Source organism: Pelecanus crispus, chromosome 26 (genome assembly GCF_030463565.1).
Source record: "Pelecanus crispus isolate bPelCri1 chromosome 26, bPelCri1.pri, whole genome shotgun sequence".
Classification (NCBI taxonomy): Eukaryota; Metazoa; Chordata; class Aves; order Pelecaniformes; family Pelecanidae; genus Pelecanus; species Pelecanus crispus.
The window spans coordinates 2178660-2316413 of NC_134668.1; the positions used below are offsets into that span (position 1 = coordinate 2178660).

General features: G+C 49.8%; 7 protein-coding genes across 13 annotated transcripts; 3 read left to right on the plus strand and 4 right to left on the minus strand.

Annotated features, from left to right (window-relative positions):
• Positions 1-1003: 1003 nt before the first annotated feature.
• Positions 1004-23694, plus strand: LIMA1 (LIM domain and actin binding 1). Of its 4 annotated transcripts, none has more exons than XM_009486169.2 (10): positions 1004-1122; positions 3775-3820; positions 5879-6337; positions 11769-11877; positions 13339-13463; positions 15865-15972; positions 18244-18301; positions 19030-19145; positions 22142-22275; positions 22695-23694. In XM_009486169.2, exons 1-10 carry the CDS (start codon positions 1004-1006, stop codon positions 23692-23694), a joined length of 2274 nt encoding a protein of 757 aa, XP_009484444.1. The 4 variants fall into 4 exon arrangements, with proteins under 4 accessions (XP_009484444.1, XP_075581105.1, XP_009484445.1 ...); XM_075724990.1 differs by lacking the exon at positions 19030-19145 and adding an exon at positions 20225-20283; XM_009486170.2 differs by having other exon boundaries at positions 18244-18295.
• A 3257-nt stretch (positions 23695-26951) lies between these two features.
• On the plus strand, positions 26952-45095 carry CERS5 (ceramide synthase 5). Of its 2 annotated transcripts, XM_075725105.1 has the most exons (11): positions 26958-27157; positions 33036-33141; positions 35275-35405; positions 36387-36444; positions 37072-37122; positions 37828-37920; positions 39281-39409; positions 39695-39801; positions 41693-41849; positions 43037-43066; positions 44787-45095. In XM_075725105.1, exons 1-11 carry the CDS (start codon positions 26958-26960, stop codon positions 44937-44939), a joined length of 1215 nt encoding a protein of 404 aa, XP_075581220.1. In that variant the 3' UTR covers positions 44940-45095. The 2 variants fall into 2 exon arrangements, with proteins under 2 accessions (XP_075581221.1, XP_075581220.1); XM_075725106.1 differs by lacking the exon at positions 43037-43066 and having other exon boundaries at positions 26952-27157.
• Positions 45096-46374: 1279 nt separating this feature from the next.
• COX14 (cytochrome c oxidase assembly factor COX14) lies at positions 46375-46533 on the minus strand. Its single transcript, XM_075725092.1, has one exon. The coding sequence runs from the start codon at positions 46531-46533 to the stop codon at positions 46375-46377; it is 159 nt and encodes a 52-aa protein (XP_075581207.1).
• Positions 46534-50037: 3504 nt separating this feature from the next.
• Positions 50038-54001, minus strand: GPD1 (glycerol-3-phosphate dehydrogenase 1). Its single transcript, XM_075724977.1, has 8 exons — positions 53961-54001; positions 53597-53774; positions 52831-52902; positions 52346-52484; positions 51281-51393; positions 50717-50950; positions 50420-50526; positions 50038-50134 (listed from the first exon to the last, which is right to left on the minus strand). The coding sequence occupies exons 1-8, from the start codon at positions 53999-54001 to the stop codon at positions 50038-50040; spliced, it is 981 nt and encodes a 326-aa protein (XP_075581092.1).
• A 2577-nt stretch (positions 54002-56578) lies between these two features.
• SMARCD1 (SWI/SNF related BAF chromatin remodeling complex subunit D1) lies at positions 56579-62269 on the minus strand. 2 transcript variants are annotated; one of them, XM_075724935.1, is made up of 13 exons: positions 62102-62269; positions 61782-61969; positions 60473-60515; positions 60254-60376; positions 59830-59952; positions 59224-59340; positions 58792-58893; positions 58546-58707; positions 58340-58437; positions 57775-57910; positions 57292-57414; positions 56954-57055; positions 56579-56724 (listed from the first exon to the last, which is right to left on the minus strand). In XM_075724935.1, exons 1-13 carry the CDS (start codon positions 62267-62269, stop codon positions 56671-56673), a joined length of 1539 nt encoding a protein of 512 aa, XP_075581050.1. In that variant the 3' UTR covers positions 56579-56670. The 2 variants fall into 2 exon arrangements, with proteins under 2 accessions (XP_075581050.1, XP_075581051.1); XM_075724936.1 differs by lacking the exon at positions 57292-57414.
• Positions 62270-68403: 6134 nt separating this feature from the next.
• On the minus strand, positions 68404-86033 carry ASIC1 (acid sensing ion channel subunit 1). Of its 2 annotated transcripts, XM_075724997.1 has the most exons (12): positions 85672-86033; positions 84458-84562; positions 71779-71869; positions 70837-70987; positions 70226-70353; positions 69852-70002; positions 69704-69760; positions 69470-69623; positions 69293-69384; positions 68952-69031; positions 68720-68824; positions 68404-68508 (listed from the first exon to the last, which is right to left on the minus strand). In XM_075724997.1, exons 1-12 carry the CDS (start codon positions 86031-86033, stop codon positions 68404-68406), a joined length of 1581 nt encoding a protein of 526 aa, XP_075581112.1. The 2 variants fall into 2 exon arrangements, with proteins under 2 accessions (XP_075581112.1, XP_075581114.1); XM_075724999.1 differs by lacking the exons at positions 71779-71869; positions 84458-84562; positions 85672-86033 and adding an exon at positions 80611-80628.
• A 15650-nt stretch (positions 86034-101683) lies between these two features.
• On the plus strand, positions 101684-108575 carry RACGAP1 (Rac GTPase activating protein 1). Its single transcript, XM_075725013.1, has 17 exons — positions 101684-101703; positions 102191-102279; positions 102733-102935; positions 103310-103446; positions 103651-103720; positions 103940-103993; positions 104714-104791; positions 104928-105045; positions 105238-105368; positions 105605-105769; positions 106199-106294; positions 106534-106732; positions 107069-107174; positions 107390-107522; positions 107677-107812; positions 108071-108179; positions 108500-108575. The coding sequence occupies exons 1-17, from the start codon at positions 101684-101686 to the stop codon at positions 108573-108575; spliced, it is 1920 nt and encodes a 639-aa protein (XP_075581128.1).
• Positions 108576-137754: the final 29179 nt, after the last annotated feature.

Genomic DNA, 137754 nt, shown 5'->3' on the forward strand with positions numbered 1-137754 from the left:
AGGTGCTTCCATTTCCAGTGTAACTAGCGGTCACGCAGACCTGTACTTGGACTTCTGGAGTTCTGGGACCTAATGGTGCAAACCAGTTAAAGACACTGATGGGAAGTATGAGAAGGAGATCAGCCTGCCTGATGTTAGCGTTGTAGGATCAGTTGGTGCACTTGCTACAGGCATTGTGTGACATGAGACCAGGGATAAAAGAAAAGAGGAAAAAAGGAAAGGCGTTGCCCTACAAGCTTTATTTTTGTCTTATCAGAGAACTCTTTAAATTAATCTCCCCTCCTTTCCTCCTCCACAAAAGAAAACTAAGTATGTAAAAAAAAAAATCTGATACAGTCGTGTTGGCTTCTGTGGTGAAAATTTCTTCCCAGTTACAGCAGAACAGAGCAGTTACAACTATTCCTTTAGGTAACTGATAGCTATTGCAACATGAGGTTTACAGCTGCCTCCCATGAACAGACGACTTGTTTCAGCTCACAGAGGAAACGGCTGCTGTGTTAAGAATGAACAGCACAAGAGTGAATGAAAAATGTTTGCATAGGAATTACATCCTCTTAGGTTTCATAACTCAAGCCTTCTTACATAAATGCCGGCACATTTGGCTTAGAAACCAGAACAAGAGAGGGCATATTAGTGCCTGGAGCCTGCGTGTCTATAGGAAATACAGAGCTTCACATTAGCATCCTCTTCAATCACGGCTTGCTCCTTACTGCTGTGCTGGCTTACGGCTTATCTCTCACCCCTTTCGTTGTGGTAGTGTTTTTATCGAGGGCAGCATCTCAATGGCATCTGCAGAGGAAATTATAATTTTAATCTGATGCCTTTTTTTTAAGTCAGTTGATGCACAAGATCGTGAATGATCAGGACTTAGTGGCACTAGTACGCTGGGAGCGCCTGAATGGTGACTTAGTATCGACTCACCTTGTGAAACTGCTTTTCTGCTCACATAATTCACATTGCTGACACTGTACTTTCTTCCTGAGCAGGTATTTGTGGTGATAAGATGGAGCCTTCCCCGTTTAACAGAAAACAATGGACTTCTCAGTCTCTGAGAATCACTGCGAAAGAGCTTTCTCTAGTCAACAAGAATAAGTCATCAGCTCTTGTGGAGAGATTCTCCAAGTAAGTGCGGTGAGGCTGCCGAACACAAGCTGTGTGTCTAGGTGACAGCTGGTACCTTGAACAACGACTGCTTCACTGGCAGTTGCTTTGCTGCTTAAAAATAATACAGCTCTGTAGGCATTTAAGTTTCTGGTTTAATATATGCTGGGCAAAAGTTTTTCTAGTTGCTGACATTATATTGTTCCTGAAATCAGAATTATCTTTTTTCTGTTGTCAGAAAATAAAGTACAATGTTTCCTGTCAAACTACAAATTGCAATTTGTTTTTGAGGGCAGAGTATTGGAATGCAGGCGGCTATTGCCATTAGGGTTTTACTTCATCAGAAATGGTCTTTAACTTCCTAAGCACAAACTACATAGGTTTCTCTGCTAACATGGCATTTCCTGCCTGCTACTATAAAAAGTAACAGTAATGCTTTATCAATTAGAGACCGGTTAGAAACAGTGGTTCTGTCAACCACGGGTGCTAGATGTAACCCTCTAGTGAGAGTTCCGTCAGTAGCTATGTTCTTCACAGATGTCCCCTTCCAGATGTCTCACAAAACCTGTGTAGAAAAGGAGTATTACCCTTCCCTTTTCTCCGAGAGATGGATGATGGGTTACAGTCAAATCATAAAGTAATATTTTATACACCGAGAAAGCTGCATGGTGGTAGCCTGTACATGTTTTCTGGAAAAGCTTTTATTTCCTGAAAGAAATATATAGACTACAGCTTGGATTTTCAATGGGATTTGGGCAACCAAGTCTCCTAGGCTATTCCATTAATAGCATAGCAAGGTTTTGGAGTATTTAAATCTTGAGTGTGGGAGAAACTTTATGGAGTCTATAGGGGAAGGATAATTGCAATCTGGACTTTACACAAACATAGCTCTTTAAGTTACTGTTTAAGTACTCTGTCCTAGGGAGAAGCTGCTTGCTTGACCACTCTTGTTAAGGTAATTTATTCACCCCTTGAAACTTGATTACAAAACCTGGTCATCTTGCTAAAGGTTGGTAATCCTTTGAAAAGGGCTTACTGGAAGTAATCCAAACTGCTATTCCTTAATCAAGTAGGGTCCCTCTACATAAGCAGTGTCAGTTCCTTGGAAAAACACAGCCCTACTTCCTGGCTTTGCCCACTCTGTCACTCACAGTCAGGAGCATAATTTTTCTGAATTGCTGTTCCCTAAATATTTGTATGTGAAAACACTTTTTTCATACCATAGAGTGTTTAGATTATCGGTTTTGTCAGGTCAGAGATATGCAAATTGCAACAGCAGAGACTTAAACAGTGTGCTGCGGTGGGCTAACTTACAGAGTGAGTGCTGCCTGGGACTCTTCAATCCTTGTTTGTTTTCCAGTGTGGTACTTGACTTTCACCCCCATGTGTCTCTCTGTTGCTTCTTCCAGTACTAATCTCTCTTCCTCCATAAACTTACTTTCTCGGCATGCCTTGTTCAAATTTTGGAACCTTTATAGTACAGCAATGTAGGTTAATATGTTTGCATTGATTAAAGAGGGCCAGCTACATTCCTTTAGCAGCTTTCAGTCTGTACAGTAAATGCAGCTTGTAGAGCAGAAATAAGAGTACAATTAGTTTTCTCTCTAGTGTAACAAGAGGAGAAATCGACATAGGAGCACACCATTCACAGCAGGAAAAAAATCAACTGTTATAAAGAAAAAATGAGTAATAGAGCAGGTATCTGCACATAAGATTTTTTTTCTTAGGAGGAACTGAGCCCATGATATACATTAGTTATTGGTTTGATACCAGCAATTATTTAAAGTCTGAAGCTGATGACTATCATGATATTAGTGTCTCATGTACTCCCTGTAACATATTCACAGTTGTATCAAAAGTAGAATTCCACAGATAACAAAGACAAACATCACTTGCCAAGCAGATGTAGGGTGACGTTTCTTCTCTTTGAAAAGCAGAGCTCTACTTAGAAATGGCAAAATTTGTCACATTTGACTAATTTGTGTGTTTCAAAAGCAAAGTGCAACCACTTTGTGCAGTACAGTAATCAGCGCGGTCTGTGTGCTCCTAGCTTGGAAGTCCTTATGCCCAGTGGAGTGGTGTGCAGATTGCTGGGAGTTTTCTATAGCTTCTTAAAGGACTTTGATTCATGATCCAGGGTGGCTTATCTTCAGAGGGCTGTGATTACTGTTTCCACTGCTGGGATGGTTCAGCTGCTCATGAAGCAACTGCTGAATTGGTGCCGTTTACAACCCAGCATAGTAAAATAAACTGGCACTTATGTAGATTTTCTGCTTATGCCAAGCTGTAATTTGTTACGGTTCAGCAGCTGCTGTATAAATAGCTGAGTTATTCCTGCAAGGGGGCACAGCAGACAGCTGGGTGGCGGAAACAATACAGCTATTCCAAGGTAAACGATCTATATTTGAGAATCAGAGTGCTTAGGTAATGAAAAATATTAATGTGTGCTATTATTGTAAACTGAATGACTTAAAATGTGTCTATCACTTTGCATTGTTCTGGTACTATTTGCTGCTATTTTTCCAGCCTCTGGTTTTATTTGATAGGTCTGGGAAGTGCACAGAATCCTTGGTGGGGGAAAAAAAATCCCAGCTGTCTTCAAGAGCATTCACTATTCTGGTTAAAAACTGTTTGTGTTTTCGTTTTTTTTTCTCTCTTTCCTCTTTCTCAAAGGTATCAGAAAGCGGCTGAAGAAGCCACTGCTGAGAAAAAAAGAAGTGTAAGTATTTGTTTCCTAGGCAATAAGCAACAGCCTGCAATCAGAACAGATCACCTACGTGCAATGTTTCTGTGACAGCTGATTTTTGGAATATCAAAGTTGCTGCCATGTGTCCTACAGAAAACTTGGCTTAGACGTAGTGTTTGCTTTTGACTCATTCCCTCTACCCTTTCTCAGTGTGAGTGAAAGAAAATCAAGTGCCTTGCCCAAAGCTACATGTTGAATCACCAATTTGCTCCTAAGCAAAAGGCAAAATGAGTTAACCACAACACATGAATATCCACCTCTGTTCTTAGCTGTAGGCAGTTGTGTGGTGCCTCTTCCTTTCTTAACTAAATTTAAAAGTCTGCTTAAAGGAAGCTACCAGCCTCTCAGAAATCTAACGCATCTATCTTTGATAGCCGTAGAATCCGTTAAGGGGGATCTTCTCTGAAGTGGCTTACAGGGTTCAAAATGTCCCTGGATGAGGGAGAGCCATCCTTTTTGGCTCTATTACAGCCTCGCTTTCCCTCCTGTAAACTACATTGTGCTTACTGTTCTGGGGTCGGGGGACCCTGGCTGAAATACCAGGCGCTACGATCGCAGGTCTTTGTATAAGCAGATCCTCAGTTTGATTTTTATTTAAAAAGACCGGCAATATTTTCAGGATACATAGGTAAGTCTTTGTTAGACCATGCTGCCTTGATCTCTTTTGTGCTTGAGGAGTCATTCTTTTCCTGTTCGGGATAAGGGTGTGATAAAATAAGCATTCTAAAAATTACTCTCCAGTCTTAGATTTTCTTCATTGCTTGTGTGATCAGGGAACAGGCGAGTCCCAAGCAAGAATGACTTCTGTTTATGAAGTATGCCGGGACTCCGCAGGCGTCGTGTCCAGAGGTGTTCCTGTGGAAACCTGCTGCACAATTTTCAGTACTTCTGGTACATTACAACATTTGCCCTATAACTTTAGTACTTTTTTTTAAACACAGTCAGAAGCAAGCTGATCTTTTTTGAAGTCTAGGTGGATTCAAGTCAATTTGCAAAGCAGTGTTCAAAATGTGACCAGAAGAGTAATAGGGTGAGAGACTTAAGTCCTAATATAGCTGCTAATCCTGTTTAATTCCTGTAAGCCTTGCAGACCTGTTCCACTTGCAGCGAGTTTGATACATAATGGTCTCCGTAAGGGAGAGACAGCAAAAAGGCAATGGTGGCAGGTATTAGATTTGAATGAATCCAGCATGGGCTGGTCTGTTACTCTGAGGAGAGGTAACTAACTACCTGTAAGCAAAACTAGTCTGAAAAGCACTTGAATGTGAGGGGTACTACTGCTCCATGTACTACCATCCCACTCACAGTGGTAAGGCAGCGCTTGCGACTTGTGTGCATCTTTCCTGCTGAGAGCTTTCAATGTGTTGAGTGAAATAGAAGAAAAATTCCAGCAAACGATTTGGTATTCATAAATGGGAGCAAAAAGACATTTGTTGTCAGTGCTTAGCTTCATCCTGACACTGCATGGGAGAATATACTGAAGACAGATATTTTGTAACCAAAACGCTGCTGTTAACTGATAGGAGAATGCATTAACTCCAAAAAAAGTAGTGGCTTCTGAAAGCTAATCTGTAGCTTTTTGGAAGGCCTACTAATTGTTGTCTTCTGAACCAGCTGGAAGACATTGCAACATTTGGCACACCACCCATCTCTCATGTGGCTGCTTTTGCTATTTGTTTGCTTGCTCTAGGACTAGAGACCCTTGTTGTGTGGATTTTGGTCCCCTTTCCTTCATGGGTGGATTCAAGCCTTTTGTGTGTCATTTAACTCATTAGAGCTTGACTCCCTTTTTTCCTTATAAGGCCATCCTGTTTGCTCACTTCCTGCTTTAGCTCCTGACTTTTCTCCCCCCTCCTTCCTTTCCTATCCTGGATGCTTTCTCCATGTGGCAGAGTTGTAACTATTCACAGCTGTGTGAAAAAGCAGAGAGCTGAGATCAGTACTGAGCCTTTAGCTTCCTTTTGCATAGAAAGGAAGTGCTTTAATGCTTCATCAGGCATATAACTGGAATTAACTTCTTGTTCTTTGTAGAACACAGAAAATCTTCCCCCCCATTTTAAAAGGGGGAATCTGAGTGTACTAAAGAAGAAGTGGGAGAATCCAGCGCTGGGAGCGGAGTCTCAGAAGGAAACTCTACGAAGCAGCTGTGCTGAGGTTAGGCACAAGGTCGCCAGCCCCGGGCTCGGAGTCGGGAGCAGCCCTGCGCCTTCCCCAGACGAGGAGCAAACCCCGGGGGCTGGTGCTGCATCTGACGCCCAGGCCCCTTCCAGCACCCCTGGCCAGCTGCAGTGTCCCGGAGCTGACCACAGAAGGCTTCAAAGCCACTCGCTGGAGAGCGGTAAAATGGAAAACTGTCTGAGAGAGTCCAGAGAAGTGGAAAAGCCTGAAGCCAGCGAAAACATGGACTCTTCGGGGAAGATCGAGAAATACAGCGTTCCGCTGAACAAACTCAAGATGATGTTTGAAAAGGGTGAAGCGACTCAGACCAAGGTAAGGATCTGTCCCTTCAAATCCCAAGAGAAACTAAAACTCTGCTGCCTCTTGGGCATCAGGAAAAGTCCCTGGAGGGAGTGGCTCCGAACTATTGACTCTACAAATAGTTGTATTCATTGTTAGTTGAAACATAACGTAGCTGGTGTTAATAACTTACTTGAGCTATACAAATATGTGCAGAGTGCTTAGATTTGTGGCTATTTGTGATTGCTCATTGGAGATGTAAAACAAATTTGCTTGTGAAAGGGGTACAATTTATGAGAGAAAAATAAATATGGAATTTATTAAGATGGTTTTTAAAAGCAAGTTGGGATTGTTTATATCTTTAGATTGAGTTATGCAAACATGAATTGTGTAAAAAAAAAAAAAAAGTGTATACACATATATATATTAAAAGAAAGAAAAAGTAACTGTTCAAAGTGAGCTCAGCAGTCTCAGCCAGCTGCAGTTGAGATGGAAGTACTGCCAGAGTTAAGAGTATTTTTTATATACGTATCAGTATGTGAGTCACACATATGCACATATAGAGACATATATAAAGTCCTGCGAAATGTTCCCATCTTTTCCTTGCTGTTCTCTCATCTTTGCATCTTAACAAATGTTTCTTATCAGGGAAAAAAAAAAAAAATCCTTACGGGGAAAAATAGGCAGAGATAGCCAGACAAGCTCCTGCCTTCACTAGTTTTGACTTGCAAATGCACAGGGCTTGCATTTTCTTACAACTGCTCATGAAATCTGATCCGGCATGTGGACTGCAGACTGTGTGTCCCCGGGGAGAATTGCTTAACTAGAAAATGAGTTGCATATGCTAGTGACTTGCAACATATTCCTGAGGCCTTGATGCTGGTGGATTTTCCAGTTTTCTCATAGTTTCCTATACTTCTGGCTTTGTTTTACTGCGGGTGGTTTTCTTGCAGTACTGAGTAAAAGAAATTTTGTACAAAAGTTGTTTAAATATGTAACAATTAAGGGCTTCAGAGGAGCACCTCTGGGTTAAAGTGAGTTTTGGGTCTGTATATAGTAATTTCCCAACTTAGATTTTTGTAGTCTTTGTCATTATGTAAGAGCTGCCCGTGCTATCGCGTCTATTGAAGGGGCGGGCTGCGGAGGGTGATCTCCTGATAGCACTTCTCTGAACTCTTGCTGTAGGATTAATCAGTCAGGATTCCACAGGAAAGTACCGTTTTGCAGATGGGCTTCAAGTAACTTTATCTTAGCCTGGGGAATAAATTGTTTCGGAGCTGACTGAATCTGGAACTGATATTTCTGTCAAGCTTAGTAATTCAAATATTGTTGAAAACTGATTGAACACAGTAAACACCATACAGTAGGTATGAAACTATCCAGGTTAGGTTCAAATTATGTTCCTATTCCAAGTTCATCTGGTTACTTTGTGCCTTTTCCCTTCTAAAATTAAAAAGCGCTCTAAAGTTTAAGTGTATGGGGGGAGGGGTTGTCTTTGTAATTAGAAAGCACTATTGTAAGATTTCTGTTTCTGGGAATTGATCTGAGGACTGGAGGGTGATGTCATGCAGTCACGTACAATGAAGATAGTTAGGCGCTACGGGGACACAGACCTTTTTCACTAAGGTAGGAAGCAACTACAGCAATGGTCTAAGTTTGGCTAACTGCAGGCTCTGCAATTGCCTCTTCCGTTGATGCTTTTCCTGACCTCTGTCCATTGATAAACCCCTGGTTTAAGTGCAAAGAAGGCTTCAGTTGAGAGATGGCAATTTTCCTTGGTATTTAACTTCAGTCTTAAGGTGTAAGTGCCGTCGGAGCTTTGCTGACAAAACACCTGTATAAGCTAAGTAGCAACATGGATGTAACTTCATGGCAGTGAAGATAAAATGACTTGCCTGGGTGGTGGGCAAGTCTGTGGCAAGAATTCGGGTTAAAGCCTGGATTTCCTGACTCAATCACCCACTCTAAACAAACCTATTCTCATTTTCAGGGTTATAAGCAAAACCTCCTAGTTTATTCATTATTCATTCAGATCTTGCTCTGTCTTCTGCAATTTAGATAAGAAGCAGATCTTTTTTTATTGCATCTTCATGGAAAAAAATGCTCTAACCATATTAGAGGCAGGCAGGTCGATCTAGATTGGTTCAGCGCTAAGCAAAGACTGAACATCAGGTCTTTTATCAATTTCAAAGAATTCTTCCTGTAAGTGATAGTGAAAGCATACACAAAGAAGATCAGAAGAAAGAGCAAGCAGATCCGCAATACTTCTTAAAAAGTTGTCCCCAAGTTGGTTTGTGTTTTTCCTTTAAGGCAAAAACTTACCGTCTTGTGTAGCTAACCTTATGCGCAGGGTCACATTTGACACAGTTATTATATAATGAAATAGGTGTAACTTTTATTTGGTCTTTTGCCCAACAACTCTTTGCGCCCCAGGCGAAATGCTGTTAACTCTGCTTGTGGTACCTCTGCACGCACCTCTTTGTCTTAGAACCTTGAGGCTTTCCAGACACGAGGAATATTTTATCTCATTTTGCAAGCAGCAGAAGCTGTGGCACGGGACTTGTGGCCTAGCCAGGGCTGTAAAGGGAACTGAGCGGCACAAGCATAAGGCTGGGAGTCAGGGATTCCTTTGTACGAAAGGTGTTAGCTTCCGTGAGCTGCAGTCACCCTAGTTACTTGTGGTTGGTCAGTCTATTGATTGTAAGGGGGAAATTCCCTCATCTTCCCTGTGTTAAACTTTTTTCCCCCGATTACTCTGCTTTTCTTCCCCCAATATAAAACTCTTGATATAAAACCTACACAACACTGACTTTTATATCTGTAGGTTTTAGTACGAGGACATGTACAGAAATATCTCTGAACTCTAACTAAAGCTTTTGTATTTTGGTGGTTTGGATTTTTACTCTCAAGACCTAGGCTAATTGTGTTATACAACTTATCTACAGAAAAGTTCTTCAGGCGAAATTGTAATACCTGTAGGTGTCTGAGGTGGCAAAGAGGACAGGAGGAGAGGAGCTGGCAGGACTCTGGGGGTGATTCAGCTGAGAGTTGGAGTGCTCCTTAACTCAGTCTGTTTTAGCTGGTCATGAGATGGCTGCCTCCGATAACTGAACTTTTCCTGCTGCAGTGGATTCCACAGTAAGGTGGTACAATGCAGGGAAAGCTCTTTGCTCTTAAGTCGGAACTCGCCAGCCTTCATGAAGGTCCTGCTGAGTCAAGCAGAAGAGTCTGTTTCTGATCAATATCGAATCCTTCACCACTGGTAAAAATACGGAGGTTTTTGGTTGCTTGGAAGAAAACCTTGATTTTGTGCACGGGTCTAGATGAGGCGCTGGACGCTGCTCCAGAATTCCTGTTGGTGGTAGCTGACTGAACGCTTGTCGTAATTATTTGACAACATGCTGGCCCCTTGCCACCTCTTACTTAGAGGTTTAATTTGTTTAATAATTAATTTCAGTGATAATTGAGAATTATTCTTCTTCTCAACATGAGGGCAGTTCAGCATGATGTTACTGGAGAAAGACTACAGTGAAAATAAATTGAAAAGAGATTCTGAAACAAAGGAGAATGAGAAGAGGGAACCTGAAGAAGTTTCCAATCTTGATTTCTAACTCTCTTTTTCTCTTGAAAAGTGCTGATCGTTTCTTTCAGTGAGGTTGGAATCCCAGATGCGGGATCTAAATTACTTGAATTAAGACCTTTGTTCCCTAGTAGTGAAAACTTCCTTATATGCTCTGCTGCCAGTTAAACTGCCCCTGTGTTTATATGGCAAATTTGTTTTTTCATTTGTAGCTTTGTCAGTCCTGCTGTGTGTAAGAAAATGTGTGTGGTGCCATATTATTAAAACCAAACCAAAACCAACAAAAAAAAATCGCGCCCCCCCCCCCCCCCAAAAAAAAAAAAAACCCAACCCAGGGCAGCGATAAAATGGTCAGGGGTGTCAAGTGGGCTAATAAACATGTTTTTTCTTCTGTGTCCTCAGAGGATCTCACTTTCAAGTGTATTCTGCCTACAATGATCTTCCTTGTATACTAGTCAAAAGCTAGACCCTTTGAATGACAAATTTCTGAGTTGTGAGAACTTCAGACTCATGGGCTCAAGGTGACATTAAAGTGGACGTAGGCTGAGTAAGAATCATCTAAGGATAGTTTGCGCAGAATGAGGAATCTGCAAGTCCTTACAAGTGTGCAGACACTCCCAAACTGAACCTATCAACACATTCAATGGAAGGAAAAGACTTGTCATACCTAAGCTCTTTTCCAGTAAGAAAAGTTACCAAAGTCTTAAACCACAGAAATAGAAAATATTTCCCATGCTAATGGAAAAAGAGGTTTTCCAGCTGCATTTTCCTTTCCTGGTAAAGTTGCTGTTTTGTATGCCAAAGCAGTCTGATTTTTCACAGTGATTATCTTACAGTGCAGTTCTGTTAAAATAAAACTTCGGAATTTCCTTCAGTTTGGTGACCAGCAAATAAGAAACTCGTTGGAAGTTGAGGGGGGGGTGGAATGTGTGGTTGGAGCATCTTGCCAAACCTGCCTTTTTCCCTACGTTAGCCTCAATCTTAATTTCCAACTGGCTCTGTGATTTAACTCTTCCTAGGGAGGGAACAAAGATCTATCACCTTCTAGTATTTTATAGGTTGACTTTCAGCTGTGAAAACATCCTATCTTGATGAAGTCAAATTAAACTCTGCACTTCAGGAGCATTTATCAAAAGCTGCTGAAATTTCTTTTCACAATTTCTTTTATGGAGCATTAGATTTTTGGGGAGTTGGTCTCAACAAATGAGTATTAAATCTGATTGAGCCAGCCAGAGCATCTGTGCAGTCGTGTTACAAAACACCCTGTCCAGCACTGCATTGTCGATAGTGATTATCCTGGATATCTGAAAATATGTAATCTCCAGCACTCTCCTGCTTAAACTTCAGCCTTATCAGACCTAATTAAGGAATGATTTGGTACCAAATGCATAAGCTATCCAAACCAAAACAAGTAACTTTAGATAACTTTTATTACAATAGTATTTATTCTTCTTTCTGTTGCTGAAAATCAATGCAAATTTTTGGTAGCTCAGTCCTTTCATACTTTTTCTGATTTTAAATCATCATAAAATGACCTTGAACATTAGCTTCAAAAGAAATTGTATGAAATACAAAACTTCAGTCTAGATTTTGGCATTTGCAGTGGTAAATGCCTAAAAATCTGATCTTTGTAGTTCTCTGACTTTTCAACAAAGATAACTAGTCAAAGGGCATCTACTGACCTCTTCAAGAAAGTGTTTTCCAGGTGACAGAGGGTCAGGTATTCTGTGATCAAACTTTATATTGGTTAAATAAGATGTCACCTGCTAGACTTGTTTATTCCAGTAAAGCAGATTTGCTAGTGACACCTGTGCATCTTAAAGGATTATACGCAACAATCTTTGTCTGTCCAGGCAGCTGATAGGTGGCTCTTGTCTCTAACAGGTCCCTAGAGACCAGAGGAAGACAGCAGTCGGCAGGAGGATTTCCGAAAACAGCCTCTCTTCGGAGGACTTTGATGTTGGCCAAGGAGAGAAGAGCCATAGCACATCAGGTCAGTTATGGTTTGTGTTTTGGTTTGGGGTTGGGTTTTTTTTAGTTTATAAAATAAAACTGCTTTATACGATACGGCGGAAATAACTTTTGCCTTTCAGAAATGGAAGAAAGTGTAGCCATCTTCCATCTGTAAAGTCCATGTGAGCATTGCATTTAATTAATTAAGTCTTGCTGTGAATTTTAAACCATTATACTCTTAAGCACAGGAAACCAAGGCACAGGAGAAAACTAGCAAGTTAAGGAATGGAACCCATTTTTCCCCTGTGTCTTAATCCTAGAACTACTTTTAATAGTCAAACTAATTTAGAAAGTAGTGAACAGACAGACAAGACAATGTGCCTTCTTCCTTCTTGCTTTGACTCTCATCCCTCCTACCTTGTCCAGACATGGGTAACTACAGCTAGCCTTATGACTTGAGCAAAATTATGTATTTCTCATATGTTTGGAGACTCTTTTCTAACAAAGCATTTACAGTCTTTTGTGTTTTCAGCCTATGGCTAATATTATATCTCACTACTTAGTGATGCACATTGGGTCCTTATTTGAGCAATACTGGAGAGAATGGCAAGGACTACTTACAATTGTTATTGTCCTCCGGAGGGACCTTAAAGATTCATACAACTTTTTAGTCATTCAAGGCCACTAGCTAGTGAAAGGTTGGGGTTTTTTTATCATTCTTCATTGAACAATTAAGCTATTACTGAAGACCTGACCATTATACAAGGAAGTTAGATAGCAGAGCAGTCACAGAAGCTGGCTCTTTAAACCTATTTGGCTAACATCTGACAGCAAAAATGAAAGATGGATGGCAAGTAATGGGACACAGTTCTGAGAGTCAGGAGATCTGCACCTATGCAAAGACTTAAGGTCCCAAATGTTTCTTTCCTCTTGAGAAAAACACAGATGCTTCAAATGATCCTGCGAGACTAAATGGAATTATTTCATAATATGTTTGTTCTCGAGATCCTCATCTGTAACATGTCATGTGATAAATTATTTTCATGGAGAAGGTGGAAGTGGTAGGCGAGATGTCCTTCCTCGCTTCCCATGTTTTCCCCAAAAGACTTTGGAAACAACTATTCCACTACAGGAATGATGTATATTTCCATTTAGCCACTGTAGCAGCTGCTTTCATTTGACAATAACAGCAGAACAATCTTCAGTGTTAAAACTGTTTGCTCTCATTACTTCCGAGACCACTGGCTGGATGCTGCATCTGGTGAATACACTACTTCTGAAACTAGCTGGATTAATTATGAGACTTGGAGCATAAACCTTTGACTTGAAGCATTTCTGTGCTCTTCACATCTGGCATCTCTGTGGTCTTGGGACTGGTGAAGGGATGGGATTTGTAAATCTTTCTGCAGACAGGTCTACTGGTGTTCCTGAAAGTTACCCTTTATTCATGTAGTTCTTTTTCCAGGGCATCTTGTAGATACTAGTCCAGCACTCAGCCCAGATAAGGCAGAGACCAAGAAAAGCCTGGAGATGCCTCGCTTAACAGAAACTTCAATAAAGGATAGGCTGGCGAAGTATCAGGCAGCTGTGTCCAAGCAGGGCAGTTCCACAGGCCTCATTACCATGGTAAGTCTGTTCTTTGGCTCGTGTGGAAGTGAATTTTTGTCCCAACCTGAGACTGGAAAGAAGATCTTATGGAAACCAGGCTTTTTGAAGATAATGCCATCTTCTTTTGAAAATAACTTTGTGCCCGTAGGAGTCATTTCTAATGGCGAGTTGCCTCTACATACTGTAGGAAGAAAAAAGTATTTGCATCTTCCTGGAATAATCTTGAAAGTTTTCCAAGGAATTAATTTGAGGTCCTTCGGAAACATAGCTGACATTCTTTTTCTTTCTGCATGTCTGTAGCTCTCTGCATATTTGTGGTTGTGTGTTATTTGGGGTTTGGGGTTTTTTGGGTTGTTTTTTCCCTTTTTTTTCTTTTTTTTTTTTTTAAACCAAACTCAATTATGTATTGTACATTAGCTACAAGCTAGGGGAAACTAAGGCACAGTAAGATGGAGCGACTTTCAGTGTCATACACTGCACAGGACCTGGATCTCTTGGCCTGCAGCTTTGGGATCTCCAGTCAGTTTTCCTCCCTTTTGCTTTTCACCTCCTTTCAAGTCTTCTCGCCCATTATCTGAATCCAATTAGACTCTTGCAGTGAATGAACCCGTGCCAATTTTGCAGATATCTGGTCAGAAAATGAGCAGTTAATGAATCATGGTACAGTATTGCCGCTGAAGAGATTGCAAGAATCTAAGCTTTTGTTAAAAAGTGCTTAAGTACATTTGCTGGAACTGTCTGATACTTTTGCTTAATGATGGGAACTTTTATTGCTTAAGTATGACTTTTATTAACCAGAGTAATAGATTTTAAGAGGCTAGGCCTTTTTAAGTTAAGAAACTTGCACTGGAAATAAAAGCCAAATTTTATGGTTCTAAGCTTTGGAAGAGTGCATGCTTCCTGGGTATCTTTGTAGAATGGCAAAAGTCTCTACCCAGCTGAAATGATTTCTGAATTTCATATGCAGTGTGGATCTAATTCTCCAACCCTTGGGAGGAAAGTAAACTTCACCGCATGAATGGAAAGTAATTGCAGCCAGTGCAACAAATCTGATTAACTGCTAATTGATGATTTCTGCATCCTGTTTCTTGCCTGGATTCAGTTTGCTAGATTGCCTTTTCCAGTTTGTGGCTCAGAGTGGTAGCTGATCCACTAAATTATGTCCTAATGGCAAGAGATTTACCATAGATGTCTCTTGAGACTCTTGTTTGCAAATCCCCAACGCTATCAGCTCGAGTGTCAGTCCAGCCTGATGCTCTTGGGATGTCCCATTTGGCACAATCTCCTTCGATTTTGGCCTGGCACATTGGCAAGGGCAGCACATAAGATGGAACAACGGTTTCTGAGGCCAGTGTTTGCAGTACTTCTGCGTTCCAACAGCAGCCATAACGCTTGGATATTCCCCTTCCCTGCTGACAAAGCAGCTAGGGCTCTTTTGATATGGTAGTGTGGTATTTGTACTTCCCTTCTCTTAAAATGTGTCAGATCTGTGCTATAAAGGGAAGCCATAGTCTCTCTTGGGAGCAACTATTTTGAGGGCATTGGGATGTAATTAGGCCTGGATTAAAACTGATAGACTCTTTTACAGATGGTTAGAGTAAGGGTGAGAAGCAATAATTTCTATGCATGGCAAGTGATACAGGAAGGGGAGGGAGGGATGATGGACAGCATAGTTAGAGATCAATACATTAAAATTCTAACATTCAATTACATACCTATTAGATGTGGCTGGTTTTGTGCAGACTTGTTTACAAAATCCGGTAAGATGCTGGTGCTGGCATTTGGCTGTTTCTCTTTCATGTTACAGGGAAGATGCCTTATGAAAGGCACGAGTCTTTCTTCAATTATCTTCTATCCTGTGGCAATGAAAGAAACACGAGATTTCACTGGATTTTTTTTTTTTTAAGTCCGAAAGATTCTTTTGTGAAAATCTCAAGTCAGTTTGTCAAGAACAAAAATCTTGGTAAATAACAATTAGGTTTTTGACTAGTATTGAAGCAAGGGTAGGATTTGCTTTTATGTTGAATTGTATTTTTCAGTTACACAGTGCTTTAGATAGTGCTTGTCTTGAAATACTTGTAATTTCAAATGCAAAGTTAACTTTTCTGGAAAAGGAAGATGTGGATTCAGCAGAGGAAATGAGAGTTGATTTTAAACAGGAATCGGAAGTAGAGAAAAGGGGTTGTTTAGAAAAATGCAGGCATTACCTCCATAAGGTATAGTAAAATTCTGCATCCCCATCTCTTTTCTTCATTAGAATGTATCATTTACCAAGTTTGTATAGATTTTTATGGTCCTTCCTTTAATTATCACTGTATATACTAGGAAAACAGCTTAAAAAAGATTTTAAGAAAAATAGAAAGCAAGTACTTTCCTAGGGGAAAAGAACGTGTCAACTTTCAAGTGCTTTATTCTATAGAATGAGATTCAAGCCAGTGAAAGTGAACTCAAGAATTACAAATCTGAGCAGAAGGAGAATATGCCACCAAGTCTTGAGGACTCCATTTCCTATCAGGATGGGGAGAAGGTAAGAAGCTCATGCTGGTGAAGATCAAGGACTTCACTTTAAGTGGAACTAGTTGTAGAAGCACAGCTGGTATACTTGTTCCACATGCCATCTAGAAATTGAATATGAGCAGCTGATACAGATTATCTACATGCTGCAGAATTCCTGATTTTTTTTTTATTATTATCTTTTTAGACTATCTGAATTATAAGCTAGCAAGTCTCTGTGGAAGACTCTTAAGCAGTTTTATAGAAAGTCTAGAGATAAATTTTAAGGTTTTTTTTGAGACTTCCCCTGTCGTCTTGGTAATGACATGCCTGTAGTGTTGCACAATCCTTCAGTATCATACTTATGTGTGTTCTGATGGCTTCAGTAGCTGACTAGGGCTGAAACCTCTGGTTTTGTGGGTTTTTTTTGTACTGGATTTTTTTTTTTACTCTGCCATTAATTTTTGATGACTATGATGAAGCCACCTAAACTTTTTTTGTGTCATGTTCCCTAACTGTAAAAAGATGATTCACAGCTAGGTATTTGTTTGTTTGTGGGTTTTGGTGTGTTTGGTTTTGGTTTTTTGGTTTTGGGTTTTTTTTTAAATAAAACAAAAAAGAAACCACACCAGAAAAAAAAAAAAAAAAACCTATGGGAAGCTTTGTGTGACACAAGTAAAAGGAGTTTGTCACTGTTTCTTCTGCATTTAGTGGCTAAATTTTGATTAAGGTAGCTGAGAATGCCAGTTTGGGTTTGTTCCTGGTTTTAAGCTTCAGCTGTAAATTGAGACTAAACTACTCTGTGAATTAGAGATAATAAAGCATGCTCAAGCATTTGTATACTAAACTGGGGACAGCAGACGGGATAAAAGTAGCTGAATAATAATTGGGGTACTGTGTATTCCAGCCATTCTGAACACGTGGCAGCCTAATGCCAGGAGGGCTTTGAGAGCTTTCCAGCCTTCCTTGGGCAAGGGGCCAAACTGTTGCTTTCAGCTGTTCCTCACTGACAGCTGAGCAGCTTCATGTTTAACTGGTCCAGGCTGCTTTTTACTAAAAGGTGAGTTAATTAAAAAAACCACCTGTTAAATCAGAATACTTCCCTGTTGTTGAATGGAAGTTTTGGATAAAATTTCTTGTATTCAGCTGTAATTGTGAAGTTACTTGTTGAGGTGTCCAGGTGCAATAAAGAACCTGAATAGAACATTGTTTGAGAGCCAGGATTGTCCTTCTGAAATGACATGATGAATGTTGGAAATAAGCCTAATTAAAACTACTAGTAGTAAATGTCAGAAACAGGAATCCTCTGGCAAAAAGGAAACTAAAGAAACTTGCTAACCTTCTCTGTCATTTTTCACGCTGAATCCATGAAAGAATTAGTAGCCAGACGTGTGACTTTAACAGCCACAGAACATGCTGATACACTTCCCAGTATATTAATGTTACAGTTATTTTTTTCAGTAGACCAGAGTATGTTAATGTATGTAACTTGCTTCCTCATTAATTTGCAAACTCCAGTTGCTTGCAATGGACCTTCCAATCATTAAAGTGAATTAGTGATGACTTGCAGTTAATCTTGTTACAGTACTTTAGTTTCTCAGTGTAGCTATTTACAACTATTTGATTTAATAGCAATAGTGCCAAGTTTAATAAAGACATATACATCAAGAGCTTTATCTGTAACATGTTTAGTATCTGAAACTGGTTTATATCCACCTCTTCTAAAAAGTTTGGTGTGGGGGTTTTTGGGGTTTTTTTTTTTTTAAATATGAATCTGTTTCTGAAGGAGGATGAACAGGATAGGTCTAGGCATGTTTGTGCCAACCTGGGAACAGCAGACTTCTAGTTCTCCAAAAGCTTTGCACTGTCTTTGCTGAGTGTTTAAATATCACAGATTTGTCACATGTTGCAGGGACCCATGATATTTCCAGTAAATGTGTACTGCTTGGTGTCAAGGGATTTCTAAGAAAGAAAATCTGGGAGGTACATCAACGAAATCAACAAGGATTCTGAAGACTAATAAAGTGTGTGTGTGTGTGAACACTATGGCAGATGATCTGAATACTGCAAGAGCTGTAAAATTATGAGGATGTCTACCTTGCAGCAAGGACTAACATTCTGGACAGTCAGCTGGACTTTGCCTTGTGCCTTACAAAACAAAAAGTAGCTTCACATGCACCTCAGTGTGGCCAGCGTATTCCTCTTTAAGCGCTTACAGTGTCAAACTGCCTGTTGTGTTACTCAGGCCGTGATTATTCAGACTTCAGAAGGTCAAAGGTGCTCATGGTCTAATATTCTCTTGCAGGTTTCTGTAGGTGAGAACAGCTTGTCTTTCCACTCTGGTGTTCTAGAGGATGGCAATGGTAAGCACTCGTTCTCCTGCCTCAACAAGAGGCTGAGGAAAAGCACTGACTCTGCCCAGTTGTGTGTAGGATGCTTAAGATCAGTCCTGTCAAATGATGAATGTGACCCAATAAAAACTTGCTTTGTACTAAAAAAATCTGTCCTGTGCCTAACGTAACCTGAAAGAAACTGTTATAAAGTTTTAGCTGTTCATTTGCAGTTGTAATTCTAAGACATCTGTAACTCTTGTTTGCACTGACTGAACATAATTTAAGTGTAGCTTCCTCACGATTTGGCCTTAAATTACAGCTCTGGCAACTATTAGATCAGTCAGTAGGCTGAAGTACTTACTAATGCAGGACAATTACCAAGTGTCTTAGGTGTTGTCCAGAGATAGCCAAATTCCTATTCAGTAAAGTACGTAAGCACATTCTCATGTTGCCTTAGCTTTACGCCTAAATGCAAGTCCACACGTGAGCACTTTGTGGAAATGAAGAACAGTTCCTGGAAGTTAGGTGTTGGATCCCCGTATATTAGTTTCCCTTACATATCAACTTAACTTCCCTGGTAAATCAGAAAAGTAGAATGATCATGTTTTAAGTATCTGGATCTAAAGGTTTAATAGCAGATGTTCAAGAAAAAATGTTAGCCCTTGGCTGGTAGGCTTGTTGTTTGGTCTTAGGAGCATAAGCTTTCCATGGCTTTAAAGTCATTGCAATTACCTTTTCCTCTTCCTTTGTGCCCTTAGTTGGACAAAACTTGGAGAGCAAGACAGAAGTTCAGAAACCTGTCAGCACAAAGCAGCAAAACTTTGGTTCTAAACCAGCTGGCCAGACAGATGCATCTCTGCCAAAAGCAGCGAAGGTAATGCAGCTATTTATTCTCAAACATTGGCAATGGTTAAAACCAACTAACTTCTCTATTTAATATTGAAAAGCCTTAATGCAACCGATGTGGTCACAGAGGGTCTGGCAATAACTGTCTCTGTATCTGATCTGCCTTCATCAGACTGTGTTCACGAGGGAACTTTAATTCAGAATGGAAAAGCATCTCAAAACTGTCAGTTTTTCTTCAAAGACCAAGTTTGAGTTGCTTGCTGGGAGTTGTCCCACTGCTGTTACAACAGTGTGCCCCTGCGACAGAGGCAGTTTCTCTTCAGTGTGGGAAGAGGGGTTTGAGCAGGGGATCGTATCCGAGCTTGTCTATGCCTCTTGTAAAGTCAGTGCTCCTAGAGACTGGCACTGAGGTGAAGAGATACTGCTCTTCAGAGCCTGTGATAGGCTGGGACTTGGCTTTCCGCCCTCCTCTTCCAGCTGTTCCCAAGGTAACTGCAATTGGTAGCAACTTTCTAGTAAGGGCACTGCAGTGACTGATGCCACAAAGACTGCATTTGGCGTTCTGAGTAGCAAGTCCTTAATGTTACATTTTCTTTAGCAGGAGCTATAAAGCATAAAGCAGATGGAAAACTTCTTGCATAGGAATGTATTTGCTAATCTTATTAGACACACAAATGGCAGTGCTGAACATTTTAATCACGCTGTACTTTCTTGTCACGTGTGCTGTCTGGAGTTAGGATGCCTATTCCCTGGGCTGCCACAGACTTCCTGGCTCACTCCTGAGGAAACAACTGTGCTTTTGTTGTTTTCCCCATCTTTGAGAGGAACAGCACTGACCTCACAAAGACCAGTGAGATGTGGCTTCCTAGTGTTCTGGAGTATAAATGCCAGTATGTGAAATTATAGCTGCCTAAACGTTTTTGTAATCTCAGTCTGTTACAGCATACAAGATAAACACAACCTGTGTGTCTCGGTCCTCTGTGCTATCTCTTTATATTATTAGAACCATTTTAGTCCTCTACCTTGTTACTTCTTTAGATGCTGCACTGCTGAGATAGAAACCCAGATGCTGTTTATTCATGTAAGGTTCCTTTTTGTCTCTTCCAGCTTTTGTTTCCTGTTCTTGGTTCCTAACCTCTACTCCTGCCTTCTGCTTCCCTCCTAATGTGAGCTCAACTCTCAGCTTTCTCTCAAGTTTTTCTATATTTATTTGGCCTCACCTTCCTCCTGTAGCTCCTATTTGTAGTATGCCTGGAAAGGAATTTCTTTCTCTTCACACCTCAAACCACCTCTCCATCAGACATAGGGCTCATTGTTATACAAGTAAGTTCCTTTTCTTAGATGGGGATGTGCATTGCAGAAGCACATGCCAGCACCGTAATGTCATCTTGCAAAACTAAGCTTTCAGGAAGAGTTACTTTCTGATGGGCAAGCAACCTGTTGCTGCCTTGCTCTCTGTGGCAAGCATAGATGATTAAATTTTTGTTTGCACCAGTAAACTCTGATTTTTTTTTTTTTGAGATTTCGTTTAGTGACTCAAAATTCAGATTTCATATGCAGTTTTGGCAGCACCTAGAAATTGTGGATTTTTTTTTCAAAAGGAACTCTGAACTTTTGTTGGTCAAGCTGTCATCATAATTAGAATTTTAATCTACGATAACTTCAAGCAATGCCTTAACAAAATTGAAATACCCGTTAAATTGGCAGGGAACTTTATGGTTGTGACAAACTGACTTCAGCTGGCTCTGTCTTCAGCAATCTGTCCCTCACATATTGTAACTTTCATTGCCTGACTATTGTTTCTAGTCTGTTATAAATAAATTGCTGTAATTATGTCTTCCTGTGACCTTCCTGTTTTTTCTTTAGCCATCATATTTTTCCTTAAAGCTTTTTAGTAAGTTTGTAGCAGGTAATTCTTTGTCAAAGAAAAGCTACGATATCAATGTGTCTGTGCAAACCCATGGTATGGAGCCTAGGCACTCTTTCACCCTGCTGCTAAAGTAGTTGTAATCAACATGCAGCCTGAGACTGCCAATTTTTCTACTGTAAGTTATTTAATGTTTCCTTTAAACTGCCTTCCCTATTGGCCAAGCTTAATAGATTCCAAGAAGTGAATGGCATCAAGTGACCTTTTTTCATGGACAATGTACTTGCTTCCTTGATGCTGTCAGAAAACAAAATCTGAAATCGTTCCCATGCAGCGCGACAGTGACACTTGACTCCTTAGTGTTTGAGTTTACCCTTGCACTAAATTCTCAGGAAATTCTCTTAGTGAGCACATAAACAATTTTAGCTGTTTAACCTCAAAGCCCTGCTCACTTTAAGTCTTGACCAAGTTTGAGGGCTGTGTGTCTGGAAACCTGAGTATAGTTTCTTTGCGATAGAACTGGAATTGCTTACAAGTGAAGTCAGAACTATGTTTCCTGCTGCCTGCATCTGTGCTGAGACTATTTCCTCCTCTCTAGGAGAGGAGAGCATTTAGCAAAAGTGGATAATTTCAAACTGTTGAGCAGCCTGTTCCACTCCTTTCCCCTCCCACCCTCTACCTTTTATTTTGAGGCTACTTCAGCTCTTTTTCTACGCTATTTTTTTTTATTTTGGTAAGTCTCATACTGACTGTAATCTACCTGAATATTTCTTCATCATTTTCCTATAAAGAAAAATTGAGGTTGCAGAATTAGGTTAGACAGCTTTTTGGGAACTGACTCAGTCAAAGTTATAACTGAGTTCTAGTATTTTCATTGTTCCTTCTCAACCATTGCTCAACTTGTGATGCTTCAGCTGTGGAATTCACTGGGGCAAAGCCTTGGCTCACTGTCAAGCCACAGCAATGCTGTGGGCCTGCCATAGCCTCTTCCTCACTCATTGCCCACCAGAACCCACTCTACCACAATTAGCACTGAGTTGCAGAAAGTGAATCGCTGCAATTTTTCTGAGAACTCTGGAAGCCGTGCATGAACCCAAGCCAAGTCCCCTAGCAGTTGATTTATTTTCCAGTTAACAAGCTTTCTCTTCTTCCCATAGAAATTTCAGTTGCCGATGAAGGAAACCTGTGTTGGGTGTCAGAAGACTGTGTACCCGATGGAAAGGCTTTTTGCCAACCAGCAGGTGTTTCACATCAGCTGTTTCCGCTGTTCCTATTGCAACAGTAAACTCAGGTAAACACACTGCTCCATTTGGCTGCTGTCTAGGAAGTGTAACTTTCCTCTTCAGCAGCTGAGTAAGGTGCTGTTCAGGCTTAGCTGAGCTGCAGGCTACCATAACCCAGTGAATTGGAGAGAAGCGTAGGAGTGGTAATACAGTTCTAGTTCTGGCAGTGGCTTTTGCACTTGATGCAGTCTATTTTTAAACTCTTAATGTAATTTTGCGTAGGGAAAAATAGAATGTCCAACTTTGTCAAGAACTCCTGACACTTCAAAAGAGGGCCATACAAACTCATGAAAGCTCTGAGCTCGTCTTTTCGAAACGCATTGGAAGACTGAAATTGAATCTCTTTGGTAACATAACTAAAATACACACCCGTCTCGGTGGCTGACACACAGAATGCTAACATTTGACTTTGTATTTTCCTGAACAGTCTTGGGACATATGCATCTCTGCGTGGGAATATTTACTGCAAGCCTCACTTCAATCAGCTCTTCAAATCTAAAGGCAATTATGATGAAGGCTTTGGACACAAACAGCATAAGGAATTATGGGCAGGCAAAACTGAATGTGAAGAATCCCTGGAGAAAACTGTCCATGGTGTAAATGCAACAGAAAGTCCGCAAAGCCCAGGAGTGGAGGATGCCCCAATTGCAAAAGTAGGAGTTCTGGCAGCAAGTATGGAAGCAAAAGCTTCAGCTTTGCCTGAAAGAGAAGAGAGACCAGCAGAAACCAAAAAGCTCAGGATTGCCTGGCCACCTCCATCTGACCAAAGTGTTCAAGGAAGTGCCTTAGATGAGGGCATCAAAGTACTCAAACCCAAATGGCCCCCGGAAGAAGAGATTTCCAAGTCAGATGTGCTGGAGGATGTGGATCTGGATCTCAGAAAGTTAAGAAGATCTTCCTCGCTGAAGGAAAGAAGTCGTCCCTTTACAGTAGCAGCCTCGTTTAGAACAACATCTGTTAAAGGCCATAAAACTGAGAATTCATCTTCTTCTAAGGCAGAGAGAGACATGTTGAAAAGAAGTGAGGAACTGGAGAAAGAGGTCATGGTAGACAAAAAGCAAAAGGAAAAGAAGGTTGAGAATAGGAACATCCAGAGTGCTGAAGAGAAAAATGTAGAAGAAGAACGGGAATTGTCTGGTATCAAAACAGTAGAGCATAACTTTGTAGAAAATGGCCAGGTGAATGCAGAGACAGATGAGGAAGAACATGCTATGGAAGAGCAGGAAATTCCAAATGAAGAATTCCTTGAACCAAATTCTCCTAAGCATTCCAGCTTAGCCAATGTCGTGACTGCTAAGGAATCATCTCCTAACCAGAATCGCAAATCCCAAGATGTTGGTTTCTGGGACGGTGAAGATATGGAAGACCTATCTGTGGAAGAACAGATCAAAAGAAATCGTTACTATGAAGAAGATGATGAAGAATAATTTGGCCTTTTACTAGAAAACTTGCTGCAAGGTGCTGGGCCTTTTTAAATTGGTGGTTTTAGCTTTAACAAACAGCTGTCTTCCATGAAAGCAATGCTATACTGCACATTGACATTAAGGGAATCCTATGTGCAAATATCTCAACTAGAAAAACACTCTGGAAGCCTGCAAAGAGTATATTTAAGTGCATGGAAACAAGTATCTGGCTGTGGGATAGCTTCAGCAGGTAATCTCTGTCCACAGCACAAGAACAGAGCTCTTCTGTACTCTTACTGTCTTATCCTTTTTGAGCTTCAATATGTATTTCACTAACAATTTACAGAATTTCGCTGTACTCTCAATGGTGGTGTGAAACAGGCTTTCTGTAATACACTACTTTTACCACTACAAATGCTACTGCAGTGCTTAGGGACCAATTTCAAAGGGACTTTCTGGCCTGCTTTAAAAATGGTGACTTAATGCACTTTAATACATGTAAAGGGCACAACTGGGGTTTTTTTTTAATAATAAAAACATTTATGTTTGTGCTTAGTATCCAACAACTAAAGCATCTTAAAACCGAGTGCAACGTTATTTTCTTTCTCAAAACTGCCTATGATCAATTGAAGACTCCCTACTGTATTTTTCTCTGTGCAACTGGAATGGTGTACCTGTTGCTGGAACATATGTATTTTGGTGCTTACCCAGAAGCTGTGCTGACTGACAGATCTCTTTGATGACAAGTCAACACTTTGCAGTAGCCTGCAGGGCATTACTTTTGCATTTCATGGGGTTTTGGGCTTTTTTTTGTTGTTGTTGTTGGGCTTTTTTTTTTTTTGTTGGGCTTTTTTTTTTTTTTTACTTGGAGTTCATCATCATTCATTTTAAACTGCAGATGATATTTTTAAGGCCTTTTGACAACTTTGAAATCCTACTTGTATCAAGCTGCCATTCATCTTTTCATTATGGCTGTGAAATTATGCTGCATTGCAAAAATCTCTGGAATAAAACCACCTGAACAGTGAAACTTTCTGATTGCTATCATTGAAGCTTAGTACATTTTTAAACTTGACTTCATTTATTTTACAAATAATGAAATCTTGAACGGTGGAAGGAGGATGCCCTTTTATATTAGCTTTTATTTGTACTGTATTCTCATGAGAATTAGCTCTTAACTATACTTGAGGTGTAAAATATTCTGCTTTCTTAACAGTCCTGCTAACTACAAAACCTTCAATAAAGTTTGGTCATTTACATTAAAATTTAAGTCTGAAGACTGGATTCATACTTGTTTCACAAAGAGGCAGCATTTTAAAAAGACCGTGGGAAAAGATGGGCAAAATACTGGTGTTCTTACTGGATGTTGGAGACCAGACAGTGATTTTTCTGGTGCCACTAGGTGACACTGTGTGTCCACTTTTTTCTGGTTGACAGTCGAATGCGCAGACTGTGCTCTCATATGCAAGAGCATGTGGAAGAGGGACTAGAAAAGGATGCGCAAAATAAATAAGGACATGCAGGTATTTTACACTTCCATTTCTGGTTTCAGGTGGTTCTTGGGCATGGTAGCTGAGGACAACTAAGGGTGGTTTTGTTTTGGGTTCCCCCCTCCCCCCCCGTTCTTAGAAGCTTCCCTGTATTGCAGTTAACCTTCACTTAAGCCTGAGGTGGGTTTGGTTGGGATAGACAGGGGCTAAGACCTAGAAGAAATGCAGTACGTGTCCTGCAGCAGCATGAGAAAATGTACGTGTATGACACATATAAGGGAAGGAGGGAGATAAAGGGGAAAAGCAGCCAGCTATCTAGCTGGAAGGTATTAGCAGTTGCACATCATGAGGTGTACAACCTACTGCTAATTTTTCTTTCTTTTTAAGGAAGAAGTAAAACTTGATTTGTACAGATAGAGGTATTGCAAAACTAAGAAAGCTGATGTGCAAGCACATGCTGCTTTCTGTAACCTTTGTCTCTTCCTAAAAAAATCTGTTTGGTATCAGATTTCTTCAAACTACTAAGCAACCGGAGATCTTTCTGACTGGAAATTGTGCTAAGTGTATTTAAAAAGGGAAGAGTATTTGTTGTGGACTTGGATTTATTGAATATGCCTGTTACTTGTTTCTTAGGGAATGCAATTGAATTTTACAATGCATCCCCACTGACATGATACTAAAGCAATACTGGCTGCAGTTACCAGAGACTTTAATGTTACACATCATTAGCTCTAGTTAAATTGGAGGCATCTGTGAGTCTCTGAGATACAAGGACCCCTACTGTTCACTTGGACTGGCTGAACATCTTCAAGGAGAAATTAGCACAAGCGGTACTGTTAAATAAAGTCATTGATTTAAAAAAAAAGTGAACAGATCGTGAACTACCCTGTCCTTGAATCTATTAGTTATCATAGTATTTGAGTGCTTAATGGGCCGTTTAATTTGCTCTCAACTGGACAGATGCCAGAAGAGCCATTACGGGAAAGATCCTTTGATACAATGTACAAGGAAGTTGATGCTGACCATCTTTATGGAGTTTCAGAACCTAACTAAAAAGTTTACACAAAGGCTAGGCTTTGTTACTTGGTAACCCTCATCCCAAGACTGTCCAGCTAAGCCACAAATTTTTCTGAATGTTTTAAAAGCTATAAGGAGTATCTTAAACTTTGCCAACCAGTGTACCTCTCACTCTCTGCTTCGTGCTTAAATGTTAAACCATATCGCTATTAATAAAACTAACCCTTGGTGTCTTACCATGAACTCTTCACGTGAGAAGTTGCACTGTCGTGCTTGCAGCTCTGGGGCCCTTCCCTTCAGAGGCGAGCGAAAGGGGCTGTGGGCCGGTCTGAGGAGTCTGGCCCGCGGTGTGAGCGGGAGGCCGTTTATCTGCCTGAGCCGGGGCCTTTCCGCGGGAAGAGACCGGGCTCCCCTCCGGAGTGCGTTTTAGGCCACATTAAAGCCTGTCTTGAGGACTTTGCTCAGTCAGAACAACTCGGCTCTGTTCGCGGAACCCGCCGCGCCGAGGGCCCGGGAGCGCGTGACGGGCCGCCTTCGCGCCACGGCCCTCACAGGAGCCCGCCGGGCGGGCGCGCGGACGCCGCACTGCGCCTGCTCCGAGCTAACGGTCCGCGGCGGAGGCGGGGCCCAGGGAAGCCACGCCCCTCCGCGCCAGGCTGCGCGTGCGCCCTCGCCGCGGGGCGGGGCGGGGCGGGGCTGGCGCGCGGCGCCGCCCCGCTGTACGGCTGCGGTGGCGGCCTCAGCTGCGGCCGCCGGGAGGGAGGCGGGCGGCGGCGGAAGATGGCGGCGGCCGCGGCGGCGGCGCTGCGGGCCTGGTTCTGGAACGAGCGGTTCTGGCTGCCGCACAACGTGACGTGGGCGGACCTGGCCGGGGAGCCGGGCCCGCCGGGCAGCGGGCTGCAGTACCCGCGGGCGAGCCACGTCCTCTCCGCCTTCCCGCTGGCGCTCGGCATCTTCGCCGTGCGGCTGCTCTTCGAGAGGTAAGCGCGGGACCGCCCCCGCCGCGGGGCGCCCCCCCGGGCGGCGGGGCCCTGAGGCGGCGGCGACGCCGCCCGTTCCCGCCTCGGGGGCCAGCGCGCGGCGAGGCCGCCGGTGTCTCTTAGCAACGGGAGCGGAGCGGAGCGCAGCGCCCCGGGGAGCGGCGGGCGGGGGGCCCGGGCCGGGCCGCGCTCCCCGCTCGCCCCTCGGGCAGCGCGGAGGCCTTCCGCGGAGGCCGTGGCGGGCTCGTCGCCCCCGGCCTCTCCCGAGGCTCTTTTTGCGTGGAGCCATTGTGGAAGCCTGTCCCGGGAGCCGCTCTGTGCCTGTCACGACATACACGAGCCCGGAGGGCTCCTCTCTCCCTTGACTTTGGATCCCGAGAAGCTCCTCCAGTGCTAGCTGAGGTAGCGCAAGGAAAAAGGCTGGGGCATTCACCTTTATTTCTCCTCCTGTCCAGGAGAGCCTCGGCTGGACGAGAGAGAACTGCTGCTCTGCAGCTGGTTTGCGTGTGCTGCTGTCTCTGCCTTTCTTGTGCTTCCCTTGCGAGTTCCTGGATGAGGAAATAGGACTTGCTTGCATGGCCTAGTATATTATTAAACAGCTCGTGGATCCCCTGCATCTCGGGCATGATGGAAGTGCGTATCTGCCCGTAAACAGGTGTAATACAGTATTTCTCATTTGCTTGAGTATCCATAAACGTATGATATTAACTCTTCCCTGGGGCAGAGGTTTATCCTTTCTGTGATGTGTTATCTCTTGCAGCCACACGCAGGGTGGATGGTGTGGGTGACATAAATACTAATTAGTAAAGCAGCTTATTTAGGAAAACTGTTAGGTGAAGCAGACCAAGCACCAGGTATTTCTGTTCAAGTAGTTCATTAAAGATTGATTTAACCTTAAATTTCTACATTGAAAGGGCAGAAGTGTTTCTAAGCATGAAAGGGGCTGTAGAACTAAAGTGAGTAGGAATCAAGTTGGGTTTGTTTTGTGGGTTTTCTGCAAGAAGTGTGAGTTTTCTTGAGCTTTCAGAAATTAAACAAGAAGAGAGGACTGGGGTGAAGTAAAAAGATAGGCAGACTGTGGAGAAAAATGAAGCGGATCAGCAGAGTAAGAGAGAAATTTGAGAGGCTCTTTGTTTCTCCATCTTACCCTTCTGCCCTCCAAAAAAAAAAAAAAAAAAGAAACCAGTGCAGAGGACCCAGGAACACATGTGGCAGTGCCAAAATCTTATCTCAGCTTGGCGTGCTGCTGCTAGTCTCGGCCAGATGTTCACGCGTGCTAACAGATGAGGAAAGGAAGTTGTAAGACAGCGTGATAGCCCTGAATTGGGATATTGTAGGAAGGTTTCCTCACTCTCCAAGCCCTGTTTAGTCCAGGTGTCTTAGTCTGGGGCAGAAGTACAAAAGATTCGCGTTTCTCTGGGGTGTGAAATGTTAGGAGTGATACAGTGAATCCTACCACACCTAGCAACACAGTCCTCCTGGTAGCAATTACTTTATCCTGATAATGTCTACCTGGTTTGTGAAATTTCTTTTGCAGTGTTAATTTAGGGAGGAGTCAAATTAAGTCCTCCACCTACACAGTAAAACCTGGAAACCGTAGCCTGGTTCCTGAGAGGGTGGTTCCTTCTTTTTTTTTTTTTTTTTTCAGCTATCTTTGCTATCGGGGCTCAGTGGTGGTATCCTGAAGTGAAAGCAGATTGTGACAGCAATGTCCAGGGCAGTTTCTACTATGTTTATTTTAAAAGACTGTGTTTTTTAGGAAATGCTTTTCTCTTTCCTCCTGCCACTTTGAACAGGTCATAAAAGTTCAGATTTGTCTTAATGAAATCTGGTTGTGCATATACCCTGATTCAGGCTTTGGGGCTGATTGTGTTGAATGTCTTCCTTGCCACACAATTGGCAATCGGACTTGGTGACTCAGAACTTGAATTATATACTTGTGCAGCTCTTTTGTTTTAGCTTCTCTTCATTTTTTTTCTTTTCTCTCTCCTTTTGCTTTAGATCTTCAGTGTGAGGAAGTGCTTTTGTGACACTGACACTTGTAATGCTGACACATATTTCTGTTAGTGAATGCCCCTATAAATTAACCTTTGCATCATCATGTTGGTAAAATACTCATTAGGCTGATTGTGGGAAGTGTATGACTGTAGAGATGAGACAAGACTTGCAGAGGAAGGTATAGTCCTGACTCTGGTAGGGGGGTGGATTTTTGTGCAGGCAAGATAAAGGAGGACTTCTACCCACAAGTTTGTTTTCATTGCTTTTTTTCTTGGTTATACTTGCTGTTATTTCTCCCTACACATCTTGTCCCACTGCAGGCACAAAAAAAATTCCCAGGTGTCTGCGAAAACCTGGAGCCTGTTATTCATATGATGTGTTTATAACTACACTGGAATGCCCTTCAGATATGCTTGTTACTCTACAGGTCTGAGGAAGGATCTGCAGCTTGTGCTCAAGCTGGGGGGGAGAAAAAAGGGATTTTTAGATGTTATTTCATCAGGTCTGTCTGGAAAATTAGGGATAGTTGTGGAATGAGGTGGCTTAATCTTAACACAGTGAAACTGAGCGATTATGGAAAGATGAACTCTTACTTTGAGTGCATACTTTATAAATCTTACTATTTCTCAGGTTATTCTTCCTTTTCAGAGCTATAATAAGGAGTCACCATACAAACTTGAATGTTCCATAAAGAAGGATTCTGCCTTTGGGTTTGTGAAGTACAACGTGCCTGAGAAATATTTGTTCTAACATATGAGTCTGTGTACTTGCAAATTGGTGTTGGTTTCAAAATCAGTCTATCTTAATAACTAGCGTGAAAAGGGTAGCTTGGTAGATATGACTTAAGCCAATGACCAGATAGATACCTGTTCAGAAAAGTGTAATAGAAGTATTTAAGTGATGATAATTCCTTGCTGAGGTGTGGCAGTAAGCTGACCTTGGGAATAGTTGCTGCAGCTAAGATTTCTGTGGAATCATAAAATAATTTAGATTAGAAGGGACTTATGGAGGTCACCTTGTCCAATCCTCTCCAAGCAAGGCCAATGTTTTAGTCAAGTCAGGTTGCTCATGGTCTTGTGCTGTTCAGTTTTGGAGATCCCCAAGAATGGAAATCTGGGCAGCCTGGGTTTTTTGGTGCTTAAGTGCTGTTGCTAGGCAGAATTTTTACTCTGTGGGATACAGTGCAAAACTTGCACATCTGAAAACCTATTCTGCGGCCAAAAATATAAAATGCCACAGAGGCTTTAAGTATGAGTTTTCCTTAATGGGCACCTAAAGGAAATAGCATGTCACCTGGATATTTTTGACTGACCACAGGATTGATCATTCACTTCATATTCCACCTGCAAGGTAGTAACTGCTGAAGGCAATTGGACCGTGGCTGTTCAGTGGCCTCAGGAGCGTGAGCCAGCCATGCCCAGCCCAAGTGAAGACACCTTGCATGGCCAGAAGGACATTTGTCATCTGCAGTTCCATTGCACGAAGCCGTTACTTGTGGAGTTAGAGAAGCTACATTATGGTCTTGGGTTAGACTTCCTTAAAATTAATGAAATCCATTGCTGCCATCCTTTTTTCTTCCTCTTTCTGTGACTGGGACTACCTCCATTGCCTCCATTTTTTGTGACTTGTCTGTCTGCTTGTGTTGATGTCTGTCTGCTTCTGTGCACCTGGAAATGTTTGCGGGTGGTTTTTTTTTTTTTTGTTTGCTCTTTGGTCACCTGCATGCTTGACTCAGTAGCTTGAGTCCTGTGCTGTATCTGTAGCCTGTGGCTTACTCTTGATTCCCGCCTCCACCCCAGTTTCTGGAAACATCTGTATTTCTTTTCCCCTAAGCCTGCTAGTGAAGGAAGCCTGCTACTCAGGAATAGTTTCATGAAAAGTTTTGAGGTTTGGTTCCCCCCCACCCTTGCAATCTTTAGGTCCCAAAGTGAATTATTTCTGCATCTTTTTTTTTCTGAGGAGATCCTGTTTCTTCTTTCCTTGATGCTTCAGGTTTTGAATTCCAGAATAATGCCAAAACTTTGTATGGATCACTATGAGATTTCTTAACTGCTCCTTCTCTTCTTCACTTGTTCTTAAAACAAAAGAAGACTCTCCTGAATAATAAATTAATTGAATGTGTAGATTTTTAGGTTTTTCAGTTTTCTTCTCTTACATGAGGAAACTGACCCAAACTGAGTGTCTTCAGATCAGGATTTTTTTTTTTTTTTATAAAGCTGTAAGCCCTATGTTCCAGAAAATGAAATAAAAATACTTGGCAACCTGTATTTGCACAGGTGTACTTCTTTGCTGCTGTTGTGGTATATCCTGTAGGAAAGAAGAGTATAAAGATGTAGACTTTAATGGGGGTCTAGCAAAACGTTTCATAACATCAGAACATGATTTCTGGCTGGTGGTCTAGATTACAGAGGAAGCAGTGAGCCTTTTGAGCCAAGCTAAAAGGAAATCACCCTTTCCTTTTTTTTTTTTTTTTTTTTTTTTTTTTAAAAAAAAGCTATGGCTGGTGAAATGAACAGGATGTATGAAGAAATGGGGCAGGACAGTGAAACCTGTGGCCACGGTGTCTATTACTTGTTTAGTATTTTCTGAGAGCAGGGGAGTTCCTTTAGGATTAGTCATGAGCTGATCTCTAATTTCTTAAGGGGAAAACCCCACAACCTGTGTCTGTTCTTAAACGCAGTCATAGCTATTTGTTACTGAAGTACTACCAGTGCACCCCCAAGAATGATTGCTGTTGGAACACTTATAGTGATGACTGTCCTGAATTTTAACCTCTCCTTGGAGAGAAATGGTAACAAATGTAATGGTTGGAAAAAGCATTTTCTGCTTGATGGCACTCTGAGTCTGCTAAATGAATACATGTGTAATTTGTTGTCTTCAATTCAGTTGTCTCTGAAATGATCTCTGTTTCAAAGCAAAATAGATTTTATGATGCAAATGTTGGGTCCTTTTCAGTTTTGAGAAACAGGTTCTTTGCTTTCTTTCAAAATAATTGATTAAAAAAACCCAATAAAAATTGCTCCTTGAAACCCCCCCTCTCTTGCCCACCAACAGGAGAGAAAACGATTCACATGTTCAGGTGACACATGCATTTTCCTTAAAATCCTGTGCCTATTTTGACACAAAGGTACAGCAAAACCAAACAATTTTTGAACATGTATGTATGCATTTGAGTTGCAAAACCAGGCTCATTTTTGGAGTGTCTGTGCTATAAAATTCACAAAGTGTTCGATCGGCTTTTGGAATATGTGATGCATACAGGACTGAGTGAGATACCAAGATCTTGGGTCTTTCAGACTGAGTGACTTCTTACATCTTCCTCACTCTCCCGAAGGAAACAAACCACTTTATTTTTCCCAAAGACAAAAAAAAAAAAACCACCTCCCCCCCCCCCCCCCCCCCCCCCCCCAAAAAAAAAAAAACCAACCCAAAAAAACTGTGTGTCTTTTAGGAACTGTGTCACTTGAACTTCCCTTTTTTCTGAGGTATGTGATGCCAAGGCATGTTCTGGAAGTAAGGCATTTTGTTTATAGGGCTACAAGGGCTCTAGCATTCATGTTTGCAGAGGACTCCTATCAGTGATCTATTATGTTATTTCTCAGTAATGAGAATCACCCTGGGGGAACACATTCTGATCCTTACAAGCCAAGGACATTAAGATTAAATTTTTCATTTTAGATGTGTGTACTGTATGTGCTGTCTGCAATTACCATTTGATATTACTTCACCTGTGAAGTTATTTTTTAAGCAAAGTGAGTGGAGATCTTCTAAAGTTTTTTGGATAGGTTTTGCAGTTGGTGACAAGTCCGGGTCCTTGTAATTTCGGCAGAGGAGGGAAATGGATACCTTGTTTTAATCTAGCTCTTCCTAACTCTTTCAGGTTTATTGCCAAACCATGTGCCATAAACCTTGGCATTCAAGACAGTGGACCTCACAGAGCCCAGCCCAATGCAATTTTAGAGAAAGTGTTTACATCTATCACTAAGGTGAGTCCTGCTTCAAGTTCTGCTGGAAATGGAAGCCTATGAGTAGCGGGGGGGGGCAGCTTTTTGCTTCTACTTTTCTAGTTTGAGAAATGCATTTCACACTATGCATGCACAATGAGTGTGCTCTTTCTTATTTTACTTTGCCTGTGGCATGTCCTTAAAGTAAATTCTCTTTATGGCTGACCTATGCTTTTGTGCACAGAAGAATCTTTTTTTGAATAAAAATGTTCTCTTTTTAGGAAGATACGAGGCTTCTTCCTTTAATTCCCCGCCTTTGTCCAAATTGTAACTCCTGTAACAGGTGGTAATAAGAAATTGGTTTAATAAGAAATTTCCCAGTATCTTTCACTTTCTATTGGAAAAGTGCTACTCTTTTCCTTGAGATCTATTCCTTAGCTGGTTTTATTGGCCAGTTGTGTGAATGCCTTCCTCTTACTTTTGCCATCTCATGTGGAATTGGACAACAGCCGTCACAGTGGAAGTCAGTTATTTAAGGAAAGCGCTCAGTCAATGGAAGCGTGCCCTGATAAAGGGTAGGACATTTAGTGTTGACAGTAGGTGTTTCTTTTGATTGTTCCGTGGCTTTTCTTTCACTGAAGCTGACAGTGCTCCTTCACTTCAGAATTACAGAATTCCGCGCTCACTGTCTGTACTCTATTGAATGTTGACAGTGAAATCCACACAGACAGCATGATAGATTTTCATTAAAGATAATGAAGTGGAAGGTTTTATGTTCTGATTTGGTGATGCTGAACTTCATTTGGAGTGGAGCAGATAAAGTGCTCAGTGAATGGAAGGGGAATTCTGTAAAAAACCCTACTAAAACTCGCCTCATGGGAACATGAAGGTTTTGAGGTATTTGGAATGATGTGTGAACTGAAAAGTCCCTATGATTTGATGCTGGTTTTGGGGAGGACTTTTATGTAGGGGATGTCCTTGAAATTAATGTTTAGGAAACCCATGAGGATGCATGCTGTGCAAAATGTATCTATCTTATGGAAACAGAGCTGTGTTTAACTGTACCGGTATGCTTACGTCTGCTGTTGGATTTGGAGAATCAGAATGTTGGGTGGCACTGATGCAGGGGAAAAATTTCATTGCTGTTCTGAAATAGGAGCTCTCTAAACTTTCCTTTGAGGCAGGTTCACTTCCAATGCAGAAGTGTCAGGTAGCCTGACCCATTAAAACCTAGAACAGTGCAGAGAGATCTGGTTGTGATGGATTTACAGGAAAGTCGCGGTCTCAATACTGCAAGTCAAATGACAGATGATTTTGCTTTTCAGTTGAACAGTCTGGTGACTCTTTATTAAATCAACATCCTGCATAGTTTTTTGGGTTTGTATGTAACTCAAGCAGTAAAATGTGTTTATCATCTTTCAGTTGTAAGAGCTCCCTGGCAGAGCTTGTTAAAAGGACACTGGTATGAAACTAATGTGGCTTATCTCAACCACTGGGCCATTTTAGAGGTAGTTATCGGGTTTTGTTCACTTTGTCTCTTATAAATCCATTTATGTCATTATTTAAACAAATGAACGGCCAGTAGACTTTCCGGTCAGGGAACAGTGATATATTCTTTATCATACAGTTATTTCAGTTTTCAAATTTAATTTTATTTATAAACTTTGGTAACAGAAATAACGCCACCTCTGTGATGCCCCTTTGGAATATACAAATATCTAGTGTGTTAAACCAATTCTTACTTTAAAGTTTCTCTAAACTTACAGTGAGTAGCAACCCTTAAATATATTCAGCTTTGATCTTCGTGAGTTCTGGACTGTTTGAATTGATGTGCAGTTTCTAACAGGTAGGACAGGATGTTTTAAAAGCTCCTCCCCCCAAATTAAGAAATGGAACAATCGCATTCTTTGTCATAATGTGCAGTCAAATGACGAAATAGATGAGGAAATGTTAAACCAAAAGCATTATGAATAATTAAGTAATTAGCGGCTTATGAAGGTTAAACTTGAATGAACATTTGTGGCAATGGGTTCCTGCTTCTAGTCTGTATGTAGTGCTTTCCTAGCATGGGGTTTTTGTTCTGTGTGCATCATTTCTATCATAGTACAGAGGGGATCTCAGACTGAAAGTAGGTTGAGAAGTAGGAGAAATGACACTTGTTTCATTTTCCTTCAGTCTCCAGATGGAAAGAGGTTAGAAGGCTTGTCAAAGCAGCTAGACTGGGATGTTCGAAAGATCCAGCGCTGGTTTCGTCATCGGAGGAACCAGGACAAACCCACCACCCTCACTAAATTTTGTGAGAGCATGTATGTTTGTGCGGAGGCCAAGATGTGGCTTCATCTTAAAGCTCCAGCTGTATGTTCTCTTTTCTAACTGAAACTGTGGTCAGCTGCTAATTTAAACAAGTGTCTTGGGGTTGGCTGGTGGAACATTAAATTCTTACATAAGTGAATGAAGGAAGTTAGGAGGGCTTTTTAGAATTCAGTATTCTAAAATATTTTGTATATGTGCATGAGAGACTAGAACACATGTACAGGAGTTATTCCTGTGAACGGTGAGCAGCTTTAGATAGTGGGCCAGGTCCTTAACGCACACATAGTGCTTCGGTGTGCATATACGCATGCGCACAACCTGAGTAATTACGCTGAAGACAAGTCTGCTGTCTGCACAGTAATGTTGTAGACCAGCATTTGTTCCCAGACAGAATGACCTTATGGCTTACACAATGATGCATATACTTTTATACAGATGCTTCTTGGATTCCTGTTCTTTTCATTTCAGTTCATTCTTTTGTTCTTTGTTTCTTTCTGAATGCTTGCAGTTACCTCTGTTAGTGTAGTAGCATCTGAATATTTTTTTCCTGACTTGTTATTTCTTCTGTGCTGGTTTCTTTCCTTTCCAGTAACTTTCTTCATATTAATTCTTCCCCCCAGTATGGTTTTGTCTACTTAAAGCCACAAGGTAAGAGGGACAAATACATATATTAGGATACCTTCTGGATAACAATGACTTATCTTGTTGTTGTATATTAAAGCATATGAATGATGCATGTTCACTCTGAACTTTATTTCAAACTTGGCTGTTGGTGCAAACTCGTGTGTGGTGTGAAAACTATTAAATAGGTTTATCCTTACATGAAATGTTTACAAATGAAGGATTACCGTGTGGTGGGTGAAAGCTTTTCAGGTGTCAGAATTGGTTTTTTTCACAATTGTTCTAGTTTTTTTACAAATGTTAACCAGAAGCTACTTCTATTTCATAAGTCTAATTTTTGCTTCTTTTTCCAGGTGGAGATTTACATTTTATTTAAGTATATTTTTTTATGGAATCAGGTTTCTCTGGACGGTGAGTTGGTCTGTCATCCCTCCGCCCCTTGTTGTTCTGTATGGTGTGCAGCTGGGTTATGGCTGCCCTGCTGAAAAACAGGGGGTTTGACTGCCTGTGTCACTTCTTCAGTGCTTGCACCTAGCTTAAAACAAGGGAGGGTTAGTCGTGATAGTCATCTTTCCGTTCCCTTATTTGAGATCCTGGGGTTCCTGTTTAAGAACCTTCTTTAGACTATAGGAAAGCTTCTATACAGGTCTGTCATTATGGAAATATTAGAAACTTATTTGTCCTGTTACCCCAGAATGGGACAGAACTGTGATTTTTGCTTTGTGGGTTGTTTTTCTTCTGTGGAGAGCCACTTTTTTTTTTTAAACTCATCTCCCTCTTGAAGGGACACAGATTCATCTCTTTGGGCCTCTATTATTATTAGAGCTGTGTGATTATTCTTTGAACTTCCATTGCAGTATAACTTGTCTTTGACTGCAGAAAGAATATTTTAAATCACTAGGGTGCCTTACAATAAATTTAGCTTGAATGGTAGAATCAAGATACAATTTCAGCGAAACAGTACTGTAGTGGTCAACTGCCTTAGATGATAGGGAAGAAAAAATCCAGTAGAGTAATAACTTATCTTTTTCCCTTTAGGCACCCTGGTTTTGGGACACACGACAGTGCTGGTACAACTACCCTTTTCAGGTAGGAGATAAACACTTACTAGATTCGCACTTTTTGCACAATTTCAGTTTTTATTTTTTGTTAATGATAGCAGATTGAAACTCAGACTTGAGTGCTTCTCATTATTCTGTGGGGTGGATGCTGCACAGGCTGCAACCTGGTAAGCTTTCTAGCGAGTGAATGACCATCCCATCCCTTTTGGAAGGCACAAAGGTGGCACTTACTCTTTCTGTCTTCAGGTCCTGGTTAGGTTTGTCAACAGCAGTGTTTCCTCAGGTAGAACTGACTTGGTTCATATTCATTTTATGTTTCACTTGCTGCTGAGATTATGCCTAATTTTTTTTTTTCACTTTTAATAAAGTTATGCTGGTAACTTATCTACAGTGTTGTTTTCATTATGCAGCAAGTATGATTGTATAGAGGCTGACCAGTCTCTTTCAGTGCCTGGTTTTCCTAATCCAAGAGGCTGCTGTATGAGTTGTGACAAGGGAATCTTACTCCTTTTGAATAAAGCTCAAATACACAAGTATGTTTGTGTGACTAAGCCTAGAGTAAGACGTCTGTTGCTTAAGCTTGTTTTTACTAAACCTTAATTCTGGATCTTTTAACTTATCCCTCAGCATTCTGGAGGAACAGAGTGGGATGGGAAGGAAGGAAAAAGTCAATTTTAATGTAAATTTTAAAGTACTTTGTCTTCTAACTGTGCTATCTTTGTTTGTTTTCCAGCCTCTAACATCCAGGCTTTATTATTACTATATCTTGGAGCTGGCCTTCTATTGGTCTCTCATGTTTTCTCAGTTTACAGACATTAAACGGAAGGTGAGATTAACTAGAATTGCACTAACCACTTTGCTGAATAGATAGGATTAACAAAAAATATGAGTGTGTCTGGCCAGTAAAGCTAAAGCATAGTAATAACTGTATTTTCTTCCTCATTCACATCTTTGTGTAGCCTGCCTCCTTCTGCAATGACTACCCAGTCCTGGGGAAAAGGGAGGAGCAAGCCTGATATGCAACCTGGTATATTCTTGAGAGTCCCTTTCACCTTCCAGGGGAAAGAACAGAATCACTCGATACCTCCCAATAAAAAGTTATGAAACCATAGTGTAAAAATAGATTTAATTAGAAGGCTTGCAAGAAAACATGAAAATGAGATGCTCAAAGCAGTACCTTGCTGAGCTGGGTGAGAAAATGGCAAACGCTAAAGCAATAATAAGTGGTTTTTTGAAAGTAATTTTTCATCTGTGTGTGTAGCAGAATGATGACTGGTTGCAATTGCCGGAATCTAATTCCGCTGTGTTATGTTCTAGGATTTGGCTTATTGTTGCTGTTGGAAAACAGTTCATAGTAAATCATGGTTTATTGTTTCTGTTATACAAACAGCAAAGTAGCAAATTATCCCAATTCTTGCATTGACTGTTCAAAAAGAAAAGTTTGCCTGGGATTTTTCTCTGTACTGAAATATTAGCAGGTGAGGCACTACAGAGTATCCTGGAGCTGCAGAAAGGGAGTGATGAACAGCATCTGTGATACTGTTTATAATGTTTAATTTTGTACTCTGACTTTAAGAAAGTGGATTACATTCCCCCCTGCAAGCATGGTAAGGTACATTGACATGGAAGAGTTGTTGTACCCAGGGGACTAAACTGGAAAACAGCCCTGAATGTATGTGCATTGTAAACATTTTTTAATGAAGTGGTCTAGTTATTGCTGTTATCTCGTGTTCTACGCCTGCTATGCTGTGGCAGGCTTTTGCACACTGACAACAGTAACAGCAATGTACTTAAAATTTGTGCCAAGAGCTGAAAGGACTAGCAATGCGACTAAAACCATAAGGAGCCAAAAATAAGGGTCATGTGTTGTCCTGTCGATCTTTTCAGTGGGGTCTGGAGGCATACTTACCTTTACCTTGCATGTGTGTGCCAAAGAGACTGTGCTGTGCCCGTGTATGCAGAGTTCTGACTTCACAGGAGCACAAATGCTGGGAGAGACCTTTCTGGAACCTTTAGCGATGATGGTTAATGTTGTGTGATGAGCTGTGCTCATCATGTAAGGTGGAGTCAGAGTCTGAACTGGAGTAATCCTGTGACCCCAGTTAGTCAGTTTTGTGGCTCTGTTCCAAACCTTTGTATTTGTTTGAGAGCCAAAGAGCCTTTTTTTTTTTTTTTCCTGTTTCCAGGACTTCCTGATCATGTTCGTCCATCATTTGGCTACAATTGGACTCATTACATTCTCTTACGTGAATAATATGGTGCGGGTTGGAACTCTGGTGCTGTGCCTCCATGATGCATCAGATTTCCTTTTAGAGGTGAGTTGCCTTTCAAATCTTTGCATACCTAATGCTAGTGTGGTCTCAGGAGAGCAAGCTGACTTTCCCATTCTTGATAAACTACATTGAATATGCCATAAAACTTGTGCTGCTGATCCTGCCGTGTCAGCTTTTCCTCATAACTGCTTTAGTGCTGAGAATAATCCCTAAATGTTCCAAACTCCTTACAGATGTGATGGCTTGAGGGTTTTTGAAACTCTACAGCCTGGTAATTACATGAATGCACAAAGGGAGTAATATTCTTGTGTTTCTTGTCTCTTTTAGGCTGCAAAGCTAGCCAATTATGCCAAGTACCAACGTCTATGTGATGCTTTCTTCATGCTCTTTGGTGTCGTATTCATTGTTACACGGTTGGGCATTTATCCTTTCTGGTAAGCACCTTGAGCTGTAAGGTCTTGTTTGTTCTTCCGATCCTTTAAGCAAAGCCTTTGCATTTAGACTTCTTGCAAGTATTCCAACCTGTCCCTCAAGGCAGCCTGAAGTTGCAGACAACCCAAGTACTGTTTGGAGCAGTACGTTCAACTGGGCATATGAAGAAACCTCTCAACAGTCAGCTGAGGGAGTGTGAAAAGTGACTAGAATCCTAATGCACAGCTGGCCCCTCTTCTCTTACTGCAAAGTGATGACAGTGCTTACTAGCTGGAGCCAAGTCAGCCGGTATCTGCTCTGAAAGACTTGAAGAGTTGTTTGCTTCTCTTAAGAAGTTTTGGAAATAGTTACAAATGAGGCATGGTCTCTTGAGGTAAATTTGATTTTTGAGTATCTGGCTTAGTCATCGTTGCAGTTTCTGATTCTTATGACACTCGTGTCCTATCCTTGTGTCCTGACTGTTCAGAGCCTGAAGTAGGTCTTAGGTTTCGTGGGAGGTAAAACCCTGGCTAAATGGCTTATAGCTAATCATCCTGTAATGAGATTCGCTCTCACCTCAATAGGTCAGGCTTGGTGAGGTTCTGCTGATGAGCTGTTATCCACTCCTTTCTGCTGAAAGAGGTTTTCTGTGGTGAAAATTTGGTTGCACCTGATTATTACATGTAGTAAAAATGAAATAAACTGAGTATTTATTTCCTAGGCAGTGGACAGCTTGCATTCCCGTTCTTTTTGGGTGCCTTGACAGTAGGCAGAAACAATACTCAGTGCTTTGGTATCAGGGTTGCAATTAAAGCTCTTGCTTGTTTTCCAGTAAATGCTGGAGTAAAGGAGTCTGGATAAGGAAGAGCTTTAATTCTCATGTCTTCATAAACTCCTTCCAGTAACAGATGAGATAGTTGTCATTGTTTTTATTGCTGTTGTCTGTCATGAGGTGATGCTCTTGCATCATGCTATTGCTCAGCAATCCTGTAAATCTTTAATGTATTTTCCACTGGCTGTAATGTAATTCCTCAACTTTGTAGAGAAATCTGGCAAGCTTGAAGTGGTATTGCAGACCCTATGCTATTTCACTTCATGTATATTCTCTTCCCTAATTAGTAGTATAAAACATCAACAGGTCTCTGGAATTGCATTTAATTCATCCATAAACTGGGTACGAGTTAGATGTTTCTGTAGCTACATTTTTGGGGGACTTGGGTTCTTCTTTGCAAGGCTTGTTTTTCTCGTGAAATGTTAAAAGCTATGTGAAATGAATGACGTCTTTAAAGGTCCCTCCATACCTCTCTACTTCATAAAATCTAAAGTGTTTATTAAATCACTTAAGTGCTGGCAATAACTCCCAGCGACAAGAACAGCAAAACAGTAATGAAAGTAAGCGCAGAGCTTTGTCCATAAAGCAGTTTCTAGTCCTCCAGCTTGGCAGGAGGAATCTATAAAAATCTGAGGGAAGAGAATAGTGCACGGGGAGGGAGGCCGGCCTACTGGGAACAAAATTCCTTCCTGATCTTGAAATATGGGTGAGGACTGCCCAAGTATGAATGTGTTAACAGTTGTTTCGATGACCAGTGCAGCTTGACATCACTTCCTGTAAAGTTATTACAAAGGCTTATGCGTTTGAGAAGGAAGTCGGTAGCAGATCTGTATGTGTAACCAAATTGCAGAACGTTCACATCTTCTCCTGTTTATTGCTCAGTTCCAATGTTTCTAATTAGCTTTAGTCTGTCTCCTAACTCTGGCAAGAGACTAGCTGCATCACTGCTCTGACAGGAGCAAAGCAACAGATGCTTAAACGAGATACAAACTGTTGTGCATCTGGCCAGTCATCTTAATTTAGAGCTGGAAGCCATGTTACCAGCACAGCCGATCTGTAATGTGTTTCTGGATCTCTTTTAGGATTTTGAATACAACCCTATTTGAAAGCTGGGAGTTGATTGGTCCTTATCCTTCATGGTGGCTATTCAATGGGCTTTTGATAACCTTGCAGATTTTGCATATCATCTGGTCTTATCTCATCATTCGCACTGCCTACAAGGCCCTCGTGCGGGGAAAGGTAAGATTGCTGGAGACTGTTTTGGGTCCTCTTTCCTACAAGCCCTATTAAGCAGTCGTGAGAAACTGGGCCCTTCAGTGAGGGCTGGTGCTAGTTCTCAAGGGGCTTGCATCAGGAGTGCTTTGTAGAACGGTAGTTTTTTTACCTTGGTTGCTCTGCAGACTTGAGTTGCCAGGTGTATACAAAGGCAGGGATGCTTTCCTTTTTGTTCTGGTCATGCAGGGAAATAATGCCATTTTCCAGTACGTTCAGATGTTGTAATAATAGTGATGATGACAGACTTGTTATGTACTTCGTTTGGAGTTTAAGGTGGTAGTGGGCTCTTTTTTGAACAATCCTATAAGATGTTTTCCATCTTTCCAACTTCAGATGGTTCTTGGATGTGATGAGGGTTATGCATCTTCCACTTATGAGCGCTAACACAGGCTTCTGGCTGTCGGTGCCGGCCAGGCATTGAGCCGCAGCATGCAGCGGAGAAGGGGTTATCAGGAACACGGTGGAGTTTGCTGGCTGTTACTGGGCTAATGGGGTGCAGTCAAGCTTCAGTCCTGAGTATTCTAATTTCAATTTGTGTTGGGAGTCTTAGGGAGAGGGAGGGTGAAACTACAGCAGCTGGTTAACAACAGATACTGCCCTTAAGAGTGAACAATGCTGACTTGGCTGCAACCTCAGTTGCCAAGCAAAAAGGTGTAGTTCAACTGAAGTAACATGAGACAGGGCAAGCCAGTCTAGGAACTCATTTGGCACCCAGCCCACCCATCAAGAGAAGCCACTTCCTTGGCAGCTACCAGACAGCAACAGCTGATTTCATAGCAAAAATGCCTTTTTTTTTTTTTTAATCAGATAGTTGGTATTCTGATCTGAGTTTCTCTCATGGTTCTCCTTTATTTTGTGTTTGACTTTTTAGCTGCCCCTACACATGGAATGTAACCTTGAAAAATATTTATATCATAGTTGTCTGTGGCAGTGACTGTCAGGGGAAGGCATGTTTCAGAGTTTGTACATGATCTTCTCATCTGTTCTCCACAGCTGCTACTGCAAATGTCTTATTTTCTGTCTGTGCAGCTGTTTCTGTATCCTGAGGTCTTTTTTTCCTTTCCTTGGTTCTCTCCTGTCCAGGTGACCTAGCCAGAGAAAGGACTCTAAGCTCTGTCTTCTTCACTCTTTTCTCCTTTTCTCTGTGCCAGATTGGAGCTGGACAGTTTCATCCTTTGCATGTAAGTGTGATCTGTGCTGCTCTTTGTTCACTGAAACACATCTGTGTCTGTTTCAAGGCTAAGACAAAAGCAAAGCTATGGTCTTGGGGCTTTAGGTGGCTGGTGCCTTCTCTTAAAATGTTTCTCTCCCTGGTTGATACGGTGCTGGTTCTGACAGTGTGCTAAAATGCAGGTTTTTCCAAAGATCAAAGCAGTGTCCTGGGGTTTGTTCTTATCTGCTGTCAGCTGGCTGCATGACCTTCACCTTTCTGCTTTTATACGCCCACAGAGACTCTGATATCTGTCTTTACTGCTCATTAACACTGTGCTGAGTGGAAGAGGACAGGAGAAATGCAATGCTTTTTGCAAAAATGTGTAGAACAGTCACTTGTCCCCTAAATAATGGGAGAAATTTCAAGGGATTTCTGCTTCCTTCCAGTGACCCTTTGAACTTCCAACATAGCAGGAGAGTGGGGAAAGATATCAAAAGTTCTGGCAACAGACAGAAGCTAGTACATCCAACAGGCCTCTCAAAACCAATCCTGGAGATCATTAACTTTACCTGGCTTTCTGCCAGATCTTCCCTCGAGTTCAAATACTTCCTGCCTGGTGCTGTTCAAAAGCCCTAACCCTGACTCCAAGCAAGCAGAGCAGAATGAAATCCTTGGAAAGGTGCTAGCCGCAAAGTGCTTGCACATTAAGTAAATGAGGGCTGTTAGTTGCAGAGGCAGAAGTGTGGCGAGCCTCCTGCCTTGGGGTGTACAAAGCACAGGCCATTCGCGCAGTCACTGCTCGGCACTGCTGAGTTTATGGCTCGGGCACCCTGCCACCAAGCAAGGTGCTTGTTTGCAGTTGGGGCCGGGCTCAGGATCTCTTCCCTTCACCTGGTGCGGTTGGCTCTGCGGTGCTGGTACAGTGCCCTCCTGCGGCACTCGGAGCAGCCGGCAGCAAAGTGCGCATGGATCTGCTTCAAAAGGTTCAAAATCCCATGCACAAATGAAATTCAGCTGGATTTGCAGCCAGTCTTTTAACTAAAGGCATACCTCTGTAAAGCAGAGCTAGATCTCTGGGCTGAGATGCTCCTTCTGTTCCTGAATGGGTGTTTGGTGGATTAGATAGCTGTCTTTGTTCCACAGCCCGCTGTCCAAACAGACTTTTTCTCGTAAATGAGTTCTCACGTGTGAACCACAAGCTGTGAAAATGGGAGGCACTTAGTGCAAACAGTAACGTGATAAATATAGCTAGCTAATTTTTAAAATATTAAAGCTGTTCCCTGTAGGACAAAATGGTCTCTCTGATATATACATGTTTTTTGGTCATCATACCCACTGATGATTATGGTGTGAGAAGTTTTTTTGATTCAAACCAAATTGATTAAAGGCCACTTTTCCAAACAACAAATCTAGAGTGCAGCTCTTGGAAGACAAGAACAACCAAAGATCTACAGTGTCCTCTGATCTGGTGAGAGCAAAGAAAGTGTAGTGCTCTCACAGATATACAGAGTATTTGGAAAATGGAACTCATATTTCCAGATTGTCATTTTCAATGACATTGCATTCTGTATGTGATGACAGGTTCCTCCTTGTGAGTTTGAAGTCATTCAGGATTAAATGTAGAAGGTAAACCTAACTGACTGAAGCTGGTTAATCACACGGACACAACCTTCCAACTACTGTTTTCTGTGAATTTTTCAACTTCCCTTCTCCCCTTTCCACTACCAAATTTCATTTGAAATGTTTAGGTATCAAAAGATGACCGCAGTGATGTAGAGAGCAGTTCTGAAGAGGAGGATGTGACTTCCAACAGCACAAAAGGAGTTTTCAGCACTTCGAGTAACGGCTCCAACCGCATTAATGGCCACGTGGCTAGCAGCCAGTGGACAGAAGAGGAGTAAGGCTGTGGGTTGGCCTTGAGCGAACACGAACTTGTCTTTAAATATCTAGTTGTGTTGAGCTCCACATTCCCAAGCGATCTTTAATCAAGATACCCCTTCCCCAGAAACCTCCAGCAAATCTGAAATGGGCACAATCCAGACCAGTCAGAGGCTTTGCACAACAGAAGGGATAAAGCCGATGACTAGGGCAAAAACAAAGCTGCAGATTTCACTTTAAGCCATTTTGTACTTAAATCTTAGTCCCATCGATATTTGCAGAGGTGTCTTTGTGATAAACTGGTTTTTATTAGGATCAGCTCAAGACGGAAAAACTTTGGACTAGGCTGGCTGCCGACCGCAGGAGGGTTACGGTGCCATTTCAGTGACGGTTTGCTCCAGTGCAGGTTCAGCATATCTCCTTGATGCACTCCAGAAGCCACTTAAGAGCATGGAGAACGCAGGGTCCCGTGGTTCCAATGCCAAGCTACCCTGTCTGTAGCAGAGACTCTTTTTCTCAGTCCTGCTGTGAGCGCTCTGGACTACAGCTGAGCTTTGAACTGGACTCTGCTACAACAGAAACGTTCTAACTTGTCATCGGGGTGCTGTGTGCTAAGGAGGTTATAGCTTACATCTCTGCTGTCATGAGGGACCAGGCCAGCGTTTGCTGCCTATTTTGGTGCTGCAAGCCCCTCTGAAGTCTTGACTACAGCCTTCTGAAATGGGGGAGGGGGGTTGTTTATTGCCCCTGAGACAACTATCACAATACATAACTTTTAATTTTTTTTTTTTCTGTTGCAAGTTGTGGTTTTGAAGATGTTTCTAGACCTACTGGCTACAGTTGGTTCAGCTAGGCTGTGAGGGTGGACCCGTACTGGTGGGCTGTGTTTGAAACATCTTATTTTGTGGAAAGTTAGTGCTCCTTGTCTGTACTCCAAGACAGAAGCGAATGTTGCTCCTCTGATTTTGCAACTGTGTGGAGGAATCACTGGGCTGGAAAGGCAGCCACACTATAGCCTTTTGCTTCTTTTTTTGTTTGGTTTTTTTTTTTTACTCAATGGTACTTGGGGGCAATGGAAGACCCATGTGTCAATCACGAGCAGAACTTACTGAGTTGTTACTATTTTATAACATTGTTTACTCTTATCTCCGATTAAAAGATGCTTCAGAAACCTGGCTGACATGTTTCATCTTGAGAAAATAAAATCGAGGACACTGCATGCCCCTTTTCTGTGACCCTGCGCAGCTGGATGGCTGACCGACGCCTCTGAGATGCACCTTGTAAGGTGAACAGGGCCTGTTCTGTGCCGTGTGGGGCAGACACCACGCAGCACCACGCTTTGGCGTTTTCACACGGTTTTTATTACGCTCCGTCTCCCTCCCCCAGCCTGGGGAGGCCGCGGGGCCGTTTTCCTGCTCCCCCCAGCCGGGAAAGGCGGTACCGGGTCCCGGGCCGCCCTCAGCTGTCGGGGCCGGCCGCGGCCTCCCGTTCCCGGCGGCGCTGGAGGAGGCGGTAGGCGCGGACGCCGCACAGGTACCCGCCGTAGACCGTCAGCAGCGCCATGGAACCGGAGAAGGCCTTGTAGCCGAAGTCGGCCAGCTGCTTGCCGGACACCATGGCTGCGCCTGCAACACAAGGCGGCGATCAGCGGGGCCGGGAGCGCTCCCTCCCCCGCCCCATCCCGCCGGGATCGCGTCCCCGTACCTGCGCCGTCGGGCTCCGGGACCGCCGCCGGGCTCCGGTACCACCACGGGGATCCGGGACCGCCGCCGGGCTGTTCCGCTGCGCTTCCGGTCAGAGCCCCGCCCCCGCCCGTCACGTGGGAGGCGGAGGGGGGCGGAGCCGCCGCGCTGCCTGCTGGGACGTGTAGTCTGCCGAGGCGGGAAGCTCCCGCGGGACCTGCGGCGCCCCCTCGCGGCGGGCGGCGGCGCTGCCGCTCTTTCCCCTCAGGCGCCGCTCCGGGCGCAGCCCCCGGGTGATGGCGGCCCGCCGGCTGATGGCCGCCCCGGCCTGCCCCGGCCTGCGGCCCCTGGGCCCCGCTCTGCTCAGCACAGCCCTTGCTACTGGCCCTTCTCGGCTGGGCCATTCACCACGAGGCACGCCACAGGTCGCCCTGCGTGGCTGCGGTGCCAGCAGCCCTGAGGGGACTGTCCTCAGCTGCACAGGGGATGGAGCAAAGGCCACGCCAAGTCCTGCTGAGGCGCTCGGAGGCTTCGCCACCCTCCCTGAGGGCCCAGCCTGTGCTCACAGCCAGCGAGGCTCCTTCAGGAGGCCGTGCTCCTCCAAAGGCACTAGGGCAGCTTTTGACACCCAGCGGTGCTCTCCTCCCGAGCCCCGAGCTCCTTGCTAGCGTTTGAACAGTGCTGTCACGGCAGGGCTCGGCGCTGAGGGCTCTGTCAAGCACTGAGGCTGCAAGAGCCAGGCCACCCGCCCCTCTCCCTCATCCTTTCCCCAGGCCACTGCACAGCAGCAGCTCCCGAGGCTGCAGCGTCCTGCAGAGCCTGGATGTGCTGAGGCTGCAGAACATAACTCCAAATGGCAAAGGGAAAACTTTTTATAGCTCATGAACTTCAGCACTAGTGCAAGGCATGGGGCATCTAAAAGCAAGACACTTGTCCACTGGCCACCCCCAGATGAGACTTGGGACCTTCAGCAAATGCTGGGAAGGCCTGCAGGGACTCGGCCCTGCCAGCAGCGCATAGCATCAAAGAAACCCACAGGAGCAGGGATGCACAAAGCACTTCCATGACCGAGGAGCTAACAGCTAAATGCAAGTCCAGAACACAATTCCGGATCCTGCTGCAGCTCCAGGCCGGGGCTGGCAAGAATTTAGCAAGCCAAAGTGAGAGATTGCCACGTGTCGAGGGCGGAGAGCTCAGAGACCCTCTCTCCTCTGTGAGCCTCGTGTCCAAACACTTGAGCTGGGATTCCTGAAGCACTTCAAGACAAAGGCAACTAGAAGTTGTGCCAGCCCTGCAGGAACACGCTGGACTTCCTTTATCCTCCCTCCAACCTCAATAAAGTTCCTCATTAGAGGAAGCCGATGCTGGCTACTTTCCGTATGATAGCTCAGTTGAATTTAAAGGTCGTAGGGTGCCTAGTGAGAAAGCGTGTCTAATAAAAGGCACAGAAACAACTGCAGTGCCAGCAGATTAAATTCCCCTAGCAAGAGGCTGAGCGGAGGGCTAACTCCTGGAAAGGTCACTCAGTACGAGATGCATTTCAAAGACGGGGACAAGGCAAGTCCGCGAAAAGCAGTTGGGAAGAGATGAATAAAACAACACAGCATGTCCCGAGAAGCCAAAACATCAGAGAAGGGGAGGCCTGGGGTACATGGGGCACAGTGGGGTCCTGGCCTGGTTCCTGCAGGCCCCAGGTAGAAGAGTTAAGATTCTGTACCCAGTTCAACATTGCAATCTCAACCCTCTTCAGTCCTACAGCCAAACTTTAACACTGGAACCACTGCTGAGAAAAAGCAAGTGGGACACAGTGTTATGTTGTGACTGAACAGGGACCTGCAGGGGCATTCTTCCTGTTTCTGGGACAGCACACAAGGGTGCAGAGCCAGGAGGGAATGGACAGTGCCCTGTTCTGCACTCTTAGCAAGTCCAGCAGGCACCAACCCAAAGATTGCACCAGCCACAGAGCAAAGAGCGTGTCTCCTCTCTCCTCTCCAAGTTTATTATTAGTTTAAATGTTCATAAAGTACACTGTGAGTCAGAGACCCAGCAGCACCAGGACCCGGACCGGGGGTGGACAGTGAGAGCTGCAGCAGCTCCGGCCTGCCAGCTCAGACAGGGATCAGTGAACCGCTGGACACGCTGGCCTGAGCAAACACGAGCAGAGTGAGCCAGCTTCAGAGGACCAGAGAGGCACGCGGCACCCAGCCGGACAAGGGGCAAATTTCAAAGCCACAGCATGAGGCACGAGACCTCTGTCCTCTGCTGTGATGTTGGAGGTCTCCGTGTACCTCTTGTGCGTCCATTGCTGCCCCTTGTGCTAGCGGGCAGTTTCCAGCACCCTCACAGGAGGGGCGGCAGGGAAAGGGTGGGACCTGCTTTCTTAGCTCCTATAAAGCCAAGTAGAAGCGAAGACCAGGCTAAGGCACAGACTGGAGCAAGCCAGAAAGAAGGCAAAAAGCTAGTATGGATCATTCATCTAAAAGCAACATGACCCAACTGCTTTGTCAGGTACGCTGCCAAGGGCGACACAGCCTGCCAGCTGCTCAGAAAGACTTTGGGGCAGTTGGTCCCTGCATTGCCAAAGCCAGCCAGAGGACAAACGATATAAGGGAAAAGGGCTGTCCGGGGACAGTCAGTGGGCATGGAATTAGCAGAGGCAAATCTGTGACAACAGGGGAGTTCACTGGGTGCAGGGGCAAGGTTTGATTGTGAGAGCAAAAAATCTAAATAAACAAGCTCTGAAGTCTTGCTCTGGGGCTGCCCTCACACACAAAGCATTGGCCGTACCGTTCAGCTGGCGCAGCTGGCCATGGCTGGGGAAGCAGCATACGGCAGGGTGGCAAAGAATACAATTTTCTGTGCTGGTACTTCTCAGAAAGAGCAGCGATTCTCAGCCCCTTTGAAAGTCTTTAGGAGCTACACTTGCCCTAGTGGAGCCTGGCAGCGAACCATGCCCTCGCCACGGGACAGTTAAGCCAAAAGCAACAGCAGCAAGCAGGAGAGGGCTGGTAGCATGCAAAGTGGCCCCACAGGGCTAATAGCAAAGCTTGTCCTCCCAGGCAGTGCCTCCTGCACAGCCCGTATGCGATCCCTATCAAGATGACCTGGCAGAGTCCCTCCGAGAACAGAATCCATCACAGCAAGAGAAAGTGAAAGGAGGAAGACACTCGGCCCTGCTCAGGGCAGGCCCTAGGCAGCAGTAGAAGCTAAACGAGCCCTTCAAAGAGAGAGGGAGATCAGCAGGTACCTCTGTGCAGATGCCAGGCTCAGGCTGGCAGTGTCCAGGGCTGAGAAAAGGAACCTCTGCCCTTCCAGCACTCTGCAAAGGCTCCCAGGAAATCTGGACTCCTTACAAAGCTGCAGCAGCAGAGCGAGTTGGTGCGGGCAGGAGCTCTCCACTCATCTGGGCAGGATCAGTGGTTTTGCAGGCAGACCCTGCTTACATGTGCTCAGGGTGGTTCTGGAGACACTTGATGACATCGGTAACGGGTTTGCCCTCGTAGCAGATCTGATACACAGCTGTGAAGAGGGGGAACCTGTGGGCAGATGAACAAAGTCACCCCTTGCCCTGTCACCGCAGCTGGCAGGGTCAGAGCACCTCAACTTCTGTTGCGACACCCGGGACCACTGGGCAGGAGCAGGTGGGACAGTGGCACGGTGCCTCACCCAACCGGCCATTCCTGCCCAGCTGGTTTGACGTGGGCAGTGCAGAGATTGACCTGAACAGCAGAGCCACTACGGGTGGGGTTCCCCTCCCACAGCTGCAGGAAAGATCCCAGCCCCACCCCAAAAGAGCAGACAAGGGAGATGAGAGCACTCACTTCTCCACTAAGTTCTTGCTTTTAAGGATGCGATGCAGCTCGGCAGACGTCTGGGGGCCCTGCAGCTTCTGCCCATCCAACATCTCCTTCTCCAGCTGCTCAATAGACTGAAACAACCCGGCAGTGAGCGCGCTGGACCCTGCAACCCCATCCGCTGCCCCACGTTCCTTCCCTGGAGCCAGGCTGTGGCACTCGGCAAGTGAAGGCAGGTTGCCATGGTTCTAACTGGGTCCATCCTGCTGCCAGCTCAGCAGGTTGATGCAGCTATCAATGTTGCCTGCTCCCCGCTCTGCTTACCTTCCCAGTCTTGGCAAAAGCCTCAGCCACCTTGCGGTTGCGGCCACCGTAGCAGGTAGTGATGAGGTCAGCAATCCCGCAGCTCTCCAGGAAGGTGGAGGAGGTGACGGGGCCCTTACAGAAGAGTTTGGCAAAGCCAATCATCTCCATCAGTCCCAGACGGATCACAGCAGCCTTCGTGTTGTCTCCATAGCCGAGCCCATCACAGAAACCAGCTCCTACAGCCACAACGTTCTGGAAAACAGCAGCAGCGTGGAGGGATCTGTTCCCAACAGAGCTCAGGGCTTTGCTGTGTCCACGAGCTGCCTGTGTAATCCCAAGCACAGGCTCCTGCCTGCCCCTGCCTGTGCCAGCGATCATCATCCCTCCAAGCAGCTGAACAGGACACACCACAGTTCCCTCCAGAGTCTGGCCTTTGCCCCAAAGGTCTCAGCGAGCCACAGCGCAATATCCAGTGGGGTTCATTCAACTGGCAGCCTCCTCCCCAGAGCTCCCTGCAGAGCCCTAGAGAACCGCAGGCTCTGCTAACCAAGACCTGCAAACCCCAGTGAGCGGCTCACCCACCTTGAGCGCGCCGCAGATCTCTACAGTGTCAGCATCCTCCACCACTGTCACCCGAAAGTTCGGTGTCTGCATCAGCGCCTTCAGCGTCTGCCCATGCTGCACGTTCTTGCAGCCTGATGAGACAAAGGGAGGAGGAAGATGATGGGGGAGAGCCTAAGGTAGGACTGTGCTGCTCTCCTGGCCAGTGGTGTGTTCCTGCAGCATAGCCCTTGCAGCTCGTGCAGCGAGAGGAACCTATTGCCCAACTGATGGATGTTGCTAAACGTTTGCAGGTCCACAAAGTGCCAAGCACACACTGCCTGGCAGATAAGCAAGGTTCAACCTTGGAATTCCCAGAAGACAGGGACAATCCCTACTGCTGTGTCAAGCAAGACAGAAATGACATGCCCAGCAGATTAAAGGCATCTTCAAAGGTTGCAAATTTGGGTTTGGAGGCTGCCGTTCTCCCTGTTCCTGCAGTTTCCTGCGCGAGAGCGTTTCTGTGTGCTCGCAGTTATAGCGTGCTCTGCTTATACCTCTCCAGTCTCTGCAGCCTCCTGCGCAGCATGTTTGCTTTTGTTTAAAATACAGACACTTTGAATCCTGTAACTTCTAACCCAGCAAACTGTTCTGTTGGTTTTGGCTGCTGTGCGTGATTGACAAACAGTGTGGAGGATGTTAGGAACAGTCACCAGATGAACTTTCAAGCGGCTCTGGCTGGCAATAACATGAGATCCAGGTGCATGTCCCTTGAAGCCCAAGGAAATGAAGGTAGGAACTCGATTTCTAAAGGGCCTCTTGGTGTCCACCCCTTTAATTTGTGCTAGGCAGACTGCCTGATGCTCAGAGTCCCTGCTGGCAGGAACTTTTAGCCACATAACTCTCTTTTTAATGAAGCGAGCAATCACATCGTAAACCCTGTGAGTGAGTTCATCCAGCTCCTATGGAGTCTCACTGCCTGCACAGGGAAAAAGGGCCGGCTCACCCTAGGCAGGAGCAGCTTAAGCTGCAGCACGGTCACCTCTTTACCTCTTCCTGCTCGTCAGAAACAAAGGCTGCTAACGAGGAGGGATGCTGGCTCCTTACCGATGGTTGTTTCACAAAACTTCTCTTCTGCCACTTCACTAGCAATGTTGGCCCCCATAAGGACGCTCATCTCTATTCCCAGTTTTTCATGGATAATGTCCGAGATCAGCCTCAGCCCATCTGGTCCTTCGTCCACCCCCTGGGAGACAACCAGGGACAGAGATGAGCACCTGCCCCGATCCCATCGTTCCCTGTGCTGCCGTGCTCCGACTCTCACCCCAACAGCCCCCCCAGCGCTCAGGTGCACCCCGCTCCTCATAGCGCTTGAGATCCCCCACACGCCCTCGCCCTTCTCCTCCACCAACACACCTCCAAATCCCCATGAAGACTCTGCCCTCACTTCCCACTCTCCCCATGCCCCCCAGCCGTGGAGCCCAGTTTCTGCTCCAAACCCCCAGGATTCCCTCTGCAGCCCCTCCGAGCCAGGCTGCTGCCGGCTAAGCCCCCTCGGCCCAGTGCCCCGGCAGCGCTCCTCCTGCTCGCACCTTGATGAGCGACACCCCAACAGCATCTTTCTTCACGTGGCCCTTGAGCTGGTCACACACTTTGCCGATAAACTGATGGGGCACCACAAACAGGAGGATGTCAGCCCCAGCACAGGCTTTCAGCAGGTCTGGCTCTGCTACCTGAAGAGAATACGACTGTCATCAGGGACTTGTGTCAGTAGTTGTGCAATGAGCGTGTCCTGAATCCAGGACAAGGGGAGCAGGGGCTTGAGAGCAACGGCTGGGGGCTTCCCTGTAAAGGAAGGAAGGGCACAAAGTCGCTGCCCCGAGGTCCCCTTCCAGAGCTGGCAGGGCAGAGGGGCTGGAGCAGAGCAGGGCGAAAGCAGCCTGAGCTGGTCCCACGGTGGTGCAAAGAGCCGGGCTCATTCCGGGAGCCTCAGCAGGCCCGCGCATGCCGAGGGGCTGAGTGTCCAGCCGGGGCAGCAGGCCCTGCGGGCGCTCTGCACGCTGCCGCTGCCAGCTCGGAGGCAGCCACGTAGGCTGGAGCCCAGCCGGTGGGATGCCAGCGCGGGGGCAAAAGTGGGCAGTGAGAGCAGCCAGGGCTGCAGCTCGTCTGAGCACAGATCAAGGTCACCGAGTGGGTGTAAGGAGTCCCGTGCAGCCCGGTGCATCCCCTACCTGCGCACACCCCGAGTCCAGGACACCAGCAGCTCCCAGAGCTATTTATTACCTCTCACCAGAGCACCCGGCTGCCAGCACTGGACCTTGTGCTCAGCGGAGAGGCCGCTGGCGGGGCCACACTCACCACGTTGGGGGGCAGCTTGTGCCCGGGCAGGTACTTGACGTTTTCATGCTCCGTGTTGATGATGTCTGTGAGTCGCCGGCCACCCACCTCCTCCTCCAGCACCCACATGTTCACCTGGTTCTCAAAGGTGCTCAGCCGCACCGCATTGCTGCCAGCGATCTTGGCGATGGCCGAGCCCCTGTGTGGGCAGAGCAGAGCCGTAGGCACCGAAGCCGCTGGCACCAGGGAGCCCAGCGCACCAGAGGTCACCGGGGGTCCTGGTGAAACGGGGACGGCTTGCACCAGGTCCCGTGGGGCAGCGGGGAGGACGGGGACCGCGCCGTGCTGGAAGAGGGGACCCGGGTGCCGGGCAGCAGGTGCTCACCAGTTGCCGGAGCCCACGACGCAGACTTTCTTGCCACCCATGGTGCGGGGAGCTGGGGCACTGCGTGGCGCTGAGCCCGCCGCTGGTATTTCAAGGCCGCCCAGAGCAGGGGCGGCCCCATCCCGCCTCCGGCCCCGCCTCGCCCCCGGGGGAACCGGGCACCCGTGCCCCCGGGCGGCAGAGCCGGCCGCCTTCCCCGGCACAGCCGGTGCTGCAGCTCGGTGGGCAGCAACGCGCGGCTGCGCCGCAGGTGCGCATCACTCCCCTGCAGCAAAGGTGAAACAGCTCAGGCACCGCATCTCTGCAGAACCAGGACTCGACTCTGCTGAGCCTCTCTCCCCCTTTTGCTGCATAAAAGCATTTTATTTTCTCCCCCAGTAAGGAATAGGACCCATCTGGTTGCAGACCCAGGACACAACTCCTGCCCTCATCTCAGCCTGAAGCAGCAGCACGCTGCCTGGCCGGAGGCAAACTGCCCTTTCCTCTATACACAGAGGACCTCCTTCCCTTGCAACAAGGGCTTACAGGTTTTCTGTAAAGCATTACATTCTATTTTTATAAAGAAGGCAGGGTGAAGACAGTAATGCCCTTTTTGCATAGTTTTAAACCCTTCTATGTAAACTTTAATGGAGTTTCCTCAAAATTATGCCTGACTCCCATGGGGCTTGTAACAGGCTGTCACAACTCCACAAGGCAGCGGAGTGTGGAAACTGGGCTGTCTAGATTTTATCAGCAGCTTGGCCACTGGATTTCCAGTTTTGCTCAAGTTAACTTTGTTTACCACAAAAGCGCTTTGCAAAGGCTTAGCAGACTCTGCAAGCCAGGAGATCCTTACATGAAAGGCTCTCTATAAAAGGCCAAAGTATGAAGAACTCTTTCCCCTCCAGTCTCTTAACCCAGTTGGCTTTGTTTAAAGAAAAAAAAAAAAAAAAAGTGGAGATAATCCTGTCTCTTCCCAGGCAAGTACATGAAGTGACATCCACCAAGGCAGCTGCTGAGAGAAAGCGTGCTGTCAGCACAGAAGGAGGGAGGACAGCTTCCTTCACAGGAGGCTTTTATTAAAACTGGGTGACGTCTACAAGGATACAGTACAAAAAAAAAAATTTTGGTCCATGGAAAAAACCATAATACTCAGTTAAGAAAAGCAGTTATTCTGCAACAGCTATGTTTGCCTACGCAGTACTCAGCATCCTTCATGTGTGATTACCCTGAGGAGTCAGTGGGCTGCTTCATCAGCACCAAGACCTTCACCCCAGTACCACAGAGGAGCCATTTCATAAGGGGGCAAAGGAGAAGGGAAATCGAGAGTCTATTACTCACAGACATGTAGTAACACAGACACAAGGAGTAGGGCCACCCAGGCTCCCAAATTCATAGCAACCTTCCCAACCACACCAAAGCTGGGTGTGGGGATGAGGGGGGTTTGTCAGCAACGATTTTGCGCTATTCCAAGAGAATATGACCAACTTTCAAGTCCATTTGCATTACAGTCCCGAGCAGAAATAGTGAGATCCGGGTTAAGAGAAGCCATTCTCTTACACCTGACCACTAGTTCACTAGTAATTCATTCCATAAAGAGGCATCTGGGCTGCTACTCCCCACAGTAGAGAAAATCTACTTGTACATTCCTGAACCATGCTGGGCCTTACGGCAGCCCCAGAACCTAAAACTTGACTAAAAACCACAGGAGCTTCAGCATGGAAACACCTGCTAACTTGTATATGCTTGGAGCTATGTCCATTCCCAAGGACTGTCCTGTTACACCCTCGGATCCACACGAAGGAGCCTCTGGTCCCCACAGCAAGTGACACAGGATAACTGTCCCAAAGGAATGAGCCTACAACACCGCGCCCCTGCACAGTTCCACCAGGCAGTTGCTGCATCCCCTCTCCCTGCTACAGGGAAAACAAGCAGCCCGACGGCTTGCTGGAACCGCAAGTGTAGGCCTTTTGAAGTGCAGAGAAGTCTCACCACTCCAATGCTTCCACATCCCTGCAGTAAGCCAATGCCTCATCTCCCCTGTGATCCTGGCCTACCAGTCTGTCAAAGAACACAAAGGGAACAGGGCAGGGAAAAAGGGACGAGGGAAGAAGCGATTCTCTACACAGTCCAGTAAGTTCCTCAAGGAGGAGCGTGACCTATGAGGCAGCCCAGTGCAGCAGCACCCTCCAAGCGAGGGAGTAAGGGCAGGGAGGTATGTCAGCTCGTGGCATCCTGCCCGCTACATCTCCTGGCACCTTGCTCTAGAAGGAGGCAGGGAAGAGCCTAGCCACAGAACTCCACCCTTACAGCAGATCCAGGCTTCCCAGACCCGGGTCTCACGTGTGCCACAACTAGATGCTAGTTGGGGAGGAATGGGCTGTGGTTTCTGAACTTGAGAAAGGCTCCAAGTCAGCAGTCGTACTGGCTACTGGGGACACTACAGGCAGTGCGGAGTCAAGGGTAGGCTCTCGGCAGCCTTGGGACTGACAAGGCAACAGTCAGGAAGAAAACCAGGTAGAAGTGTGTGCTCATTGGAGCCTGTCTGCTTGCCACACCCCAGAAGACCCCAGGTGTCCTGGAGCTGCCCCAACAGGGACAATGCCAGGACGAATAATGATGCGGGCCTCGCTGTCGGAGTGGCATTATGTGAGCCTTAGCGGCGTACTCTGCAGCTCCCTGTCTCCACAAATAGCTGTGATGCCTTCTGGTTGGGGAGGAGCGGAGCAGCCTATGTGTTACGGATTCCCAGGGCCTGCTCCAATTCCTGCCGTCTTTGCTGCACCTGCAAGAGAAGCCAGAATCGCAGCATTAACATACTCAGATGGTGCAGCACCGCAGCATCCGAGTAACACAGGACCCAGCTAGAAAAGGGTGAACTCAAACTGCGACCAAGATGCATCAGCAGTGTCTACAAGCGCAGCTTAGCACTGCCCCTTTCCACCATCAGCAAGGAGTGACAGGTACTCTGAGCCACTGGCTATGGAAAGGGACCGCTGCCCGGGGATGCTCACCTTGGAGTAGAAGTATCTGCACACAGCTTCCTGAGCCCATGGCTGGAAGTAGAACTCAGCTCTACGCTCCTCTTCAGGATTCCCAACAACATCAGTCATTGTCTGGAGAGCACAAAGGGCAAAACAGTTCAGGGAGTGCAAAAGCTCTGGCTGTGCTGAGCAAACCCACATGCCCTCCACTTTCCTCAAAGAAATTTCAGTAGTCAGGTCAAGCTCTTACGCTTGACTCCAAGTCTTGCTTTCTGAGCAGGAAATTGCCTCTCTCTCTCTGCGGGAGCTGGTTATAATGAGGGAAGCGTGTGACTGGATCCACCTTCCACAAAAGACAAAGCTTTTACCTTTAAATCCCGGCACTGGGACTGTAGCCAGTCGTTGATGAAGCCCTGAGGATCTCGGGCAAAGCTCAGCATGAACTCACGCTGGGTCTTCAGCTGGTTAATTGTCTCTATTGTTTCATGAATCTGAAGGAGATAAGCACAGCAACTAAACTGCTGAATAGGGGAAAAAGTCAGACAGAAGAATCAAGAGACCCAACACATGCAGGCAAATTCTTGTACTCCCTTGGTTGACTTACACCTATCAGATAGGATTTTCAATTCCCAGTTTCCTGCTCTAAGTATTACCAGTTTTCCCACTAACCATTTGCTTCAAAACTGTGCTTCTAGGTAAAGCCACCTGCTTGTGAGTACAGCTGACCCCACGCCAGCTTCCAAATGCACAGCTGAGCAAAGCTGAACTCCTGGCCTGTTCAGGGCTCACCTGCTCCAGAGACACATCCTACCCAGCAACGAGGAGGGCAGACCTGAAGGAGCTCTTCCTACCTTGTTATCCAGAGCAGCAATTTCCTGTTGACTGGCTGTGGATAGCAGAAAGGAATTCATCTGAGTTTTCAAGGTATCATCCACCTCCACATCAATGTCATAGCAAGCTGTTTTCTTCTGGTCATTTGGGTCAACACTACAAGCATCCACAAGAAAGAAGCCAAAATAAGTGAGGAGCTCAAGAAAGCACCAAATTGTAGCTCCTCTAGGATGATGCAGCATACAGACTGCAGGCAGGGACAAGCCACACTAGTGTTAGCTTCAGCTCTAACACCAAGCAGCAAAGCTCCGCTGATGGCTTTGCAGCACAAGGACCACGTGATTGCTCCAAGCAGATTTCTGTCTACAAAAGTGTAATGCAAAGGACAGCATGAATGTGGGAGTGAGTTGTGGAAAAGAGGGATGTGGTAAACGAAAGAGGAGGCTGTTCTTGTACAAACAATGACAGGCAACATGGGAACTGCTGCTGAAAATCAGAACATATTACATCGTCTTCCTGTGCCAGCCTCATCCATCCCTTCCACTCTTCTTCCTAGAAATATCAAGTCAAGTCGACCAGTCTCACCTGATCACATGATTAATGATGATCGGTTCTGGGGGCATAAGCAACGCATGAAGTCTTTGTGGGATTTCAGAGAACTTCATCCGCTGAGATTCAAATATCTGTGACAGAAACACAGGGCTAAGGAAAGGAATGGGAGCTCAGTGCCAGCGATCACCGGCTGCTGACAAAGAAAAGCTGAGAGTCACTTGTTCCAGCCACGCTGTTACCTGCTGGAGGTATTTGTCACAGATGACATACTCCCGTTCGTGGGGGTCCTGGAGCTTGTGGGTCTTGATATATTGCCACAATGCCTGGATGATCACTGGACGGGTCTGGGTGTGAATCCCCAAGAGACGAGCCAAACGGGGATCCAATTTGAACTGGGGAGGCTGAAACAAAAAGCACAGAAAGGCAAGATGGCCACAGGCACAGCTAACAGTACGTGCCCAGCACTGCTACTCCCAACATCTTACCTGGTAATCCAGCATCAGAAGGACAGTACAGCGCACATTTACATCTCCCGGCCTCTTCACCTGGAAGCCATCTGTCTCCTGAGTTGTAGCAGTCCTGTGCCACTGGAACAGGAGAGGGCATTTAGAAGCACTCTCACACTTAGTTCCCTTTGCTCCTGCTGCTTGGCACCCAACAAGCTTGCCAGTAAATCCCACCCACCTAGAGAAAGTTCACCTTCTTCCCGCTTGCAGCTTGAAACAAGAGTTAATACATTTGTTCAGTCCTCCCGCAAGTCAGAGGAAAAGCTAAGATAGGAATTCAAGAGCTCCTGCCTCCAAACCACTTGTTCAAGCCTTAAGTATCCCCACCTCTCAAGTTACAAGTGATATACAAACCCTGTCTGCTGAAACACCAACCCATTTTTAGAGGTAACACAGCAAAAAGAAGCTCACCTCTACTAGGTGATTGTCAGGGCCATACAGGTCTTTATCAAGTTCAATGACCAGAGATTTAAAGAAGGATGAGAACTTTCTTTTCTGCTTGGTGGCATCATATTTGGACAAAGCAGACTGCAAGCAACACAGGAAGGAAAAGTGTTAGGACAGCAAGTCTCAGCACTCAAGCGCAGCCACCGTGCACGACAGCGTTCCTTTAAGTTCTGAACACCTAAATTCACCAACATGTGTTTGAAAATCAAGTTCCAAGTCAGAAAGTGAAAGACTGGAGTTAAAGATGAGCTTGCAGGAATTAAATCGCTCAGCGATTACATACAATGCAAGCGCCCTGGTTCTCAGAGCCAGGGTACACAAGTGCCACTGATCTGCTCTCACCATTAATTCTTATAGCTATAAGAACTTTGTATAACTCATGTCCTGCCATGGGGATACCCATCGGTCTCCAAGTTGGGCTCTCGGTCTCGTCACCATCAGACTCCTTGGAAAACAGAGATGAAGGAGGATATCAAGCCCCTAGCTATGCTCTCAGACACTAAGAAACTGGTTTCATTGCCAATTCCAGATCCATAAAGTCACCTCTGCGGTTGGGTACTTCACACTTACATCTTCCAGCAGCCGCCCTTCCACCCGAAGCTCCCAGGAGGCGACTGTTCCTTCACCATCCTCTGCATCTGACTTGGCTGGATTGAAGGTGTTGGAGATAAAAATACGTAGCTTTCGTTTTTGCTAAGGGAAAAAGCATCGTCTCAGTGTTAATTCTGAAATACAGGGCTGAATATCTTGCTTATGTTTTGCTAAAATGAAGCTTAATAGTTTTGGCTGCTTCATATTCCCCCTCTCCTGGGGCAGACAGCAAGAAAAGAGGCATTTCTGGTTCCACTCCTCGATTATATCTGGAGCATTAAGGTTCCTGATATGCCACGCTTACAGGGACATGACCCAAGCTTCAGTGCCCTCCTGCTGTCTTAACTAAAGCAAGAGCCTCCAAACCTTGCTTATGATAACCATGAGTGCAGCCCTCCCCTACCTTAATGGGTCGCTTCAAAGCTTCCTGGATATCCAAGCGTTTCCTCATGATCGTCTGGTCCAATTTCCTTTCAAAGGCCAGCAAGTCCATATAGGCCTGAGACTCGGGTACAAGCTCACGAATCTACAGCCAATCAAGAATGCAAATCACCGTCAGCACGCCCGCACTTCTCCCGTCTACTTCGTGTCAACACAGGCTGCAACTGCATGTGCCACTCACCCTCTGAGGTAGAATTTTGTCAGCCATCTTCTTCTTTTTAGCACTGTTAAGGAAGGAGATGCACACGCAGGCATTAAAATGGCAACCACTTTGTGCAAATTAACTGTAGGCATTCACGAAGGGAGCAAGACGATGGCTTTTTCTCTGGTTTAGTAGCGCGGCATTAACAGTGCTCTCAGCCTGGATGCCAGTCTCGGGCCCAGGCTCTGATTTTCAGAGGCACTTATCGTTACCGTCAGCGCATGCAGAGTCAGGCTCTTTATTCCCCACAGCCCCTGACAGGCCTCCAGCACTGCAGAGCTGATGAACCCTGCAGCAGCGTGACTAATTACCTGAATGTTTCAGATCCCCTAACAAGAGCTTAGAAAGCGGGGTTACATCGAGTTGGAAAGGGCGTACTGACGTAATGCCTAATCAAAGCGCCTCTCTAGCCTCAATTAGCTTTAGATTGACTTTTCTAGGAGACGCATTTTAAATCAAGGGATGAATTACCAGCGTTACTGGGGAATCACATTATACTGCCAGAAACGTTACATAAACTTGCTGTTGTCTAGCAGCTGCACGTTAGTCTTTTATCTGCTGGAAGCTTCCCCTCTCCCAGAGAAGGAGCTGCGCAAGAAGGCCGACGTCCCTTTCAGCCACCCAACAAAAAGAAGCCGTGAGAAGCCCAAGCGCAGCGCGAAGGCAGAGCCGAACAGAAAAGCTTTGTGCTGCCAAGCGCAGCCAGCCGATCGCACCGACTCAGTGACCGAGGCTTCCCACTGCCCCGCGCCCGGCACAGTCCCCGCTTCAGCGAGGACTCACCGCTCGCCCGCCGATTTCCAAACCCGGCCTCTCCCCATGGGGCGTTTGGGGAGAGAGGCAACACGTGTGTGCCCCTGCCTGGGGATGCCCTGAGACGCCCCGCTGCCCTGAGATGCCCCGCTGCCTGGGATGCCCCGAAACGCCCTGAGATGCCCTGCTGCCTGGGGATGCCCCGCTGCCTGGGGATGCCCCGAAATGCCCTGAGACACCCCGCTGCCTGGGGATGCCCCGAAATGCCCTGAGATGCCCCGCTGCCTGGGGATGCCCAAGGATGCCCCTGCTGCCCGGGGACGCCCCGAAACGCCCTGAGATGCCCCACTGCCTGGGGATGCCCGGGGATGCCCCCGCTGCCCGGGGATGCCCCAAAACGCCCTGAGACACCCCGCTGCCCGGGGATGCCCGGGGATGCCCCCGCTGCCCGGGGATGCCCCAAAACGCCCTGAGACACCCCGCTGCCCGGGGATGCCCGGGGATGCCCCCGCTGCCCGGGGATGCCGGCCCTTACTTGTGGTTGCGGTTGGGCACGGCCTGCGGCTGCACCTGCTGGAGCTGCTGCGGCGCCGGCCTCTTGCGGGCCTGATCCAGGCTGGCCTGCGCCATCCCGGGCCGCACCGCCGGGCTCCCACCGTAACCGGGCGGCCCCATGGAGGGGCCCTGCGGCGCCAACCGGCTGCCCGGTAACATTCCGGGGCGCTGCGGAGAGAAGAAAACCGGTCCAGTGCCCACCGGGAGGGGCCGTCCCCGTCCCCGTCGCCCCCGCGCCCTCCCGCCCCGCCCCGCGCAGCGCCGGTCCGCGCGCCCCCGCCGGCCCCTCCCCCGCCTCACCGGGTAGGCGGCTCCCGGCAGCGGCGAGCGGTACAGGCCCTGTCCCGGAGCCGGGCCCATGCGAACCGGCCCGCCCGGCGTGCCCGGTCCCAGCGCGCCGGCCCCAGCAGCGGCCCCGCCGCCGCCGCCGCTGGGAGTCACCGACTGGAATCCCGCCCGCGCCGCCATCTTCTCCAGCACAAAGGGGAGCGGGCCGGAACCGGACGCCCGTCATAGAGAGCCCGCGCGCGTGCCGCGCTAGAGAGGCGCCGCCCTCAACCGCCGCCCTCTGCTGGCTGGAGGCCCGCGCTGGGGGGTGCAGGGTGCTGGGGCCACGGGGGTCTGTGGGAGGGTGCAGGGCTTTGGGGGTGCTGGGGCCAGGTTCTGGGGGGTCCTGGGGCCATTGGGGTCTATGGGAGGGTGCAGGATCTTGGGGGTGCTGGGGCCAGGTTCTGGGGGGTCCTGGAGCCATAGGGGTGTATGGGAGGGTGCAGGTTCTGGGGGGTCCTGGGGCCATTGGGGTCTATGGGAGGGTGCAGGTTCTGGGGGGTGCTGGGGCCAGGTTCTGGGGGGTCCTAGGGCCATAGGGGTGTATGGGAGGGTGCAGGGTCTTGGGGGTGCTGGGGTCACAGGGGTATATGGGAAGGTGCAGGGTCCTGGGGCTGGTTCTGGGGCTGTATGGGAGGGTGCAGGGTCTTGGGGCAGGGTCCTGGGGGATCAGGGAAGGGTACAGGCTCCATGAGGGTTGCTCTTGGGGTGCAGGGGGCAATGTTCTGGGGAGCCCGTGGGGGATGCAAGGGCCGTGGTGGAGTGGAGAGCGCTGTGGGTGTTAGGAGCAGTGGGGGAGAGGCAGTGGGGTGTGTGCTAGGGGCTCTCATCTCTGTGCAAAACCACCTGTAAGAGAATTTGCAGCTCCTTGAATCCTCAGGCTGGCAGCCATCAAGCTCCCTTCAGGCATGCTCAGGGACTCATCTACCTGCCTCAGCTGATGTCGCACTTGTTCTGATCTCTCCTGTCCTAACTTAGCCTGGCTGATTTCCCCTGCAGCCCTTGGAGTTCCTGCACAGGAGTCGTTACAGTCGGAGCTGCTCTGGAGTTGAGGAGGGTTGGGGTGTTGGTCCTACGCTTGCCTGGCCTTAACTGTTATAAATATGTGTCTGTTGCAGGAGATGCTGGTCCTGAAGCCTCCCTTGCTCTGGGATGTGCTCGGAGGAAGGCGGCTTTTCCTGCCCTGGTGATGGAAGACTCCAACGTGCAGACCTGGCAATAACACCTCTCACCAGAACTGCCGTCCTTAACACCTTAAGAAGTAAGCTTATGGGGGTATAAATGGACATGAATGGAGTCAGTTTGTTCAGGTTTAGGCTGAGCACCCAAGAAAAGGATTCCTATCTCTCTTGACAATGATTTGGGTTGCTACAGAAAGCATGATGTTAGAATTAAAGGCCACTTTGTGTAAGTATTAGCATTAAGTTCCCTATTCCTGGAGCACTTACCCTTGTGGTTGCTCAGAGAGAAAAAGGGACACAAATCCAGCCAGCATTAATCTGTGGAAAAAAAGCCAAGTGAGCAGTCACACCACAAGTATCAATTAAGCAATTAATGATGATCATGGGTCAGTTCGGGGGCTGTCCTGTAGAGTGCATGGCATTGTTGACTGAGCAAAGAAGTGGGGATGTGTTGGCACCTTTTCTGCCAGATACGGCATTTCCTATCCTTGATGAAAAACATGAAGCTTTGAGCACAGCCATTAACTGTTGTCTCAGCATCCATGTGTCCGTGCAGTTAATTTAATGCCACCACCGACCGGCTTGGCGCCCAGCAGCCTTATGAAATATTCATGGGGAGGAAAAGCAGTGGAACTTATCTGCTCCGTATTGTTCAGATGCAACTTTGACTGAGACTTAAAGCCTGGCGGGAGCCTTTTGGGCAGGTTGGAAAGCTGCCTGGCCCTCCTGGGAGGGACGCACACAGTGAGGCAGGATGAGAGTGAGAGAAAGCAAGGGCTACCTGAGAGGGGGAAGTGAGACTTAGAGAGCTGCTCGGCTTGGCACAGGGAGCAGGTGAGCTGCAGGCTCTCGAGAGACCCCGCATTGCATGAGCCGAGCTGAGAGCTACCCCAGCCCTCTGTCCCCAGGGGTGCTCTCTGACCAGCCCTCTTTGTCCCCTGACACTAGCTGCGTTTTGTAAGAAACACAGGGATAAAATAACCCCAGCTTCCTTGGCTCAGTGTCTCCTTACACTTGTTCTTTCTCCTTTGCTCTGCCCCGAGGGTTTGGTTTGTTTGCTTCTCCCAGTGGAAATGGTTTCGAAATGCTACCCTGTGCACCTTCATTTTACTGCACCTGCTGGCACAAGGCAGCTCCTCTGAAACCTTCTTCCCCAACCAGTATGGCTCTGGCTCCAGGCAGCCGAACAGCATCCAGGACTGTGTAATTATATCTCAGCGCCTGTTTCTGCTGGCAGCTTTAGCGATGAGCAAGTGGTAACTGGGAATTACTGCCAGGGAGGAGAAGAGGTGATGCTATCTCTGCCGTGGTTATATGCGTGTTGTGTGATTAATCCTTGCTCTGTAGGGTTTCAGCAGCCGCACAATCTGCAAGGTAAACACAGCAGCGTGCAAGCAGGTGCTTCCCAGCATCTCAGGCCTAGGTGTGTCACACCCTGTCCTCGCGTGGATCGTCAGAGATGCTTCCCGTAAAATGTAATTAACTCCTTGTCTTGTGCACAGCGTGAGTCTCGCACCACCGAGTGACAGACGTGGATGCACACACGCTGCCTGCACCACACACCTTGCAGACTGCCAGCCCCACGCAGCCTACGCGCGGTGCGCCCATCCGTGAGCCGCCGTAATCCCAAACAGGCTGAAGCTCCCCGGCCCGTGTACGCTGCCCTGCTGGGCACGGATCGCGTGCGCTGTAGAGCCTTGAGTCTGAAAATGGACAGCTTCTCCACTTCATACCCGAGAGCTGCTCACATTGATGTCCTGTCTGGCTGCCCGCTGTACGCCCATGGGAATCGCATCGGCTGTGCTGCCTTTGGGGTCCAGGCACCTCCTCTGTGAGTCTGTTCCGGGCTGTGGCTCACAGACATCGTGTCCAGCGGCAGCAGAAAGCTCAGACAGCCGTGCTGAGGCTGGGGATGCGCCTATGCAATGCGAGGCTGTGACAGATGGATGGGGTGACCTCCTCCCAGCACAACCCAGCAGGTTAATGGGGAGCTGTGGAAGAGATTACAGCTTGCAGAGACAGGGTCACTGCCTGCCCCCTGCAACAGGAGCCGCTGTGGAGGGTGCAGGCATGGTCAGCTGCTCTGGCTACTCACAGTGGCTGGCTGCAATTAATTTAGGTTCATTAACTCCCTTCTGGGCTTAGCTATATTATCTTGTTCCTATTCAAAGCCCACCCTGTGGCCTTGGCCTTTGCAGCACCAGCTCTGGCAGAGAAGGACCAGAATAGCAGTAAGACTGTTCTAGTTTAAATGCAAAACACCCATCTGCCATTTCCAGGAGCAACAGGGACATGGCCAGAGCCGAGTGACTGGGGGGAGTTTGGCATTTCAGTATTCCTTGCCCACTGCCCACTCGCTATTATTCAGTCTCCATGGGGTCCTGAGGGCTTTGTTGGATGCCCAGAGTTGGATCTGGCATGTTACTTTTGCTCTTTGTAGCTGGAAGTTTTTAGGACAAAAGGTGTGCTTACATATGGCTTGAGCTACGACTGCTGCTAACTTGGTTAAATTAAAAACAGGTGACATTCAAGCTAGTGACTCATTTCTGCTGAATCTCAGGTGTCTGTCCCAAACCACAGAAGTGTTAGAGTTGTCAAAGATTAGCAGCTGTGCATATGTTAATTCTCCTCCCCCTGCTTGAGAGCAAAAGTCAGTTCCCATCCTCCAGCCCTAAGTGTCCCTCGGGGCGAGTTCACATGGCAGTGCAGGACCAGGCAGGGCTGCTGGAGCTCGCTTGGGTACCCAGAGCGGTCGCCGCATTAGCACAACACTTAGCAAAGGGACGCTTTCATGTGACTGTTCAACATCAGCTGTGGTGTTGCTGGTATTCACCTGTGCGTTTAAAGACGGTACTGGAAGTCTGGACCAAAGCTTTATCCTCCCCCCCTCCTTTTGGTCTTGGCTCCAGGATTTCAGTGATGCCTTCAAGAACATCCTGGGATGATGCTGTCCCCGCCTGCCTCCTTGGGGAGTGTTTCCAGCAGCTCAGCAAGAGAGAAAGGCTCAGTGTTCATGAGTTATATCATTCTTTATATCATCGTTAAGAGTAGCAGGTATTGATGTACAATGCATCTGTCATCTTATTGTGCTTCCTATGAAAATGTGTGTACATAGTACAGATACCAGAGAGAATTCAACACTTTATACACTTGAAGGCATTCAGAGATCAGTAACAGGAAAAAAAAAAAAATAGCACAAGAACAAGGCCTAAATGCTACTAGATGGATATCTACACTGATATGATGCATATATAGAGATATATATATATGTACACATATATATATAGTCATATATATTATATATAAGAAATATAAAATGCAGATGACATAATAGAAACAAAGAAGTGTATGCTTCAACAGGTGAGCGTCAAGGTCAAATCCCAGCCCCATCTTTAAAAGTTTTAATGGGAAAGAGAAAGAAAGAAAATAAATAAATGAATCACAATGAAACATTAGGAAAAATCCATAAGAAAATTTATGGATGTGGCCAACCCGTCATCTTTGGGCGATCGCTGGATACAAAGGACTGACCCCCAGTTCCTAATTTTGGTCAGGATGCAAATAATAATAATGACAATAATAAAAACAAAACTGCGGTTTAGAAATAATAATTACTAAAAAGACTTATTGCAAAAGCTTTAAAGATAAGTAGCACTTCAGCCCTGGGAGGGCGCTCGCTCGATGTGTGGGGCCTGGGGGCTGGCAGGGGCTGGGGGAGGCCAATTTCCACTGGCCCCGGGGCGAAATGGCGGTGCGCTTGCGGGCCCGGGGAGCAGAGACTCGGCCAGTGCCGGCCGGCCGGACCCCGGCTGCCAGGGCAGGTCTCTGTGCCGGGGGGAGGGCAGTGACGGGAGGAGCAGCGGTGGTCCCGGGGCAGCGAGCCGGCAGGCGCCCCAAAGATGCCCAGGGCTCGCGGTGCCCGGGGGCAGCTGCTCTTGGGGGGTTCAGCGGGGTGGGAGCCTGCGGTCGGGTGGACCAGAGCACCCTGTGCCATGGGGTGTCCCTCAACCTATGATTGCTTTTGGTGTTGGGGCTCCTATGCCCGCCTGGCCAAAGCGGTGCCAAGGGGCTGTCCCTCGTGGTGCCCTTGGCCGAGCCGGGCCCGTGGCTGCAGTCAAAATGGGGGCCAGGAGTTTTCCTTCTGCCTTTCTCCCCAAGGATGGCTGTTTCTGGGGGCTGCACGGGGTAGCCCCAGGTTCCCTGGGGACAGGAGGGACTGCGGGGCAGGGCTGGGGCTGGCCAGGCTGCACGGAGCCCAGGAGAGACGGGCAGGGAGACCACACTGTCGCCCGACCTGACACGGCCGAGGGAGAGTGCCCGGGCGGCGGGGTCTTCAGTACCGAGGTGGCAGCCCCTGGCCGAGTCCCCTCTGGTGCTCGTGGCCAGCCAGCGAGCTCGGTGGCTGGGCACCACCGTTCCTGGGGCAGGGTGCCGAGGAAGACGTTTCGGAGAGGCGGAGGTGCCCCGTCTTCATGCGCATGGAGTGGCCAGGAGTGCCCGGGCGAGGGCGGGCCACGGGCCACCACGGTCCCAGGGGACAGCGAGGCTCTCCTGGGACTGCCGAACCCGCTGCCGTGCGTGCCGTGGGGCTCCTCGACAATCCCTCCTGCCGGGCACGGGGGTCCCAGCAAGCACCGGCCAAGGAGTTGGAACAGGATGGGCATGGAGACAATGGACGGACAGACGGACAGGGCTGTGGATGGAGACTCTGCGGCCCAATGGCTGCTTCTTCTTGGCTTCTGGGTTTCTAGTTAAAAAGGCCGAGGGGAGCCGAGGGGAGGAGACGGGGCAGGCCCGTGCCCCAGCCCGCTGTGCGTGTCGCTCCCCGCGCCGCGAGGATGGCCGGGCTGGAGCGTCCTCGAGTCTCTGAACTAGCGGGGCAGGCGCGGAGCAGCCGCCGCGGGGGCTGCGCGCCGGGTTCGAGCATGACCAGACCCGACCGCCTGCCCCGAAATCCGAGGCCGTCGCTCTTGTCCGTGTCCCACCGTGGCGAGGAGCAAGGTCCCCTAGATGTGTCTCTCCACTGGCACTCGCAGGGAGAAGGGCAGCTCTCCGGAGGGCTTTGGTAGCTCAGGTTGTACATCCAGATGTCGGTTAGCAGGTGAAGTCCTCAAAGGTGCCCCGGGCCGGGTGATGAGGTAGGATGTTGGCTGCGTACGTCATGCCTGCTGGGTGGCCCCGTATGCTTTCACAGGGATTCTGTGGGGCAGAAGATGCACGGGATGCTGGGGTCACTGGTTTCACCCAGACCCCCGCAGAAAGTGAGTCCGGTCTCCTCACAGCATCTCTGCCTGGTGCCTCTGCTCCTTTCCCAAGCACTCCCCCAAATGGTGACCCCCCCCCTGCATCCAGGGCAGCCTCCAAGCTGCAAGAGGGCACCAGCAGCTCCCATGGCATGCCCGAAACTTACATGGCGTTTCACGTCGTCCATGCTCAGCGTGACGCCCTTGTCCGTGTTGTTCCTCTTGTGGTTCTTGCGGCACTTGCCCCGCCGGCACAGCCGGTGCTTTATCACCTGCCAGAGCCAGATTTCAGTACCGTGGGGGCTCATGGGCGGCTCTTCCCCATGTCCCACATGAGCGTTTCAGTGCTCCGGGATAACCTGGGACCCCTGGCAGCCGTGGGACGGCAGAGACACTCACCTCGTAGGCGTAGTCGAACAGCTCCAGTACTGTGAGGATACTGGCCCCAATGAACAGACCCATCTGCCCTCCGATGTCACCTGCGGAGGAGATGGAAGCCATCAGAGTGGCACGAGTCCGGTGCCCAGTGGCAGAGGGAGCAGAGAAAGGGCAGAACTCGTCACCGCTGTGACTGGTGCCTCGCCATGGCAGCGGGGTGCCCCGCTCTGCATCCACGCTGCTGGCACATCCCGGTGCCTCGGGACAGGGCCGTGGTGCACGGGGCCAACATGAGACCACCTTGCTGGAGGATGCCGGCTGGGTGCTGCCGCAGGCACCCCGGCACAGCCACCAACACTTACCCAGCAAGCCGGCCACCTCGTACGCCTTCTTCTGCTCGATCGTCTCGTAGTTCAGGGCTTCAAAGAAGATATCCAGCACCAGGATGTTCTCCCTGTGCAGGACATTAGTGGCATCAGGCTGAGGTTTGGGATGGAGGAACAAGATGCCGCCCCATCGCCATGGCCGCAGCACATTACCCGATGTACTGCTCCGACTTGTTGTACTTCTTGGCCAGGTACTTGGCAGAGGCCTTGCTGGGGATCTTCACCATGGAGAGCTCTTTGCCGTAGCGGGTCACGTTGCAGGGCATCTCGCAGACGCAGTACTCGTTGTCCTTCTCCACCAGGAAATCTGGGCAGGGAGAGAGGGAGGTGGAGAGGTGGAGAAACCCAACACCCACAGCTCAGTCCCACAGGGCCAGGCAGACTCACCTAAAGCCGGATCCGCGCACTCCTTGTACTGCTCCGGGGTGCAGTAAGGGGCATCGCCTGGAGGAGAGAGAAAGCAGGTTTTCCCAGTGGGAACGCGTCGGTGGGCTGAGCCCGGCGGGAGCCGGACCCTGCCGCGCGCAGGGCTCACCTGGCATGTGCACCATGCGGCAGTTGCAGTTCTCCACCAGGTAGCGGGTCTCGCAGTCGATGCGGCAGGCGGTGATGCTGTAGGTGTCGTAAAACTCCGAGTCGCCCACCACGGCCTTGCAGTCGCCCCAGGGAGGCGGCAGGTAGATGAGCTGGGAGGGGGCAGAAGCCAGGAGTGAGGAGAGAAGCCCACCGGCCCCCAGCGTGGCGGGGGGACAGACACCCTCGCTGCATCGGTCCCCAGGGCCAGCTCCCCCTCTTCGCCAGACATGGGGGCAGGGGACAGGGGCACGGGGAGGCGGCTCAGCGTCCCACAGCAGGTCTAGTCCGCAGCGCAGGGTGGGAGGGAGCATCCCAGACCCCCCCAGTCCCTACCCGCTGCTCCTGGCAGGACACGAAGGTCTGGAAGCCGGGTGCCACCCCGAAGCCCAGCTGGTCGATCAGTGGGGGCTCGTCCTGGCTGTGGATCTGCACCTTGATCCCGGCTTCGAACGAGGTCTCGTCTGCGGCAGAGAGAAGTGGGGTGAGCATGGCACTGCACCCCGCTCTGCAGGGCTGCGCCGAGCCCTGCTGCAAGAGGGACCAAAACTTCTCCTGTCTCCCACGCTTCCCCTGGGCAAATTCTTTCCTTCACGTGTCCATCCATCTGTCCATCTGTTTGCTACGCCAAGTCCTTGTCCCCTCCGCCTCTGACCCTCCTGCTCCAGCAGCCGGGGAGAGCGGCAGGGAAAGTGTTTGCCTCTATTTATAAACAAGTGATGGCTGCTTGTCTAAACCGATGGGGAGTTGCCATGGCGAAGAGCAAAGACAAGGAGGAAAAAGGAAAGAAAAGGACCCGAAGTGATGAGAAATGGAAGGAGGGAAGAGGATGGAGCCTGAGGGATGTGGACCCGTGGCGTGGGGAGCCGGGAAGGGGCTGGGAAGCACCCCGGGAGCTGCTGGTGGCTGAGCGGACCTGCCGGCAGAGCCGCTGGGGCGGTGGTTACCTGTTTCGCCCCACACTGGCAGGTACTCGTCCTGCTGAATGTCCAGCATGATCTCCAGGCCGTTGCCGGTGCCCCCCTTCATGGTGATGAGCCGGGGCTTCCCGTCCTGCCCCGCGTTGAAGGTGTAGCACTTCCCGTAGCGCGTGAAGACCTGCACGAGAGGACATGGGGCTGAGGCTGGGGCCCCTCTGCCAGCGCCAAACTGCTGCCGACACCGCAGCATGGAGCCAGGAGGGCACCACCGGCCCCGAAACTGCCGTCCCCAGCCTGGGGGTACGATCTGACCCAGGCTCCTGCCCTACCGGGTGTCTCGCACTGTTGGAACTGCCTATCTTTGCCCCAGTAGAGGAGGAGACGTTCCCCACCAAGGCACAGGGACCGCATGGACTCGGAGGAGACACTTTGCAGATTTACAGCACCTCGACCCCACAGACCCCACGGCAGCCCCAGCTCCCTGAGACGTCGGCACTGAGCCCTGCGCCTGCACCAGTGCCTCCTCCAAGCCCTCCTGCGTCCCTGCAGCGGATGGGGCTGGACAGAATCCTGAACCCCCCCATCCCTCCTCGGCCGTTCCAGCTAACACCTCCGGCAGCCGGCACGTCTCCATGCCGCTGAGCTGCTGCCAGCCCGGGCAAGGGGCAAGCGAGGCCGGTGGGCTGCAGACCGCACGGTGCCCCGCAGGCGGTGGTGATGCCGGGACAGAGGTGCCAGCCACCTCCTCTGCAAGCACAGCTCTGGGGCGGCTGTCCCTGTCCCGCCAGCGGGTCTCCGCAGCCGGTGCCATCCCCAGCTCCAGCGAGATGCCCAGGTGCTGGTGGATGGGGCTGAAATATCAGCCTGTCCTTGCACAGGCTGGCAAGGACAGCGTTGCCCGCTGTGCCTCATCCGACACGATGCCGGCCAGAGCTGCTCCCCGTGCCTGGCCGCCCTGGGGCTACTCACCGCCATGAAGTCGCTGGGGCCGCACTGCTCGCCCCGGTAGCTGCAGCTCAGCAGCATGTCCTCCAGCTGGTGGCAAGTGCGGTTAAAAAACCTGTACAAATTTAGGGGCTCATCCTCATCCCCGGGGCCAGGCTGGGCCGGGGCAAAGCCCAGCTCCAACCCGGGCTCGTAGTTGACCAGGGGGGCCAGGTAGAGCAGGTCCTCATGGCTGAGCTGTGAGACCCGCACACGGTTGATGTTGCAGAAGGTGACAGCGGGGAAGGTCATCTCGGGGCTGTCCTCCTCGCTGAGCAGCGTGACGTGGTGGTACTCCAGGTAGTAGACGATGCGGTCGGCCACCTGGTAGAGGAAGACGGAGAGGGAGAGGAGGAAGGCCAGCGCCCAGAGCACCTGCCGAGCGCCCAGGCTGCCCTCTACGAAGATGTGGCTCAGCCCGTGCAGCGTGCAGCTGCTGGCAAAGGCCACAATGTCCGTGGCTGCCCCTGCATCCTCCTCCTCCTCTTCATCCTCCTCCTGCCCATAGAGGAACTCGTCTGCTCCGTCCTCACCCCTTCCGGTGGCTGCAGCATCTCTTGGTCCTTCCTCACTGGAGAAGGAGATGGTGCAGAATATCTGGAGAGGCATTGTCCAGCGTGGGGGTCTCAGCTGCAGCGTGGAGGTCCCAGCTCTGACGTGGGGGTCCTGGCCCCCCCCCCGCCCCAGCCTGGGGGTCTTCGATGGTGGGTTGGTTCCTCAGGGTGTGGGTGAGAGGGGCTGGGGGAGAGCAGGGATGGAGGAAGGGGCAAGTTCAGAGAAGAGAAACGGAGAAGGGAAAAGGAGCGAGAGGCGAGCGGGAGTGAGGGAGAGGAGCAGAGGGATGCTCAGAGGGGACAGAGAGAGGAGGGTATATCAGGAGCAGGGAGGAGGAGAGGAGGAGCGAGGGGCGGTTCTGCGGGCTCCCCAGGTCCCCCGGGACCGGCCGGCTGCGGCTGGCAGGACAGAGCGGAGACGTCGCCAGCTCCAGAAGCACCGATGCGTTGGGAGCTCCCGGTGCTGCCTGGGGGGCCCGAGGGGCTGCCAGGTCCGGCGAACACGGGCGTGCGTGGGTGTGCGCAGGCACCCGGCGGGCTGCGTACCCACGCCGTGTCGTCCATCCTCACTGCGGGCAGCACGGCCCTGGCAGCCCGACCGGCTGCTCCAGCCAGGCCCTCCCCGGCGGGTGCCACGCTGTTTCCAGAGCCACCATATGCCAGGCTCTCTGGGCTCTTCATCAGGGCAGCCGGAGCCAGAGGTTTTCCCAAAATGCCTGTGACACCGTCCTGCAGCGCCCGCCCAGGTGGTGCCAGCGAGGGCGGAAGGATGCTGTGCTGTCCCCAAGCTCTCGCGGCGCTCGTCCTGCCCTGGCAGCACCCATTCCTGCGGGCTCGTCTCCCCGTGCCGCGGGGCAGCAGCATGTGCACGGGAGCATCTGGCAAAGGCGATCCGAGGTCTGTCCTCCTCCAAGCCAGGGCTGGTTTTGGCAGGATTTGGGCGCTGCCATGGTTCGGGTGACGATTCCTCCTGCAGAGCCCAGCCAGTGCACGGTGCGTCACGTCACCTCGTGCGCTGGGTCCCCACGGGGCACGGGGAACCACCGCTTCCCCCGGGGACGGCATCTGGGCCTCGCGCTGCTGAGCCGGCTGGGGCTGGGGGTCCTGGGGACGCAGCCCTGACGTGGGGTGGTGGGATGGAGCCAGCGGCCGGGCTGGCTGCTGGGAGCAAAGACGTCTCCTCTCTGCAGCCCTGCAGCAGCACAGCCCCTTCTTGCGGTTTGCTTTTTTCCTGCACTCAGCACTTCATAAAAGCATCCGATGCGACCACAGAGCAATCTCCAGCCCCATCCCAGCATTGCAGCCGCCATGGCCAGCCCAAGGGGAAGGGGAGCATCTAAATACGGCACCGCTTTGATGCGCAAGAGCTGGACGGGAGGCTTTGACCGATGCCCGGGTGCGATGAGCACGCCCCGGCCCGCTGATTCAGCTGCTGTGCCTCCGTCCCCACATGCACTGGGGGGCCCCGAGTCCCTGAGCATGTCCCAGCTCGCGGACATGCACACCACCAAACCGAGTGAACAAATGCAACCGGGAAACTTGTACAAATCTGCTCTGATACGAGTGCAAAGTTATCTGCTCCTCCTCAGCAAGTGACACCAGTGTAACGGGCAGGGCGTGCACTGGGGATCCCTGCCAGGGCAGGCTCAGCCAAGGTGGTGACCGATGATGTGACTGCAGGTTGTCCCTCGAGGGGCTGTCCTGGCGCTCCCCAAGCTCAATATTCCCAATAGGGCCCTTGTGGAAGAGGGACGCTGGCAGCCGCCACAAAGCTGGGGATGCTGTCAGCACCTGGGAGAAAGGGTGGGTGACCTTGGGGACGAGCGCCAGAGCCACAGGATGAAATTTCATAAAGCCAAGAGCAAGGTCGTGCCTTTTGGGAGCAACCCAGGGAGTCTGAGCTGGAAACTCGTCCTGGGAAATGGGATCAGGGCAGCAGATTGGGTGGCTGGGAGTCACCTTGCCATGGGGAGCAGGTCACATCCCCCCCTTTGCCTTTGATGGAGCCGAGCTGCAGCTGCACCGTGGGCAGGGCTGGGTATAAAGGCATCAGGGCTGCACCTGGGAGGGGGTTGGGGGCATCAGGCTGGCTCAGCCTGCTGGGCGCAAGCTGGGCGCAAGCTGGGCGCAAGCTGGGCGCAAGCTGGGCTGATCACACACAGACTGGTGCTAGAGGATGCTTTTTGCAGGGAGTGAGCAGGTATGAGCTGGCTGAGGTCAGGGTAGGATTTCTTGTGTTCCCCAGCTCTGGGATGGGGAGTTTCTGTATGAGGGAGAGGAGAAGAAGGAAAATGGAAAAGAAGCCCGAAGGGGTTGTTTAGCCCTGGCAGGGCATTGGCAGGTGAGCGGTGCTGCCCGCAGCCCCGTGGGACGGTCCCTGATGGTGTGAGCGAGGGGCTGATCCGATTCCATGGCATGGGGAGGTTTAATGTGTCTTCTTGGGAGCAATTGCAGCAGGGAGCGGGAGATGCTGTAATGAAAACACTCCATCATCTGCTGGGGCCATTAACCTGCCTTGCTTGGCTTAAACAGCTTGTGGAGAGTGCCGGGGCCGGTTCCCAGCAGCCATGCGGGGCGGCGAGGATGAGCGCTGCCCCGGCTCCGGTTACCACCGCCTGTCCCAGAGCTGACACTCGAGCCGGGGTGAAGGTGACCGGGGACGGTTGCAGCCTGGAGCATGGTGGCACCAGCACTCAGGGGTGCGTGTCCTGACCCCACGGCTGGGGACAAACTGTGGCCGTGTCCCCATGTTGCAGGCAGGGTGGTGCTGTCCTGGTTTGTGCAAGTTTTGGAGATGCTGGAGGAGTCCTTGGGCTTGTTCCAGCTCCTCCCTCGCCAGGAGTTATTTTTACCCTCTCTCAGGTAAAGCTTTGCCGGGGGAGAGGGACGGGGATGCTATAATTAGCCGTGACATCAGCCCCCGTGGCGGCGCGTGCTGGGATGATGCCGCCACACCCCGACCCACCGCTGGGGACCAGGGATGCTCGATGCCCTCCTCCCTGCCGCAGCGAGGGATGCAGGATGGTGGAAGGAGCCTGGTTTTTCCTGGCTTTGGCATAGTGTTTGGCCACTGTCCTGGGGCGGTTTGGCCCCGCTCACTGCTTTGCAGCTCATCATGGGCCTGGGAAAGGAGGTTCCCCGGAGCGGGGGAGCACGGAGGCGGCGGGGGGGGAAGCAGGAGGGGGATTTGACGGCAGCAACAGCACATTTCACAGCCTGTCACGCTTTAATGGCAGAGGAGATCAAAGCTGGGATGGAGTTATTCATAGAGATAAACCAATCCCCGAGGAGGCGAGGAGAAAACAACATTGCAAGCTCTGTTATCCCAGGCCTGCGAGCGCCAGCCCGGCCCTGGGGAGGCTGTCGCAGAACGCGCCCTGGGAGCTGGACCCACTCGTTTTGTAACGGGGCGCTGCCCGTCCAAGCCAAGGACCAGCTGAGCCAGGGCCCAGCTGCCTGCATCGTCCCTGGGCATGCCCGGAGGTCGGAGCTGACCGGTGGGAAGGGATGAGATGGGATGCAACCCCACAGCAGCCAGGAGCAGGACTTGGGGGATGGATATTTGATGGGGCAGCTGGGCTCCCTGCAGCCGGGCTGTCTTGCTCCCGTGACGCAGTTGGGTGCATTGCATTGGAGGGGAGAAAAATCAGGTTTGCGATGTGCCTCGGACCATGAAGGTGCTCTGCAGCTCCCAGAGCTGCCAAGATGTCAGTGGTGGCACCCGCAGTGCCTCCGCTGTCGCTCTGGGCAGCGATGAGCTGCTTTGGGATGGCTCCGCGGCCGCAGGTCCCCTCCCCGACCCTGCTGAGAGGCAGAGTCGGGGCAGCCAAGCAAGGTGGGATTGCCCGGGCGGCCGGGATCTCTGCCGGGACTAATCCTGCCATCCCTTATCAGATGCTGCCACCTTGCCTCTGCTCGCTCCGCCAGCCAAGCCGGGCGCAGCTTGTGTTATCCGGCCCTTTATCCCCCAGATTAGACGCTTCACAGTGGATTAGCATGTCACATTCTAATGCAGAAAAATTGATGATTAAGAAGGAGTTTTTCCTCTGTATTATTCCCCACCTCCGCCTCCTCTCCACCCTGTCCCTGCAGGCCCAGGCAGCCCAGCTGCGGGGACCGGTGATGCTGCGGCACTGGGTGATGCGGGAGCCCTGTCCCTGGTCGCGTGGGAGATGAGAAACCAAAGGTCCCTTTTGGGGACCGTGCAGGGCTGGCGCACTCCGGCCCGGCTGCTTTTGGTGGCAGGACTCGGGGTGGAGGGGCTGGGTGCTCCAGGTCCCTGTGCCGTCCTGCCCCGGGTTATCGGCTGCGGACCCAGCAACTGCAGCACAGGACTTTAATAAAAAGCACATTATGGTGAGTAATGCGCTAAGTGGACTTCATTATGGACCCGGGGCCTCCCTGGCTCCCGTTGTTCCATATGATTTCATATCAGATGAGCCTTATCTCCTCTCCAAACGCTTCCATTTAAACTCCATTAATTTTTCAAAGCTTCCCTGGGCCAGTGTTGCTGAGCATTTCCCAGCCAGCCCAGACGGTTGCCGGTGCTGCTGCCCCGGGCGCAGAGGCCACCTGCAGCCCCGCTGGCTCGGGCTCTCCGGGGGGCTCAGCTGGGACCCCGCAGCTCTGCGGGCGGTCGAGCAGGTACCTGCAGCTGGGCCCTTCGCCGTGCATCCACGGCGATGATTCCCACAGCCACCTTATCCTTCTTGCTGGGGATCTAGTTACGCTCCTATAATTGAAACGGTTTGTAATGCCAAGAGCTTTCCGGGTGATTTAACCATTGGTGGTGGCCCTTTGTGCCGTGGAGGATCACTGGGACTGTGCCGGCTCCTGCCCTGCCGGGATGCGGAGGATACTGTTGAGGTGCTGCTAATTCCTGGGCGGCTGGGATTATTCTGTGTGGACGCTTATCCCAATGCCTTTCCATGTTTCCTGCCGATCATGAATTACCCATAAGCAGGCTGCAATTTTTTCCGACATCCTTCACGATTGCTTAGACAGTTCGTGCAAGTAGATTCAAGCCGATGGTTTTATTGGTGGGGGGGAAAAAATTGTATTCCCGTCTGGTTTTCTTGCTGTGTTTGCTCACTCTGGCTCTGCACGCATCACGGTTTTCAAATCTAATCCAATCCAAGCAGGGTGGTTACGCAGCCCCGGCGTGCTGCTGCTCGATGGGTCTCCCTGTTGCTTTACTGGGCCATGAGGCTGCCGGGACAGCAAGGAGCAGGGAGGGGGCTTAAAATCCGTGATAAACCGAAGGGTGAGTGGGAAGCGCCCTGCCCCAGCGCCGTCCCGTGGCCCGTCTCCGTCCTTACAGTAAGAGCCTGGATGCAAACGCACCAAACCCTCCGTACAGGGGAAAAAAAAAAAGTAGTCAACAAAAATAAATGAAAGGCTATAATATCCAAGTGTTGGGGCCTGTATAAATAAATAAGAGCCTGAGACGGAGAGGAGCTTCTTGAGTCATGGTTGTTGCAGGAATTGCAGTGATGCCTGCTGCTTAGAGAGCCCCGGCTCCGGCCAAACTCTCTGCAGGCGATAAAACAAAGGCGTCTATAAAAAGCCAGATAAATTAAAACCGAGGCAAAAGGCCGCAAGACAGTTAATTTCCCGGATCTCCCTGTGGAGATCTCTGCCTCCTGCGTGGCCCCACATGCTCGGGGGGACCTGCCCCCCTCTGTCCCGGTTTCTCCCCTCTTGGTACCGGGGGGAGAGAAGGAAAATGGTGCCAGGTTTCCTGGGCAGGTTCTTTGAAATGCCCACAGGCGGCAAAGGCGCCGTGTGCCTCGCTGCTGCTCAGCCTGGGTCTTGGATAAAGACCGAGGGGAGATTAAGGGGAAACAATTTGGAGAAATACCATGCGCTGGTGGTGGTCCAGGGCTGCGTTTCCAGCCTGCGGCTCCCTCGGGGCCAGTGTCCGTGGGGCACGTGTGGCCAGGGTACCCGTCCGCGGCTGGGGCATCCTTGCCTCCGTTGCGGCCAGATAGCACTCGAAAGCCTCCTCATCTCTTCCAGCAGCCACAGATGCCATTAAAGATTATTAATAATAATTAATAATTCATTTTTTAATGACTCTTTATGTGCAAAGGCATCGCAAGAGGAGCGCGGATGGCCTGAGGTGCACCTGAGCCACTCCGAGCTCTTGGCACGACACGTCGGGGCGTGCAAAGTGTTTTGGGTGTGCACGCCGCCGTGGGGTGTGCCGCTACGCGCCCTGGGCATGGCTGTGCACGCTGCTGGGGCTGGATGTTGGCCCTGGGCAGGGCCAGGGGCTAAATGACCCCTGGCTGGGCCTGATCCTGCCTGTCCTTCTCTCTCCTTTCCTAATCGCCTGCTGGGGCGGGCAGGAGCGGTGCTGTTCAGTGCTTAGAGGTTCGAGGCGCTAAATGATTCACCTGCTCTGTTGCGGAGCTGCTAATGAAGCTGCTGTGAGGCACAGGCACACGTCGGCCTCCCGCCGTGCCATGCCCAGCACCGATGTCCTCAGCCCGCTTGTTCCTGACCCTCTCCTGTGCCGGCTCGGCCAAGATCGTGGCGGATTCAGTGGCACAGCTCCCATGCAGCGACGGCGCCAGGGTTGCACCGCGACATCGCTGTTCCGCTGCAGAATGTGTGTGAAATGCAACTGGCTTCGAACAGGAGTTGCCATCTCCACGTTAGCGGCAGCATGGGGTGAGCAAAGCCACGAGCAGCTGAGGGATCCCCAATCCTTCTGCCTGCACCCCAGGAGCGGCCATGGCTGGAAAAGCTTGGATGAAGCTGGGAAAAGGAGGCAGCTGAGGAGCAATGCTTGCCAGCGTCTCTGCTCCATGCCCGAGGGCTAAACGGCTCACGGCTGCTTTCTGGGCGATTTGCTTTGAGCAAAATACTGTGATACTTGAAAGTCTCTGAGCTGCAGGTGAACCGACAGAGTCGGGGCGCTCCTGACCCGCTGTGCTTCCCGGGAGAGCCGAGTCACCGCCAGCGAACGGCTGCGGTCCCGTGCGGTGGCTGCTCCTCTGCTCCATCACCTCCAATTATTTTGCACCAGGCAGCCCATGTCCCACAGGGCTTGCTTCGTTCGTCTGGAAAATGATGCAACCTCTGGGGTCAAATGGTGCTGCTGTTCAACAGCAGAGAGAGGCCGACGCGGAGGCTGAGCCCGGTCGGGAGTTTGCAGATGATGCAGGTGGGGATGGCACGGCCGGGCGCTGGGGAGAACCGCTGGGATGCGGGAGGTGAATCGCCACTTAGAAATAACAGATATGTGCGAGCAGTTTCAAATGCTTATAAGTTATTTAGGAGCCCATGTGCCGCTTTAAAAAGTGATTTACATAAATCACTTGAATGTCTTACAGAATTTGTAAACACGCCGGCTCCGTCAGGCACCGTGGTGGGAGCTGCAGGAGGACGACGCTATTTGGGGCCAGTGGCTGTCCCTGCCACCCACGCGTGGCCCCCAGTTGTTTTTCCAGAGCCAGATGGGCCCATGCCGTTTGCCTATTAACTGTCTAAAGCTCCAGGAAATATCTGGGTATCGGTAATTCCCGCGCCCGGTCTCTCCAGCTGTGTTGGAGATGCTTCTCACTCCGGCTCTATGATTATCCACTAACACTGCGCCGCGGGGGAGCTCCGCTCACCGTGGGGGTCCTGGGCTTGTGACTGCTGCAGCTCCACGCAGGGCCATGGGGTGCCGTGGGCCGGACACCCAGGTTCCCCCAGTGGGTACTGGGGGTCCCGTGGGGCTGAGGGTCGAGATAGAGCAGGGAGACCAGCAGCATCCCCTGGCTGAGCACCCTGCGAGCAGCAGCCTGAGCGTGCCCCATTGCACCCCTCCCTCCGAGGTCCCCCGGGTGCTGGAGGACACCCCGGCACCCACCAACAGGGCAGGTTTGAGTGACACGAGGGTTTTTGCAGGGGGAAAAGCCCCGGTGCTCCTGGGGTGGCAGGAGCTGACTCCCAACACACCCCAGCTGGGTGAGGTGGGCTAAGCAGGGGGTTTCAGAGGGGTGCAGAGAGCCTTTGGGGGTGCAGAGGGGCGTGCATTGGGGTTTAGCAGGGTACGGGGGCACAGCGGGATCTGGTGGGGCCCAGTGGGGTTCACCAAGGTGCAGTGGGGTTCAGAAGGGTGGGGGGGAAGCTCAGCAGGGTGCAATGGGGTGCAGTGGGCTACAATAAGACGCTGCTGGATCCATTCTCCATCACAGCAGCTCCTGCATTGCTCCGGAGATGGGAGGAAGGAGGAAGAGTGTGGTCAGGCTTTGCTGGGGCTGCTCCAGACCTTTTCTGTTCCCTCCCTTGCTCTTCCTCCATGCACTCGGTATTTCCAGGGCAGAGGATGCAGAATCCAATGCAAAAGGCAGCAGCATGATCTCCATGTCAAACTCAATTCTTCCCAGTGCCAGCTCAGCCCTGGAGCCTCATGGAAATGATCCAGAGGTCTCAATGCTCGGCAGTTTATTGAGGGTGTCCCGTGTGCTCTGCCCCAGGGCTCTCCGCTCCCATGCCAGGCTCAGCCATGGTGCCCTGAAGCAGGATGGTGACGAGGAGTTGGGGACGTGGCTCTCCCCCAGGACGGGCTCACGGGGTGTGAGAAGAAAAAGCTGCAAATGCACTTTGCACCGTGCCAGGTGTGGCTGCTCGCATCACCCCTGGCTGCACTGACCCCCGAAAAGGGGCTCCACAAGCATGGGGCATCACCCCGAGCTCTAATGCCCATTTTACACGGGGCAGACCCAATTCCTGTCCCACGGGCTGTACTGGGGCGTGGAGAGAAGGCTTATCCTCTGGGTTTCTCCTTTTTCCTTGGGATGGAAAGAAAACTAATGGGGTTTAGAGCCCAGAGACAGGACTCCTGGGAGTTTCCCTTGCTGGGTGAGGAGCAGATCCACGGGGGATGAGCAGGGCTCCAGGGGCCCTTTGCTGGCGTGGGGAGGGAGAGGAAATGCAAGCTGGGAGCCAGCGGGACCGCGCGTTCCCGCAGAGGAGCAAGGGCTCGAACTTATAAATAATGAAGTAGCAAGCGTGAAACATTGATCTCTGCTGCTAATGAGCGCGTCGGGGAGCGCAGGCCTGAGACGGAGGCAACAGCGAGGGCAATTCCCCCTTCCCCACAAAGGGGAACGGGGCAGCCGCCCGTGCCCACCCCGCGCGTGGCCCTGTGGCTGCGAGGCTCTGGGGACATCCCCGGTGATGGGGACATCCCCGGCCCGTGTCCCTCAGGGCCGTGCCCTCAGGGGTCAGGATGTGCCCTCAGCCTTGCGTTTGCCCCTCCGGGCTTTAAGGCAGTACCAGGATTTTGGGGCTGGGGAGAGGAGGCGGCTGCATCTCCCTGTCTGTCCTCCTCCCCATCCTGGACCGCTGCAGCTGGGGAGCTTTGGTGGACGCCAGACACCTCCACGGTGCTGGAGGGGCTGTGAAGAGCCAGGGCAGAGCTGGGGTGGGCCAACTGTTTCCCCCTGGGTCATCTTAGAGGGTTCAATCCCCTGTACAGGATGAGGCCAAGCCCGGTCAGCTCCACTTCTGTCCCTGGAGCATCCCTGCATACTGCCCACGGCTGCTGCTGGGGAGCACCCAGCGCCTCGGTGCACCGGCCAGGGTGGGTGGAGAGAGAAGGGGATGAACAATGCCAGGGACCCCCTGGTGCTGCCTGGTGATGACGCAGGATGAGAGCGGAGGTGGGAAACGCCCGTATAATCCCAGGATGGGCTTCCCCACGGCATCCGGCGCGAGCCCCGTGTGCTGGGGGATCCTGCCCTGGCTGCAGGGTGATGCTGTGCGCTGGCGTGGAGGAGGCTGAGACCCAGCCCACCGCCCCTCGGGATGCTCCTGGGCATCACGGGGTCGCACGGGCAGCGTTCCCAGCGCTGGGAGGGCCCGGGCTGCTGCGGCTGCCCCCCGGTGATGCTCTCCCACCACCCGGCAGTGCGAGGGGGGACGCGGGCAGGAGGCAGCTCCTGCTGCCTTATTGTCACCCCGGATATTTTGGTTATGGCAGCCCCTCATTTGCATTCGCCGCGTCTCCCCCGAGCCCTCCCTTCTGCCGGGGACAGATAACGCAGCAGTCGTGGCGTGTCGGGGCCGCGGTGCTGGCGGCAGAGCCGTGGCTTTTTCCGTCGCCTCCTGCGCCGGCCAGCATCAGCATGCAGCCGGCGTCGCCCGGGCAGCCGCTCACCCCCCAGCTGTCCCCATCGCCCCCCGGCTCTCCCCACTGGTCACGGCACTGAAGTTAAATGGCTGTGGAGGGGACAGGCGCAGGGAGAGGACTGAGATGCATCCCTGCCTGCATGCAGGCAGCTCCCTCCACAAGCCTGTGGGGTCTGGGCAGCCCAAAAATCCTCCCTGGCAAGGCCCCTCTCCGGACACAGCATCTCCTCTATGGCAGCAAGAGGCGAGGGGCAGCACCGACCGCAAAAGCGCCTGCTCGGAGCATCCCACCAGCCTGGATGGTGCAAGGGGCTTCCCGAAATGCAGAGGTGAACACAGCCCCTGCATGGGGCGGTGCAGGCTGGGGGGATGATGGTGCATCACCGGGTGATGGTCCCCAGCACCCACCAGCCTTGACCAGTGCCCCCAAGCCCAGAGCAGCACCGAGCATGGCTCGGCCTGGGCGGCCGCGGTCCGAGCTGGGAGGAGGGAGCAGCAAGGCGGCAGGAATTAACCTGTCAAACAAAGCCCTCTAAAAGCTTCTGCGAGCCCAGGGACTCCCGCGCAGGCACAGGGCAAAGGTTGCCTAAACAGCTCAGCAAGATGGGGCAGCTGCCGGGACCCCACGTGCGGGCAGCAGCGGCCCCAGCCCCACCAGACACTGACCTGCCTGTGCAAGGCTGCAAGGGGAATCCAAAGAGGAACATAAATATAGCACAGAGCCAGCTTTTTCTAATCAAATCCATTAAATCATCCCAACCTGCTTGCAAGGAATAATCCAGGCAGGAATAACAAACCAGCTGCAACTCTATTTTGCTTTTGCCAGTTGGAGGGGATGCAGAGAGCAGCATATTTGCACCCCGGCACATAAAGGTAGGGAGCCAGGATGAGGGTCCCTGAGGATGCTTCGGCACAGAAGACACGACCGTGCACCGGGAAGAGCCCAGTGTCGAAACCGGCCGGTGGCCACACACAGGCTGGGACGCGGCCCCGCTCGCCAGCCCTGGCTGGAGAGGATCCAGCCCCCTCCGGGCTGGAACTTGCCTCCATTTAACAAATAAAACGCCTGATGGTTGACAACAGAGAACTGCTCTATGTAAAGAGCCTGTCAAGGGAATTTAATGCAGATGATTAAAGTCACCCGAATTGTGCCGGGACCTGGGCAGCAGCTCCGCGGACGCCCAGCCAGTGCCTTGGTGTGCTCGGCAGCTTGGTCCTCGCTCGGCGTGGGACGCGAGTGGGACATCTCTAGGCTGGGGACGAGGACGGGGACCCCAACAGCGCAGAGCCGCACGCTCCACGCTGGAGCTGGATTGGGAACAGCCACTCCGGCTGCCGAATTTATTAGGCAGCACCCGAATAGCCAGCACTGTTTAATTCCCAGCTGGACAAGGGAGAGGCAGCCGCGGGGGGATAAAGGCTTTATTGTGTGCTGGAGCCATGCACCAGTACAAGACGCAACCTCCGTGGCAGGGCACAACGCTGTGCCGTGCCACCGGGACCTGCGTTTCCCGAGGGATTGCAGGGCTCCCTCGGTTCCCCGCTGGCCATCACCATGGCTCTCCCTTCTTTTCCACTGTTGCCTCCTCACCGTGCAGCAGTTTCCAGTGCGAGGTTTCCAGCCCAGCATGCACAACCTTGCTTTGCAGAGCCCAAGTGGTCCCGGGCAGCTTTGCCCATGCGGGAGCACCTTGTGTAGCTGCACCGAGCAGCACGCACTCCTGGGGAGCACCTGGACCTCTAAAGCCCAGCGGCGTCCCCTGACAACCCCTTAATGAAGATGCTGCTGGTCCTTTCCAAGCTCAAAGGAGGCAGGGACCGGCTACGGGCAGACAAACACCCTCCTTGCATGGGGAAACACGGCATCGGGCCGGGGCCGCGGGGGCACTCACCACTTTGAAGTCTTCGGGGGTGCATTGCTCCCACGGAAGAAGCAGGACAGCAGCATCTCCCGGATGTCATGGCCAGCCCGGTCATAAAACTCCAGCATGTTGAAAGGTTTGGGCTTGAAGTTTCGGAAGTTTGCCTTGTCCTGCAGGATTTCCAGCTGCTTCTCATCAGCGGTCTGGGTGTCTGGAATCTCGTATCTTAGGGGAAAGAGCGGGCAGAATCTCAGGCCTGACCGTGGCGGTTGCTCCTGCTGATGAAAGCCATTTGGGCTTCACACGAGCTACTTCTGCCCTGACCCTGGCGCAGGCTCAGCAAAGTCCCAGGCACTTTGCACGTGGTGTTTTCAGAGCGTACAACAGCACAAAGTGGCGCAGAGGCACATGAGAGGTGGCAGGAGGATGGGCGAGGAGGAAAAGCTGGGCAGCGGCCACGTACCAAACTCGTCCTGCTTGCCCCAGAGCTGTTCCCACAGCACTGGCCATGGCTGAGACCAGCCCAGCCGCCTGCCCCGTGCCTTTGGTGGCATCACGGCTGCAGGCGGTGGCCTCGCTGGGACGTGGGCTGGGTGTGCTAGGTCTCAGCCTGTGCTCTCGTGGCTGCAAACCCCTCTCTGGGGCATGAGTGGGGGCAGCGGTGAAGCCCCTTGCCAAAGGCACGGGCAGGGAGTGCGCCTTGCTGCCAGCACCAGGCTCACGGCAGCGGCTTGGCAGCACCAAGGAGCCACTACAGCCACGGGGATGGGCTGGGGAGGGTGGGCGGGGGGCTTCCCCGTGAACCCTGCCACCGCAGAGTCCCACAGCCCAAGGGATGGCACCAGCCTCCGGTCCTGGTGCATGGATGGTGCTCAGCAGCTTCACCTGCTGGCATGCCCAGCCTCGCTGCATGTGTCGGGCACCCAGGACTTGGTTTTGGAGCCGTGCATGATGGATCCACCCTGCAAGCATCCCAGGGTGGCCCTGGCCTTGCATGTGCCACGCACTGGGGATGGGAGCCGTGCATGCCGGCTCCATCCAGGGCAGCCCAGTGTGGGAGCCATGTACCCAGGAGCAGCAGCAGGACCTGGTGGCTCCCGGCTGCCGGTGTTGCTGCACAGTGGCCGCATCCAGCTGCAGAGCTGAACTAACTCAGGATCTGCTTCCTCACGGAGACTAAGGAGATGCCGCCCACGCCAGTCATGGAGTGCTCCTCTCCAGCACTCGCTGCCCCGCATGGTGCGGGGCTGGTGTGGTGGCTGGGGCCGCGCGCGGCGGCCTGCCCTGGCACACGGAGACGTCACCTGGGGCCACCTCAAAGCACCGGCACCCACCTGTTATTGAGCAGGGCGAGGAGCTCGCCGGCGTGGTACAGGTCGTTCTTGGTCACTCGGCTGAAACGAAACTCGTTGAGGTTGCAGAAGGTGACGGCGGGGAAGGTGAGCCTGGTGGCCGCCACCTCGTCCAGCTTGGTGACGTGGGGGTAGAGGAAGTAGTACTGGATGCGGTTGGTGCAGACGAGGGCGAGCAGCGCCAGCGAGCCCAGGAAGCACAGCACCCAGAACACGCGCTTCAGCGACAGCCGCTCGTACGAGAAGATGTGCGAGAGCCCGTGGAGGGTGGAGCTGCTGGCGAAGGCCTGGATGCTCACCGGCTGCCCGCTGTCCACCTCCTCCTCGTCCACCTTCAGGTCCATCATGGTCCGCGCCGGCACCCCGGGGTGGCCACTCTGCTGAGAAGGGAGCCTGTGGGTGCTCGGTGCCGCGGCATCCTTGTGGGTGCTGCCACTGCCCGGCCCGCGGCGTCCCCGCACATGGACGCTGGGGGAGCACCCAGCACCCCTGGCATGGGGCAGATGCTCTGCTGCGCCCTGCTTTTCCCCCCAAGCCTATATATGTATATACACACACACACATGCATATATATATATATATTTATTTGGGTGCAGCCTCTTGCATTTCCTCCCCTCCCACCTCCTCTCTGCCCTCCCCAGCCCGTGGCAGGACTGGGGTGCTGCGGCCCCCCAGCACCCCGCCGTATCCACCCCTCCCCTCCCACCCGCCCCCCCCCCCCGGTCCCCCTCCGCCTCCCCCAAATGGCACCGGCGCATCGACAAATAGATGAAGGAATCAAGGATGCAAACCTGGAATCAGGGCCGGCGGCCGCAGCCGGAGCCGGGCTCGTTCTGCTCCGCGACGGCGGCTGCCGCTGCGATGCGGGTGCCGGGGCTGGGACGAGCCTCCCTCCACCTCTCGCTGCTGGGTGGGAAGACGGGAGCGGGAGACGCGCAGGCACGGAGGGTGCGAGAGGCACCGAGCCTGGCAGCGGCGGGCGAACCGGAAAAGAAGGGGGGGAATAAAAATAGCCTCGGAGGTACCTTGTGCAAGCGTGGGAGCGGGGATGCGCCGGGGCCTCGCTCAGCACCGTGCGGGGGGACTGGAGGCGACCATCGCCGGAGAGGAGGCAGCTGCCGGGTGCGAGGAGAAAAGAGGGGGAGAAGGAAGGAGAGCAGGAGGCTGCTTCCCTGCCAAACACATGGATACCTCCCCCTGTGGCTATCTGGGAGCTGGTGATTTCTTCAGATGCATAATCCGCATGAAGTCATTGTCTGTGCGCTGGTGGGGCTGGAGGCCGCGGAGGGGTGCCGCAGGCCGGTGGGCAGCGAGGAGGAGGAGAAGGAGGAGGAGGAGGAAGAGGAGGAGGGAGAGGCGGAGGAGCGGGGCGCTCCAGCAACTGCAGGCTGCTGGCAGGGGCTGTTGGTGCTGCTGGCGTGTGCATGTGGGTAATGTGTGTGTGCGTGTGCGTGCGTGTGCCGCTCCCATCCCCCAGCGCCTGCCAGCGATGCTCCGGCTCCTCGCTCCGCCGGAGCCCCCTGGCCCCCCAGGCAGCCCTGACCCGGCCACGGCCTCCACTGCCCTCGCAGGCTTCACCCATGGGTGGCCCCGGCGCTGTGGCGGGTGCACAAACGCGCTTGGGTTGGTCCTTTTCGGAAGGACTGAAGGCGGGCGCCTTCCAGCCCTTTCTGCCCGCCTGCTTGGGGCAGCAGCGGGGCACCGTGGTGCCTCGAGGGTCTGCCCTGGGCTCACCGGGTGCAGCCCGGCTCCTCGCTGCCTGCCGGCACGGTCCCCAGCATGATGCTCGCCACAATGGGGACAAGACCTTGCCGGAGGCGCTGGGCTCCTGCCCCATGCAAGGTGTGCTGCCCCTTTCCCGCTATTCGCCTTCTGCCATTTAGAGAGTCATCAGAAAGATGCCGTTGTCCCCAGGGTGCTCTCCGCTCCCCAGGGCAGGAGGCACAGGGTGCTGGGTGCTCTCCTCCTCCCAGGGCAGAGCAAGAGGGTTGCACAGTGCTGCCCAGCCTCCCCCCAGTGCCACCGCATCTCCAACCCTGCTTCACCTTCATCTGCTCCCCATGACCGCCCCGGAGAGCGGGGTGCCCTCATCACCCGAGCCGAGCTGGGGGACGTGCACCCCGCTGCAGAGCTCCGCCTGGCAGCAGCACAGGGAGCAGAGGCTGCAGCAGCCACCTGCCCGCTGCTCCCAGTAAGGCGACTGCAGCCAAATGGAAAGCAGTGGTTCAATGTCCTTTACAAGTGTGATGTTGGAAAGGGACGGCTAGACCCTGAGGTCATTCCGACAAGCTGTGTCCCTGCCCAAAGGTGCCTTCCCAGCGCGCCGTCCCTGCCTGAACTGCGGCTAATGGGAGCACGGGCAGTTTGGGGTACAGCAGGGTCAGGCATGTGCACCTTGTCCCCAAATCCAGTGGCTTGGACGCGCTTGGTTGGGTCCTTTTCTGGAGCATCCTCTCCCAAACCGGGTCTTTGCCCATTCCTCGTCGGAGCAGGAACCCGGGGTTTTGCAGTGGGACCTGCTGGGGGACAGCTGGGGGGGACAGAGATGGGGCCCAGGGACACCCCCGTGAGCCAATGCCCCCTCTTGCTCGCCGCTGGGCACAGGGACGACACTGCCAGTGCTTGGAAACATGGTGCCAAGGCCAGGAGAGTGGCATTAACGTTTCCAGTTGGCACCAGCTCTGCCTTTCCCTTCCCCGCTCCTTTCTGCAGCAAGTCGGCATCGCTCCTTGCCTGGACGACAACGGCTGATAGCCGTCTCTCCATTAGGGCTCCCAATAGAAGCCTGGAGAAGGATGTGCTGCTTGGATAAGGGATAAGAGCATTTAAAAAGGGGTCAGTTTTTTCTCCCCCCCCCCCCTCCCTTTTTTTTTTTTCTTCCAGATGAAAAGTCATTCTCTGCAGTGGTTTTATTGACAGTAAATCCACCGGCAGCGGGAAGGCTGCACGCAGGGATGGATGGGGTTTCAGGCTGGAGCAGATGCACACATGGACGTACTTGCAAGGCCTTGCTTTCCACCACACAAGAAACCCCGATGAAGTGGCTCTGCATGTCCAAGCCACCCCGGCTGGAAAGCGCGTTTCCTGGGGGCCTCGGGCGGCCCAGGGGGCCCCTGAACACCCAGGACCCTTTCCTGCGGGAGCCGGGGAGGAGGCGAGTGGTCGGAGGAAACTTCCTTGCCGCTGGCCCCCAGCCAGGAAGGATGCAGCTGCATCCTTGGAGTCGAGAGGAGCGTGGGGAGCACGAGCATTTCCGCGTTATTTTTCGGGGGAGCCACGTGAGGGTTGTGTTAATTCCTGCTGGGAGAGGCAGCGGGACCAGCTGAGGGCTGCGGGACGGGTGAGGAGCTAACAATTAGCCCCAGGTGATAATTGGAAACAGCAAGACCCCAGGCACCGAGGCTTAAAGGTGGGTAGCCAGGGGGTGGGCTGGGACCTGAGAGTGATGGGCAGTGGGGTGGGAAGAGGAGGAGGTGAGCTGCTGTGGCTGTAGCCTTCTGTGAAAAATGGGTGCTCAGCCCTGGCTCAGATCCAGTAGCCAGGGCTCCCCTCAGGCATGCCCACAGATCCAATTAGCATAAAAAAAGTAATTAAGGGAAGGTGCTGCAATGCTGAGGCTCCCAGCTCAGGCTCCGGCAGGCAGGCAGGCACCAGTGTGCCTTGGGAACGCCTCGGGAGCTTGGGCCAAGGAATAACTGAAGCCCTGGGGCTATTTTTCTTGCCTTCTCAGCAATGTTTGTCCCTGCTCCACCATGCACGCCTCTGTTACAGAAAGAAACTTCCAACCTGCTTCTTGGAAGAGCATCCGCGGGGCAAGGATGGGTTTGCAAAGATAGGTAAGAGATGCTTTTCCGTGCTTTTTTTTGGGGTTATGTCCTGCTATCTGTCGCTCTCTCTGTTAAGGCAGCCCTGGCTTGCAAGTTGCTTCTTTATCTGCACCCGCCACCCAGCTGCTGTACAGGAGGCAATTTAATTCATAATGGTCTATTAAGTACTGTGGGTGCTGGAGGTGCCGGGCACTGCCGCTTCCCTTCCCGGACTGCGACGGCTCCGGGGGTGACTGGCCCTGTAATCTCCAGGATTGCACTGTGTATTTAAGGTGAGAGATTTAATTAAAAGGCCACCAGTGAGGCATGCCACAAAGCCCTTTCTGCTTGCTGCCGGGGTCACGGAGGCAGTGCTTTGGTGTTCAGCTGCTCGTTGCGAGGACGGTGCCGTTGTTCGCCCTGTGCTGTGAGCCTGGTGTTGCTCTAACCCTTGAGGTCGGAGGGTTTTGCAAGGCTGGTGCAGCGTCTGGCCTCGCAGCCCTTTCTGTCACCCTATCCCGTCCAGGCCAGAAATTCTGGGGGAGAGGGGGAAAAATTCAAGTCCCCCTTGAACCTGGGCTGAGTGACATGTAAAATATCTTCACAGCTGATCTCCGCTAATGGGTGGCAAATTGCTTCCATCAGCTCTGGTATTACAGATTGCTCATCTACAATTGTTTCCAGGAGCCCATTTTGGGGCCAAACGCTTCCTAGCTTGGGGAAATAACCATCAGCATCATTAGGAACAGTAAATTGTATTCAAGTGAGGCACTGTGGGGCCTTGCTAGGACTTCTTACATGTGCCTTTCTCGCTGGTGGGGTAGCTCCAGCATTAGGGGCCTGGTGCATCCGCGTGGCGCTGGGTACCGCTTCTCCCAGTCCCCACTGGCCGTCCCCATCGCTCCGGGCTGCTCCTTGAGGCATTGCTTTGCTCCAGCTCTGAACCAAAAGCAGCTCTGTTGCCTCCACACAGGCCCTGGTAGAGGTCCAGGGCTTCCTAATTCATGAGCACATCGTTAATTATCTGCTGGAAGCCAAAGCCTCAACATCTTGGTGAGACTAACGAGGCTATTAGCAGAGCTGCTTCTTGCCACTGCTGGCTCTACCTGGCCTGGAGCATGTTGCCGTCCCAGGTCGGCAAACGCAGGAAGAGATAAGCCTTGCGTTGCATCTTTTGGCTCCTATTTGCTCTTGCTTTTTAAGCCACGCCTGACCATTTCTGAGACCTTTCCAAAGGAAACCACCCTATCTAAAGCCTGAGAAACGAGAACCCAGCACGAGCAGCTCGGTGATACCATGGGATTTCTAAATCGAGGACATCCCCATCACCCAAGTGGCAGTAGATGTGAAGGGTCAAAGACAGCCTGGGCGCAGGGTCGAGCCACAGCACCCAGAGCTGCTGCTCGCAGGAGTTACCAACGGGGTTATCATGAGTAAAAAATGCAACTGTTAAAAATCAGCAGTTTGTCTGCTTCCCCGCTCTGAGCTGCCGGGTCGCTCACCCCTGTGCAGAGTGTCTCCATCTGATTTATGCCGTGTTGTGCTGTGCTCTCGCTTGCACCCGCTTGGCTCTCCCGGTGCGAGGAGCAGCCAGTCCATTAAACACTGAGTCATCCTCAGCGGCATTTAATTTTGTGAGGGGCAGCAGTTTGGATAATTAAAGGCCTCCGTGGCCAAAGCCGGCGGCTGTGGAGAGCAGGGCTGACGGGGAAGGTGAGGACACCCGGCAGCAGCGATTAATTGGGTGCCACCACCACGGCGGCGAGACCCTGGCAGAGAGGTGGCTCCTCTCTCCCACCCTCCCCTCTTCCCCTTGCATTTTGGGGTGTTTTTTAACCTTTTCCTGCTTCAGATGAGGGCTTCCTTGGTCAGGTGAGTGTGATGATGCTCTGTGCTATTTCTGCCCGGATTAACCACGTCCTGATGGGATCTCCCGTGGGCAGATATGCTATCTGGAGGCCTTGGCTTATTAAAAGGACAAGCTGTTCGGGGAGCTGATAATAAAGCCATGAAAGCTTTTACAAACCAGAGTTGAAGGCACTAATATCGCTGTGCTCTGCGTGGGTGAGAAATTAGACAAGAGTTCCTCCGTGCTGATGGGTTTTTTTCCCTCCCCCCTATTCATCTTTCTCAACAATTATCTTTTATTTTGATATCTTTCTATTTAAACCTTCAGAACCATGCTCGGGATAAAAAGGAGGCTGAATAGCTTAACAACCAGGCACCTCGCAGCGTGGGTGCGGGGGACCTGGAGACACGGAGAGCAATGGGGAAGGTGGCTCGGGCTCTCCTGGGGTTTTGGCAGTGGGAACCATCCCCAAGGGCCAGGAGACAAAATCCCCGGGGGCCGTCTCCGGCAGGAAGGCAGGTACACCTCCTCACCAGCAGCCTCGGGAAAAGCCGTATCGCTGCGTCTCTGTTGCACTGGCATTGCACACCTGGGTCTGAATATCTGGGACTTCCTCCTCTTGCTGCTCATCATCCTTGGATCTGGGTGCCCCTCACCTGCCCGCTGGGTTTTTTACAGTGCCTTCAGGGCTGTTTCTCTTGCCATCCTGGAAATCTTGTGATCGAACAGCTGCGGCTTTCCAGACTTTGAATGGCACATCGCAGACCGAAGGTGGATGGAAACCCTGCGGAAAGTCACTGAGCTGAGCGTGCGGCTTCGTTAACTCAAGCAATTAGTGCGAGGCAATGCCAAACCGCTGGGTACTGCTCAGTGACTGCCCTGAAACACTTTCCCCATGCACCAACTCCACCTTGGCTGGCTCCTGCCATCCTCACTTTTTTTACCCGGTGCCCAGAAAAAGCCTCTCATCTGGATTGCACACAGCCCAGCTGTTCCACTGGACCAGAGGGTCTGAAGACACTCGGGCTGGAGAGGACCCATACCTGGAAGTGTGGGGCAGAGACCAAACAAATTCGTTTCACAGGATGCTGGGCTGTGGCTGGGTCAAGCAGGGATCTGTGCAGTTGCCTGTGGTCCTGCAGTGCTGCCCGAGGCCATCCCTCCTGGCTCCTTGCTCTCTTCACCACTCCTCTGATTTCTGTACCTGAAGCTGTTTTGGAGCTACAAGAGAACAAAAGCCTGTGCCGTTGGTGGCCACGCTGGCGTTCCTGCAGATGTGTCCAGCAAAGGCAAACACCTTGCTGCAGTCTGAGGCCATGCACGGGTACTGGCATTGCGTGTGTGCACATGGAGGTGAGATGCTGGGATGCGCAAAGTGTGGCTCAGGGTGACAGGATCCCGCAGATCCAGCCCATCCCCCCGTGCTGCCCCGCTCATCCGATACCATTTCTCTGCCTGCGCTACCCTGGCTTTGCTAGCGGCTGCTTGTCCCCGTGTCCTTGTCACTGCCATAGAGCCAGTTTAGATCACATTTTCTTTTATTCCCTCTGACACTGGTTGTGGGCACAACAAAACTCATCTCATTAAGGAAACGCTGAGGGTAGCTGGAAGGGGAAATGGATCTCCCTGTCTGGTAAGTGCCAGGTCGGGCCAGCAGCACGTGCTCGCTGTGGCCCCGAGCACTGCGGAGCGGTGATGGAGAAGGCGGCTCATGTGCCTCGGGTGTGCAAACACGGTCCAGCAGCCTAGGCGATCGTGCAGGAGCCAAAGGGTTAACGCTGCCAGCGTGCAAACATCCTCCAAACAGCACCGATGGGAGCAGTGAGCCTCTCCGCTCTCTGAAAGCTGGCAAACAAATTAAAGCAATGTTGCAACTAATGCGTTTCTTTGCAGCAGAGAGGAGGAAAAGCACCGCTCAAAGGCTGAGGAAACAAAGGCAGTGCAGATGGGTGCTGGGGGATCCGGCAAGCGCCACGTGCTCTGCGCTGCTTTGCTCGGAGCTAAGCTGAGATTTGCTGCTACAGCTCCTTGACAGCGGCTGGAATAACCTGGGGAGGATTTATGGGAACCACATCAGGGCCAAAGGGGGAACCTGCCTCGGGAGGGCTATAGCTGGGAGTTACTCCGGTGTTGCTGCTCCTCGGTGTTTGTGTCCCATTTCTCCAGGAGGAACTGTGTTGTGCAGGGAGGGAATATAGCGCTATATGCTCCAGGCGTATAGATCAGTGCGTTGTCTTCCCAGCAGCCGCCTGACACACAGCAGTCCAGCATCTCCAAAAACGAGGTCCCACTTGGCTTCTTGTGCTCTTATTTGCCTTAAAGAGAAATTAAATGGAGAGATGCAAATCCCCTAAAACAATTTAATGAAGCCGGTGGCTGCGGTGGCCCCAGCAGAGCCAGGTCCGGGGCGGGTGGATGCCTGGAGGAAGCTGGCATGAGTTTGGTGCGTGGTGAGAGGGCTGGTGGAGCTGGGCAGCCTGGACCTGCAGCCATTGCCGGAGGGCTGCTGCTGGTCCCTGGCATGGCCTTATCGCTGTCCCCCATTTACAGAAATGAGACACTTCTTGTTATAAATGGGGGGGTTTGCTACCCTCCCCCCCGCAGCCAAGCCTGTGCAAGGAGCAGATGGAGCCCATCTTGAATGTGCAATCTCAGCAAAAGCAAAGCCAATAAGTGAGTTAATTACCAGTGTGTTATGCGAGAGCTGGGGATTCCCAGGGGATTGTGGAGACGAAGCAGCCCTTCACTCGCCATCCGGAGCCGTGTGTGCCGGAGGGGCCGGGGGACCTGGCTGGCCACCAAGGGAGCTAAGCTGCCCTCCCTGGGGACGGCTTGCCTGCAAAAACCCTCGGCGGACCGACTCAGAGCTCTGCAGGTATTATCGAGGTCATATCCGTTCCTTCCCCTGCGGTTTTCCTGGCTGTGTCTCGTGAGGTGTATTCACGGGGCGGCTGCGAAGTGCCGAGCAGTGTCTGCTCTCCACAAGACAGTTGTGGCTCTGTGAAAATACCAATATACCAGAGGGCAGAGCATTTTTTGCCTTTGTCTCACATCTGAGCAAAATTGGGAGAGAAAGAGTGTAGCAGTTCCTAAACTCCCTGATTTAAAAGTGAATTCTAACTGGGCTTGAAAGACTGCTGGTGCCTTTGGGGCAGCTTTGCCATGTTCCCCCCGGGCCGTGCAATGCCTGCCCAGCGATGTGAGGGACTTTCCAGCCTAAATGCCTGCCTGGAGGCAGTGTGCTTGGCTCTGGCAGCCAGAGGATGCGGATGTGCTGGTTTGCCCTCCTTGGTGCTTGTGCTTCTGCTCTGCTCCCCATCAGCAAAGCTAATAAAGTTTGGACTCGTTAAATCCACAAATGGTTTCAAACTCGATTGCCCTGGGCTGGCTTGCAGCTCCCGTCCACCCCTCCCCTCGCGTATCTGCCTGGGAGATAAGGATGGCAGTGGCTTTAATTCCTCACTTATGCATCGACTGCCAATTCTCCTGCCCGCTCACCCTTGATAAATATTGCACAAAGATTTGGCTGCCAACGTACTGGAGATAAAGGTCCAGTCCCGCCAGATCTCCTTCCTCTGTGCTTTTTGTCTCATTATGTGTCCTATTTGTTAAACACCCCACCTGCTGCAAGGGAGGCTCTTCCCGTCTCTGCTCCTGCTTCGGATTATTGCTAAACCTCTGAGTGAGCTCCCTCCTCCCCGTGCCCGGCCTTGGGTGGGAACAGAGGACTAGGAGAAGGTGCTGTCATTTCCAGGCCTTGAATTGGCATTGATTGGGGGATCGATAGCGGAGCCTGCCTTGGCTCAGTGCTCTCCCGGGTCTGGCAGGATCCTCTTCGCTGGCATCGTGCGGGAGCTGAGGTGCTGCCGTGTCATCCACGAGCCTGTCCCCAGGAGCAGAACCCAAACCAGGGTTTGGGGACACTCCTGTGCAGCAAACCTACAAAAGACAGAGCACCAGAGGCTCTGGCTGGGCTTGGCCTCGCTGAAAATCCTCTTTCCACCCCTGCAGCCAGGCTGGATGAGCACAGTTTGGGGTGCCAAGAGGAGGGCTAGTGTTTGGGAGGCATCACTGGGAGCTGTGCTGCATCTCGCTCACCCACCGTGTCTGGGTTTGCTGGAACTGGCTCCCCCAGCTCAGAAACCTTCCAGGAGCTGAAAGCTGCTACCTGATGGTGCACAAATGTCTTATGGAGAGTGCAACACCGATGGGAGCTGCCTAGCTGTGCAATGGGGAGCGACTGTGGAATGCACGGGGAGGACGCCCAGTGCTGATGGTCTCCGTGAGACCATGCAGACAAAAGTCCTGATGCTGCAGCAATGTGTGAGTGTTGCTCCTGACCGAGCCTCAAATTTCAGGGCTGCCGTAGGCGAGAGGACAGGCAGAGGCTATCGATTGGGGTGAGGAGGGAGAAACAGAGGAGAGAAGGTCTCAAGCAACCTTATCGCTGCGTACAGATCTGGTTGGCGGCATCTGTTAGAGCTGATATCCCCCCTTTGCATCCTCTCATGCAGTATCCTTAGCCTCTTCTCTCTTAGGAGAAGACCAAATTAAAAAAGAGATGAGTGACACTCAGATTTGGAAGCCTTTATGCTCAAATGTGGCATGTATGTCTGTTATTCGTGCTGTCCTGCTGGAAGAGCAGCTGTCCCAGGCAGCTTCAGATGCTATTTAGCTCACAGGTCTCTGGATTCCCCAGTTTGGGGGTGGCTCTGACAACATGGTTTGATCACTATCACTTCTAAATCCATAAGAAATGTCATCTAAAGTGCAACAAATAACCCTCTGATTATCTGCTGGATCCTAATGCTACTCCCTGGAGATAACAAGCTGCAATTTTCCCCCTGGGCCATAGAATAATCGCCCCAATTACTCCCAAGCAGTGGTTATTAAACTCATGGCACTGCTTTCATTTACAAAGGAAAAATAATTAAGCAGGTGTCTACGTTCACTGTTTGGCTGGGAGTGACCGGGGTTATTTCTGCTTTGTTCTGGGAAACTCTCAGGGGCTATGGAAAACCTCCATGGCTTTTCCGCTCTGTGTGGCACAGTTCTGTCAAGAACAGTAGCGAGAAGCTGCCGGATGATCGACCAAATAAAATACAGTTGGTGTCTGTTAATGCTGGGGTTGGTATCCCAAAGGATGTAACCTCTATCCAACTATAACATCAGAGGGATTTAGGGAGATAGCGTGGTTAGCGAAGCTGAAATGCGATGGGCATACGAAATCACACCCTAGGCCCTTGCAGAAGTTGCTGTGCTGGTTTGGCTTAGCTGGGCTCGTGTCGGGTATTGCCGGGCTGCGTGCAGGACGCTGGTGGCCCGTCCTAGCGCAGGCTGCGGCAGCGTTGTACCCTGGCTCCGTCAGCCTCCGGGCAGTGGCGACAATGTCCCCTTACCTCGTGCCAGGGCAAACCTGCAGCGGGAGCTACGCTGCAGCTGAGATTTGCGTGCTGCTGCTGTGTCTCTGGCCGCACGCGTGCACTTGCTCCCTGTGCATGAGCGTGCTTCTGCACCCACGCATGCAGCCAACACGCACGGGCTCGCGTGGAGGGAAGGCTTCCAGCTTCTGTAAGAGAAGAGCAGAGAGAGGGATGGCCGGCACGGAGGGAGGCAGTGCTGGTGAATTATGCATGACACATGCACGGACAAAGGCCTGTGCCAGCCAGCCCAGCTCTCCGCTGTACCTGTACCTTCCTTTTGCCCGTGCTTTATCTCCGCGCCCAGCTTGTAATTCAGCCCAAATATCAGAGGAAGCTGGAAGATTAATTTTCTCTGTTTGCATGGCAAAGGAGAGGGGACGCGCTCTCACTCCTGACTCCCAGCTGCTTAATCCGCTGCCGAGGCCTGCCAAAGGAAAAGGCAAAAATTTATCAGCATTGGCAAGTTGCTGGCGCGGGGAGGGGTGCTCGGATCCGGTGGCTGCGCTGAGCCCGGGGCTGCACGCTGGCCCTCCGCAAGCAGGTCGCTGGCTCTCGCATCAGGGCTTGGCGTGCTTGATGTGTGTGCAATTTTGGGGGGGCACTAGGAAAATGCAAAACCTTCTTGCTGCCCCAGTGTTAGGGCCCAGGGGAATGTGTGGGGTTCGGGAGAGCCGGAGTCGTTCCCTGCCCCGCCACCGAGCGTGACCTGCGCGTCCTTCCAGCGTGGGAGTGTTCACAGCTGCGAGTTGCTCAAATATTTAAGAGATGACAACTGTATTAATACAAAAACTAGATAAAGATCCCTTGAGTGTAAAGCAGGAAACATCAGCTCAGCTCTTATTTTCCAGCCCTCTCCCTTAGCTTACTCCCTGGCTTAAATGAAATCATAAATATCAGCCCACAAAGGTCCTTTGTCACTGCATGCAGCTCCCGGCGACAAGAGGTCATTCATTAAAAGCCAGATGAAGGCAATAGAGACTCCCATTGTTTTTTAACGAGTTCAGGATAAGGCCGTGGCTTCTCTGCTGACATTCATGCACCGTTTCTCTACGAGGAGCAGGGAGGATGGACCGCGTGTCGCTGCAGACAGGTTTGGCCGATCCCATCCAAGTGCTCCTTCACCCCGCTGCCAGTCGCTGCCGGAGGCATTATCCTGGGTTCACGCAGGCAGGAGATCACGGATCAACCCGGCTCGTCATTCGGACTGAGGGCGCGAGCACGGCTCCTTTGGTACCCTCCTCGCAGAGCGCAGGGGCAGTGTGCCGAGCAATATTTTGCATAGGCAAGCGATGCCTGTGGCCTCGCAGCTCCTGCTCCCACCCAACGGCATGAGCGTGATGCCATCTGCCGGCCTGCGGCTCGGGCCAGGCGTGAGAAATTAGAAATTAATTCCCCAAAATGTCCAGCTTCCTCCAGCTAAACCCAGGCTGCCCTCCCCGCTCAGCCTGCTGGGTATTTTCCTCACACTACTGAATCATTCCTTTTTGCAACCAGTGCTGTATTAACGCATCAAGAGAAATGCACCTAAGATAATTTTTTCTTTTTTTTTTTTTTTTTTCCCCCTGGAGAAAGGTTACTGTCTTAAAGTTTCTAGTTCTGCTTCCTTTTTCCCCCCCTTTTTTGTTTTTGAATGACTGTTTGTGAAGACCATCATGCTCTAACTGGTCTTGGATTAAAAGGAACTTAATAAAGGCTTCCCCTGAGCACAAAGCTGCACAAATGGGTTTGCAATTCTGGAGTTAATTAGGCAGGAGCTGGGCAGAGAGATTTGTGTTTGTGAAGCTGCACCGGAGGATGAGGCTGGGAGGGAAAGGTTTGTTGTTGCAGGGCTGCTTGCTAGCACACGAGAGGCACAGGGGCAGATTTCTTTGCATCCTGCCCCAAAAGATCAAGGCATGGGGTGACCGGTGAGCCCATCAGCATCGTCATAAGCAAAGATCCCCTCACGGGGTCCGCAAGCGCTGCCCAGCAAGGGAGTCTCCAGCGGCTGGAGGAGGTGGATGGGCTAAAGACCAAACGGAGCGAGACTGCAGGAGGAACTGGAGGAGAATTTCTGCTGCCTGAAAATGTGAAGTGCTTCCGCCAGTAATCGCCAGAATCATCAAATTAGCATAAATTCTATTAACGGTTTCCCAGATGAGACATTTCAAGGCTTCTCCCTCCCTTCCCCGACACAAACAAAAGAGAATATAATTACTTTGCAATAAAGCAGCCCCTGAAAAGGCCCTCAACCCTTTTGCTTTTTCTTCTCCCTTGAAATAAAGCTATATATGAAAGGTGCTTCTGACCTTTCTGCTCTCATCATGCATCAGTCAGGAAGGAGGAAAGAAAAACTCTACAAAGCTTTTAGGGCCCGGGGCTGGGACCGAGCCAGTGGCGTGTGCCATAGGACATGGCCCGTGTGCCATGTCCACATCACATCAGCAGGCGAGGGGGTTTCTGAGAAGTTTTTTTGGGGTACTCGCTTCCTGATGCCCTTCAAGCTCCCACCCATCACGTTTCAGAGGAGGATTTGGAAGCACAACGTCTGAACACATATGGAAGAAATCTAATTTGTGTAACACTGCAACCCGGTACCTAACGCAGTAACTCTCTACAAGCACCATGGGGGCAATAATCTAAAATAATGCGCCTTTTTATTGGCACAAGATTGCAGATGACAATTTAAAAGAGAGGAGAATTTGCTTATGAGCAAAAGCTTCCTTAACTCTTAAGAATGACACTAAAACAACTCGCCTGCCTATAAATATGATCTGCCAATAGAGACAACTTAGCTGTGAAAATTTAATTACAGGCAGGAGCTGCAGGAGGCCCTGAGGCTGACACCAAAACTGCTGAACCTCCTCAGAAATGGGTGTGCAAGAAGTGCGGGGATGGGACGTGCACGCACAAGCGGCTCTCAGCAGAGCCAGGTGTAACTGTCAGCCTTCAACTCGCTTTCCAGACAGGCGCAAACTGGGCTGGTGGATGATTTCCCGTGCCACGAGGCCAAATATCAAGGTCCGTGCCTTTCTTTTGCTTCGCCATGGACTCGGAGGATGAGTTGTGTCTCTTCCGGGCCTCAGTTCCGCTATAAAATGTAGGTAATTTTGACTATCTTCCTCAAGGAAGCCTTATTAATGTTTACTTTTCAGAGGACCTTGAGGCTTTTTACAATCTATTATGAATTAATTATTAGTAATTAAGTTAAAGCAGACTATATGACCTAAATAAAGCAGTTCTGAAAAAGCAGCTGGATGTTAGAGAGCAATCTGCTTTATGAACTCCCTTTTCCACTTAGCAATTTTAAGCATTTAGTTCCGCTTTCTAATTGCTAATATCCATTCTTCAATTACCCGCTGTTTTGTTTCAGATTTAAAAGATTAAAGCGCATTGTTATTTTATGATTATGTGATTTTGCTTCTTGTAATTGTTGGGTTTTGGTTTGTGTTTTACCGGTTTGCATATTAAACGTCTGGGAATGGAAGACTTGTACATGTCTTGAAACGGTGTTTCGCCTTTTGGCACACGGGACGGATTGCCAGCTGTTACTCAGATCAACGTTTCAAAGACAAAAATCAGTCGAGGCATCATTTCCCGAGTGAGAACACTTAATAAAGGGCCTGCCGGTGAAGTATCGATGCTCTGAACCAGCTACGGGTTGCATCCAGCACCTCGCGCAGGCCTTACGGTGCTGTGCAGAACCGGTGCGGGGGGGGCCTAGGCCCACCCGCGCGCTGTGCCAAGCGCGTTGCTTAAAATCGCAACGGGGGCTCGGCCCGAGAACAGCTTTTTCTCCCCAAAACAGCCGCTCCGGTGCCCATGGCTGCGCTCGGGCTCTCAGAGAAGCAGCAGCCCCGGGTTTCGGGGGCCTAGGCCCTGCCCGGCGTCCCCGGCCTGCGCTGTTGCTAAGCAACACGGGCTGGAGCCAGCAACCAACAGTAAAGATGGCGCCCGGCCGGCTTCAGCAAGCGGTCGTTCGAGCCCTCGCCCGCCCTCGCGCCGGGGAGTGGAGCAGAGAGGCCACGCCCTCAGCACGCATAGCGCCGGCTTGGCTTCAGGCGCCCCGCGGACAGAGCCAATGAGAGGCCGGGAGGGTGGGGAGCACGCTGGGATTGGCTGGCAGTCGGGATTCAAACCCAAGTGCGGGACGGTTAGGCTAGGCCGTTGGAGTCGGAGCTCGCGCCGGGCCGGCGGCCCAGGTGAGTGCGCGGGAGCGTGAGGGCGGCGGGGGGACAGCGGCGGGTTCCCGGCACCGGGCCTCGCCCAGGCCGCGGGGACCCCCTCCCCGGCCGAGGGGAGCTGCTGGAGGAGCCCGGGGCGGGCCCGGCGCCGCTTTCCTCAGCGGCCTTGTCCCTCGCTGCCGCCCAGGCAGGGGTCGTGCCTCGGAGAGCGGCTGTGGGCGCTCTACGGGCTGGCCTTGTTCCTTCGCCCTCCGCGGGTTCTGCCGTCGAGTTGGGCGTGGGGCTAATGATCGCGGTGCTGGTAATTAAGGCACGAAACTGTTGAAGTGCTCCTTGCCGTGAATCAAGCAGACTACGAGGAACAGAGGAGGGTCTTTTAGTAGAGAGCTTTTCCACACCTTGTAGGCCACGTAACATAGAAAGTCCCGAGACAACCTCTGTGTCTGTAGCTGTGAATAGAGTGCTCCAGAGCTTTCCACGACGGCCCCTCCTGAGTGTTGAGCCGGTGGGTTGCACTCCCTCCTGGCACCTCTCCCAACCATGTCTGCACCTGCTTCTAGTGCTAGCTTATTAGTCAAGGCTGTTCCTGTGGGCCCCAGCAACCTCTTGCATTAGCGAAGTAATTTCTGTGTTGCTGAGCTGGAGACTTTCCTCTTCATTGCTTCTGTTTATGCCGTTGTTGCTACTGTTTGAGGAAAATGTGCTGACTGTCTGAATTTTAACAGCTATTTGCAGTGGGAGCTGTAACTTAAAATGCAGCTAAATTTAAAACTGTATTAAAATTCCCCAGAATGTTGCTCCTATTTTTATCTTACGAAACTCTGAAAACTTGCAGATTTTTAGTGGCCTATATAGTACCAAGTTATTCGTAGATAGGGCATGAGCTGTGTTCTGCAGCCTTCCAGAAAGAGAATGGTTTGGGATCCTTCATTTTACCTTGGGTTCTGAGCCTCTATAGTACACCGGAGATTATCTGAAGCAATTGGGTGGGGAGCTATGCTGCCTCTCAGCTGTGATTGCTATCCATCAGCTGTGGAGGGGTGAGGATCTTCCTTCCCTAGGAAAGACTCTAGATGCATATATCTCCATAAAAGATAACTCGTAATGTATTTGTGTTTGTGCAGCTTCTCAAACTCACCTGAAAAAAAAAAATCATTAATTCTGAAGTTGATTCTCTTTTCTTTGGGCTGGTAACACATTTTCTGTTTGGAGGTGGGAAGAAAGGGCTGGGCTGTTTATTTAGCTCTGATTTCTTGGCAGGAAGATGGAGACTGCGATGGTGAACTTACGGGGTCTGTATGATCAACTTGTACGCCAGGCTGAAGTTTTAAGTGAAGGAAACGAATGCCGTAAGTTCTGTTTCTGAAGCAGGTTGTGCTGTGTTTGCTATAAGAATATAAACATGCAAGCAAACCTTATTAGCTATTATTGAAGAATCTGTTGATGATGTTATGGGTGCTAAGACTGCTACAGGTAGTCAGATTTGAGGCTTTTTTTCATTGTCAAGAAACATGAAGTGACAGGCTGTACTTCTAGGCAGGGCCACATTCTGCTTGTAGCAAGCTGACTTCATCCACGTAGGGTCTCGTGTTCTAGCTCTTCTGGTTGATACTGACATGAAAGACTCGGTCTGAAAAACTGCAAGATCTCATGAACATCTAGAGTGTAGGTGGGTTTGCCGAAAGGCTGGCTGGCTTCTCCGCTCTTCGGTCGGGAGCAGGTTATATTAATAGATATCTACTGTCAGTGAAAGGAGGGCTGCTGCATCTCGGTAGCTAAAGATGTATATGTCTTCTTTCCAGAGTTTATTCAGTTAGCGAGGAACTTTGAAGAGTATCGGAGAAAATTGCAGAAAACGGAGCATGAGCTTGGCAGGTACAAAGATATTCTCATGAAAACTGAAGCTGAACGTAGTGCTTTGGATGTGAAGCTGAAACATGCTCGCAATCAAGTGGATGTGGAGATCAAACGAAGGCAAAAAGCTGAAACGGACTGTGAAAAGCTGGTGAGTAATTCCTTTATTACCAGTTAGCTCTCTAGAGTGTGGAGACAAGGTGATTAAACTGCATTGATCAATGGAAAATAAGGACTGGCACTCATGATGAGTTTTTTCCTGGGGAGGAAAAAAACTCAACCACAACAAATTGGCTTGGCTTCTTGTAGTAGCCTTCTGCTTTGGTCTGGAAAAAGGCGACTGGCTGCTGTTTGGAGCTGAGCTGCCATTACGTGTCAGAGCACGGCCTTTGCAGCCATCAGCAGTCTATTGACACAAGTTCCAAGAGCCTATCTGTGTGGTATCTCGAACACTTTGGATTGGTTCATACAGTAATTAAACGCAGTTTGCTCTGTGGCAGCTTCTGATATTATCTACCTTTACAGGAGCGGCAAATACAACTGATTCGAGAGCTGCTCATGTGTGATGCATCTGGGAGTATTCAGCTGAGTGAAGAACAGAAGTCTGCCCTTGCCTTTCTTAACAGGCCCCAGGTTTCTATGGGGGGTTCAGGCAACAAAAGGTAGGCGACATATGTCTGAGCAACGTAAGTGTCAAATATCAATCCAGCCGTGTAATCTGTGATACCTACTGCATCCATATCAACAGAGTTTTACTTCTCATTGCAGTTTGAAATACAGCTCTTCTGAGTCAGTAAGATTGTTCTGGAACCACGGCTGACTGAAAGCCAAACTGATACAAGTTTATTCTCATTTTTGATTTTTAGGCTGTCTACAATAGATGAATCTGGCTCAATTCTGTCAGACATCAGCTTTGACAAGACTGATGAGTCACTGGTAATGTAACTCCAAGTTCTTCAGTTTTCCTCCACTGTAAAACCTTAGGGGCTTGGGCTAATCTCTAGAGGCCCCTTGTGTTTAGATTACTGTGGTCTTAAACTGGTAGAGCTGATTTGCATTTCTCTGGTGTGCTATTGGCTAAAACATAATGAAAGTCCTGGCCACAGGCTGTATGGTATTTACACTGAGCTAACCAGTGTTGTGTATTTCCCACAGGACTGGGATTCCTCTGTGGTGAAAGCTGTCAGGCTGAAGAGGAGAGAGAAGCGGGTATGTTCAATTCTTCCCCTTCAAATGGATTCCATTGTTAGCCTTAGCTGACGCAATGTCACCATCTGTCATCTCGCAGCCACCTATAATGATGTCTGAGCTACTAATCACAATCAAACTTCAGATGGATGTGCTTCTACTATAATTCAGACCTGCCGTGTGGATTTAGATTGAAAGTTAATTCTGATGTTGTTGTCTGTCTACTGAAAATGACTGGAGTGGAGCTTTGCATATCTTGTTCTGTTATGGCCTAGCGTTTGCAAGAAAGCACTTGGAGGTTATTAACAGCTACCAGCTTAGGGAAAATCATGTAGGAAGCTTAATATTTCTCTATTCTGTAAAGGAGCCTGTGCTTGGTCTGGTCTGCTGTTAGTATGCAGTAGGCACAGGTGGGAAAGGACAGCCTGAAATCATCACTAGCAGAACTGGGAAGAGTCTGGGATTTGCTTAGTTGTGTCCCGTCCCCCCCCCGCCCCCCCCCCCCCCCCTCTTTTCTCTGAATTGGGTTTTTATAATCCAATGGCTGTCTAGGAAAATTTGAAAGGCCAGTATATTGAGGCCTCCTGGTACTCTTCAAGGTTGCCATGAAGAACAGGTACCGTGGAACTTGATGCATCTGTGGGGTGTGCGGACAATTGTTCAGTCCTCCTAGTTATACTGAACTAGTATAGCACCAAGTTAACAGCATACCTGCCTCACAGACAAAAATTGTCTTTTCAGCGGTCTTCCAGGCAGTTCACTGAAGGCCCACCAGGCCCTAAGAAGAAAACCAGATCAATTGGCTCTACAGTGGATCAGGTATGGTGGTTCCAGCTGGGCTTGTGTGCATTTAAAGTAGTGAGCCATATTGCACACCTGTTTCTAGGGCTAAAGAACTAGAAAATCCCATGTCCTGTCAGTATTGCTGTCACTAACTGCATATTTCTCATTACAGGGAAATGAATCCATAGTAGCAAAGACAACTCTCATGGTCCCCAATGACGGTGGCCCAATCGAAGCTATCTCTACTATCCAGACTGTGCCTTACAGTGTGAGAAGCCGCAGGAAGAGTGGTAGGTGTCACGTCTCCATTTGTCCTAGTCCTGAAGCAACTACTCTGTAGGCCAGAGGCTACCCTGAAATGTTAGTTACCTCCCTCCAGGAGCCAGGCGGCTGCTTGCCATTTGGAATGCACTTGCTTTGAAGCAAAGGTTACACAGGGGGTGATTCCATTCAGTCAACACCCTTCCTCCTCTGACTTTCAGGTCCTTTGCAGCCTTGGAGCAGTGAGTCGAGCATGGGTAGTAAGCAGCTGGAATCCAAACTGGAGACTGACGGCTCTGCCACTCCACAGAGCAATGGGGGAGTGAGGCTGCATGAATTTGTTTCAAAGACGGTAAGTCTGCAGGCAGGAAAAACTTGAAAAAGTGTCTCCTTCCACTTTTAAATGTGCCTGGGATATCAAGCTATTGATAAGAGTCTACCAGCTATTATGTCTCAAGTCAATGTTAACTGTACTGGTTACCTGCATGGAGCAGGGAATATGTTATCCTCTGTGGTTATCCGGTTTAAGTCCTGCTGAGTTACTACATCACACTAACCTCTTCCCATCTGTATGCTCTGAATCATTAGGTTATCAAGCCAGAATCGTGTGTTCCATGTGGAAAGAGAGTAAAATTTGGAAAAATCTCTCTGAAGTGCAGAGACTGCCGTGTGGTCGCTCACCCAGAGTGTCGGGACCGCTGTCCTCTTCCCTGTATCCCGACCTTGACAGGGACTCCTGTCAGAATTGGAGAGGTAAGTCTGTAGGGTGAGCTCGGGCAGTACAGCTGCCAACACAAATGGGCTAATGTTTGGATGGAGTTAGAACGTGCTTAGGCTCCAACAAGTCTGCTTTCTACAGAAGAGCTCCTTTGCGTTTTATTATGCAGCTCTGAGCAACAGGAGCTCGCTAATGTATCATTCAGTAACCAGGGTAGTGGGTGGTAGGGATGCAATGTTAGGAGGGTGTTGAGTTGTGAACGTGGCAGCTCTGGGTAAGCAATCCTGCAGCATTGTGCTGATGGATGTAGTGTTGCTCTTCTCTGGGCTGATGAAGAAGAAACAATGCTTGTTTTGTAAGCCTAGATCTCACTGAATTCCTAAGAGTATTTTTTATGTCTTGAAGACTGAGTGTTTTTTTGTTTGGTGTGTTTTTTTTTTTTTTTTCCCCCTTGTGCCTCTTAGGGGACCTTGATGGACTTTGTCCCTTCTACTCCTCCAATGATCCCTTCCATCATAGTGCACTGTGTTAATGAGATTGAGCAGCGAGGGCTGCATGAGGTAAGAAGAAAATGAGGTGTAAAACAGTGCTAATGAAATGGGTTGTGGTGTTAGGGAAACAAATTGTTAACCCGAATATCTCTTATTTATGGTGTGTATAGTGCTGCTCAGTGGGTGACTGTGTGAGTGAGCAACAGTGTCTGGGTAGAGTGCTCAGGTGTGGAGAGAAAGTGGGAGTGGAAGAATGTCAGCTTTGTACGTGCAGTTGATATTCTGCCTCTAATGCTTTCTGTTAACAGATGGGCCTTTACCGGATCTCTGGCTGTGACAAGACAGTAAGGGAGCTGAAAGAGAAGTTTCTTAGAGCAAAAAATATTCCTTTGCTCAGTAAAGTGGATGATATCCATGCTATCTGTGGCCTTCTCAAGGACTTCCTACGCAGCCTGAAAGAACCCCTTCTCACTTTCCGGTTAAACAAGACTTTTATGGAAGCTGCAGGTAAGGAGTTGCTAAATGACATCTCCAACTCTTTCCCCAGGCTTGATGGTCACAGGTCTAGCTGCTGTGTGAACTGGCAGACTGCGGTGCTCTGTGGAGCCCTCATGCTTGCAGCTGTGTTGATGCGCAATATGCTGGGAAGATCTCTCTTCCGCTGTACTGTTTTGGAAGAGGAAAGAAACATGTTCTGGCGCTTTGGCAGGATACAAAACTATTACAGTGGCATGTGAAGTTTCTGGCTTCCTTGTTTCTCAGGCTAGCCCATACTGTGAGGGGACTATTACAGCTGTGCCTCTGAGACCACTTTGAGGTCTAAACACTTTTTTTTCCTCCTAGAAATCTTGGATGAGGACAACAGTGTCGCTGCTATGTACCAAGCAGTTGGTGAACTTCCTCAGGCTAATAGGGACACTCTAGCTTTCCTCATGATCCACCTGCAGAGGTATGTCCAAATGGGCTGGTGCTACTGAAAGGGGAATGTTGCCACTGGTGCTTTCTCTAATTGGCTCCTGTTACTGCTTGTGAGCATGAAGTCTTCATTCTGGAAAAAAACCTGCTTATTCGGAGGCTGAAGTGTGTGTGGGATGGGGGAGCTGTATGACAAGTGAAGGGGAGAAGCTATGTTCTCTCTTTCTTAATTTTTTTTTTTTAATATAGGGTGGCTCAGAGCCCAGAGACTAAAATGGACATTACCAACTTGGCCAAAGTCTTTGGCCCCACGATAGTGGCCCATGCGGTACCTGATCCTGACCCTATGACACTCCTACAAGACACTAAGCGGCAACCCAAGGTAGGTCAGCAGAAAGGACTGACTTGGGTAGAATGTCTCCCATTTAAAGAATTCAAACGAATTGCTGGAGGGAGCTGAGGCAATGCCTGTCTGGTGTCACTGTCAAAGCCGTGTGCCGGTTTGCAATATCAGCTACTCGTGGGTGTCTCTGCAGGTAGTGGAGCGACTTCTGCTGCTGCCTATGGACTACTGGAGCCAGTTGATGATGGCGGAACAAGAAAACATTGACCCAGCACACGTAATTGAGAACGTCAATGCCTGCTCCACTCCACAGACACCAGATGTTAAAGGTAACCCCTGGGTTCTGCTCTATTGGCTGTGCAGCTGCTGTATTAAAAATAATGACCCTCAATCAAAGCTGCCTGTGAGACTGTTGGAGCTAGCCATTCCTGCATGCTTTATGGAGGAAGAGGGAAGGAAAGCATGCCAGGAAATACCAGATTTGTCTAGTATTTTTGACAGATGCTAGGGAATGTCTAATGTTCCTTGCATGGCAATGAAAACTTCAGCTGTCCTCATGTTGCTCACTTCGCTGCCTCTCTTGACAGTGAGCATGCTTGGACCCCTCACTACTCCGGAACAGCAGCTCTCCAAGACGCCGTCGTCTAGCTCCCTGTCCCAGAGGGTCCGGTCTACCTTCAGCAAAACCACCCCCAAGTAAGTGCCAATGGGTGCTATCATGGAGGCGTTGGGATGGCTGCAGGTGGTTTGGGTGTTCAAGGAGAACTAAAAATAGACTTTTGGACCCAGTTCTGGGAGCAGCCTGGATTTATTACTCAGTCAACTCTCACTTAACCAGTGCTGTAGTAACAGTGCAAGCTGCTTAATGGTTAATGAGCGTCATCTTATGGTAGGGAGAGAAACGCTTTGTTTGGGAGGTGGGTAAAATTTGGGTGAATGACCCCTGGGAAAGGGAGAGTGTTAGACCTCTATATCCCAAATCCAAACCTGATATTTTTCTACTTCTCTTGAACTAGATTTGGGAGCAAAAGCAAGTCAACAACCCAGCTTGGGCATCAGGGCAACTTCTTTGCCTCTCCTATGCTGAAGTGAAGTGGACCTGGGAGTTAGTGTCGTCCTAGCATTTGCACACCAATATGCATGAGTACAGTAAATGCAAGTCCTCTCCGTGGCCCTTGGCAGCTTATGTAATAAGATATTTTTCCTTCTATCTTTCAGCTTAACTGAGATTTTTAATGGGATTTTATTGTGCAATGTATTTTTATTATCTAATGCTGTGCTGAATTTAGTATTGGTGAAGAAAGTAACTAGCAGGATTTGTTCAAAGCGTTAATAAAAAACTGCTAGAGGAACTCGCTGACACTTTTCGGTAGCATCCGGTCTTCTACCCATATGAAGTGGAACAGTCATACAAGGATCATAAGGTGGTTTGTTGTGTGTGTTTGGGTTTTTTTAAAATTCCATAGGTTGTTCTTCACACAGCAGTGACACCCCGATTGAACTTTGTCACAATCCAGTTTTTCAAGAATTACAGACCTGTGTGCTGTTTGACTCGCACTGTGGTCGTGCGGCCTGTAATCCTGAGGATGGCAGTGTTGCATTTGTCTGATGGGCTAACGATGCTCTGTTTAATTAACTGCCGGAGGGACCGTGACTTTCTAAAGAAATGTTTCCTGATGCTGTGTGTTTACAAGGGGAAAATTTTGTAGAGGACTCTGTAGATGCAGACCCAAAGGATTTCTGGGTAGTCTAAATGAATTACTAGTGTTGTTCATACTGATGAGGGGAACGAGGGCAGTTTAATAGCACCCTTGCTTTTGGGAGCCCCCGCTTTCCGAAATTGCGGTATGTGACCTTGCCCAGTGCTGTGTGAAAAGACTTGTGGAACATCTACAGAAGTTTATAAAGTGGCTGTTTTTACTGAGCTCTGGAAAACTGTCTGATCTGTGCAGTTAAGCAAATCATGATGTTCTATGTGATCTATGATTGTAACTCTGGCTAATGCTTTTTACTTGTGCTATAGAGTTTTAACTGGGGCCTGTGCAGCATTACAGGAGGCTGTGATGCTGCAGTGCTCAGGTGCTGGGCTCTGAGTAGCTCCTGCCTCAAGGACTGATGAACCTGGCAGTCTTTGCTGCTGGGGTGCAGGATCATGCACTGGGCTGTGGCTCATGGGTTCAGAGGAGGAAGGAGAAGAACGGTTTTGGTCCCCAATATTGTATTGGGAGGTGAAATAGCCTGGGCTGAATGTGGTGGCCTGGGTTGTCTCTCTTCCCCTTGGCTGCAGGATCTGGGGCGTGAAGTCCTCTCCTGCCATGTTTGCACCCTAGCTCTGACCAACTACAGGAGATGGGGCAGCTGGGGGACACACTTGGCTTGGTCCTTTTTCTGGAGCATCCTCTCCTAAACTGGGTCCTTGCCTGTTCCTTGCTGGAGCAGAAGCTGGGGGATTTGCAGTGGGACCTGCTGGGGGACATCTGCCCTGGTCCCCATGGCTGCACTCTGGGGACAGATGGGGCTTGGGGACACCCTCGCAAGCCACCCCCAGTTGCTCACTGCTGGGCACAGGGGTGGCCCTGCCAGCGCTCGGAAACGTGGCTGCAATCCTGGGACGGGCGTGTGTGCCCACCCCTGCCTGCAGGGAAGGACACAAGTTCCGCAGCGGGATGTGCAGGTAGACAGGACGTTGTAAAGAAAGAGCTGTACCTAACGTGAGCCTGGGGGGAATGGACAGTGAAAACTGAAGAAAGGGTGTGTCTTTGGCGGTCCATGCTCTGGTTGCTTTAGGCTGCAAGGAGACACCAGCTGTTGCACAGGGGAAATCATGTGGAAAAGAATTTGAAATATTTATTGATCAAAGAATATTAAAAGCCTTGCTTCAGCCCCCAAAACAGCAATGAGTATTTTGTTCCTAGCAATTCCTGTTAAGTGGGTACCGGTGCAAGAAAGCAAACCCCCCGTTTATGTTCAGGCAGGCACAAGTGCGCACGTGCTTCAAAGGATTAATGCAGATGTAATCACAACAATATGCTCCTTCATCAGCAGCTAGCTCTTGCTACATTTGCATTTAATGCAACTGGACAGGCCGGAGACCATCTCTGTCCTGTACGCAAGTGTTTCACCCTCACCAAGACTCCTCAGCGGTTAGCAATCTGATGGAAGAAGCCCCCTTCTTATTTGTTGCAAACGATAGAATTCTGATAATTGAAGGGAGTTAATTTCTCATGCTGCCCTAATCAGCACTTAATTCTGATCTACAGCAACTCCAAGAGAGTGACATAGGTCTACACCTGCAAAGGATTGTGCTCAGACCCTGTAAGCCAAACTCTTCACCTTTGTTTTCATTCCCTCCTCTGAGAAGCAGGACTGAGGGCAGGGTGTGCAAATTTTGGGCAGTCAGTTAGCTGTGGGTAGGCCTGACTGAATGGGCGAGCAATGGGATGGTCCGAGAAGCTGACAGAACCCTTATATCTGTATGAGGCGATGGCCAGGCTGTTGGAAGACAGATAGATGCTAGTGCTTGATGCCTTCTGGCTTTGCAAAAAGGGTACCCTGCTTTCTCTGGACTGGGGCTCCTGCCATCGGTCTAGACCGGTTCCAGCAAATTCTGCGAGCAAATGGCAGTCGGTCTCTTGGATGAAGCAGTGGACAGCATTGGCATTGTCACTGTGGCAGTGCCAAGCCATTTTTGGCAGCCTCTGCATGCACTCCTTCGTCTCTCCTGTCAGCATGGGAATTTTGTAACCATCCATAGACTTTGCTTTTGCTTCAGCAAATGATTTCTTCTTGTAGACGAAGAACTTTCCCCAGCCGAGACTAAGGGCTTGGTGGCCTTGGGGGCTCGGGGGTCCTTTCTCTCCTGCAGGGGTTCAGAACAAGGACATTGTGCTGAGCCTTGTCAACCCAAAGCCACTCTTTCTGGGAGCCGCTAACAAGAATGGATGCTGTGCACTTACCTCATTTTTGCTGTGGGTGTAGAGTCACAGTCAGGGAGCGATGGCTTGGGCTGCGCCTCTTCCACGCTGCAGCAGGTGCCCTGGGCAGTACAGAGCCTAATTTATTGACTTGATCCTTAAATAGACAAAGTATCTCCTTCTGAGCAGGGTCTGATTAAACAATTTGTCTCAGAGAAAACAAAACTGAAAGAGAAAAGCTTAAACCGGGAAAGAAAGTATTCTGGTCTCCCTGTCTTGAAGCTACTGCCTTCCCTTCCCAAAATGGGACTGGGGTCTGGATAAACAAGAAAGGAAACCCAGTAGTCAGAGCAGCAGGGTCTGAACTCACCCCCCGGAGACCTTCTCCCCACTGAAAAGGACTTTGTTAGTACTAAAGCTTTTAGAAAGCAACAGGGGTAAGGTGGTAGAAGGATACTGGGCTACAGAATTTAAATACAGCATTGCCATTATCTTTAAAAGGCCAAAGGCTCCATATGACTCTCTAAGACCTTGGCACTGAGGCTTGTTGGGCTGGTTTTGTCTGGATCTGTCCTGACCTGCCTAACGCTTTGCTGTAGTTTGCTTAGCTTGTTTACCTGCAACAACAACTGCCTAGCAACAAGCTGGCTGTTTCCTAATTGATTTTTAGCAATCAAATTTGCATAGTTTTGTGTAACCCTACAATGGCTGTGCCTGTGATAAATCTGATGTACTTCCTTAAGGAGCAGGCAGTGCTAACAGAGGGTCAGTGCAGTCACTGGGCAGAGGATGGCCCCAGGGCTATCAGCAACTCATCAGGGATCCATTCCTGATCCTTGAAGAACAGTTTTAGCAGGTGACAGAAAGAGGTCTTAGAGGTAACAGGAAAAATATAGGTAAAAGAGAGGGTACATAGCATATCTGGATGTGCCGTGGAATTGCTGCTCTGTGAAGAAAGATTCAACTATAGAGAGTAATAGAAAATACATTTAAAAAAAAAATAGCCCCAAGTAGACCCTAAACTGAGTAGGAAGAAACCATCAACCTTGTCATCATGTTCCTCTCAGCAAAGAAGAATAAAAACCCCGTCAATATCATTTTCCCCCCTTAGGATGCTGATGAGTCACTGCAGCAATGCAAAGGAAGGAGGGAGAATTTATCATTAGAGGAATGGGGTAAATACTTTTGTCTACTCTATTTTATTTTATTTTTTTCTATTACTGACAACCTTTAATGGAAACTGAGTAATTTGGATATTAGTTATTAGCACTGCTGTAACTGGATGAATAGTAGGTGATTGCTGTATCTTGATTAAGACTGAGTCATTAATTAGACTACCGATAAGTTCTAATTCTCGAATCCTTGTGTAAGCATGTTCTTTCTGCGCGCTTTGGCTTGCGCAAGCTGCTTCTCCATTGCCTGTCGTGGCCAGGATGGGGCTGTGTGAGTTGGGTGACAGACGGATGTTTTAACTCCCTGGGGCAGGGGCTGAGCTGGGCTGCGGGCAGTGCTGGCAGAACGGAGAAATTCGGAGCTCGAGTCCCTCGGGCCTCGGCAGTGGTTCTTGGCTCGCTCTTCTGCTAATATTAGGACTGGTTTGAGGAAGATTACGGTTCTGTGAAATAGCTATTAATATCATACAAAGCTTGGATGGAAGTCAAAAATAACAGCAAATGAGAAAACTACTAACCACACAGCCAAACAGGAAGCGCAGGCAAGGCTTGGTGTTGTGAAAGATAAACGGTGGGAAGGAAAAGCAAAAGAGCTGCAATAAGATGCAGAGAAGAAAAATACAAATAGCTTCAGAGTTAGCTTGAAAATAGTTCTTGGCTCCAAACCAGTTATTTTACATCAAATAGATTTTACATCAATAGAAGCCCAGAGCCTGGGGAAGGATCACAGATCAGCAGGAGAGCACCTGAGGAGCAGCACAAAGGAATTCCAGCCAGTAAGTCAGCTTTGTCAGGGGCCCAGCTTAAATGCCTCTATGCAAACGCACATAAGCATGGGGAATAAACAAGAGAAGTTACACGTGTGCGCACCTGCGGGGCTACGATCTTATTGGCACCACGGAGATGGTGGGATGGCTCCTATGGCCAGAGGGTTGGAATGGAAGGATACAGGCTCTTTAGGAAGGACAACACAGCAGGGCATAAGCTGGAAGTGTTCAAGGCCAGGTTCAGTGGGGCTCTGAGCACCCCGGTCTAGTGGAAGGTGTCCCTGCCTGTGGCAGGGGGGTTGGAACTAGATGATCTTCAAGGTCACTTCCAACCCAAACCATTCTATGAAGTAACGCTTATCGAATTCTGATTGAAATGAAATCCTGGTTTATTGGCCCAGACATTTCCTGAGTTTGAAAAAACACCTGTCTGTCATAAAGTTTCTCTGCTGCCTACTCGAGAACAGAGAGGGCTTGAACCAGCTTGGTACTCCAACCCCCTCCATGCCTTGGAAATGAAGAGGAAGAAGAGCAGATTAAGTTTGTTCCTTTACCCGCAGCAGTCTGCTGCTGTCACTGGGCAAGACTGTACATCTGAAACCTGGTTTTCATCTTCCTTTGTGATAGCTATTGTACTTGCGATACTCTGCGAGTAGAGGTGTGGCATGGTCTGCAGGAATAAATAATCTTTATAAGACTAAATGAGCTGGTTAGGAAATGCAGAGAGGCCAGTGGGCTGAGAGTCCTTTATCACAGCAGGAAAAGGAAGAACAAAAATCCAGACTTCTAGCCTGATTCTTCTTAGACACAATGAAGGGGCTCTGAACCCCTAAAACGATCTGCAACATGAAGCAGGAAAGGCAGAGCCTGGAAATGCTGGTCTCCTGACAACGGTGCCTGTGGCGTTGGGACATTTCAAGGAGACTGAGCTGAGTAGCAAAGGCCAAAACTAAAAATACAGTGAGGGTGTGGCAGCAGGATTTCCCTGACAAAGTTTGAGTCCTGGCTGAATATTTAAAATCTTTTTCTTGTTAATTGCATCTAACTTCCTTGTTAGCATTGAAGCACAGGTGAGGCTTTTCTGAGTAAGAAGACAGGTAACAAAAAGGTGGTTTCAGCTTTTATCACGCCTTCTCAGATTGTATTGTCTCTACTACTTGCAGTTCGGCATGTGGATGTACACACTCCACCAGGGAAGGAAGGTGGCAAAAGCAGTGTGCTGCCAGTGTGTCGATACTTGCACAGGGGCATTTGATTCATACGGCTTTGCTGGTCACTGTACGAATCCCTGGCCAAGAGCTACGCTGACAAAAGCCTGCGGTCTCTGCCTGCTCAGAAGCTCGAGGATACGCAGAGGTTTGCAGTATCTTTTACTAGACCAAAATAGGTAACCTTTCTTCTAGACAAAGGCTTATACGCTTCAAAGATGGCTATTTTCTCCCGCTGTGTAAGGCAATCGCTTCTAACCACAGATTTAATAACCGGTGCCAGCAGATGGCAGAGGATTTCCATCAGCGAGCTGAGACCCGCGGCGGGGGGGTCTGCAGGGCCATTCTCGCTCCTGCTGTGAATAAGCAGCCACGCTTTTGCAGCACTCTAGATTTCTGCCTTGCAGCTGCATTATTTTTTAACAATATTCTGATTTCCTTCCCCGCCCCCTTATTTAGATGAAAAGACCTATATTTGGAAATGTGGTGGTTTCCCTTGCGTGTAAACAAGGAGGGAAAACAGACCGGGACTTTAGAGAGTCCCGCATCCTTCTTCACAATTGAGCTATGCAGGGCCCAAAAAAATGAGTGGGCAGCAAGTTTAAAATGAAAAAGGAAATATTTTTTTTCCATATAATGTATACTGAAACTGTGAGAGCAGTGCTGTGTAAGAACTGCCTCTGCATCACCAAAATATTTGACCTCCTTGTTTTCAAATGCCTTGAATGTGCAGCAGAGAACAGCCTCTCGGTGCATGCCCCGATTCTTATGCTCACCCAAATTACCTGGTACTGGAAATTAGATCTATTGAATTCTTCCAGATAAAGGTGGCCTAGACCTGACCGTCTGCTTTACTGATACATGGGAATCAGATGATATATAACCACCAGAGACTGGATTTGCTGCCATGGGATGATGCAGGGAGCTCTATCTGGAGATGGCAGTGAACAGCTTCACTCCAGACGTTCCCGGTTCCCCCCAAACCGGACAGGGGAGGCTTACGAAACTGTGTCTTCTATAACCTGCAGCAAGAGCTGGGCAGCTTCTCAAGCACGTACAGAGAGCAGAAAAAGGGAGCTGTTAAGCATTTCAAAATCTTAGGCTGAAATACCTTCCTGAAGTGCCTATCTCTCCTGAATTAATCTATCTCCAAAAATATGAGGATTCGACTGTCTGTTTACAGCTTGGTGAGCCAATGAGGTCACTGCAAAGGCTTGATCAACAAGAGAAAAATAATTCTAGGGAAAAGAAATAGATGATAGCAAGGGGTTCAGTTAACTGACCTCAAAAACACAGCCCTCAATGTCTGCTGTCTACGTGACCGCCTCACCATCTCGCACGTACAAAGGGTATGTCTGCAAAGTGCTGGAAGACACTCTGATACCAACGAACTCCCCTGGCTCCTCAGGGAGGGCTTCTTATCTCCAAGAGCAAAGCTTTCCCTTCTATCAGCACTTAGAGAGACACTCAACTGTCTTCCAACTGCTCTGATGCGGCGATAAGCCCAGAGCGTTTGCTGCTCAGCGAGGCTGGGAAACTCCAGAGCACCGGGGGCTGATCTAGGGCAGGCAGCTTGGCAGTGGAGAGCAGCAAAAACCCTGCCATAAGCATGCGGAAGAGTTGGAATCCAGAGAGCTATTACCAGCTCTCCATTCTGACCCAGCTCGTTCCCCGCAAGGGGCTGTAGCCTTCGTGCCCTCTCCCAAGACTGGGTAGCGCAGAGCTACCTTGCAAGCACCGGCAGCAAAAGCCAAAAGCGGCTCTTCCTGATGCACCCCTTGTGCTGCGTGCGGTACCTGTCGCTTAATTCTAGATGGCTCTTAGCACCAGTGGGGCTGTGAGCTTTGTGAGCAGAGGTTTTCCAGTGGTGGGAATGGCCAGGAGCCAGTCGTATCATTCAAGGGGACTGAGGATGGTTCAGCTGTGAGTGTAATAGGGGCACAGGGAGGGTGCCTGGTTTGTTCTTTAGAAATGATTGAGGAGGTGATGGGAGAAGGACTTGTGGGGAAGACAGCCAGCTGCAATAGCTCAGAAGTAAGGCTAAATCCTGCACTTCTCAGAAGCCAATGCATTGTAGAAATCTCAGTTCCTAACTTCCCACAGCAATGACCGCCTGGGGCAGGGGACACAATGTTCCAGCCTTCTTTATTCCAAACCAGCCATTTGTCTAATCCTGTTTTTCTCTCGCTGGATTTGGGATCTCTCTTCTGTGGCTACAAGGGGGTCTCTCCTTGTTTTCTGGATTCGGAGTGTGTTGCAGGTCAGCAGAGGGAGTGGGACAGCAGAGCTGCCCAGGTGAGCTGTGACTTGCATCTGAGATGGCCAGGACTGGCAGCCTTCCGTGTTGAGAGCGTCCGGGGCTGCCAAAGGAGGCAGCAAATGGCCCTAACTGCCAAAAGGGCTGGGGCTGAAATCCAGCTCCAGACCACAGGAAAGGGTACAGGACGATCCGTGGGATTTGCAGGGTTGTTAACTAATGAAAGCCAGAGCACGAGAGAAAATCAGGTCCTCGGATTCCAGCAGCCAACTGCTGGTCCAAAGGCATGTGGTCCTACTATCGTGACATAAAAGTAATGAGAAATTGTGGTGTTGAGATTTTGATAAGATTGTAGCAGTAATATGCTGCAATAGTTCTGAGCCAAACTCTGAGAGCAATGGGAAAAGAAGAGAAGCTGAAGTGATGACAACCCAACTTAATGTGTAGAAAGAAAGAATAATAGCCAGTGGGTGATTTAAACAATGTGTTAATCAAAATAATATCGATATTGAAGGACAAATCTGTTTCCTGCACAACTTAGAAAAAACCTGACCATGGTACACTTGGACTAGCTAACAGCAGCTGTGGGTAAGAGTAGGCATGAAGAGCCTCCCCAGTGAAATGTTTTGGTGCTTTGCATAGGTTTAAAGACTGCAAAAGTTCTGAAATGTGGCTGAGCTTATAGAAAGTCCCAAACTTTCTTGGAAACAAAAGAAAAGGGCCATCAGACATCTGTGACCCGTCGGTTCAGGACAACCTCTTATTCTGGGTGTATCTGAGATGAACCGTAGCTCATTCTACAATTCCTTGGATTCTTCCTTGGGCAGGAGATTATTTCACTGGTAAGTAACAGAGAAATCTCTGTATGTGGGGAGGGGAGACCAAGGAAACAGTAGATCTAAGTCTTTCTCAAGAGAAGCAGCTAATAGTGGGTAATGCCAAGAAGGTCGAAATACGTTAGTCAAAGGGCGCTTGATCAGATAAGCATCATAATTGACAGGAGCCATAAAGAGGGAAGAAATCTCAATGCAGTAAGGAAAAAACAAGTTAGAAATGCACTTATATTCATTATATCCTTTCAGGTCATCTGGGCAAGATTAAATTCACTCAACGGGTGGGAGAAAGCTGAGAAGAGAGCATCTGCTAACCTGGGGAGGATGGAAAATGGTCAAGAAAAATGCCAAAGGTTTCTATTAAAAAGGAGACTGAAGATCCAGAGAGAATTATGTGGTGTTGGGATCTGGGAAAACAGTGGAACAAGCAGTTAAACACATTGTTTGTCAGCACCTAAAGAACACCACCAAAGAAAATGAGTAACAGGCAATAGTAATTTGGCAAGATCCAACCATCCCAAGCTAAGATAATTTACTTCTACAATGATGTTATGAGCGCTGCACTCCAAGAAGAGGCAGTAAATACAGTTTTATGGCTTTTGACACTGTTCCACGTGGTACGTGAGCAAGCTAAAGAAACAGTTCCGATAAAATCACTCCAGAGTGGATCCAAGACTGAGCGATGAGCCCTCTGCAGAGGAGAATTTTCAGTGGTTTCCTTGCAAAGTGGAAGGATAGAAGCAAAGCAAGTTTTTAAGAGCAGGTTAAAGAAATGGGTTGGGAATGATGTAACTGGTCCTTGACTGGGCAGGAGGATATTTCTCTTTCACCTCTACTGATGGAGGCTTCTGTACGTATTTTGGAAAAGAATGTAATTTTAATTGCCATGAAACGAGAAAAATTACTTTTTTTGTTTGGGGGTTTTTTTTGCAAGCAGGAGACTAAAATATACCTTGAAACAAGAAGCTGTTAGCAATTTAAACTAATTAAAGATAAAAAAAAATGTAGTGCAAAATAGCTACAGACAGAAAGATGCTTCTAAAAGTGTTAATTCATGAAGAAACAGCTCAGACTGAGCCTGGATGCCTGCTCTCCCAAACAGGGATGGAACCTGGATATTTCTGCACACAGTTCCCCACCCTATTGTCTGTTCCTGAAGAATCCCTGTTCCTTCAGATGCTGTGTTTCTCTTGGGACTTCGCTCTCTGAAATGTCAGTACACCCTTGCTGAGAAGGGTTTTACCCTTGGCCAAAGTCACAAACAAGAGATTACGTGTTGTGATTTCCTGTGCGAGTAACACTGGGTTTGACGACCCACTGAACCTCTCATCCTTGAAGCTTGAAGCTTGTTTTCTTGGGCTTTAACTTGGAACCAATTCAGCAAAGTCTTTTTGTCCTAGCTTTTATCTAAACACACACACACAAAAAGGGGGAGAATAAAAATATACAGTGTCTTCTAGAAAAAGAAAACAAACTCTATCACTTCTGCCTCTTCCTCCATCAACTTTCAGGAAACCAAGTGACAGAGGTGAAATTGTTTTATATAAACGATAATTTCCACCCAGTGAGAAGACAGCTCCCTGCTCACTTCTCTGTCAAGTGGAGCTGAAGTTGACCATTTCTCACCCAGGCAAGTCCAACGGCCCAATCCTGTATGAGACATCTCACCAGGACGGCAGCTTTTCCCATGTGCTTTCAGCTGCTCACAACAGCATCTCCTGGAAGCTTCACCTCTGCTTCATCCGCTTGTTCTCCTCCAGGACATATTGCAGCCAACAACTGTCACTGCTGCATGGCAGAGACACGGTGCTGTGTATATCTGCCAGTACCATCCCACCAGCTCTTTTAAATATATGTTGAATTAGACAAGAAGAAACATGTGGTACTCGGGTTGTTTATAGCATCTTTGTAGCCCACATTTGGGGACACAACTCGGTACAACCACGGTGGATGCTGGCTTTGTATCTGCTGTCTACTGCTTGGCCAAAGTCTTCTCCAGGGTCACGCGGCAGCTAAGTGGCCCACAAAGACTTTCTCTTCTTGTGTTTTTTTTCTTCCTTTTTCAGTTCAAAGTACCTGAAGCACTGAGAAGGCTGTCAAAGCCTTCCTGAGTGGTTTATTTTTAACACAGCATCAAGAGCACGCTCCGTGCCCTGAGGCATGCCGTTAGGTGATGCGGAGACACTTGAAAATGTAGAACTCCCCCTTTTCTACAGAAGCGAGCTCTTCAACCTGCCCAGGCTTTCTAGTGGCTTAATTCGGTCCTTGTGATCATACTTCATTTGATGGGATTTTATTTGATGTTTCATTTTCGAGACATTGCTCCCTGCTTAAGTATATATCGAGTTGCTCAACCCGCTCTCTCTAAAGCACTGAAGTCCTGAAATCTCTTGCCCTAAAGGCTTTGAGCGAGTCCCGTGGTGCTCGGATGATCCCAGCGGCGACTTTGGCCCCGCAATCGCTGACTGCGTGAAACGAGAACCCCTGATTATTTTCACAGACGGCGTTCCTGAGAAGCAGCCTCGCAGCAGCTCACAGCATCTCAGCCCCCCGCTTATGAAACTCTCAGCGTGTGCAGGCAGGAGGCGTTTCATCCGGAGCTGGAACACATCAGCCAAGCAGAATTTCCTTTGAGCTGCAGATAAGCAGATTCTGGTGATAGAGAGGCCCTGCTCAAACAGACACTGGGCTTCCAGCTTTCAGAACAGCCTCCAGGGCCAAAGGGGAAGGAAGTATTTAATATTGTGAACATAGGACATATAGAGAAAAACAACACTTCAAGATGCATCACTCTTAAAGCTGTACGCCCTGAGCTATTAACCCACTGCTGCCAAGGGTGAGCATCCCCAGAGCAGCCTTGGAGTTAGGACACGCGCAGCAAGGCTAAAGGTTTTCTAAGCCTGTGCAGTATTTGGTAAGAATTCCTCAGGAATCGGCAACAAAGAGTCGACTCATTGTGCAGGAAACCTTGATCAGCCATGGAGAAAGCTGATCGCGGATTTGCGCGAATTGAAAAATCAAGTCGTCTTTGTGAAAAACCTGAATGGTCAGATTACAGAAAGCAAATCCCCACAAAAAACCAATTCCAGCCTCTTCACTGAATGCTGCAGAGCCCAGCTTGCTTGGCGTTGAGTTGTGAAACATGTCAGGGCACGTACAAGATCACTTCTTAGAAATCGTAGCTCTTTTCAGCATCAGCAGAATTAAAAAATATAATAGTCTCTACTTTCAGAGAACAAATAGAAGCAGCACTCCGCACTGTCCAAATACTGTCAAAAAGATATACTGGGATAATAAAGTTGTGGTCAAAACCAGCAGAAGCTATAGGCAGACTCTCAGGCAGTCTGGCTCTTGAAAGGAAATCTTAGAAAAATCAATAACAAATCAAGCACAGTAATAACAAACCAAATGTTTCTGGAAAAGCGATGGAGAAGCATTTCCTAATTTCAGGTAGACCCACCTGTGCTCCAGTGACAAGCACTAATGAAGAGCAGAGAAACATAGGCAAAAAGTTACACCACGGTCACAGATGACGTAAATACACAGATTAGAGTCGGCAGTACGATTCAAGGAACTCCCTCCTGTTTTCTAGGGACACAGGAGAGACTGAGTGTGAAAAAACTCTCATCTCGGGGCCACCTGCCAGATTAGCTGATGACACGGCAGAATATCCAGTGACAGAGACTTTGTCCAAGGGTATCCGGCTGAAGAAAGGAAGAATGGGATAATGACCTGCTATTCAAGGACGTCAAATCTCGAGGTCGTGCTGTATCCTTGTGGTTGTTGGTGGGATGGGAGCTCTTCAGCCTGGCTGCATCCAGCCGCAGTCCGGAGGCTGTGCAGCTCCCCGATGACGTGCGCGTGTCACCCCGAGCAGTGCTCACAGGGGGACACCCACATCTTCATTCTCCCCCCTGCCCAGTGAAAGGTGTTACAAGAGACGGTCTGCCCACAGCTTCCAGAAACTGCCTCAAGATGGTGCTCCAGCCAATTTTCTGGGTTTTTAGAAGAATTTGCATGCATTGCAGATGGCTCTTCTGTGCAGGTCTTTGCTTAATAGTAACAAACGAGGGTGGACCAGGCTCAGTCCTTGCAGGGAGCCTTCAGCTGCCTCTGCCAGGCCATTCCTCGCTGTGAAACGCCCGTCGCTTCCAGCGCAGGGACTGGAAGCCCCCGAACGGCTGCCAGGAATGAGGCACAAACAAGGCCCCCATAGGAAAGGAAAACTATGGATTCATAACCTTGACCATTCTGGGTAGGAAAAGTTTATTTGTCCAGCTTGCTCTATAAATAACCCAGAAAGCAGCAGCTTTGTTTTCATGATCTCGGACTGGACGTGTGGAGGAACCTCAGCAGAGTGCCTGTCTCAGCCCTGGTAGCCATGGCCACGGAGATGAGTCCCTGGACAGGCATTTCATTTAATGACTCACGGCATGCAAAACACCCCGACAGGATAAGACCAAGGAGCAGGATCTGTGACTCTGAGGCATGGGAGAGCTGTGGGCACTGAGGACGTTCCTGCTTTTTCTGGCCCTTGGATCTTGCCAAAATATATCCTCCATCCATATGTGTTTTGCAGTGCTCTAGAGAGAAACAGCAGCAGCCTCCACATGCTGCGGCTCGATGTTGCCGTGTTGCACCCTGAGTGAGAAAAAGGGTTAAAAAGAAACCGGAGCAATTTTGTGGAGAATGGAAAGAGTTGAGGTCAAAGAGCAAAATGTTAATGGAGGGATTCATGCAGGGGACCTGTGGAGTCACCACACAGGTAACTCCAAGGAGAAACTGAAACCCTGAGAGGAAAATTAACCCTATGCGGGTGAGGTTAACCCTCGCACTTTAAGTCTGTCAGCAGGGACAGCCTTCTAGCTATCATTTGCTGCAGGGATGAGGAATCAGTGACGTTAAACTGGGAAAGGTACTTATTGTTCGCTTCTAGGCTGGAGAGATGCCTGGCTTCCCACAGCAGCCGACGGTGCAGGATGCCCTCGCGAAGTCAGGCTGTGGCTAAGGATGCCACGGCTAAGGAGGAGCCAGGTCTCCCTGCCTGCTGTCCCACAGGAGGCTCCCTGCTGGTCCCATTCCCAGCACTGGAAACATGAGGATCCCCTGTGTCCCCCATACAAGTGGTATGGGGACAGAGAACAGCATTAACGAAGAGCTGATCCTTCCATTAATCATGGTTTGGTATTTTTTTTTCGAATCCCTCCATCATATAGTATTTTTCTCCCTTTTGCAGGGCAGGAACAACTCCAGCTGTTCTTTTTATTAGTGGATCTGAACAGATGCTGGAAAGGGGCAAATACTCTTTTACACCAGGCAGTAGAGCTGAGAAATCGTAGGATCCTACAGGAATGGTACGGGCAGACATCACCCAGGCACCTGAGTCCAGCTTCACTTGCCAGGAGACTTTACAGAGCCTGATGGTGGTCAGCTAATGAGCACCGAAATCCTGTAAGCCTTAGTCATGGGATAAGCGTTGGACACAGAGAACTTTGCAAAGTGTGTGGAAAAAGAGAAAAAGTGGAGGGCGAATAGAAACCCTGTACTCAGCACTTCAGGGATGTTTAGCCTGTTTCTCCCATCGCAAGCAGTTCTTCCCCAGGCAGCTTCGCCTCCCCTAAGTCTGATTTGCAGAATACTAAGGACTTAAACCTTTAAAACTAGATACTTCCCTTACCCAACCCACTCTTCCTTCAGCCCTTATCTGCCCTTACCTGTCTCCATTAGGTCGCTTTAAAAGTCCCAGACACTTCCTTCCTTTGTTTGTCTTGGCCAGAAAGGGAAATGTCTTGTGTGTCAAAGGTTTAGTGCAAATTCCTGCCCAAGCTCTTTAGTACCTCTGGCCCTCAGTAAATCAAACTTCTTCTCCTGACTAGGGATTTGGACAATCAATCAGACGCTCTCCCCCCATTCTCCCTCTCCTGCCTGCACACAGCATCGAGATGGAAGCGAAAAAACAACAAGGGGTTAAATTCCTACTGGCTGGTGCAAACTGGTGACAGGAAAAGAAGTTCTGGGTTTCAAATGCATTTGCAGGGAGCCAGAGTTTCTCAAGGTCTGCGCCACTGTCCCAGCTCTCCAAGGGCCTGGCTGAGATGGGTGAAGAGCAGCTGGCACAAAATGAGCCCTGAAGAAGTGGTGGCTGATAGGGAAGCTGTGAGCTATTAATGGTCAGATTTCAATCTGTGAGTGATCAAAATCAGTGCCTCTCAGGGAAGCACCGGGTCCGCCGGGACCTCATGAAGACCTCTCCTGAGAACCTTCCCTTTCTCTACCCTCTCACTCCTCCTGTTGTGTCCACATTCCTGTTCCCACCCAAGTTTTGTCCTGTATTTTCTGTATCCCACTAGATGCCTGTGCCCATTTGGCAGCTCTCAGGACTCAGAGGAAGCTGGAAAAAGCATGGAAAAACACTGAAGCAGGCAGAACAGGGAGAGAAGTTTTAATGCCCCCCATGCAGAAAGCACATGGTACAGAACTTGAGGTTACAAAAGAGAAATGTCCCGTTACCAAGCCATCCAATGACCCTACAGGCATGAAGCTTCTCCTGCGGGTGATGAAGATGCTCAGAAGAGGCCCCATTCTCCTGGTTTCACAAGAGGAATTAGTCAGTTTTGGAGCAGGTATTTATGATGGGATTGGCACAATGGTTTGGTGAGAGCAGAGGTTGCTGGTAGAAGAAAGCTTGAGAAGCATCGTTCTCCGGCATGTTGGACTGAGCAGCTCTGATGGGATACAGCACTTGCCTTAAAACTGGCACAATAAAGCCAGAGGCAAAATTCAGTGTGAAGGGGGTAATTTTCAGGAATTCCTGGCAGCTGTCATGCCTGAATTAGTTTCTCTGGGTTGTTTTCCAATTAACTGCTCTGTGCTGTGTCTGAGCAGCATGTTAAGAGGGATGGAGCAAAGAGATCAAAGAGCATGAAACGTGCTTGCCTGGGGTGGGTGACTTTTCTGAGTGTTCTGCTCATCCCTTCCTCTTTAGGAAAATCACCTGCACTTCGAGACTCAAAGCAGGACCCTGGGGTCCTGGCTAGAGGTGTGGGCAGGAGGCACAGCCTTTATGAGCTCAACCTGCATTGCAGCACTGTATCCCTAGGGCCCATGGGAGTGAGACTGACAGTTCCTATCATCCAGGAAGAGTGAAAAATGTGGTAAGCCTGAAGCATGTTCTAAAGGGAGATACTGGCCTCCTAGTTTCATCCCAGACCTTTGCCTGGGTTTTGCTGAAAAGAAGAAAGAAAGACCTCTCCATCGGGTGAGCAGTTCAGCAGCAGCAGGTGCAGAACAAGAGCATCAGGTTGAGTTTGAAGCTCTCCGAGCCTCGACGGGGAGGGGTGAGCTAGCTAGCCACAAGCCTACCACGCAGGCAGCACTTCAGTTGGAAGCTTCTTCCTTTGCAGATGAACACCTTGATCTCAGCTCCCCCCTCTTCTCCTTCTCACCGAATCAGCCCCGTGCGGTTGCTCGAGAGCAGCGCACCTGACTGCGGGGTGCCTGGTGCCAGCAGCTGCTGAAACCACAGCTTGAATGAAGCCAGCCTTCCTCTCCCTTGCTCAAGAGAAGGCTGTGCTGCACGAAAACAAAACTGAATCAGGCTGTTCTCACTCTAAATTCTCCTGGCAAACAGGAAGCTATGAGCAAGGGTGGAAGAGCAAGTTTACGTGCTCTTGGGTAACACCGGTAACATATCCCAGACACCACCTGCAGTGAAGTGAAATAAATGCTTTCCAGGTAAACACATGCATCTGGGTTTACCTGGCCAGCTGATACACTGACATCTGTATCCAAAATGGGACGAGTTGAGCACTTGCATTCCTCTCCTTGAGCTTTGTCTTCAGACGAAACGTTAAACTGATGCACCATCTGCCAGAGCAGCAGTTCAGGTGCAGGCGGCTGTTGCCAGAGCTGCCGTTATAGCCAGGGAGAAAAACTGCTGAAAAGCCAAGAGATTAGTGGCCAGCAACGAGTCTCCTCCATGCCAGTACCACACTAGCTGGTACCAGGTCTTGAGAGTAAGTCATCCTCCTTTGGAGAGGGAAGGTCTTTCCTCCCCGACAACGCTCCTTCCACCTCTGAACTCCTCCAGGAACGTGGGATAAGTCCATCTAGGAGGGATGGCCACCTTGTCCTGCCCCCGGCTAAGGGTGCTCAGGCTCAAGTCTGCGGGGCTCCTTTATTGCAATCTGTTGTCACAGGAGACAGGGATCATCTATCTGTATGTTGATGGAAAGAGAGCAGGAGCAAGCATGTGCCCAGGGAAATGTGACCGAGTCAGATAAAAGCTGTTTTGCAGTGAGATACACTTGACTGTGGAAATATCTGCCCAGGGCAAGTCTAGAGGGGAAAGCGATCAGTTTAAGTAAATTGGCATTAAATAGTACAAACGCCTAAGGAAACATGCACCCAGCAAAAGCCAGGGAGGTTATACTTCTGCAAAAATGCCAGCACTGATTTAAGAGCAGGACCTATCCAAACTAAATGCATCTACAGCTCCAGCAGGTTTCTGCTGTACGTGCACACCAAGAAGCAACTTTCCTATGACTGACACTAAAAGTTCAGAGCCCTGGATGCTATTATAAGCATTTCTTTTTAATCATTAGGTGCTTTCCAGGCTGATGCAGAGGCCAAAGGGAAGCTTTTGTGTGCAGACTGCTAATGCAGCATCATCTTGCCTTGTGTATACCTCTTTGGCAGCTCCAGAATGAATCACCATGAGGACCAGCAGCATCTTCTGGTCAGCTATGCCAGGAGGCCACTGGCTCCTGAGGGTGCAGGAAGAGGACAGCGGGCTCAGCACGGCACCTCCACGTTTCTCCGCCTTTCTCATCCTGGTCCTCTCCTTCACTCCCTTAGCACCTAGGTTACATATTAGGTATGCGTATGTTCAGAATTTTTCACCGCTACTGTTCTAAGCTTTTCATTACCAGGTATGCACAGAATCAATACTGGAGCTCCCTTGCTTCAGCACCTGCCTGTTTGTGACATTTAATCTATCTGTAGTGATTAGGATCTGTCATGAAGGCACAGCAAGAGATTGTTGATAGCAATACGAGAGCAAACAGCCTTTTTTGTAGGTCTTTCTGCTGAGTCCACCCTGGAGATGCTCCTACCTCTGGCACTCACAGGGTGCCACCAGAGCCAAGGGCCACCATGGGACACGGGTGGGATGATGGATTAGAAAAGGGGTTGTGAAATTTCTCATACATTTCCTGCAAGTTTTGAAGTCAGGCCTCCCTGTATGACATCTCATCCCTCCTCTTCACAGCTGCTTCTCATTTCCCAGCTATAGTCTTCCTGTTTTGCTGGAATTTTTTTTTTTTTTTTTTGGGAAAGGTGGGGGGCTGTGCTTAACAGCTGCACACAATTCTCCCCTGGCCATGCCTGCTCCCATCACTATATATAGCCTCAGACAGGCCAAACAAATGGAGCAGGGCTGGGGTTAATAATCACAAAATGGAGTTCAGCTGTCTCTGAACTGTGATTTACTGGGACCGAGGCCAGGCAAGTTCCTCCTCACGCCCTTGCTGTGGAGTTGTCCACAAGGGACACAGCCTTTTCAAAAGGGGGAAAATTATTTGAAATGCCTTTTTGCTAGCTGAAACTTGAGAAGATGTGAAATGATTCAAGCAGATCTGCTGTTGGATGAGGTCTCCAGGGAGATGCTGGTGTGATGTGGAGGGGTATTGTGCATGCTGATGTGCAACTGTCTCCATCCTTAGAAGCTTGGAGCCAGGAGAATGGGTGAGTTTAACCTGGCTCTTGTTCTTCACTGGCGCTTGCGGTGGTTCAACAGTTGCTGATGGAAATACCTCGTGAGGAATACAGTTGTTAGAGTTGCTCTTGGTCAATAAGTGCATCCCGGTGGGAAGGTCTGCTGTGGGGTTAGAGGGGCGTCTGCCTGTGTCCCCCACCCATTTCATGTCAGGTGTCCAAAAATGTTCTTGGTGCTGGATATCTTGCCTGTTTGTCACATGGACAGAGACTGGGTACGGCTGTCCCCTTTCCTGAGGGGTTTCAGCCTCAGTGTGTCCCCCGTGTTGGGTGCTGCCCTGTGCTGTGCAGGGGCACTGAGTCCCGCTGGGGTGACCTGCCTGGCGGGGGGGCTCGTATCTCCGTTCCCTGCGGAATCACATTATTGATGTGAAGAACTTGCAGAGCACAGCTGGGGCTCAAATTACTTTGTGTACTAATTATTAACAAAACACGCTGAGTCAGGCTGCTATGTTCACCTCAGAGCCTAAAACAAGGGCCAAAGTACGGGGGCAGGATTCAGAGAGCACCCAGTTTTGTGGGTCTCGGACACCCCAATCCTGCCCCTTGGGTATGCTGAGCATCACCCCGGGGTCTCCCCTGCAGAGGCTGTGAGGAAGGCCATAGTGCCACGCATCTGGCATCGCCACCTTTCCGCCAGACGCGGGGCACCCAGCAGCCTGTGGCGCGCTCTCCCAAGCCACCTCTCTCGTACACCCTGGTCCTCAACAACTCCGAGTATTTTTAGCCGGCGTGCCTTGCAGACATAACTCTTCTCCTCCTGAAGAAACAAACCTGCTCATTTCCTGCCTTCTATGGAGAGATGTGGCTCCGGGCAGCTCTCCTCCCCCTGTCCCGCACACCCGCTGCCTGCACCCACGCTGCTGCTCTTCCAGCTTTTAAGCCGCTGATGGCCTGCTTAGTGTCTAAGGGCACTTCTGGCAGTCCCCTTCTCCACTCACCTTTCAGGCAGGGAGGTGGATCTCGGGCGATGTGAGAGCAGGCTCGTGGCTGCTGGAAGCAAAGATCAAGCTCTTGTAAACATGCCAGGGCAGGTGGGATGTGTCTGACAGCCCAAGACCCTGGGATCCAGCAGCACAACTTAGGTCTTTGTGCTTTGACTGGAAGAGATGAGGTCCTGAAGGCATGTTTGACAGATACAGGCATCTAGTAGGATTTTCAGGGAAGCTCATACTGCTGATAGGCAAAGGTTTTTCAAATTCCATCTGCCCCTTTATACTCCTAAACACCACCTCAGAGCTGCCCCAGCCTCATTAGTTACAGAAATAGCATGTGAACAGAATACTATTCATCCTTTGAGTCATTTCTAGTTGACAAGGCTGCTGAAATACCTGGCTGTATCTATGCAATTTAAAGAGGCCTTCCTTTCCTTCCTACGCTGCCTCAGCTTTCCCAAACCCTAAAAGAACTGACTGTCCCCACTGATGTGACCATGCCACGCTTGAGAGGACACCGGGGAGAAGCCAGTGCTGGCAGACATCATGGCATCTGCCAGCAAATGCTGCCCCTGGAGCTGCTCAGGCCTTCTGCCACGCAACCCCAGAAGGCAACGTGGTGTGGCCATGCCTTTCTGCCATGCCCCCAGAACTCCTACTGATGGGGACGTTGGGACTTCTTTACTGGTCTGCTGTACCAGCATCAGAGGGATGGCAGCGAGGGGAAATCTTGCACTGAAGGAGAACTGCACAGGTTAGCCCATGCTGAGCCACCGTGCCTGGTGTGCTGGGCCACGCAGGGCTCGGGAAGGGGGGTGTCAATGTCAGGTTTACTCTGAGAGGAGACATCCCAGACTTAACTGGGACCATCATCTGCAGAAAAGAGGGGTAGCACAGAACAAGGCCAAAGCAGTCCCTCTGGAGGTATTTCATTCCTGGTCCCAAAGCAATCTGCTGTGCAGACTGCAAGATTGTAGTGTACAGGCGCATGCACAGCATCTTCTGGGAGTGTCCTGGAACATCATTCCCACATGGTGTGAGTGTTCTCCATGTCTGTCTTTACATTCCTCTGTGCTAGCCTACAGTTACCCTGAATTTTCCTGAAACTTTGAAATTCTTCCTCTCCACATACATCCTTAAATGCAGCAGGGTGTACCCACAAGGCAGCCATATGAATGGCAAATAAGCGCTTGTGGAAAACGTGAAGATTTCCCTTTGAGAGAGCTGTGTACATAGCTAGGGATTTCAGGAGCCCACTGGAATGCTTAGAGATTTGTTTTTTTTCATGATAAAGCCTTGAAGAAGTGCTCTTGGAAAATGTGAGCACAGATTAGAGCACTGGGGCTTAGCATTTGCACAACTGCGGAAGTTCAAAGGAGCTAGGCATATGCTTCCCTTCAGAAGATGGGTCACGGCATGGTTTCTGAAAGCCCTGCTCAATGTCTGCTCCACCCCTGAGTCTCTGTATTCCCACCTTGGAGTCTACTGGGCGCCACTTTCCAACTCCTTCTACAGCATGAACCCACCACCCACATTTGCAGTGTGTGGGGGTCTGTATGTGCTCCCAGCCTCCATGCATGCCCACGTACCACAGCTACTCTACCCCAAAAGCTCTGTATGGCCTCCGTTTCCTCCTGCTCTCCTTGACTGCCCATGTTCTTCTTTCAGGGCAGAATTGACCCTTCCAGGAGACTCCACCTGCTCCAGTGCCAAAGCAGCCACGTGCACCTCAGGTCCTCAGACAAGGCAACCAGCGACTGTGGGAAATGCTCCGTCTGACTGCTGGGGTGTAGACGTGTACAAAATGCTTCTCTCTCTTATCCAGCTGACTCTGTCTGTCCTGCAGGGTAGGGTTCAGAGTTTGCCTTTGGCTTCAGGTGCCTCTGATAGAGACAGAACTTCTTGGGGACAGAACTTATTTTGGGTGGCCATCCCAAGCCCTTCAGACACACCCCGCATCATGAACACCTCCAGGAACCTCCATAGATCCACCACCATAACCACTTCAGTGCTCAAGCTGCCACACAACAGCTTTTGGGTTCTCCAGTTGGTAGAACATGAGCTTTCCTGGCTGGTCTCCTCTGCCTTTGAAACACAAAGATTCTAATCTTTCACCCTCTTTCTTCCTCCTGGGAGACTTTGGTCAGTCTTCTTAATTAGACAGGATTGCCTCACTTCCTTAGATATGGAAATGTCTCTTTGTTTAACAAGGCAGTATCTCTTATCTCTGCCTGGCCTTTAAACAACTCTGCTTTTGGCAATTCATTCTGTGTCCTTACACCTAACATGCAAATGCTGAAAATATCCAACTAGGTAAAAGTTTGTAACTCATTATAAAAACTTGGCTCAGACCCGGAGCAGGAGTGACCCTGTTTGGGGGCACTCAATTCTGCGTGGCTGATTGCCAAACTCTCTCCTAAGCACATCTTTACCATGGCAATTTCCTTTCCCTTCAGATCTTCCCCATTATCTTTATTTTTATTTTTCCTTTTTTTCCTCTTTCAGGTTGTCAGGCTCTCTTATCTGAGCATGGAGTCAGAAAAATCCCAAGAACGGTTTTTCACCTGTGTGACTTCTCTGTCTCCCCCGTCAATCGCAGCATTCTGCAGTCTGACGGATCCCTCCCGGCCCCCTTCCAGACCTTGCCCTGCTGTTGCTATTAATGTGAATTTTGCTGCTGCCAATTGTGAGGACAAATAAGCAATTTTCTCCCTTGTCCTTGTGACAGCAAAACTAAACTTTTTCTTTTGAGAAGATGTCACCTGTTTCTAGTCTCAGGAATTCACATCTACCTGCTAGAGCAGGACTGGCATCCCTTGGTTTTTAGAGGTGGGAGAAGGACCACCATGCTCCCTCTGTTCCACCAACATTGCTTTGGTTGGCATTAAAGGACACTTTGTGCTTGGGCTGGAAACAGCCAGGACAGGTTGACTATGACCCTCCAATCCAGGAGCGGGGCAGAGAGCCCAGACCACTCTCGGGAGAGTTTGTGTGCTCTCTGCACAAAGCAGGGCAACTTCAGCGGAAGAGGTGGAGTCCATCCCTTTGCAAGGCTCCTGGGAGGATTCTCCTGGCTGCTGGAGATTTTCCTTCCCTCAGACAGAGGCAAAACCTGAAGCCAGGCCTCCTATGTTAGGCCAACTGCTGTTATTGAAAGGGACACTTGGGGTGGCAATGGGTGAGGCAGGAAGAGCATTTCTATCGTCCTCCTGGATCTGAACCCTGAAGGCAAGGTCCTTCAGAAAGGTGAAGGCTACAAGCCTTGGAAATGGTTTGGGGCTAGGAATCCCAGGTGGAAGGAGCCACCTCCTGGAAAGACTAAGGCTTGCAAGCACTGAAGGACAGTCCCTCAGCTTCTCTGCCGCTCTCCTGCTTTCCTTCTTGCACTCATCATCCTCATGAACTTCTTCTTGGACTAGGCTGTGCTCCCACCATGACAGTGAGATACTCAAAAGCTCAGAGGTGCAAAACTATTGTGCTACAGCCCCAGTTCCCCTACAGACCTAGTGGAAGATGCTACATCTGCATCCCTCCGCATGTAGGAGGTCCCACTGGCCTTTTGCACAAATGCCAGTGGCTTCTCAAAGAGGAGGAATGAGGAATGAAGGGCAGGTAATGGTGGGGCCAAGATCCTCGAGGACTGGGGGGACAGCAGTGGGAATGGAGCCAAGAACAGGCATACAACAGAATCTCACCCTGGAGAGCTTCTCTTGAGTGACCAGGGAGTAAGCCCTCTCTTTGCCTCCCATGACTTTTCTTTGTAAGTACTGAAAACTTTAGTGAAAATTAGATGTAGGCATCTAAAGGAGTTCTGTGCTCTTGAAACTTCTATCCAGCGTTATAACAGTGTTTAGTGCCTTAGAGGGCAGCTGGCTTAACTTTTCTGAACAAATTTAAAAAAAAAAAATCCTCAGGTTGGACTTTTTTTTCCTGATTGCAGCTGACTTCATGCTCGTAATGTGTATGTTTTTCCCTACACAAATCCTTGAAAGGAAGGATGGCTCCAGGCAGGGCAGAGATCAGCTCGTCGCCCAGGAGTGGGAACAGGAGAGAGCGTGACTTGCAGTAAGCTATTGAGGGAACTTAATCTGTTCAGTGCATCAAAACCCAACCGCCTCTCAATCCATTATTCCACTGTGTGTTTAGTGACGCTGGAAAAGACTGGATTTGACTAGATTTGAAAGCGATAAAATGCATAACAATAATCAATTTCCAGGAGTTAAAGCCAGGCACAGTCAAACAAGAAAAAAAGACACTGGTTTTGGTGGTGATTTAACATAATTAAAAAAGTGTTCCTTGTTAGGCTGTTAAATTATTGAGGAAAAAATTGAGAAGCTTGGTGTGTGCAAATCCAGAGCAGATGCTTCTAGAAAACACTTCAGTTGTTGGGCCCAGTAACTGGTTATCTCGGATGAAAGTGCCCGTCTTGGGACAAACCTGAGGACTGTCAGACGAGGCAACAGTGCTTTTCCGACTCCAAAATTCCAAAGCTTGTGTCTGAGGAGCCGTGCTTCAGTAGCTGAGGTCTGTCCCTAGCTGCGCCCTAGGATGTCTGCACAATTTAATTTCTCTCTGGCCCTGCGTTTCCCACCTGCTCTATCAGATTGACTGTTTCCCTTGGTCTCTTGCTCAACAGTGCAATTTCCCTTTCCATTTCGGACAGGGAGCGCTGGGTTAATGCCACCCTCGTGGGGTGTCGGCGTTGCACAACCAGTTAACCCTCTCTGGAAAAGACACAGATGGGAAAAACAAAAGGAAGAAGAACAACAACCGAATTCTCTGCCGGTGACACTTTCTCCCAGCCAACAAACAAAAGTTTTTATTAGCTAAACCCTCTCAGATGCTGCATTCCAGCTTGGTAACATTTCGGTAACACATTGCAAACGTTTGACTCATAGAAACTTGGAAGGCTGGAGCCGGGGGAGGGGGAAGAGCGTCACATTCCCATTCCCGGGCAGGGTTTGGTTGTTGGATTTCTTTTCTTTTTTTTTTTCTTTTTTTTTTTTTTTTTTAAGAACTGAAACTTCTCTCTGTTTAATGAAAAAAAAAGTGTTTGAGCCTGACGGCTTTCACCGGCTTGCATTGTGTTTGGGGGAGAGGGGCTGGGGGAGGAGGGCTTGTGCTGCCAAGGGAGGAACCCAGGGCAGCTGAACTTGCTTTTCTTCTGCAAGTTTTTTTTTTTTTTTTTTTCCTCTCTGTTCCCAGGACAGGGTTGGCTTTCTAGGTTTGATAAAGCATTTCCTTCCATTGTCATTCTATACAGCCTCTGGGCCCTTCTCTCAGTCCCTCCCCTTTCGCCGTCCCCTCTCTTTCTCTCTCTCTCTTCCTGAACTTTAGTGAATCTTGAGATATAAAGAAAGCAGCTGCCTCCCTTAAGCACATCTTGAACAATGAGACCTCATCTCCAAGGGCTTTAATTCCTCTGGATGCAAGGACAAAGCCAGGGTGAGTAGCCTGCTAGTGACTCTGCCGGTCACTGCATCTGCAAACGCGGCCGTTCCCGGTGGGCGCTGGCGTCCGTCCCGCAGCGCCGGGGTCCTCTCGCTTCTCCGGGGCTGCCGAGGTATCGCACAGCACAAGAGCAGATGCTGTAAACGCTAAAGCTCTCGAAACCCAACCAGCGCTGCCTGAGGAAGCGCTAACGCCGTCCCCGTCGGACGCTGTCTCCATCGGACGCGCGCGCTGGAGAAGGCTTTGCCACCCAGCTGCATGCCTGGATTTGGGTCGCCCGCTGGCTCCTCTCCTTGTGAGACTGGGCAAAACCTGGCTCGCAGCAAGGTGGGAGGCATCCTGATCTTAAAAGCAAAGAAAAACAGATATGATGCAATCAAGCGTGGCTCCGAGCTGGGCTGCGGGAGGGAGATCTTCCCCGCAGCGCTGGGGCTGTGCAATCCGGGGGTGACGCTGAAAGAGGAGCTTGGGAAGGCACCGGGTGGGTCCGCGATCCAGGGGCGCTTGGTTTCGGAGGCGAGGGCTGCGTCATGCAGATGCTGCAGACCTTCCTGCCGGTGTCCGTGGCGTTTCTGCTCTCTTGCCTTCCACAGCCTCATAGGAATTTTCCAGTCCATTTTAAATGGCGAAGCGAGAGATGGGCTGGAGCACAGGGGAACTTCTGCTCGGAGCGGGGGATCAGCAACTCGCAACCGCTGCACCCCGGGCAGAGCGTGGCCGGCGGGGCTTGCTGCAGTCTGTGCTGGGGACCGCAGCAAGCGGGCAGAGGCGCAGCACGTGGGGTCGTTGTAAAGAGTGGTATCTGGAGTCTAGTTTTGCCCGAGTGATCTGTTTAGATTGTTTTGTGCACAAAAAGCAGCAGGCAAAATACAGGACATCTCAGCAGCAGTGCGGTGCAAGTTAATTAAGGGAATCTGGGACAAGTGGCAAAGCTGCTGCCGAACTTGCAGCTTCCTATATGGGCTCCCAGTCTTACCCTCCCAGGAAACTATCCGATTGAAATGGGAGATGGGGATGGACGTGAAGGCCTATCCCAGATAAAGCTTTAAGATCTTCCCAAGGGATCTTGCGCTGCAAAAAAGCACGTTGTCAACCTGCCAGCTCCTCCTCCAGAGCAGCTTCCCAGGACACTTGCTCCGTTCGATGTGCACCAAAACAGCTCTGTGTTTCTGGCACTTCCCTGCTGCTCCTTCTGGCAGGCCTTTGCAAACAGCTAAAATACGCTCGTCTCATGAAATCTTCCTTTCAAGGTGTTTGCGTTCTCCGAGCTCTAGCATGCACTGAGGTACTCCCTGGTGTAGCAGCCCCTTTCTTTGCCTCCACCATCACGCAAACGTATTTTGCTGGCAGTGGCTAGGTGACAATGGAAACAAAGGAACAGGGACCGTGACTCTGAATGATTTCTGAGGTCAAAAAGTCCCCTCTCTCATTTGTATTGGCTCCTCTAGTTGCTGAATAACTTGCAATTCGTTCCCTACTTTCATGTTACTTAGGGTAATTGGGGGAAAATTGATGTGCAGGATAAGTATAGGTGATGCACGTGGGCTGGGTAGCAGTGCAGGGACCTGCAGGACAGTATGGGCTGCACTGGTACTGGAGGTACTTCGGCAAATGGGAAATACCGCGTGCTTAGGAGAAGTGTTGCTGTGCTACGGCATGTTCCTTAGCAGACTGCTAACCACCAGCGTTGAAAAAGCAGAGGGAGAAAACCAGCGAGACGCAGCAGTAGCTGCTTTTGGGAGGGAAGGTGCTCCAGCAGTTCTGTCGCTTTTCCCACCTCTCGGCTGCCCCTTCGCTTCTGCCATTGAACTTGTGTGATTACAGTGTGGCTAAACTGGGCCCTAAGGGTTTATTTTTAACCTCAGTTGCTTGATACTAGCTCAGTGATCTGGTTAACAATACAACACGGCAAGCAATAGTAGCGCTGCTGCTGAGGGGGGCCGTGAACTGGGGCGTGCTGGTGGGATCAAATGGCCTTGGTGGGAAGGCGTTAAGGCTTCACTGCCAAAGGCGCCGTGAAGTGGAATGACTCCCAGGTTGAGTCGTCGATGGCATGCAACTAAATACAGCCCAGATGCTGTTATCTGCTGACCCCATGTCTCAGTACCCCCTCTTTGGGTTTCTCCTCTTCATCTCCATCTGTCTCCAGTGTCTGCCGTCTGTGCTGAAATACGATTCACAGGAAATAGTATCTGGGTCTAGGAAATACCACAGGGTATTGGAGATCCTTGGGATGGGGCATGGAGAAGATTGGTCCCTGGAAGTCCATAGCAAGCATCCATGCCATAATGACTGATCCTCAGATACATTCTCCTAAAAGCTTTATTACAGGTGAGTTTCCCAAATTTCTGTCTTCTGTCCTAGAACAGGAAAGAAAGTCTGGGATGACTACAATTAGGAAGGCTTCCAATGGCTCTATCAGTCTCCTTCATGCCATATATAGGCTTGTCAGGTGGAATTCATCCAGGTTAAGGTGGACAAGCCCAGCTGAGCTGCTCAGCCTTAGCTCCCTTTGCAGGCAGAGGGGACTGTTCATCTCAGCTAAAAGTAGATATTTGAGGTGCACTTCTGATCTGGGTAAGTTGAACCCTTCTGGTGGGGGCTTTAGGAGAAGCAGCTGATGACTTACATGTGGAAAAGACAGGAAAAACAGGCAGAGAAAAGACAGCTGATAAAGGGAAATTCAGATTAACAGGGTAAACCTAGGCACATGCAAACAATGTGATTTTGTGTTAGAAAACACTGGAAGGCTACAGCTGAGAACAGAGAAAGTAGGTCAGATGCTGCCTGCTGGATCTATTCTAGGAAATGTGCTCTGGGCAGGATTTGGCCACCAGCTGGGTAATGAGGAGGACATCATGCCCCACTTCTCCCATAAGGCCCAACACGATACCTAGGCAGATAAAATTAACAGCTGCGTCCTTACTATGTTTTAATCTGACTGGAGTTGATTCTTTTGGAAAATGGGAATGTTGATGCTGCCCATTATAGATGCAGGGCATATTTGCAATGGGGAGCTGCATTTTTAAGAAGCAATGCTGTGAAGAGGCTATAGGAGGCTTTGAAAGAAGAAACCTGCTGGTATAACATGGCAGTTGAAAAAACCCAAGCATGATCTTGGGCTTTATAAACAGGGGACGATCAAAGAAGGTGTAAAAGAACACTTTTATTACGCACTAAAGCATTACTGAGACCGTCTGGGATTCTGCGTTGGTTCAGGTAGCCATTGGAGCATGGTGTGTTCTTATACTAAAACAACCTAAAAGTTGTCCTGTATTCTGCAACATATAAACTGTTGAAAACATGGCTTTCTAGGAGAGCTGCAGAACTTGTGGCTTGTGCAAAAATCATCTAGAGAGCCTGTGTAGTCCGTTATGCGGAAAGTCAGAGTAGGCTAGACACATTTTTGAGCTTTTCTCTCCTTAAAATCACGTTTCTAGTCCACCACAGCATCAGGTGTTTTCCCTTCATCCCAGTGCAGCTCTGTTTGTGCCATTTGCAATTAGCCAGAGACCTCTGCTAAATCCAGCAACTTCGGGCAGCCCTCTGGTATCTGAAAACGGACTAGGAGCTGTGCTTGGAGGTGGCTCAGGAATGGACGCTGGGCTAGATGGGCACGAACAGGACTACTCCAGGGAGCATCAGAGCCTATCAACAGAAGGGAGGCAGCCACAGGCACCTTAAATCCCATTGACTAATTTGAAGGAGTTGGATAAAACTGGGCTTTAAAGTAGCGGAATGAGGGAGGTGAACTGAGCATCTCCAGACTTGATGCTGAACAGATCTCGGATCCGTGGCAGAAGGAAACCTCCAAAGCTGTTGTGCTACTGCCTGGGACAGGCATTTTTCCAGCAGGAGCTGACATGTGTTAGTATAAATGTAGATGAAACCTTCAGATTTCATGGAGCTTTTCAGAGGCATAATTGTGTTCCCTTGATTTTTCAGGAGGAGATGAGAGCT

Bases quoted from the DNA above. Each gene is read 5' to 3' on its own strand.
- LIMA1 (XM_009486169.2), top strand. From the start codon at position 1,004: ATGGAGCCTTCCCCGTTTAACAGAAAACAATGGACTTCTCAGTCTCTG. The intron at 1,123-3,774 runs GTAAGTGCGGTG...TCTTTCTCAAAG, and splicing joins CTTGTGGAGAGATTCTCCAA to GTATCAGAAAGCGGCTGAAG. The intron at 13,464-15,864 runs GTAAGTCTGTTC...TTTATTCTATAG, and splicing joins CCACAGGCCTCATTACCATG to AATGAGATTCAAGCCAGTGA.
- CERS5 (XM_075725105.1), top strand. From the start codon at position 26,958: ATGGCGGCGGCCGCGGCGGCGGCGCTGCGGGCCTGGTTCTGGAACGAG. The intron at 39,802-41,692 runs GTAAGCACCTTG...GATCTCTTTTAG, and splicing joins TTGGGCATTTATCCTTTCTG to GATTTTGAATACAACCCTAT. The intron at 43,067-44,786 runs GTAAGTGTGATC...TGAAATGTTTAG, and splicing joins GACAGTTTCATCCTTTGCAT to GTATCAAAAGATGACCGCAG.
- COX14 (XM_075725092.1), bottom strand. From the start codon at position 46,533: ATGGTGTCCGGCAAGCAGCTGGCCGACTTCGGCTACAAGGCCTTCTCC.
- GPD1 (XM_075724977.1), bottom strand. From the start codon at position 54,001: ATGGGTGGCAAGAAAGTCTGCGTCGTGGGCTCCGGCAACTG. The intron at 52,485-52,830 runs GTGCGAGCAGGA...GTTGTCTCCCAG, and splicing joins TTGGGGTGTCGCTCATCAAG to GGGGTGGACGAAGGACCAGA. The intron at 50,527-50,716 runs GTAAGCAGAGCG...GGGTTGTTTCAG, and splicing joins CTTTTGCCAAGACTGGGAAG to TCTATTGAGCAGCTGGAGAA.
- SMARCD1 (XM_075724935.1), bottom strand. From the start codon at position 62,269: ATGGCGGCGCGGGCGGGATTCCAGTCGGTGACTCCCAGCGGCGGCGGC. The intron at 61,970-62,101 runs GTGAGGCGGGGG...TTCTCTCCGCAG, and splicing joins TGCCGGGAGCCGCCTACCCG to CGCCCCGGAATGTTACCGGG. The intron at 59,953-60,253 runs GTAGGGGAGGGC...TTTTTCCCTTAG, and splicing joins CTTTGAAGCGACCCATTAAG to CAAAAACGAAAGCTACGTAT.
- ASIC1 (XM_075724997.1), bottom strand. From the start codon at position 86,033: ATGGACCTGAAGGTGGACGAGGAGGAGGTGGACAGCGGGCAGCCGGTG. The intron at 71,870-84,457 runs GTTTTATGACCG...AAATTTGTACAG, and splicing joins AAACCTTTCAACATGCTGGA to GTTTTTTAACCGCACTTGCC. The intron at 70,003-70,225 runs GTAGGGACTGGG...GCCCCCTCCCAG, and splicing joins TGTCCTGCCAGGAGCAGCGG to CTCATCTACCTGCCGCCTCC.
- RACGAP1 (XM_075725013.1), top strand. From the start codon at position 101,684: ATGCAGCTAAATTTAAAACT. The intron at 102,936-103,309 runs GTGAGTAATTCC...CTACCTTTACAG, and splicing joins AAACGGACTGTGAAAAGCTG to GAGCGGCAAATACAACTGAT. The intron at 104,792-104,927 runs GTATGGTGGTTC...TTCTCATTACAG, and splicing joins TTGGCTCTACAGTGGATCAG to GGAAATGAATCCATAGTAGC.